The sequence below is a fragment of the Scardinius erythrophthalmus genome (assembly GCF_964197995.2).
Source record: "Scardinius erythrophthalmus genome assembly, chromosome: 2".
Lineage (NCBI taxonomy): Eukaryota > Metazoa > Chordata > Actinopteri > Cypriniformes > Leuciscidae > Scardinius > Scardinius erythrophthalmus.
In genome coordinates, this window is record NC_138222.1 from 23452471 (window position 1) to 23596649 (window position 144179).

General features: G+C 39.7%; 1 protein-coding gene and 1 long non-coding RNA gene across 16 annotated transcripts; both read right to left on the minus strand.

Moving 5' to 3' along the window:
- Positions 1-1605: 1605 nt before the first annotated feature.
- Positions 1606-117883, minus strand: LOC308681956 (nuclear factor 1 B-type-like). 15 transcript variants are annotated; one of them, XM_081351327.1, is made up of 12 exons: positions 117769-117883; positions 89360-89891; positions 38757-38810; positions 37671-37739; positions 28852-28972; positions 28296-28408; positions 24145-24273; positions 22899-23083; positions 20621-20759; positions 20071-20153; positions 13038-13117; positions 1606-5205 (listed from the first exon to the last, which is right to left on the minus strand). In XM_081351327.1, the coding sequence occupies exons 1-12, from the start codon at positions 117862-117864 to the stop codon at positions 5076-5078; spliced, it is 1731 nt and encodes a 576-aa protein (XP_081207453.1). In that variant the 5' UTR covers positions 117865-117883; the 3' UTR covers positions 1606-5075. The 15 variants fall into 15 exon arrangements, with proteins under 15 accessions (XP_081207453.1, XP_081207451.1, XP_081207452.1 ...); XM_081351325.1 differs by having other exon boundaries at positions 24142-24273; XM_081351326.1 differs by having other exon boundaries at positions 24145-24276.
- LOC308682025 lies at positions 112795-113641 on the minus strand. The gene is made up of 3 exons (XR_014029097.1): positions 113510-113641; positions 112971-113045; positions 112795-112880 (listed from the first exon to the last, which is right to left on the minus strand). It is a non-coding gene; the product is annotated as an uncharacterized lncRNA (long non-coding RNA).
- Positions 117884-144179: the final 26296 nt, after the last annotated feature.

Genomic DNA, 144179 nt, shown 5'->3' on the forward strand with positions numbered 1-144179 from the left:
ACTTGATCTCTGTGAAATAGAGACTGGGGTATCCCATTTGACTAAATTATCCAAAATTGAAGAAAGCACAAAAACACAAAACACAGAACCAGGCCAAAAAAAAAAAAAAAAAAAACACAGAAACGTTTGGGGGATAAAAAACATGGGAAGAGGCATCCCATATATTCTATTTTGATTGAATATTTTTTTTGTATTCCCTAAAGAAAATTCCTTGTTTTTATATTTACAAGGGAAAGTCCACTGAGACTCTGAGCTGAAACAGGCACTGCTTGAAATATTTTTTCCTTTTTTTTTTTTTTTTTTTGGTAAACGTCTCATAATATGCTGGTTTTTATGTTCCTATTTATGTCAATGATCACTCATGCTGTTGTAAATGCCCTAGAAATGGAAATATGAGAGTAGATGTCCTGCCGTTTCCCTGCACTGACACACAGAAGAGCTGAAAATAGACATTGCATGAGTTCCACTGGTCCTCCTTGCACAAGTTATAAACATGTGGCTTCTCTAGGGCCATGGATCATGGCTTTCACAACTTGACCAGGCCATCATCTTACTGCTTTCAATATCTGAATTCTGCAACAAAAACTATTTTCAAAAATATCAGCCCTTTGAAAAAAGAAACTACTCAATATAGCTACTTCTACCCAGAAATAAGGTTTAATCTGATCGTTGTATAAGCCTCGTGACATTGTATGCTGTGGTGAGGGGAAGTGCTCCGAGCTCCCATGACAACATTCGGTCCGACTAGATACGAACACTATCTAATTGTAGCTCCGAGGCTAATCAGAGCATCATCGCTAGCTAGACGTAATCAGAACAACAAACAAATGTGCCAATGAAAGGGGTGGTGGGAACTGCAGAAAGTGCAAATGCTCAGCTGTTTTCCTCTGTGATGGCAACATGAAAAAGACATCTGTGGGTGCACACAAAGGCTTCTGGGAGTACCGAGCCTGCCCTGAAAACTATGCAGCATTCATCCCTGTCCATGGCGGACACATGTAAACACTGCAGAATGGAGGTGCCTACGTGCAGCAGAAAAATCTGACTTTCAGATGGCAAATTCTGTACATGGTGTGGTGGGTCAGCCTCTATTGACGAGGAAATAATGCATGCTTTATTTTTCACAAGACAGCAGAACAATCTGTGATGTCGTGTAGCGACATTACCCTGGTAGTTGTTGTTGGGAGACTCAAATCAGGTGCCTTGCTTCTAAAGTGACTAGGAGTTCCCAAACGGTTCAAAAGAACAAATAATGACCCTATTTAGCACAAATTTCAACATTATTTCTTGTCTCGTTTTCAATATCACATAATCACATCACACACACTCTATGGCCACACTAACAAACCAACACTTCAAACATTTATGAAATGTCTCAAGGATCCAAGTTAATCAACACGAAATACAACAAAAGACCTTCATCATTTTGTTTAAAACATTTACAGTCCCATACAGGAATTCACTCCACTTTGTAAGTACAGGAAAATAAAAATAAAGAATTACATATTCAACCTCTTTCTTATGTATCGGACAGCTGTTGAGTCGTAACACAAATCTGAACTCAAGACAGTTTTGAATTTTTTGTTTGTTTTTTTGTTTCACTAAAAAATATGGACATCACTAAAATTCACGAATACACATCAAAAGTTTTTTTTTTTTTTTTACAAATGGGGAGAAGAAATAAATTTACAGTGTACACACTTTTGTCAACAAGGCAGGCATTTCAATAGAAGACCCTCATGTACTCTCCTCTCGTAGTGTCAGAGTCATCTTGAAACACATGACGTATTCATCTACACACACACACACACACACACACACACACACACACACACACACACACACACACAGTTCACATAGCTGCCAGAGCAGATTTTAACGCATAATGACTACTATCGAAAACTATTGCTATTACGATGGCCATCGAGATGACCCCTACCTACGTCCTCCTTCACGGTTTCGAACACAAGAATGACTCTATGACCCTGACACTCCCACCACTTCAGGAGGAAATGCACAATGCACTTCAGTGGCATCGCCAACGGCCAGAAGGCTGCAAAGCACTTTTCTTTTGCAAATCAAAAACAACGAAAAGACGGAACAGTGCACATTGAACAGGGTGACTCTAGCTTAATTATATATAATGTATATATAAACATCTTGGATGAAGGAGGAGGGATTCAGCTTGACTTGAGGTCTCAGAAAAAGACTGCAAAGTGATTAGTGTAAGAGCTACCATTCTTAATCATGGTGATGTGAGGGGGATTTTAATTGTTATTAATAATTGCTGGTAATGCCCTGTGAAGCAAAACGCCTGAGTTTTTGTTGTTCTGTATTTAATTGAAAGACACTATGGGTGGATGATTGCCTATATGCTGTAGGTGCAAACCCGTTTTTTCCCCCTTGATCCTCAAGACCATAAGAGCATTAAATTATTCCCTTTGACCGAAGTCTATAACAACTCGAACATAATTATAAAAACTTGAGATAACTATAAAAACCGATTCTCCCCATGGGGGGTTTTGTTTTACAGACTACGACCTCAATAAGGCTGTAAATTTCAAAAGGGAAGAATAAGAAACACTGATATTTACTGATTGTGACAGATTTAACACGCAGCATCTTGCGTGACAGTGATTGTAGCACATTTTATAACAAGTCACTTGTTTGTAAAAATTTAAGGCATCTACTTGGGAATTGCATATAGCTATGTTTTTTTTACTGGACAAGGGGAACGGGGTGGAGAAGATATTTGATAAAAGGATGCCAGCATTTAATACTTTGCCTTAGTGTGCGTCATTCGCCTGTGATTGTCACTCCCAAGTCAAGCTCTCTCCTCTATGAAAGTCGTCTTCTAATAAAGTTCAAACTAGCACCCCAGGTGGGAAGTTTAGAAAGTGTTTTTTAGTCACAGTAGACAAATCAGTGACTTTGCAGCCGTATTAGACCAAATAGTGCCTTCTTTGCAGACATGCTTCAACGTGTGGAAAAAAAGTCCTCCCTTTATAGAGAATACAAAACAAACGTCTCTCGCACGTACTTCTCTGCCTTTAGGTACACTCAAGGGAAATAAGACCTTGTCGCACACTGCTTAGAAAGCAGTTCCCACTTTGGTCAAATACGAATAAAAAAAAAAAGGAAAATAACAACAACAATGTCAACAACAGCAACAGCAACAGCAACAACATCAACAAAATAAATGTTTACACTATTTGTATTTCTGTACTAGCTTCTAATAATCCACATAGCTAAAAGCACTACCTACATAGGCAAAACTTGGTATTGCATAATTCTTATAAGTCTGGACCCACCCTCCCCAATAATGACTGGAAGATGGAGAAAAAACAAACAAATAAACAAATGATTAAAACAGAATCAAAAAAATGTCAACCACCAAAAATACGGGAAAAAAATGCTGGTTGATTATAAACTTTAGAACGGCAACTATACACAGCCTTGATACACACTGTAAATGTGAGATAAAGTAGTAAATGAAGCTAAAAATCAACAATGTCACAATTTCATCCAGAGTACAAAATATTTCTTATCATAAAAATGTTACTTTTTCCCAAAAACGATAATAAATGCAGCAAAAACAAGTGTAGTGATGTTTTCTCTAAAGTTGAAGGCAAGGCACGTAACGTGGACTATATATTTTCGTGCAAATTAAGATTATTGGAAAGATTGATAATATAAATATGTCTGATTGGAGAGGCAATGGCATTGTGAATGCCGGGAGCAATCGACGATTTCTGGGACTGCGTCTGTTGGGAACTACCAAAGTGGGTTTGAAATAAGCACCTTGAGACCTCGCCTCAACCTGCAGGTTAGTGTTAAAATGAGTACAGCTTTTCACACATACACAATTTGTTTACATTAAATTACTCTGCGTTCCTCTTGTTTCTCATGATATCAAAGTGTAAACAGTAGCTTTACAAGCTAACAGCCGACTAAACATGCATACTAGATCGGTGAGTAATATGTCAAAATAAGCCATTTAACACACACTGTGTCTGAGTCTTTTTTCACCTAAGTTTAACTTTAAGTTTTCATTTTAATAAATAAAAAAAACTACCCGCATGTTTGGGTACGGCTCAAAATAAGTGCTGTCTTGTTCGTGTTCAGTTCTGTTCACGTAAACGTTCACTGTTAATCCCACTCTTCTCTTCCACCCTTAGCTTTCCCTAGTTTCCCAAATCAAGGATGTGATTTTTATTTCATTTTTCTTTTTTATGTTTTAAAGTTCACCTAAAAACATTTACTCCCCATTCCTTTAGAGTCTTAGGGCAGACAGACTATGATAGCTTCCCTTCAGTAAAATCATTTAAATTGCACTTGCCTCTTATGAGATATTGTCTTATTTTTCTCAAAATCCTTTTCAAAGGAAATATATCTAAAAAAAAAAGAAAGAAAATGAAAAAAGGGGTTGTATTTCTTACCTAGTAATATAGGTTTTTTCTTTCATTGAAGGAAAAAAAAAAAGTTTTCAGAGTTCTCAACTCTGGAGAGTAAATTCCAACCTTTACCTTGAAAGGAAATTAGTACAGGACTGACAAGATTACGGATTCAAAAGATTTTCCACCATAGGTACATTAAATGTTGAGGGTAATATGAAAATAGAAACATTCAGTTCATTGAAAATTGTTCCTATGTTTTTGTTACGAATACGATAAACCTCTGTTTGATGAAAGTTTGTTCGAATTGCAGCCCGCTTTACAAACCATCCATCCAGCCAGCCCTTGTGTGGCCAGCCCCCTCTAAATCGTTTCGTAAACCAAGACTAGCAATCGTGACATAAGAACAAGAGAAACACTAACAAGAGAGACTAGCATGTCATGCATATACAGTAAGGCATCTAAAGTTTGTATGGTAAAGATCACAGTATCTCAGTTCAGGGGCCTCCTTACACAATGACTGACTGGTGTGGAGAGGCTCATGTCAGAAGAGAACACTTTGACCCGACTCACTCTACTGCTCTAAGACAATGTCCTTGAGAGGGTGGGACAAAGGTCCATGTCGATTGTATAAGTGCTGTTAGCTGGTTTGTCCGAGGACCTGTCTCTCCGGGGTCCAGTTCAATTGCTTGATTCTGCCTGGAGGAGGGGCTCACCAATGATGTTTATGCTGTAATTCTGGACATTTGTTGGCAGAATCGGAGTCCCGTTCGACACTTGGAATGGAATTAAGCTCGCCCAGGTACCAGGACTGCAGAAACACAGGGGAAAGATAGATTGTGGGAGATATTATAATCACATTACATACACATAAATAAATAACTGATAACGCTTCATATTAAAGTCTACTTAATATGCATTAGATATAACGAAAGAGTCTAGAACTTTTATATGCATGAATGCTTTTATAGCATTTATTATTCTTGGTTCATGTTAAATTCTACATTTATTAATGCAATTTTGAACATTTATCAAGTTGTATAAATGGTTCCAAAAGTCTTGTGCACAATATCAAGAGTACTGCATCAAAAGAAGTGCATATATATACAGTATAAACGTTTTAAAATATAGTGTATTGATACATTTAATTTTTAATTAAAGTTAGAACATCTTCAAATTCTTTACATCTAAATCAGTTAATGAAAGAGACATATCAGGTCTAGACTTTCTCCCACCCTCTTTTGAAAACTACCCCTTTCCTTCCCATTAAATACACACACACAGAGACACACACACACACACACACACACACACACACACACACACACACACACACACACACACACACACAATAATGGGTTCGGCATAGTGTCAGGGAACAGGATATCCCAGAGAAACAAAGCACCCTTAGTGCACATGCACGGGGGAAGTTTCCCCAAGAGCACGCATCCATCTCAGCCCCCTGCAGCTGACACCAACTTTTGGATCAATGGGGTTAAGTCAGCGGGACCGTCTACAGACCTTTCCTATCTGCATTCAGCACATGTTAACGGCACTACAACATGAGACTGTTAATTGCGAGCTGTGGTGCGAATCTCAGATGCAAAAGCACCAGGGTGCACAAACAGCATGTTGTTCCCTGGGGGGAGGACAGGGGGGCTGAATGGTGCGTACATGTGTCGAATAATTAGGCAGGCCAGAAACCAGAGCCCTGGTATGCCCCCTCCTCTTCTCCCGCCTCCATCTGAAATACCTGTCTCACCCAATCGCCGAACACAATCTTTCTGCTCACAGATTACAGGCCGTACTCCTGCTCTGTCAACAGTGCCCGGCGCACACAGCCACCTCTTTGTTTTCCCCCCCTCTCGTTTCTTTTTTTGGCCCCGAAAAAGAAAGGGGACATGCTCGAAGAGGGGTGGAGGGTGGTGGGCTGATTGAAGGAGAAGGAAAGAGACTGTTGTGTGCAAAGACATATCCATGGGTTCACTGCTTTGGATGCAGGTGCAAAGCTTTAGTGGGCTTTTCTTATGGAGTTTGTTGTTTGTTTTCCGAGGGGGAGACGAGGGCTAAAGCCAGTGGCTGGTGAAGGACAGGGACCCAGCGGATGTGGAACAGTGACTTTATTCTTCCTGAGGTAGCCCGGGGTGATACGGCTGCCTGTTGCCCTGAATGCAGCTAATGATTCAGTCTGAGTTTTATACAAATCACCCGTAGCCAAAGCCTGAAATCTTGTTTGAGAAAAAAAAAAATCGTATTTTATGATTCCAGTGCGCACTGGGTCACACTTAAAGATTCAGAAAGAGAGTCACAAAGTTGTGTGAATAGAAACTAAATCAAATATGCACTAAACTCTCTTTAAAAGGGGTTTAATATATCACAAGAAAAACTAACTGGGCTCTGTCTCTCCTCCCTCCTGCTGCCCCTTTTCATCTCCCTCTCTCTGCCGTTCTAGCCAGCTAGAAATCATCTAACAGGAAATGAGAGATTAAGTGTTTCAGAGATGTGGACTGGAGACTTTGGGGCTCACATCAGACTCAAGTCACTGTTTGGAGGATTTATGACTTGACTTGATAAATATTAAAGTACTTGAGACTTGATTTTGACTTTGTTTCAATTACCTATGAGTTGAGCTGAAATCCAATGGCATTACAATTGTGCACTGACTTCATTTTATTTTATTTTTTTCGGTTCTACCAGACTGAAAAAGCAAGCAGTAGATATTAAGTAGTGATATCATCTACAAATATAGACTGGAGTAATGGCTGCTGAAAATTCAGCTTTCAGAATCATTTACATTTTCAAATATATTCAAGCAGAAAAACAGTTATTTTAAATTGTAACAATTGTCATGGTATTACTGGATTTAATGTATTTTTGATGTTTCTAAACGTTGACTGAAAAAAAAAAGATTTAATTTGTTAACATTAGATAACTGGTTTATTTCATTTTTGTTAAGAACTAACAATGAACAATACTTCAACATCATTAATAATCTTTGTTAATAATAATTTCAACATTTAATAATACATTTAATTAACCATGCTACAGTAAAAAGATTAAAATACTTTAATTGCCATGCTTTTCACCTTGATCAACCTGTATGGTCTTTCTTTACGGAAATCTTGCTGGTTACATTAGTTAAGAAGTTCGTTAAGAATCTAGCTAAGATGCTATGCTGGAGACCAGGATCCAAAACAACAATGAATGCTGGTCTCTTAAACAGGGAAATTGAGCACAAAGGAACTGCGTTGTAGTTCTTCTCTTGCTTTCTACTTCTTTCCCTGAACACGTACATTGGTCAACTCCAATAAAGGATTACTATTGGAACAGCAAAAACAGACTACCACCCATCAAGCTCGTAAATTGTCTCATGTACTGCTGCCCTAAACTTGGCCTTTGCAGAGCATCAATAAACAGTGTCTGATTGATTGCCATGGGGTGGGGTACTACCCCTTGTTTCCCAAGTTCAAGGTTCAGTGTGGTGTTTCCTACGGCCTGGTTTCCACAGTTACCAGACAAGTGCAGATGTGACGGGCCCCTTCACAGGGGAGATTGGTGTTATGTGGGATAAAAGGGAGATGAACAAACAACTCCGCTCTCTTATCAGATTCTTGCTTCTTCATGAGCCACTTACAGGTCTTTCGTTCTAAACGTCCACCCTCTTGCAGGAGCAAGCACGGGCCTGCTTCGTTTTGGAATCAGGCGCTAAATTAAATTATCTAATGCCATCTTAATGGATTGCTGACCCATTTCCTACAGGATAGCAACAAACAAGCCAGGCTTCAATTCAATTTGGGTTGAGCAGTGGACTGGCATGCATCACACTGCGGCACTGCAGTTTTGCAAGTGCATGCAAGCAACAAATCACATTTCCATAAGTCAGTGACCTGAAGTCAACTCTTCAGCTGCATCAGCCTTCATCTGCAGCACATTGCCTTGCTTTCAAATCACGTTCTGTCAGGCTGCAAGCTTATTTCTTTGCAGTTGACAGAATCATGGTAATTAGTAAACTTTTAATGAATATTTTAAATGTAACACCTGGGCTTGGTTTTATAAATGCTCAATAATGTTCAAGCCTGTGCCCCTATTTTATGTCGATTATAAAATCTCTGTAAGTAATTGTTGGAGAAACAGTAAAGGGTGAGCCACTGCTAGAGAACCTATTTCCCCTCATACTCCGTGTGGTCTATTACAAGGCCAGAAAAGGGACTGAAATGAATGAGGCCTGTAGCACTGATGCCTACAGAAGGAAGTGAGAGTGTGTTCAGTTTAACTCCACTTTTCCACACATTTACTGCAGTGAGGAAGTGCTGAGCAAGGCCTTTCCCACTGCAGGGAGCTGGAAAGACTAAATAAGTGGATGAGAGAGAGGATATAGCTCAAGGACATTTAGCTCACACTTAGCCCACCTTACACAGGGATTCAGTGACTGCTCTAAGAATACATAGAAGCACAGCTTTCCCTTAAAATGTCATATGACGTTTATGTACATATAAACAATTTGTACATAACATATAATTTAACTATAATGACAAAGCAAAAAAACATATGTGATAACTTTTAATATAAGTATTCAGACTTTGTTTGACATTTGAAATTTAGCTTAGATGCATTATATTTGTAATCATATTTGAGATGTTTCTAAACATTGACTGGAGTAAATATATGGCAAATTTAATTGGACATGATTTAGAAAGACACACGCCTGTCATGTAAGTTCTAAGAGCTGAAAATGCATATCAGAGCAAAAGCCAAGCCATGAGGTTAAATTAACTGAGGAAGGCAAAAAAAAAAAAAAAAAAATCTGTTGCATTGAAGGGTCCCAAGAGCACAGTGGCCTCCATAATTCTTAAATGGAAGACGTTTGGAACAACTAGACTCTTCTTAGAACTGGCCTCCTGGCCAAACTGAGCCATCGGGGAGAAGTGTTTTGGTGAGAGAGGTGACCAAGAACCTTAAGGTCACTTTGGTTGAGCTCCAGAGCTAATGTGTGGAGACTGGCAAAGCGTGCAAATGGACAAACAGCATTGCAACACTGAGCTTTATGGAAGAGTGGCCAGAAGCCTCTCCTGCACTGCATGAGATATGAAAGTCTGCTTAAAACGAGCAAAAAAAGTCCCTGAGGGACTCTCAGACTGTGAGAAACAAGATTCTCTGGCCTAATGAACTGAATGGTCTGGAAAAAAACAGGCACCACTTATCACCTGTGCAATACCATCCCAATAGCATGGTGGTGGTAGCAACATGCTGTGGGGGAGTTTTTCCATCGACATGGACTTGGGTAGACAGAAAACTGAAAGTAACAAAATACAGGGATGTGCTTAAGGAAAACCTGGCCAAGAGCACTCAGGACACCAGACTGGGCCAAAAGTTCACTTAGAATGTCTTAGGGTGGACTCTGTGAATGTCCTTGAGTGGCTCAACAAGAGTCGGACTTGAACCCAATCAAACAACTCTGGAGAGACCTGAAAATGGCTGTCCACTGACAGTCCCCAGCCAACCTGACAAAGCTTGAGAGAATCTGCAGAAGAATGGCAGAAAATCCCCAAATCCAAGAGTGCAAAGCTTGTCACTTCATACCTAAAAAGCCTTGAGGCTGTAACTGCTGCTAAAGATGCTTCAGCTAAGGGTCTGAATATTTATGTGATGTGATGTTTATTTCATTTTGTATAAAGTAGCAAAATTATCATAAATCTGTTTTTTTTTTTCATTATGGGGTATGGAATGTAAATTTCTGTGAACAAAAAAAATATTTTGCATAAGGCTGCAGTTTAACAAAATGTGTAAAAATGAAAGGTTCTCCATTTTTTAAAATCCATTATAACTGTTAATGTTTCATAAATTGTATTGTTTTGTAACTATGTAAAAAATGCATTTCTGAGCTTGTTCGAGAGAGAGAGAGAGAGAGAGAGAGAGAGAGAGAGAGAGAGAGAGAGAGAGAGAGAGAGAGAGAGCGCGTTAGCTTTGCTTTACCAAAAAGCATCTGGAGAGAAGATACAAGAATTGTTAATCTTTGATTTCAGTGTCAGATATTTATGAAAATATTTTTTCAGAGAACAGTGCAAAGTTTTAATGCAGAAGGGAGGGTGAGGGGCTTAAACAGAGCAAACAGTCTTGACTGCCTCAGCTCTGAATCCCCAAGCTTAGCGATGACCTTTGTAAATATGCAGCTCTCAGTGAGCCTCAGACAGATTCTGCTGCACTAATGCTTGAGTTCTTCTCTTTCCCAGCAGTAACCATCTTCCTAACTTCCATTCGTTCAGGGAGATAAGGATGTTAACCATTAATTGCTCTGATTTTCTTTATAACGGAAGAATCATCAGAGGTAATTTGGGCTGACACTCCTATAGTCTCATTCCAGAGGTCTAACTGGCCATGAATATCAAGGGAGGCTGACCAAGTGTGACTTGTCATGTATACTGAAACATAGAACATATAAGTCTTAGAACAACATTCATGGGGGAATCATAAACACTGTTGTCTCCAAGATGGGCAGAAGCTCGTATGACTATTTTGATCTAGTAATGATAGATCAGGATGATTATCTAAAACCACCCAGCATCTGTTAGTTAAAGGGGTCATATAATGGTACATGCACGTTTACAAGTTGATTGTACTAAAATGTGTGTTGGCAGTGCCTGTACACAACCATCATAAAATGATAAAAATCCATCCAGTGTTTTTTTTTTTATCTTCTTATGTTTCCTCCCATCTCAAATCAAGCTGTTCGATTTTGTGACGTCACAAAATCAGCGCCCCTCCCACGATGATTGATTGACAGCAGCGTTTCAACACAGACCCGCCCTCGCGCCCTCGTGAGTGAGCTGTCAATCATAGCACGCACCGACTGGTGCGTTCATTGTTGATAGCTGGAGCACTGAGTAGAATGGCGTCTAAGCAATTGTTGTGTTCTGTTCTTGGGTGTAATAACGAACACAGTCATATTTATGTTCCTAAATCCGTACAGCTGAAGACGCAGTGGTTGAGTTTGTTTTCGAAGGGAATATTCCCCAAGATCAACGTCAGTGCTTTCATGTTTGCGCGAATCATTTCACATACCAGACTGCTTTACAAACGAGGGTCAGTAAAAAGCTGATTATTTGCTAAGAAGCTGCTCCTGAAAAAAGGATCAGTACCAACTATTCGTGTTCCTGCTGCATGTCCAGAAGAACTGAAGTGAGTGTAACGTTTTATTGACCTTTTTTGAATCTTTATATTAATCTTTGCAAATCGCTTCTTCACGATGAATGCGGCTATTTTTACACTCAGGGTACATTACGGCATGTTTTCTATGTACAACGTTCTCAATATAATTCATAATCCCATGTTTATGAACGACGCATTATGGTTATTGTGTTATTGTGTTACAAACGGTGTACGCACAGAACAGAGGGGCGGGGTGAGCAAAGCTCATTATCATTTAAAGACACATGCACTTGAACGGCGTACTGAAAACAGAGCTGTTTTTGACCAGGTAAAATGAGTGTTTTCTTACAATACTAATGAGAATTTTGAATTAAAGTATATTACAAACTTTTAATTTAGACCCTAAATAATCATATTAGCTTGTACAAAAATGACATTATATGACCCCTTTAATCTTTTTTTCTCAAATATGTTTAGCAGCATTAATTTTAAGTGAATGAATCAAGAGATTCAACTTCTTGGAGAAGGTTCTAGAATGCTGTGCTAACATTAAAAATAATTGCTTGATGCCAGTATATCAAAACCTCTAAGAAGTTGCATATTTAATTTCATCCAAATGTAGCAGCTACAACCAACAAATCCACCACTTTTAACATTAAAGGGATAGTTCACCCAAAAATGAAAATTAGCCCATGATTTACTCACCCTCAAGTCATCCTAGGTGTATATGACATTTCTTCTTTCAGACGAATACAATCAAAAGTTATATTAAAAAATGTCCTGGCTCTTCCAAGCTTAATAATAGCGGTGAATGGCCGGTTCTGTTTTGAAGTCCATAAAAGTGCATCTATCCACGGCTCCAGGGAGTTAATAAAGGCCTTCTGAAGCGAAGCGATGAGTTTGTGTAAGAAAAATGTTCATATTTAACAGGTTACAAAGTAAAATTCTAGCTAAAACAGCCATTCGCAGGCTACTTACGCCTAATGCACATTTTTGGGTGAACTATCCCTTTAAATTCTCTCAAGCAAATACACTGTGATGTGTGAAGATTATAGGAATTTGGCCGCAGATTGCTCATCCAGATGTGCACAGAAACAGTCTTGAGACAGCCTGAAAAAGGTGTGTGAAGTTCCACTTATTACACTTTGAGAAACCAAAGTTTATTGAACATCAAAGGACATGGACCTAAAACATTTGGAAATATAGTTAGAAGGGAAAATGCAAATTAGAACATATTAAATTTTCTATCATGTTGTTTGCTTATCTTTATCTTTCATGACATTTAGCCATTACATGAATGAGTGATGCACTCATGGCCTTAAACACGAATACATGAACACAATTCATCACAAATACACTTTTGCGATGAGTGCAAAAACACAGAAAAGGGGGGCTTGATCTGGACTGGGTTGGAGGGGGTGTTGGACTATTGCAGATATAGGTTGTACATAGTAATATTTAATGGACAGGTGGGTTAAAAATAAAGGAAACGTTTACCTTTGCCAAGAAATCCCCAAAGCCTCCTCTGAGCCATATGACCTGATGTTTTGATTCACGGGCCAGTCACAAATCCTCAGCTGTCAATCAAACACCTCTCAGTCAGACAACTGGGCTAGCACAACGGCACTAACACACATTTAGCATGCAACAAGACCTGGAGCAAGACCTAAGCTTATCTCAACACATATTCTTACATTTATCTGATGTTAATCTTACATTACTAGAATAAGAAAACACCATCACTAATGGTATATTAGATCTTAAATCTTCTGTTCTAGGCCTAAAATTATGCCTAATTTAAATTACAATTCCATTGAAAGAAAGTTGCCATCAAAAATGTACACAAACAAAAGGCAATTGTCACATGTGGCATGCAATACCATTAGGGTTACAATAATCGTCCTGAAAGCAAAAGAAGTGGTTAGTATACAAAAATGTGAGCTGGGTTATATGGAGGTTATTCATCTATCCCAGAATGCACTCGAATGAGAGGAAGCACATGCATTCCAAGTGGTGCATGCAGTTACGGTCACTTCACTGCTGTTAGATATTGTAAAAGCAGCCTGTTTTCACTGAAGCATAACATGAAACATGCTATGTGAGAGACTAATCTTGGCCAGTAGATTCAAATTGTTCTTGGTCGTCACAATTTACAAAGCACCAGTTTTTGAAAATGTCAGTGTAGATGAGAAGGAAAAAAAAAAAAACTGGTCACATTTACACACAAACATGCAACAAATTGTGTGCATGAAAGTGTGAGAAGCCATCAACAAACAACGACATTAGAGTAAATCATGACACGTTTGCTAATGAACGTCACTGCCCTGTCAGACACACAAGTGCTATATGAGCCTTCATCAGGTACTGTATATGCGCTCTCTGAATATTCAATGGTACTCTGTCAATAGTTCCTGCTATATCTGGAAAGGACCTGTAGACTCCCAAATCAAATCCATTTCCATCGCAATAAATCTAGGAGGGTGAATAATTGATTTTCTATATTTACTTCAAAGATGCTTTAGTGCTCACCCTGGAGACTTTTGGGTGGCTGAAACACATTTCCCAGAGTGAAAGCCACATAAATTAGGTGAGAAGAGCTAACACTGAACAGGAACTTCACCAGTAGCATGGAGGTCCTGTCACGGGTGCTGTGGATATATATCAAATTATATGTACTACATATTCAGCAGGGAAAACATTGTAACTACATGTTATGTGTAAATACATTTTTATCTAATTAAACTTTAATTCATATTATACACTGCTGCTCAAAAGTTTGGGGTCAGTAAGATTTTTTTTTTAAGGTTTATGAAAAAGTCTTTAAGCATTCATTTGATCAAAAATACAGTAAAAAGTAATATTGTTACTTTTTCAGCAGCCGGTCTTTAGTTCCACAAGATCCTTCAAAAAACATTCTAACTGACTGATTTGGTGTTCCAGTAACATTTCTTATTCCATGGGCTGTTTAAATACTCGATTCTGATTGGCTGGAAGGTGTGCAGTAAAACCTTTAATGCACAGGTAGTTCCAGTCAGTTTGATTACAGTTCGAAATTAATCCGCTACATTGGTAACCATAGTAACACAGATACACTTGCAAGCAGAGTGAGAGACGCATATGAAAAGTTTAGGTAGGCTAAATGGATGATTTTTGAATATCGTTTAATTTGTATCAGTGTTGCCTGTCATTCATAAATAATTGTAATAAATCCATTAAAGAATCATTAAGTTAGCCATATGCTTAAGCAACGAGGGGACTGTAGCTGCTAGACTTTAAAGAAGAGATCGACGCACACAGGTACCTCGCGCACGCATCTCTCTCTCTCTCTCTCTCTCTCTCTCTCTCTCTCTCTCTCTCTCTCTCTCTCTCTCTCTGTTCCTTCTCCTTCAGTTCTCTGTCTCTCTCTTTTAATAATGAATTTAAATAAATGTGAATTTATTTCCGCTTCGCGTCGGGTGGTTCTTCGCCTCTACGTCGTGCATTAAAATCCTTTAATGCATGGCTAGCCGTGGATTATCCCTTACTTATTATTGTCAATGTTGAAAATAGTTGTGCTGTTTAATAGTTTTTGTGGAAAACATGGAAATATTTTTGTGGAAAATCTTTTTTTCAGGATTCTCTGATTAATAGAAAGATCAAAGCAAGTTTTTGTTGTAACAATGCAGAAGTCTTTGTCACTTTTGACAAAGACTTTTGATCCTTGCCGAATAAAAGTTAACTTCTTTGGAAAAAAAAAAATCGTATAAATAATTTGACTCTTACATTTTGAGGGAAAAATAAAAAAGTGCTATTAAGCTGAACATGCTCTAATAAGAGTGACTAATAGAGAAATATGTGAGGTATTTTCACATTGCTATGTGCGGATATCCACCTCCGTCAGTACTGCCAACACTACTTTAACAAACTCCAGCAACGAGTGTGACAGTATGTGTATGTGTGTGTGTGTGTGTGTGTGTGTGTGTGTGAGAGAGAGAGTGTGTGTGTTCTCGAGTGACCTGAAGCCAGAAAACAATGGCACTGGGGCAAAGTCTGAGGTCAGCTATATTAGACTGTTTTGGTAGTGCACATTCATTCATCCTGTTTTGGTCGACCCCACACATTGAAAAAACACACACTCATACAATATGGTGATGAGGAGTTGCACTGAATGTATCCTCAGTGTTTTTTAAATCTCTGAAATTAATAGAGGGGATTTCAGGTCTTCAGATTTGGTTAATTAAACAGACCAAAAACACAAACCACACAATACACTAAAAGGTAAAAAAAACTGTAGTACTGTAGTTGTTAAAAAAAGTTTCTTAAAAATGTCAGCACTGAGGGTCTCTAGCTCCAAAAAAATAAAAAAGGAATAAGAAAAAAAACAAATGAATAAAATAAAAATATAAAAATAAATAGATCAAAAAATAGATCAATCATTTTCTCCTAACTTGAATTTTAATCAAAGCACAAGTGCTATTTTAGTGGAGTACCGCTATTAACTGAACTAAATGGTATTATCTATAATGAAACAACTAAAGTGCCACAATGAGGTATAAAATGCCACAGTATGTTGGCTTCAAAAACATAATAGCGAGACACAAGCTCTAGGCTTGAGGTCGGCACTTATCTGATCACGGGTGCCATCTGTCACTGGCACCAGCGGATCACAGAGTTACGCTACAGCAGCGCTAGCACCTTCACAGCTGTGAGTGGTGGTTGCTTTAACATGTTTGCATTAGATAAAGCCAAAGATTGTGATCACTGGTCGAGAAAGAAAACGGAGGGAGAACTGAAATGCTGAAAGAGAAAGGGAAGAACCCCTGGGGAAAGCGGCTAATGAAATCTTCTCATCACTGGTGTTTTCACAAACAAATTACACAGGGGTATCAGTCTAGAGCAGGTGCTGTTGGATTGTGTGCACGAATACTCATCTGTCATTCTCCCCTGTGTGTTTGGGTTTTGAGTAAGTTGTGAATGAGCTTGATTTAACAACAGGGCCATTGTGATCATACTTTAAGGCAGGTGGGGAAATATCTGGCCCTCAAGATCCACTTGGATGAATGGATCTCAAGGGCCAGAATTGCCCACCCCTGCTATAAGGTAATCCGTCAATAACTGGTAATCTGTTTTCTGTCTGATGCATCAAATATAGAAATATGCATATTTAGCTCTACAAACCGTTAGACAAAACATTAAACTGCTGCATTTATACTTTTAATATAGTATATTCATGGTTGCTATAGTTAGGAGAAAATACATTTCAGACAATGTAACCATTTAAGAGAAATGTTTTTTTTTTTTTACTGACCCCAATGGTGTGTACACAAAACTTTTGACAAAAAAAAAAGTTTACAGTAATAATAGTATTTACAGATTAACTTTAAGTGAGCATCAGAACACGTCAAAGGTAATCTAAATGTAAAGACACTTAAATGAGCATGAACAATAAAATCTCTAAAATCAGCCAATAACTGATAAAGTATGTATATGGATTGTGAATACCTAACCCTTATGTTGATAGGACAGTTGGTCACAGTTATCGTCCGAAGCAGATATTCTCTAAAATGGCCAAATAATAGTCTGCAACTAACTCAGAGACAACATACTTGGTATCCTCAATTTGTGCTATGCATATATCAGCATTATTCTAGCTATCGGCAGGCATTTTTTCTAGATAACACTGTCAGCCTTTGAAACACCAATGCAGATGACCACTAAAGCTTTCTTTTACTGTTCCAATAAACACATGTCCACGGCTCTATGTGACACTGTCCGTACTCCAGATGAATTGTCTCTATGGCTTATCACAGGAAACTGTCCATTACTATAATGGCTGCCATCCCAAAGCTGCCACTTCAGAGTCTGAGCACCATATCATACAATGTATGCGTGCTGCGACAACAGACTACAAGCATATTATCTGAAGGACCTGGGGCCACAAATCACAAGCAGCTACGTCTCAACATCTTACATAGGGGTTATAAGCATACAGATGGTTCTTGTAAATGAAATAAGCTCAAACAGTTGCTATGGGACCAATAGCAGGAGTGATTATGTATGTATGGACACACCCGCTTGATTTACTGACTCCAGTAAACGGAGGCTAAAGACACGGCATGAATGCTTATGTAATGGAGTCATTATAGCGAGGGTGTGTTTGAGCTTATACATAGACCCTCTCAATGCTAGGCCCTACGAGAGGAATACAGGGATAGAAAGAGAAAGAAAAAGAAAAGAAAGGAAAGGAAAGAAAGAAACACAAAATGAGGTAAAGAGAGAGGGGGGAAAAAGCTTAGATTTGAGTGAACAGTGAGAGAATGAGAGGAGGCATTAAGGAACAGAGAGAGAAAGAAAGCGTCCCGCTGAGTGTCTGGAGCTTTCTCGGTTTTCAGACGGCCTGGCTGAGCTGAAGGCAGCACCCTGCCCCACAGCATGCTGGGAAAGGAGTGCTACGGGTCTGTAAGGTGACGCCACAGCGACGGCTGTAATCCATACGCCCCACGCGTCACACTGCATGCCCTGACAAAAGCTCAGCAGGGGAACACAGGTGTCAATACATCTCATAATATCCTATGATAAATCACTCAGAATAAAGGCTGCTGTGTACGGAAGACATTATTTACCCAGCGAAAGCGCCAGCTCAATGGCCGCAGGTTAACTCGGGTCAGGTCTGGCTTTACAATTCTCACTTCTGAAGACAAACAAAAGCTCTGGCTCATATAAACATGATAGATGGTTGATATATCATCCTGTCTACATCTGATCCCTCTCCCTGTTAAGTGAACTACAGCTAAAACAAAAGGCATTAAGCCGTATGAGACACTACAGCAGCTGCGGTGCCTACATGCGATACCTGCTAAAAGATATTATAATCACTCACGCACTGAATCGCTGTTATCAATTTCAGTCCTTTCATTATATCCAGTTACACCATCTATGCATCCATTCAACTTCTGCATCTTTATAAAATAATTCTCAATGAAGAAAACCGCCCCATGTTTTTTTTTTTTTAAATAAAGCCTGCAGCACTGTCCCTGTTGGTGAGCTGTACATTTCTTGGCCCCGTCCAAGTATGCAAAACCAGAGAGCAATAAAAGCGAGGCTTGCCATTACTGTAACTCAGGAGCAGGGCAAGAGAAAACCACTAATTATGATGTCGCCGCATGCAGATGAATTCAATTAGAGGGTGGAAAATACTGGCCTCAGACCAGCCCTTTCATGCTGCAGAGGGCCATCACACACACGCACTACACTATTACTCTTTATACAATACTGAGTGTTTTGCCAAAAATGATCATTTCACTAAATACCTTCTAAGCCGAGCCTGACATAAACCAATATCGCTCACGTTAACTACTGCATTTAGTCATATATCATTTTGTCCATCTGAAGACAATGCTAGCTTTTGTTGCACAGTAGTTTTAACCCTAAGACTAGATAGATTTTATGTTGGAATTGGTCTCAAGGGATGTGATAGCAATAAAAAATGTGTATAAATTCATCAATTACTTTTTAACATGAACATAAACCAAATGGTAGAAAAACTGAATTAAATTGGACAGTCTGAAACTACTTGATTTCAATAAGTATAAACATTATGTACTAATGTCTGTCTAAATTCTACAGTGGCCCCAAAAAGTATTTTGACACTTAAAGCACACTTAAAATGTAGGACTATCACTGTGTTAAGTAATAAAACTTAGAGGCTTATATTTTAAAGAAAGAGTTTTGGAAAAAAGTGAATGTTTAAACAGCAGAAAGTTTAAACTGTTTAAAAAAGTGAAATGTGTTTGAACACTTGCTGGTTGTCAAATGTTAATCGGTCTTGTCCATAGCTAATGTGAGGATATACACCTGTGGTCAATCTGCTAGGACACTGCAAAAATTTGAAAAAAGTAAAGTTAGTTCTGAGAAAATGTCTAGCGTCATTTGTTGGTTTGATATTTTGCAAAGATATTTATACACAAGTATGGCTTAGTTGTCCACCTAACTTTTGGGGGCCACTGTATTTATTTTCAGGGTATTTAACAGAAAATGCCTTGGTTTAGTCTTAGCTTATTTATAAAAATGTGGACTCTAAATATGTATGAATTTATGGAAACCAACGGATTATTCATAAAAGTGACATTCACCCACACTTGCAAAAACCATAAACCTCTAAACGTGACCGTGGTTATAGAGCAAGTGGAAAGATGTGCTCAATAATTGTGAGTAACAGAGGAGAGCTTGCCAGGAATGTCAATAGCATTAAACGCTTTATAAATACAAGATCCTATACAGTGTCTTAGAATATGTCACTTGTGCCCAATAGGTGCATTCAATTAACAAATGCTGACACAAAACAAATGTCAAGAGTTTCCTCCTCATTTTGTCTCAACAGCCCCGTATCTTCACAGGACCACAACAGTGCCTACATTTCATGACCAAATTATTGGATGTGCTACCTGTCTGACAGCTCTGATACCTGTTGGGAATATAGAACAGCTGGATGGGGATTTGAGAGAGAACAGGGGAAAAAAGAGAACGGTAAAGAGGGTGGGTCATATCTCACCTGTTGCTGGTGAAGAAAGGCTGGGTCTCTGGAGCTCAGTCCCACAAAACGATTGGCAGTGGGGGTGCCTGGAGCCGAATAACCTAAATATACATTCAAATACAGTATATTAATACAGCTGGAGTAGACACAAGTAATACACTATACTGTTCTAAAGTTTGGGCTCAGTACAGTTTTTTTATTATTAATTAATTAATTAATTAACACTTTTATTCATCAAGGACACACGTTTAGTGACAGTAAAGACATTTATGATGTTAAAGATTTCTATTTCAAACAAATGCTGTTCTTTTGAACTTTCTATTCATCAAAGAATTCTGAGGAAAAGGGTATCACCGTTTCCACAAAAATAACAACTGTTTTCAACTGTGATAATAATAAGAAATGTGTCTTAAGGACCATATCAGCATATTAGAATGATTTCTGAAAGATCATGAGACACTGAAGACTGGCGTAAAGGCAAAAATAAATTATTAAAATATATTACAATAGAAGACCAAATTAGATGCAGCCTTGTGATAGTGGTAGCGTAGAGATGGGAGTAACTCACCCTCTGAGGATGTGGTGATTGGCTTGGTGTCAGCCATCGAAAGAGACACTGGTCTGACCGTGCCGTGGTGGGCAGAGGGGGCCAGTACTGGCGTGAAGTGACCGGGCACTTTCCCCAGTACCTGACCACTGCTGTTCGGCTGTGGCATTCAGAGGAAAAAAGTAGTCTGTTAGCATATCAGGCCACATGGTTACATGTTTTTTTAATGAAGCTAATGATCATGGTCATTTCTTTTTGTTGTCTGTGATTATGGGCAGATTAACACATCTTTTGATGTTCTCCCATTTTCTTCTGGCACTGGCGCTAGACAGCTGAGTGTGCACTTTTCATGACTTAGCTGATACAAAAACCAGAAAAAGAGGGGGGAACACAGGATTCAGACGCAGATACAGAGCGAGCGTCTACCTCCTTCTACTCTGGACTGCAGGAGACAGACTCGACTGAATTCACATAGCGGGGCCCTAAGTTCAAAACTCAAACAGGCCTTTATGAAAGAGAATGGTGTCCATGGGGTTCCCCAATGTGAATAGAATGTTTAATTAGGGTGTAATATAATCTGCGTTAAAGCAAGCATAAAAACATCCTGGCTCCCATCCACCCGATTATATGCCCCATGTTATTTGCAGAGCGATCTCCCCTCACCAAGCTCCAGACCCCGGCAACGGCAAATATTTACGACCTTTATCGTTCCCTGCGGTTTCTCCCAAGTAACAGTTCCAGCGTGCTATGCCTCGTCCAGTCTATGAGCCCTTTGTTTACTGTTTGAGCAGCGGGGATATAAAACTCTGTCATATCGAAACCTCGCTTCAATCACACAGAAAAAATAGAAATCCCTCAGACAATCAGCGCTGTGTTTCCCAACGTATCAAATCACAGCAGATATTTCTTACACTAGTTTTGCTTTTGTTAAATTCTTAATACATTGTTTTAAACAAAACTGATTTTCCCCAATCAGGTAAAAAAATGAGAGAGACTGTGTTAATGGTTATCCCACAAGCAAATTAGATCTTTTTACTGAATTACCCACTCTAACTTTACCTCTTTTTTTTGTTGACTTTCCACACTTCCGAATAGTTTAAGCAACACAAGAGAGGTATCAAATATCTTCAAGCAAAATGGAACTGTAAGTGTTAACCAACCGCAATAGTTTAAATTTCCCCTTAACAAAATGTTTAGAGAGGCTTGGCCTTTTTAAAAAATGTTTGGTACTAATTAAGATGAGTGGGACAGTCTGAGATGCTTGGCAGAGATGCAGAAAGTTCTTTAAAATTCTATTCAACAAGAGCCCCATCCATCACCTGCTAAGGAGGAGGAGTCAAAACATCCAAGTCCTTTAATTAACAAGAATGAGGTAAAGCTAGTGTTTTACATGTTGTTGTTTTTTTCATATAACAATTAAGACATAATGGCCTATATTAAATTATATGATACAATAAATACAATAAATATTCCCCATGTTTTCTCTTAATTTATACTTTAGGGAATCTCAAGTAGCTTTCATAGAGACACATTGAGTGCATGTGTGTTAGTGCTAATGCGCAGTGGCTGCCATGGTTGGAGTGTTTATTGACTTGCTTTTGTTGTTGCGTTTTTCCCCCTCTCTCTTTTCATTCCCCTTTGCTTCATTTACGCCGCTGCTGGTAAACAGTCGCCACAGCAATGAAGAGGCCGTCGTTTGGCTTCGCGCTCGGCTCTGAGCTGATATAGACAAGGCGCCGACAGAGAAAACCACTAATGATTTTGTGTTCGTTAGCTAAACTGGGTCAATTACCGTGCTGAAACAATGTGGCCTGTTAATCAAACTTGAGTCCGATGCACTGGGAACAACCAGAGACACCAAGAGAGACAGGCAATGAGAGGTAGAGGCAGAAAAAGAAGAAAACTGCACTAAAGCACCTTTGTTTTTACAGCATGTGCTCTTACAATGAGGGTCTCATTAGTTTTAGGGGGTAGAGTGCCTTTAGCTCACAGTATGGTTAACATATGTGACAACATGATGATTATGATTGGAGAATTTACGGTACACGTGATGCATGTTATTTCAAGTATTTTATAAATGTGAATCTGTTCTTGCGCGTCTCAGGAAAGGGAATATTTCAACTGAGACGTTAAACCAACACCCTATTTTAACAGCTGGCATCTATTATGTATTGTGGACAATGCACACACAGTCATGAGATTTAAAGGCTCTGTTCTAGTACAGATAAACTGTACTAATTATGTATGATTGCATTAGGGTCTGGGTTAATGCGCGTGTACGTGAGTACTCCATACATACCTGGCTGCTCTGTGGGCTGGACGGGTCGTAAGACTGCATGTAGTTCTTGAGGGAGTCGGGTGGGTTGAGGTGCGGCGGGTAGCGGATGGCGCCATGAGAGATGTAGGGCGAGGGGGCAGGGGGATGGATGGCAGGGGCGGAAAACTGCAGCGGAGAATGCGGAGGTGGACTCCTAGTGGAAATTACTGTACATGCAGAGAAAACAAGTACTTTACTAATAGATTCTAATTTGACAACATGTACAACTCAATGAAACTTTTTCTTATGGGTCATTATCAAGAAGCCATACCACACATTTACATAAAACCTATGTAAAAATGTTTAAAATGCTATGTTCAAGTCATGTCAGAAATGAATATATTTAAGGGCTGAGAGATCATGAACATCACCCATAAAGTCATGTCTACCAGTGAGAAATTTGGAATATTGTTTAAGCCCTGACTTTCCCAAAGTCGTGTCATTTAAAGAATTATGGTGGAAACAAAATGGTATTTGTCATAAACATTTTGTGTTGATGAAGAACATCAATAAATCTCTGTGACAGTTACAGTGGTACTGATGATAATCGTGATATAAAAAATTAATATAAATATCATGTTCATACTTAACATACTAAAACTTGTAAATAATGCTCATATACACTCCAACATAGTAGGTGGTGATATTGCACCGTAACCCTGGTTGTTGTGATAAAATAAAAAAAAAGAAGTGTGTAGCTACTACTGCCGCACAAAATGATATCGGAGGAGAGGACAGATGTACATACAGACAGCGAGACACTCGAGCCTGAAAAAAGTTAGCTCGCCAGTGTGGGAGTTTTTAAACGTCTGTTAAACAGCCCAGTCTGAAGGAAGTGCAGATCATCAGTTAGATATGGTTAATTGTAAATATGGTTACAATCTCTCTCTCTCTGCCTTGCATTTTGACTGTGATTCTTTTTTTTTTTTTTTGCCCTAGTGGCAGTACGAAAATGATAAAAACATCCATTACTATACACACCAAATGCACATGCTTGTATTTCACTAGGCTTAAAATTATTTTGGGAGTAAGTGAAACAGAAAGACATAATGAAATTGCCCATTTAAGTTTAAGATCAAAATAAAAATTCAACAATCGAACTCATACAGTAAGCAGAACATTCTGTGCTTTAAGGCAGCATTAGCGTTCAGAATGTTCAGTGGTTGTTAGAAGGTTTGCTTGAATCAGGGAAGGATTGTGAGAAGTATTTTTAGAAAAGTAATACCACTATGGCCAACGGTGGTCAGTCCTGGGTGGTGGTGCTGGGGGAAGGTGCTGAGCCGAGGTGAAGAGTCTTGTGGAGATGTGGGGCTGAATAATGTCTTCTCTGGCTTCTTCATGCTGGGAGAGGACATGTCTGCTGAAGAAAAGAAAACAATAGACAGCGGATGTCAGATATAAACTTGCACCAATATCTTTCTCAAAGTATTAATAATGTAAGAAATCAAAATCTGGGATGAGCAGAACTTGCGTATAATTTTTTTTTTTTTTTTTAATCAACTAAAAGAAACGAAAAAAGTCTTAATTGACTAGGCGACTAAATCTTCGCCAAAATTACTGAACTAAGCATCCAAAAAAATAGTCAACAACATAAGAACACATTCTTTTGACATTTTCATGTTTTGTTACTCTTTCACGTCCCCTCTCTGTAGTGCAATGCAGTGTATCATCTATCTTGTTTGATTGTTTAAGAAAAAGATTTACTTCATATCTACTTCCAAGAGACAAAAAAAAAAGTGTCTTCATCAGCAGACATGGAGGAGACATAGTGCTTGGCCTGCATGTCTATGGCGCTCCTCCCTGACAATCATAGATGAGATGAGAAAACAGAAAAGAAAGGGAGAAAGACGCAATGAATAATGAAATAAGGAAAAGTGAGGGAGGTGGAAGAAAAGAGAACCGCTAGCTAATGACATATCTGCAAACACTTCTCATGATGTGTATTCTGTCTTGAGATTGTGTGTTTGGATATGCACAGATGCTTTAGATGAAGGAATCAATCAAGACTACATCTCTATATATTTAACTTCATAAATCCTCTCTCTCTCTCTCTCTCTCTCATGAAGGCAGGAAAAAGGTAAATGATCTTGACTCAAATAGCACAAAGGCATTGGAATGTAGGGGGATTCCATGTGTCCGTGTGTCCTATTCAGGGTCCCAAATTGCCTAAATGACTGTTTACCACTACTGCCAATGACAAAGACAATTGAGAAAATGTTGCTTCAAAATATTTCCTAAACATACAATGTTATTTTGCAGTATTTTTTATCTATTTAATTGCATTTTAAAATATTTAAATGATTTTATTTTAAAATATATTAAAAAAAAAGACACATTAGGGTTGTAAACTGTTGAACAAGGCGCTCATAAATCATTTTTATAAACCGATTTGACCAAAAAGAAAGTTTACAAACATGATTCCACAACTATAAATGGGTATTGTAATAGTTTTCTAGACATAATCTACAGATAAGCATTGCAGTAACAGCACTTTAACAGAGCCTATCTTTATACGAAATATTAATTATTTTTCTTCCAAAAACTTTTTGACTGCATTTTCCTGTTTCAACATGTCCGAATTTAGCATATGGCTTTCGAATAATATTTTGTCATCACACCTGTTGCAACAGAACATTGAAAAAAAAGGAAGAAAAAAAGCTGTTAGAAGGCAGGATTGTGCTCTCTCAGGAATATCCATACATGTGTTTGAGGAAAGAGGGAAGGAAGGAAGAAGAGAATGAAGGTGGGTGGGATATAGAGAGAAAGAGGGTGACAGGAGGAGAATTTGCTCTCCCAAAAGCCTTAAAAAAAGCAGCAAAAAAAAATAAATTGCATGTTTTGTTTGTTTGTATGCATGACCAGGGAATAACTACACATGCATCTGAAGAACACAGATTGGGAAAACTGATTATTAATTTTTTTCAAGCACACCAGAGAAAAAGAAATGGAGACAGTGAGAGACTTGCAACTTTATCGAGGCAGTGGCCATACAATGACATTTTCTTTTCACAAAGTTGATTTGATATGAAATAAGAAAGGTATATTACTGGCGAGTGTGTGTGTGTGTGTGTGTGTGTGTGTGTGTGTGTGTGTGTGTGTGTGTGTGTGTGTGTGTGTGTGTGTGTGTGTGTGTGTGTGTGTGTGTGTGTGTGTGTGTGTGTGTGTGTGTGTGTGTGTGTGTGTTTCTGGGCACAAGAGGACTAGGCTTTGGCTGAGACAGTTTCCTTTTGTCAAGGCCTCATATGGCTTTAATATTCATGCTTCGCTCCTTCTGATATGGCTTTAACAAAACAAACCACTTTCTCATGAGCTCTATCTACCCCACCACTCCTCCTTCCATCTTTCACAACAGCTCATCAGCAAAAGGATGGGGGGGGGGGACTAGTAATAATAAATTGACCAGAAAATCGACCAAATTAAGATTTTTTGGTCACCATTTTAGCAGATGAGTAAATCCTTAAATAGACACAGACTTGAGGCTATAATTTTGTATCACATTATTTTTTCCAAAATAATCTAACTAAATTCACCAATTAAATTGACAGCCCTAACAAGTAACAAAAACAAGTGCATGACAAGAAAATAAGACATAACATTTATATGTACAGTGTAATGTGTCCTTCTGCCTGGGAAATGAGTATGGAACTTGAATTAACTACAATTAAATACTTTTTTATATTTTTTAGCGCTCAAATTCTCTCTCTTCCTCTTAATACTGGCAACCTGTTGGTCGTCAAGGGGCAAGTTCAAACAGACGCTGTCACACCTGCCTGTTTCTCTGTCTGTCTCTAACACACACACACTTTACAAAAACAATCTCTCTTGACTACATGCTAAAATCTACATTTTTCAAAGGGAAAGTTTTTTTTTTTTTTTATGTATTAAAAATAAAATCTTTTAGCTAAGATCTGAGCTGAACGCTACAGAACTGGGCGTCAGGCATGTGAGCGAATGAGTAACAAGGGTAACTAATGGTGCAAACTTATTGTTAGAACAGGAGATCTCTCCTTCCATTCCTTGCCACTCCCCCCCCCTCCCTCCCCCCCCCCCCCCCCCACCCCATCTGGGTCTGGTGTCTGAACTCAAATGGTACAACCCTGCTCTGACCTTTGACATACCCATTTTAGAGATCAGGTCAAGTTCAATAGTTGCCACACGCCAGACAAATCCCCCTTTCTGAAGGAGGAAACATGGCTAATCAATTACCAACCCATGCAGATAGGAAACCAGGCTAGTCTGATCTACATCTGACAGATTTGCTTTAACACATACATTAAAGTTTTGTTTTGTTTTGTTTTTATTTTTGCTAAAATGAAGAAAACTATTTTGGGGGTTTGTCTAAAAAAGTTATATACTGTAGTTCAGGTACTTTGGGATTTATTTGATGTTGTTAATAGTGCAGAAATGAATCATTAATTTTATATCGACAATATTATATATTCTATATTGTTTAAACTATGCTTAAATTGGGCTAAAAACAGTCCTTCAAATGTATCCACGACTAAACTACAAAAGAATGAAACCAGATCCAATACTAACATACACAGATTTTGCCCACACAAAACAAGAAACTGTGACACTTCTCCTTAATTAATGACATCTCGTCGAAGGTTTCAATCAAAACATACAACAGGACAACCTGCTCTTTCTTTCTAGTTATGTTAAACTGCAGCACACTAGAAAGTAGCGCACAGGAATGAAAATCCTTCACCAAACCCTACAATTTCTGGATACATAAGGCTCAATTAATGCAAAAAGTTGAGATTACATTCCATGTATTCATTGTGTGACTTCACAATAAAATACAGGCCCTAATTTGCTATTGTGTTATGAGCAAAATAAAATAAATTAACTCCAGTGAGCAGTCCCACTCACTGTAAGTGAAATTTTACACCACTGAAATTTTCAATGGTCATAATTTCAGAAAATCATTATTGTTGCAGAAGTGTTAGAAGGACAGCCGAGGTTATGAGAATGCCACAGGCTGATATGTGTTTTGTTCAGTTTTGCATGAAGACTGGAGTTCACGAAGTGCTGCAAGAATGAAGACCAGTTTATCAACATCACACTTTACTGAGAACTGAAGAAAGGGGAAAATCACACAGAAAAGATCTTCACACAGAGGACAGAGAGAGAGAGAGAGAGACAGAGAGAGAGAGAGAGAGAGAGAGAGAGAGAGAGAGAGAGAGAGAGAGAGAGAGAGAGAGAGAGAGAGAGAGAGAGAGAGAGAGAGAGGGAGAGAGGGAGAGAGGGAGGGTTAAAAGAGAGAAACAGTGCAGAATAGCTCTTAGTAGTGCTTAAATGGAGGAAATAAGCTTAATGCTCACACACATGATAATGAAATGAGAGCAAGTCTTGACCATGAACAGTCTCTCTCACCTTGGTCTCTCTCATGCCAGGGTCTGCTGGCCGGTGAACTGGGGGATGGGTAGAAGTCTGGCCCGGTGGGACTAGTCTCCATACTGTCCTCTTGGATCGTCTTAGGCCGCTTACTGCAGAGGACAGAAGAACATGCATTAATCCGTCTTCTGACTACACCAATCTGTGCTGTGACATTGAAAATCACTTCTTTTAAAAATCACCAATTTCGTAATTAGAATAAAGGGCATAAGGAATATTTTAATGAACTTTGACCCAGACTAACTCTAATGTAACATATTGAAGGGCAAAATTTATTTAATATATTTAAACATACACAGACAAAAAAAAAAAAAAAAAAAAAAAAAAAAAGGTTCTTAGCTTTAGAACAGTTTTTTCTTCAAATATCGGTTACATTTTTATAAAACTATTCTATAAAAAAAAAAAAAAAAAAAAAGCTTTTATTGTGTTTGTTTAGCTGATCTTTTGCGAAGCTGATCTTACACTGAAGACAACAAACAGGTTTAATAATGTATGTGTTTGTATGCATGGGTGGTGTTTGAACATGCATGCTAACCTGCCAGGAGGAGATGAGAGGGACCGGTGTAAACTCACTCCTGAGTTCAGGTCTTGATAATATGGCTGACTTGGCATGTCAGCCATAGGGAAGTTCACTCCTGAACCCTGTGTGATAGGAGCTGGTGAGACGTGAAAGAGAGAGAAAAGAAAGTGGTTAGGGATAGGTAGTAATGTTGAGTAACTTACATCAACATTTTGGCATAAAGAGTCAATCAACTAAATCACTTTTAACACACACTTTCTGGCTCTTAGTTAGAAGCTGTTATTCAGTGCAGAATTTGCATAAAGGCAAACCCAAACATGTAGCTGTAATTCAATCTAACAGAGAACAGCCGTAGGGGCTGTAACAGTATGAAGTGTGTCAGAGATATCATATCTACAGAGAAACCACAAGAGCCAGAGCACCTTTCAGTGGTCTAACCTCTGTCACAAGCCTCTTTGTTTACATACAATAGCATGACAAAGCTAGTTTGGTCTTTCATCAACAGATAGCTCTATACCTACAATTCCTCAAAAATTAAACATACCTTTCATAATATGCAGGTGATTTATAAGCTGGCTAATGTACACTGTAGCACTGAAGCACATCTTTCATTGGCAGTATCTGTGTTTATTAAGGCAGTGGTTTTGGTTTCAAGGGAGAACATGTGCTGATAACATACGTATCATGTTATAAGCTATAAGTTGCTCTGAATACAAATATTTGACAAATGCAAAAAAGTAATTTAAAATGTAAATGTTACATTTTATATAACATTATTAATTATATTATATTATTATATATAAGTTTAGAAATGTTGTGTACTTGCTATATTATTTCCTATCATTAATCATAGTGTCTATGTACTGGTTTGACCTCAATTACATAAGGATAAATTAGGATGAATGTCCTCATAATGTAGTGTGTATTCAAGTTTCAGGTCTCTACCCTTACATTATGAGGATACCCAGCTGTCTTCGTAATTTTTATTAAAGATGTTGATTTTTTTCTGTGAGGATTACGTTTAGGGGTGGTGTTAGGGGATAGAAAATATCATTAGCTCAGTATAAAACCCATTAGTCCTGTGTACAGTCCTGATAAGGATAGGTGAACAAACAACTGGGTGTTGTGTAACATATGTATGTATATAAAACCAAAAACACATGGCTAAAAAATATTCTTACTGAATTAATATGCAAGGCTTGTGCTATAGTGTTAACATTTCATATTAAAAAATAATAATAATAATCTCTCTTTTGCAGTAGTTTAAGGAGATGTGTCATGACGTTTTAGCAGAGTCTGTGTTTTCATGTATGACATGATATGACCTGAGGGTCTGAGGTGAAGGAAACACATGCAAAATTACTGTCAGTCTCTGCTGGCACTGAGCCCAAGACCTGCTGCTGCCACATGAATGCAGGTGAGCAGGTATGACATTTGTCCTAGTACTTAATATGTATACCCTCAACGATATATACAGTGTTCACTATAACCTCATCTAAACTGCATTACAGAACAACACAATGCCCATTAAATTATACATTTAAAAACTTAAGTGTGCAATAAACTGTCAGTTTGTTCAGGAAGTTGACAGACCTTCATTGTTCTGCTTTTTTTTTTTGGTACATGCCGTTTCCTGCAGGTAAGTCATATGGCTGTAGTGTTTTAAGTGTTTGAATGCCTTTCCAAAGAGCAGAGGATCATAGAGGCCACAATGATGGCAGTGTGTGTGTGTGTATGTGGGACAGATCCCAAGTGTTGTGTTACATTTAGGTGTGACATGGATCAGTTACAGCGTCACCAAGTACACCATACACCATTAGGGTGAATATGAGCGTCTTTGTGTGTGTGTGTGTGTGTGTGTGTGTGTGTGTGTGTGTGTGTGTGTGTGTGTGTGTGTGTGTGTGTGTGTGTGTGTGTGTGTGTGTGTGTGTGTGTGTATGTGTGGAGGGTAAACGTGTGTGTGTTTTAGGCCCTGATAAACCTTTTGGCAACTAGTACAAATCTTGCCTGGGGGCAAAATTGTCCTCAGCTATCAAAGAGAGATTCTTTTTGGAACATCTGTCATCATCTCCGATGAGAACAGGCATGTCTACACATAAACTACTGTATGCTTGTGCACCAAAACTTGTGAACACACACACATGCACACACACACACACACACACACACACACACACACACACACACACACACACACACACACACACACACACACACACACACACACACACACACACAAGACCCACTAGACTGGATTTTCCACAGATGTTCTGGGCAAGTCCCTCCCTTGCTAAATCAGGAATGCCTCAGCATAAAGCATGCTGGTTGTGTTGCTCTGTCTGTTTACTTAGCTATACTTATGGGTTGAAGCTGTCGCAAGAAGTTAGAAAAAATTCCCTTAGGAGGCAACCTATATATATATATATATATATATATATATATATATTTCAATTTATATAAATATAATCATAACATTCATATAAACATTCAGGTTTTTTTCCCCTCTAAAAATGCTAAATATTTTATTTTTAAGCTAGGGTTTGGGTAAGTCTAGTAGATTCATATTTATACTAGTCCATGTCCATGCGTGTCCTCATTTAGCTAGATGTGTGTTTAAAGGTTTAGCTATACTTTGATACCCACATTTTTTTAAATGTCCCAACACATTTAGTGAAACTTCTCAAAAAATCTACTTGCCAGGACATATGAAGTGGTTCACACTATTTGAAGGTCATGTTTACATTAAATCTACTGATTTCAGCAGATTTATCTGATGAGTAGGCTCAGGGGCAGATCTACAGAGGAGGCATGGGATGGCAACTGGCATCCTAAGAAAGAGCATTGTCACCACATCTGGCACCCAGTATAAAATATAAGTGTAATCAATTTCCTGTACCGCTTTTCAGCAGCGCAGCGGCATTTGATGACATACAAAAAAAACAAAAAAACAAAAAAAAAGATAGTGTACCACAAAATAATGGGAAGAAAACACATTTTTCTATAAACTGTCCCTGTGGGTTGCACACACATGCAGCATTTTCTGTGTAGTCAGCTTCATTAAAAATGACTCTTATGAATCAGTTCTTAGTGAGTCAGAAACACACATCGCAACCAGTGCAGCCCAGTTTACGAACAAATTGATTGTTTATCCATTTGTTCGGGAATCTGAAAATTGCTGCTTCTCAGCTGGTTTCTCTGAGGTTTTCTGAGAAATCTAATCTCGTCCGTATATGATGTGAGCGAATTATATGAATGCCTGTTTCACTTTCATCATGGATATAGACCTTTTTGCCATCTGACAATAAAATAAAATTAAATCAATAAGAAGATATGGTAATGCAACCGTTTGACATATTCATGAACATAAATGTGTATGTCAGGCCATAAATTGTACTCGGTTACCTAATGTTACCTCGGTTCTCTCTAGAAGAGGGAACGAGTATTGCGTAAGTTGCTTACGCTACGGGAAAGTCTTCTTTCTTCGAGATCTGAAGCCAAAAATTATCCTTAATTTTGTATTCATTGTCAACGCAGTGCGGCAGCCGGCAGACCAAGGCAGGCTGTATAAGCGTGCTCATTGGCTGCTCGGCGGCAACTGCTTAAGCCTATCAGTGAGCCTCGTGAAACGTGGCCTCCAATGAGGGCGCTTCGCGCCCTCCACACCCTTCTAACCATCAAGATGGGTGTGGCCAGTGTGTATATAACGAGGGCTCACAGGCTGAATATCTGGTTTTCGTAGTCTGAAGCGCAAAAGCTCGTGGCACGACACGGCAGGTTACGCAATACTCGTTCCCTCTTCTAGAGAGAACAGAGGTTACATTAGGTAACCGAGTACGTTCTCTTACGAGAGGTTCTCTCGTATTGCGTAAGTTGCTTACGCTACGGGAACCCCTTGTCAACGCTGTGCGCGCCGAGCATCCAGCACATGAATCCCAGGGAGACCGGGGAAAAACATTCTGCTGGAACAGGTGGCCGGTCGGAGAGACGGGCCAACACAGTACAAAGCACTTCACTCAGTGTATAAAATAGAGCGGCGCGGCCGGTCTATAAGTATATATCAGTGCAAAACAGTGGGGCCGGCAGCGCGAGCCCAGACAGTACATAAGCACACATTAGGGTAAGAAAAGAGCGACATCATCGGTCTTTTACGAAGAGAATAACCCCCCGCGCAACAGAGTGGAAGACGGGCGGCCAGCAGCGCGGGCCAGCACCGGTAAACAGCGCGTAACAGGGAATGAGAAACAGAGCGGCCCAGTCTGAGTATAAAACACTTCACCCTAAGTACCATACCAGAAATATCGCCAGCATGTGAACGTAGTCTGCACATAAGCGACTGGGCAGAGCATACATGTCACTTATACTGACAGCAATTTAGCCTGTAAGGCGGGAACTTCCAGGTTATAAAACCTCACGAATGTCGATGGGGAGGCCCAGCCCGCCGCCATACAAATATCGTGGATAGAAATTCCACAGGACCAGGCCCACAAAGAGGCCATGCCTCTAGTAGAGTGGGCTCTGATACCCAGAGGGCACTGCAGGTGTTTGGAGGCATAAGCTGCTGCAATCGCGTCCACTATCCACCTGGACAGGCTCTGTTTTGAGGCGGCGAGACCCTTGGTGCGTCCGCCGAAGGAAACAAAGAGCTGCTCGGAACGCCTGAAAGTGGCGGAGCACGTGATGTAAACTCTCAGTGCCCTGACAGGGCATAGGAGGTTATCACTGTCCCCATTATCGGATGCTGGCAGAGCCGAAAGGGAAATGATTTGTGCCCTAAAAGGGGTTCCAATCGCTTTGGGGATGTAACCGTGTCTCGGTCTGAAAATGACTTTCGAGTCGTTCGGTCCGAACTCAAGACATGCAGGGCTAACAGATAGCGCGTGCAAATCCCCCACGCGTTTTACTGAAGACAGAGCTATCAGAAAAACGGTTTTGAGCGACAGGTACTTCAAGCGGTTCAAAGGGAAAAGCCTTCAGGGCCTCCAGGACCAAGGACAGATCCCAAATAGGAACCGAGAGGGGCCGCGGGGGATTCATCCGTCTAGCTCCTCTGAGGAAGTGGATAATAAGCTCGTTCCTTCCTATTGCCTGGCCGCGCGTCGTCTCAGCGAACGCTGCAATAGCCGCCACATACACTTTGAGCGTGGAAGGGGACCTGCCCTTGTCCAACAGCTCTTGTAGGAAGGAGAGCACCCGTGGGACCCCACATGCACGTGGATCCAAGCTCTTAGTAGCGCACCATTTAGAAAACACCGACCATTTAGACGCGTAGAGCCGTCTCGTGGAGGGAGCTCTAGACTGTGTGATCATGTTCACGACCCCTTCTGGCAGGTCAACGGGTATCCGTTGATTACCCATGCATGCAGAGACCATCGTTATGGATGGGGATGCCAGATCGATCCACCGGCTTGAGAGAGGAGATCCTTTCTCACCGGGATCGGCCATGGGGATGAGTGCGACAGCCTCACTAGCTCTGGGTACCAGGTTTGGTTCTCCCAACGCGGGGCTATAAGAAGCACTGGGTGGTGCATTTCCCGACTCCTCGTAATGACCTGTGGTAACAGGGAGATCAGGGGAAAAGCGTACAGCGGGAGGCTGGGCCATGTCTGGGACAGCGCGTCCTCGCTTTTCGAGAAAAATTTCGGGCAGTGAGCGTTGTCTCTCGACGCAAAGAGGTCGTCCTCCGCTCTGCCTATAGGGCGCCAGAGAAACTGGACTGTCTGGGGGTGCAGGGACCATTCTCCCAGGGGAATGATGTCTCTGGACAGTCTGTCTGGACCGACATTCAGGTGGCCCGGCACGTGCGCAGCTCTCAGCGAGCGCAACGAGCGGTGAGCCCACACGAGAAGGCGTTCTGTCAGCTTGCACAGGTTCCTGGATCTGACACCGCCCTGTCGGTTCACATAGGATACCACGGACATGTTGTCCGAGCGGACTAGCACATGGTGATCCTGTATGAATGGGAGGAAGCGTTTGAGCGCGTTCTCGACTGCTATCATCTCCAAACAGTTTATGTGGAGGCATTTCTCCTGGTCTGACCACAGGCCAAAGACCGGTTTGCCCTCGAAAAGAGCGCCCCAACCTGAGGTGGAAGCGTCCGTCGAGATAACTTTGCGGTGTGAGATGGCTCCCATTGTCACTCCCCGCTGGTACCAGTCGGCCCCTAACCAGGGCTTCAGTGCTGAAACGCAGCTCTGAGTCACTCTGATTCGAATGCCGCCGGAAGCCCAGGCTCTGTGAGGCACTCGGGCACTCAGCCAGCGTTGTAGCGGACGCATACGTAACAGACCCAGCTGAAGCACTGCTGCAGCTGAAGCCATACAACCCAGCATCCTCTGAAATGTCTTGAGAGGTGCGGTGCTGCCCGGCTGGAAGGACGCGGCCATGTGTCGAATGCAGCGCGCGCGCTGTGTCGACAGGCGGGCCGTCATTGCCACAGTGTCCAGATCCAAACCCAGAAAAGAGGTTGATTGACTGGGCACTAATGAGCTCTTGGTCCAGTTGACCGTGAGCCCCAGGCTGTCCAGGTGGCTTAGAAGCACTGTTCTGTGGGCGATGAGTTCGGCCTCTGACTGTGCTAGAATTAGCCAATCGTCCAAGTAGTTCAGAATTCGCATTCCTCGACCCCTCAGGGGAGCGAGAGCCGTGTCCATGCACTTCGTAAATGTACAGGGTGCCAACGACAGGCCGAAAGGCAGGACGGTGTACTGATATACCTGACCGTCGAAGGCGAATCTCAAGAATGGCCTGTGACGGGGTATTATCTGGATTTGAAAGTACATGTCTTTTAGATCGAGAGATATAAACCTGTCCCTCGGGCGAATTTGCGTGAGAATTTGCCTGGTTGTGAGCATTTTGAACGGTCTTCTCATAAGAGCCTTGTTCAAACGTCTTAGATCCAAAATTGGTCTGAGAGCTCCGTCCTTCTTGGGAACGAGGAAATAACGGCTGTAAAAGCCCGACTCGCTCATAGAAGGGGAAACCGGTTCTATAGCCCCTTTGCACAGAAGTGTAGCTATTTCTGCTCGAAGTAGATGTGCTACTTCTCCATTCACTCTCGTCTCAGTACGCGCCTGAAAGCGCAGGGGGCGGCGAGCGAACTGCAGAGTATAGCCCTTTTTTACTGTGCTTAGCACCCATTCTGATGCGCCTGGAATAGCTTCCCACGCTTTTGAGTGTGAAGCCAGGGGCAGAATGGCCTCCGGGCTCTGATCACCGCGCGTCGCGGGCTCGAGAGCTCGAAACGGAGGGGTGGGCGCAGCGCGCGCGCTCTTGGTGCTTAGATACGCCGGATCACACGCAGCGATAGCTGGTCGTTTTACACACAGTGTCCCGGTGGCTTGGACGGGGAACATATAGTGTGAGGCGCGACGCGCGAGGGCGGCGTCGGGGGTGAAATGTTCGTTAGTATGTGTGAGCGCTCAAGGGCGGGCACAGGACTTACATTTAAAACATGACCGGTCGTGAGAGGCCATGTGACAGAGCGGGCAGTGAGTAGGTGTGGGCACGGTGAGGTGGACACGTGACCTACTTTTAACACTCAAGCGGCTTCTGCCTGCTTTATGAGAGTGGGCTCTGTGAGAGACACGGGATTTATAGTGCTTGTGTGCAGGGGTGAACACGGAAACGTGGGCACATTCACTGCATTTGAAACACATACGGCGTGAGCCGTGCAACCAGACATTATGCTCATTTGAGATTTCTCTGGGTCGCCGTGAGAACGGTGGTTGCGCGCAGGCGAGCGGGTAGATATACCAGCTCGTTGACTGCAAGGTAAACATCTGCAGTAGCCGTGGCAACGGGGACTGACAGAGCATGAAGCTTTGACAGTGGTCCAGCCGCAGTGGGACTTAACCGTCTTTTCTTCCCTCGTGTTTAGACGCTCATAAATACTCGAGCACCATGAGTAGGAGTGGTACGAGAGGCGGGTTCGTTTTCTGTATGTAAGAAAAACTGGCCGCCAGCTCGGAGAAGCGAACAGCATAAATTTTTATCTGCCGCGAGAGCCGGGATCGAACACGGGTCTCTAGCGCTAAAGCCTATGATTCTGCGGTGGCGGCGTGCTCGCGGCCCAGGCAGAGAGCGCAGATGAGGTGGCGGTCTCCGTTGCTGAGCGGGGCGCTGGTTTCAACGGCGGCGGCTCTCAAGATCCAGCGATGCGTAGAGCTTCGCTGAAGACTAGAAAATCAGATATTCAGCCTGTGAGCCCTCGTTATATACACACTGGCCACACCCATCTTGATGGTTAGAAGGGTGTGGCTCACCTATCAGTGAGCCACGTTTCACGAGGCTCACTGATAGGCTTAAGCAGTTGCCGCCGAGCAGCCAATGAGCACGCTTATACAGCCTGCCTTGGTCTGCCGGCTGCCGCACTGCGTTGACAATGAATACAAAATTAAAGATAATTTTTGGCTTCAGATCTCGAAGAAAGAAGACTTTCCCGTAGCGTAAGCAACTTACGCAATACGAGATAACCTCTCGTAAGAGAATCACAATAACTATGCATTAATACTTGCTTTGGTGTTGCTACCCCTAATAGTCCTCGTGCCACCCTATAAATATCTTTTCTAGATCCGCCCGAGTAGGTTTATGCGTATACAGTACCTTTACCTGTATAAAATATAAATCCATGTACTTGTTTAAAATTGTATAAAACCATGCGTCTACGAGATGCCCTCACTAACATACAGTAGTGAAACCAGTGTGTGTGTGTGTGTGTGTGTGTGTGTGTGTGTGTGTGTGTGTGTGTGTGTGTGTGTGTGTGTGTGTGTGTGTGTGTGTGTGTGTGTGTGTGTGTGTGTGTGTGTGTGTGCGCGCATGTTTAGAGAGAGACTTACTTCTGGATACTCTCACCAGCTCCGAAACACTAAAGACCCCTGATTTAATAAAGCTCTCTTCCAAGTAAACTGTGGGAGACAAAAGCATTTTCTTCAGACACATGTCCTTACTTAACACATACACATGAGGACATTTCAAATGCTGTGTGTTTGGTGAGCAGGCATCAGAAAACATTTTAGTTTCCACATAGATTAAACAAATAATCTTTCGTCCTCGTCACCATTTAATTTTTGCTTTCAGGGATTGTGACGAAACTAACTGTGACTTGTTTTATATACATACTAGATATAGATTAGGTTCAGAGAAAGCCAACTAGTACGTAACACTGTATTCCAGACTTGTGCCCAAAAAAAGACCAGATCAAATAAGCCTGTTTTGGTATAATTTCTCTAAAAAAAGCAAAAGAGTTAAACTGGTAGAGAAAAGTTTAGCTTTAATTCAGCTGTTAATTAATTAAATAAATATATTTGTAGTAGAGTTTATTTGAGACCTGGTTTGGTTTGAGTGACCAACTGATCAGTAGTTGTAAGTTGTTTCAGTGACAAATGACAAGATAAATGTCTGTTTCTCTTCTCTGAACATGAGTTAAAGGCCTACAAGTAGCTTATATCCAGTTACAAATATATGTACACGAAAACACATACATCTCACAAACTCAGGGGTCCCACACCTTTTGATCATTTAATTTCCATAATGTCAAGTCATTTGTGAATGATTACTGTATTTAATTTTTATGAATTTGTTATTTGTACATTTTTTAAATAAAAGAAAAAGTTTTTTTTATCATTTTATAATTACTCTAAATTTCTAGCTGATGAAAAGTGAGCATAACTCAAATTATTAATAATAACAATTTTAAAAATTCCCAGATATTTTTAGATTGTCCATGACTTTGGGAACCCTGAAACAATATAATGAAAATGAAATAAACATCCATATAACATTGGTGTCATACAGGATTTATCTGTCTTTATGGGGTGTCATTATTATGGGTACACCAGCACCTGGCAATAGTTTACTTAAAACCCTTGACTGCAGATGTAGATTTATGTGCATTTGTGTTTTTTGCATTTACGTTGACATACCTGGAGGGTTCTTGCCAGGCTCATTGTTGCTTGGACTTCCTGACTGTTGCGAGTCTGAAAACACAAAATAAAGCTGGTGGATTAAAACACAAAACCCAGAAAGAACAGTAGGTCTACAGATGACAGTACTGCACTTCACTGTAATTTATCATCCACTTGGCAGTGTTTTCTCATGTTTGTTTAGCTGTTATGGTTTTGTTGACATTAGGAAATGAGACAAATGTAGAAAAATCAAAACAACAAAAACACACAATATATAAACAACAAACAATAGGATCTAAAAGACCACATATTTTACATTTTAATCTGGAAACAAATTGAAATCTTTAGGGTTTTACAACATGAAACATCTCTGGTATAAACTGAAAAATAATTATTTCAGTTTCTGCAAATTTGTGACTGATCATGTGTGAACTCTTTGTAATAATGGTCAGATGCTTTTTGGATAATCACAAGGCATGCTGGAGAACATGATCATCAGGTTTTACATATCATGCAGCTCGATTAAAGCAAATAGGCAACAAACCCAACACAAAGAAAGAATTTGGTACAGTAAACAGCCTGAAAAGCAAACTACAGTTTCTGGGTCCTGACAGGACAGGCCAGATGTGTGCAGTTACATGCTTGTTTCTTTCAGTGAGGGGGAACGGGAGAAGAAAAGGGGAAGGGAAAAAGAAGGATGTAGGAACAGGTAAAGGCAAAGCTGAAACGTGCCTCAAAAGTAAAATGGAGATACAATACACACCCCACCTTGAAGAGCATGAGCAAAGTAGAGGAGCAGGGGAGGAAAGATGGAAAAATGAGAAGAATCCTGCCTGCCATTGATGTGTGCTTTAAATGTTACATGATTAATGATGTTACCTTACAAAACCTTTAGGAAGACCCTTCCTTGATCCTACAGTGCTAATGATAGTGGCATGCATTATCCCAGTCTTTTCAGGAGCTCATTTAATAATCTGCTTATTTCAAGATCACAACAAGCAACATATTTGGGATTTGGGAAATGTTTTTTTTATTTATTTATTTATTTTTTACATAGATTGCATTTAACAATGTAAAAAATATTTTTTAAATGTAAAAAATAGGATACATGAGGATATGCAAATAATATAGTACCAGATGATCTATATATTCAATATGGATTGATACTTTAATAATAATAATAATAATAATAATAATAATAATAATAATAATAATAATAATAATAATAAATATAGCTGCAAGCAGCCATTACCGGGGCCAAGCGCAAAAAAAGACAATAAGACATGCCAACATGGCTGGGAGTGTCAGACCAACTGCAGCAAGGAGCAATTAAAGACATTTAAAGATGAATTTTGGCAAAATGGCTAAAAAATCACATATATTAACTAAATAAATGATTTAATGAAATATCACTTTTGACCAATAGGTGGCGCAGTTACAAAATAGACAATGACACATACAAAGTTTGGTGCTGTCTCGAAATATTTTGGGTACCTTCAGACGATGGTGCTGATGGCACAGTCTGAGTTTCGTAATATTACACCAATGCATTTGTTAAGTATAGCATTTTATTTCACAAAACTGTACTGAAGTCAATGGGAATTTCATGTTTTGTTCTGTTATAGCGCCACCAAGAGGCTCAGTCCCACCATTTTTTTATGTGTCCTCAGAGTGAGCCCATACATATGTGTGTCAATTTTGGTGAAAATATCCCAATTCGTTTTGGAGTTATAGACATTTATATGAAAAAACACGTAAAAAATGACAGACACATGACTTTGATTGGATTTTACTACCCCTTACTATCAATATTTTCGATTTGGGCATTGACATTTTTCTATCGACCTATGTTTCCAAACTTCTGACGGTGGTTTCGTCTCGATCGGACTAGCGGTTTCGAAGATATCACCTACCTAAAAGTAGGTTTTGAATGAAAATCAAGATGTTTGATGTCTGTTTCGAAACTTCTCACGCTCCTTTAGGGCATCGTGCTGATGACCCACACCAAGTTTCGTAACAATCCGTTCATGCGTTCTTAAAATACAGCATTTTAGCACAAAATTCAAAATGGCCGACAGCCAAAATGGCCGATATGGTAAGAATGGATATCAGTCGACTTCAGTTGCCCTGAATCTAACGAGATCAATTTTATGATTTTTGGACAAACTGTTCAGAAGTTATAAGCAGAAATAGCCATTTTTCATATCTCTGGACCAGTAGGTGGCACTGCGCCGAAACGCAGCATGTTGCCTCAGGTCATGCTTTTGATGACATGTACCAAGTTTGGTCTCAATCTGATAAACCGTTGCGAAGATACAGCCTTACGTCTGTTTTCGCAAGCGCTACGTAAAATTAGTTCGTGGGTTTATCAAAAACGGTTTGACGAATCAACTTGAATTCCATAACTTTTTGTTGTCATGGTCTAGAGATGATCTGGTTCAATTTTCGTGAAAATCGGACCAACGGCCTAGGAGGAGTTAGAAAAAGTAGGTTTTTCGGAAAATTCAAAATGACGTCATAGGGTGCAATCGAATTGTCTTGAGCCAAGGAATCAGAGGGAAAAAAATATTTTGTTTCTAGCCCTTGTGGTTCAAAAGTTATTAGCATAAACATGAGTGCAAATTTGGACAGTTGGTGGCGCTAGAGGGAATGAGTTGGAGACTCCAAATTTGTTATGCTGATAGTTCAGACTGTCCTCTATCAGTGTGCCAAATTTCATAACTTTCCCGCAAGCGGTTCTTTGGGCTGCCATAAAAAAAAACATTTTTGAAGAATAATAATAATAAGAACGGGAACGGATACAATAGGTGCCTCCGCACCTTCGGTGCTTGGCTCCTAATAATAAAGCAATCATATAGGCCGATAACCAATATAATATTAAAACAACCCACATGCTTAAACAATAAGGCATTGCTGTTTTGTTTTGTTTACCTAAAGGGGCACTAAAACTCCTTTTAGTTAACCGACCAACTCAACACTGACATCGGACAATGCAATTATAATGCCTAAATGTTGGCGTTTAGTAAATAAAAAATGGGGGGAAAAAGAGAGAAAATGAGCTGTCCTTACTCTTGTTCCTTCCTAAGCTCCATTTCAAAAGTGAAAGTTAAAGGGGGAGAGTAAGAGATAGAGAGATGGGAATAAATCCCACCCCCCCCTCAAAAATGACCATTAAGCAGAGCTGCAAAAATGGAATGTTCTTGGCTTCAGCTCAACAATGACAAAAAAGGGAGGGAACACCATATATTAAGAAGAAAAAAGTCTGGAGAAAATTAAGATCGAGTGAGAGGAGGAGGAAAAATCCCCACTCTTGGTTTGTCCTGTGCATTTGTTAGAAATTTTAAGAGTTATTTCTGCATTAAGCTTCAACTATTTTTTTTCCCACATAATAAATAACATCTTAAGTAGTGTTTGAATCATGAAAGCGTATTGGACCATTGGCCAACAGCTGAGTCTTTGATTGGACAGAAGCAGGTTGGCATTGTGACAGTGCCCGCTATGCCAACTACCCTCCCCCTACAATTTACAAGCAAGTTATACACCATCCATCAGTCTGCTTAAAGACATCTCCTACTATGCCGATGCTCCAAAAGAGAAAACAGAAACGGAGAGAGGTAAAGGAATAGTTTGCATCTCTAAGTACAATCTTGCATGGATGTTGAGTGATTGAACACAGGGCACATCAATAGAGCAGATGGCACACACTTTTAAACAGCTCTGATCCAGGCACACTGCTACGGCCCACAATGAAATAGAGAAACCATGGCTAATTTCAGCAGGAAATTCAATATTTTTGTAATAAATATTAAATAAAGTTTATGTTTTTCCATAATAAGTAATACCACATCTACAAGTGCCAGCTCTTATGTAAAGTTTAATATGGCATATATTATACACTCACTAGCCACTTTTTTAGGTACACCTGTTCAACTGCTCGTTAATGCAAACATCTAATCATCCAATCATGGCAGAAACTCAATTTATTTAGGCATGTAGACAAGACGATAGGTCAAGACAATCTGCTGAAGTTCAAACTGAGCATCAGAATGGGGAAGAAAGGTGATTTAAGTGACTTTGAACGTGACATGGTTGTTGGTGCCAAACGAAAATGCCTTCTTGATGCCAGAGATCAGAGGAGAATGCCCAGACTGGTTTAAGCTGATAGAAAGACAATTTTAACTAAAATAACCACTCGTTACAACCGAGGTATGCAGAAGAGTATATCTGAACACACAACATGTCGAAACCTTGAAGTAGATGTGCTACAGAAGCAGAAGACCACTTCAGGGGGAAAAAAACGGCAAACTGAGGCTAATAGAAGACTGTAAAAACTGGTCTGATGAGTCTCGATTTCTGCTGCGACATTCAGATGGTAGGATCAGAATTAAACAACATAAAAGCAAGGAGTAAACAACATAAGCATGGATCCAACCTGCCTTGTATCAACGGTTCAGGCTGCTGCTGGTGGTGTAATGGTGTGGAGCATATATTCTTGGCACACTTTGGGCTCCTTTGTACCAATTGAGCATCGTTTAAATGCCACAGCTTACATTAGTATTGTTGCTGACCATGTCTACAGTATCTCTTTATGACCACAGTGTACCCATCCTCTGATAGCTATTCCAGCAGAGTAACACGCCATGTCACATAGCTCAAATGATCTCAAACTGGTTTCTTGAAGATAACAATGAGTTCACTATACTCAAATGGCCTCCACAGTCACCAGATCTCAATCCAGTAGAGCACTTTGTGATGTGGTGTAACGGAAGATTTGCATCATAAACCGTTTTTCTACCGTTGGGCTGAACAGTTCTAAAAACGGTAAGGAACAGTTATGTTTCCACTTGAACCTGGTACGGCTAAGCGGCACATTCTGATCTGAAAAATGAAGCCTACCCGGAAGTGCGAAAAACTGCAATACATCGAAAATCCGCTAGAGGAAGGTCCCAAAAGGGAGCAAATGTCCATAGCCCCCATGTTAAAATGTCCGTTTTCACAGCACAAATTCATGTTTTTACAGGTTGGTCCCATGGACTTTTATTGTATTTTTCGATAGGTTCCGAGTGCCTGACAACCATGAGGGCTGTACATTTTTTTCTAACTCGTTAGTTTAGATCGTATTTGTATGACAATAAGGGCGTGGTTAACTTTGATTAACAGCTTGATTGACAGCTGACAAGGCAGCGCCACAGAGAATGACAACATAAGAAGCGCCATTTTTTAATACAGTTGACATATAATACTACTGTTTCTGTATCATGAAATGTAGTTTTATGAGTTTTTCAGGCGAGAATGTAGTTGTTTAAAGCTCAAATCTGTGGTTTATTTATAAAGATTTATGAAAATTGTATCCAGTTGTGAGATCCCGCGTTGACCGGGCGCTCGGCGTTCATGTACCCCGCCTGGAACAGCCTTTCCTCGGCTTGTCGTTATGAGGTTTGCCGCGGACTCTGGCGTCTCTGTAGTGGTTAAACATGAGATATAATTCGTCTTGTGTATATCTAACGGGCGATTTTTGGTTTCGATTTTTGTGCTATAATTTGTTCCCTGGCCAATCGTTTTGGCTGAGGGGAAGTTTCATAACTTTATAAGCTATTTAACTTTACCGTTGTATGGTTAGACTAGAGCGCTGACTTTGTATGTTTGACTGAATTGTTTGCTTTATTTGTATAGCTTCTTGTAACTTTACCTTTTACTTTTATAATGGCTAATATTGATAAAAGTGAAATTGAACAAAAAGAGACTGGGTTGAGTTTTGTCATTTTAAATTTTAATACAACGAATATGATCTGTAATGTTGTTTGCTGCAACATCTGTTGTTTAGTACAAACGCACATATTGCCTGGACCATATTAAAATGTTTAATATTTTTATATTATATTTAAAACGAAAAGAGGCAGGTTTGTGTTTTATATTTTGTTTTTGTTTTATAAATAGGCAAACGTTATGTGCAGTGAATATAATCAATACGCGTTGCCTGAACCACATTTGTGTGGCTATAATGTTTAAGATTTCTTTAAATGAAAACGAAAAGAGTTAGTGTGGTGTTTTATAACATATTTCGTTGCCTAAAATATACACAGAGATAACCGGAGTAGCAGAGCGAGCTGAGTGACGTGCGCTGCATCAGAAGGTGGGCGGGGTTAGGATTTCCCAAGATTTTCCAAGATGGCGCCGCCCATACCCCCCATTAACGGCTTCAAACCCGTTCTTCAGAAAGTCTATGGGTGACGTCACAGACGCTTTGTCCATATTTTTTACAGTCTATGGGTACGGCATAATTACAAACCATTCTCGGCCCGGAATTCTCAGGACGGTTAGCTAACCATGCTGGTAGAATGCATGTAGTGATGTCGCCACTCAGGATTGGTCACTTGTCTGTTGCTTGGCTACCAGTTTCTCTGTAGACGATTAATCGTGCTATTTGAGCGATGCAAATACAAATTAATAATAAAATTAAAATAAATATCTGATCATCTTCCATGACGTGGTAGTTATCTCATAAAATCAGTAAACCGTTGCATTACCAAGACTGACACATTTGTATTACATTCCAAAGAGCTCCGTTATCAGCCCCACAGTGGAAAATGAAACCATATCCGTGCCGCCATGGCCGGATCGGCACAGAATGGAATGGTTAAACAAAGAGAACGGTTTTGCCCGACAGTAGAAAAATGGTTATACTGTAAATGTACAGCCGACAAATCAGCAGAGACTGCATGATGCTATCATAATCTCTGAGGAATGTTTCCAGCATCTTGTTGAATTTATGCCACAAAGAATTAAGGCAGTTCTAAAGGCAAAAGAGGGCCCACCAGGAACTAGCAAGATGACAATAATGTGTGTGTGTGTGTGGCTGTGCTTTACACATGGTGGGGCGTTTGAATAAGCAACCGATGGTTCGCTCTGAATATAAATATCTATAAGCCACACATTTAAAAGGTTTGGCCAGGGCAGTGCTGTGTATGTGTGCGCACGCTTGTGTATAAGAGAGAGACAGCTCCCAGAAACACTCTGAGCTTCTCCAAACACAACAACCCTTGGCACCCAACAGCCCTGCCACTTGTTTAAACAAACAAACTGTCCGAGGAGAGAACATGGAAGAGAGATGGCAGACTGAGGAGGGGAAAATTAATCTTTCCTTTCTTTGTGCAGTAACCCATGAGGAAAGTATGGTATAACTATTTTTTTCTGAAGAAAATGTGGACTTTTTGCCCATGCTAAACTCTTCGCCATAATGACATGGTGCTAGGGCATTGAGTACATGCTAGGGACATTGAGTAGATGCTAGGGCATTGCAATGCAGTTTCTAATGTCTTCTGAGTGGCCTCTAGCATGTTAATATGCTGTTGCAAAGGAATTCCTAGTGATTGCTAGCGCATTTCTAACTGCCTCCCTAAGAGTCCAGTCCCAAGACCAATGATATTCTGCACTCTGGGATTTTTAAATCGATTTTATCATTCACCAGGTGAGAATTGAAAGTCTGATGGTAAGAAAAGCATTAGCAGAGTTCTCCTTAAAGGCTGAGACACACAGAGCCAACATCAACAAACTAGTGGCAACGAAAGCCATCTGTGTTGTCGCTTTGTGTCGTCTGTGTTTGGGCCAAAAAAATTATTTTTGAATACACCACAAAGACTACAGTCAACGGCCAGCTAGCATGTATGTTCACCACCTGCGTTAAAAGAAATAACTCACCATAACAGTAGGTGGCAGTAGTCTATATACGTTATTCAAAAAGGGAAACTAGGACTGTGGATTTTGAATATAAAACATGTTGTTCAGTTGGTCTTCACTTTCTTCATTCTGGCACCGATTCAACATGCTCAATTGGCCGAAAAGTCACCGACAGTGAACTGACTAATGCCAATGCTGCGGGACACACTGCAAAAACTGGGCCGACAGACCCTCAATGATGGCATTGGCTGGTGGCCGACTGTCAGCTTGGTGTGTCACGACCATAAAAGGCCACACAATCTGAGCAATCTCATGTAACAGTTCACCCCCCAAAAAAATTATTCTGTCAATATTCACTCCAAACGTGTATGTCGTTCTGTTTGCTGTGGAATATAAGATGATATTTTAAAAAAAAAAAAAAAATGGCTCTTTTTTTTCTATACAATGGAAGTCAAAGGGCACCAAGACATTTTTCAGAAATATCTTATTTTGTGTTCTACAGAAGAAATAAAATCTTTGGAACGACATGAGTAAATTATGACAGAATTTTCATTTTATGGGTGAACTACCACTTTAAAATTATGGGTTTGTTCCCTAACAGTATAAGCAACAGTAATAGCTTTTCTTGGTGACTAAAAATCTAAGAGGAAGTAATTCGATCGAGGATCATATCCACATGAATAAAAGCAAGATGAGCTCATCGCGGATCGCTTGAGCTTCATAAATATGATGCCCTAATGTATCCTTGTGCCACCTTATCTACTGGATAGCATCCATACAGCTGTCACAATTATACCTTCAGCACTTCTTCCACCAGCAATGTAACGTAATGTTGCGGGAAGAATACCTCCAATACCTGAATCTGGGGTATTGGATCTATGAACCCAAACACACAAGCACACACACTTACACTTGGCTCCATCCCAATGTAACCCAAGCAGCATCTTCTTGTCTTTGTTTTGAGCGTGGTTGAGAGCTATCACATACTTCAGCAACTTTAATTCACTGTATCACACCCCCACCCCGCGCACGCAAACGCACACGCAAACAGACCTGCCGCGTGCACACTGTCGACATTTCAGGAGGAGGCGTCTGGCAGCCATTTTAGAAAGCTGCACACATATACTGTTATGCTTGCCAAAGAAACCAGGCCCGAGCCAAGAACACTCTCTCTCTTTCACTCTATCCTGAATCCTGAGCCAAGCAGAGGGAGGCAGAGCGAGAGAAAGAGAGGGAGAGAGATAGGCAGCAGAGAGAACCAGAGAGGTAGAATATCTTCTAATTATGGCCAGTCGTGGCCCAAATGTTATGAAATGTAGAGCTGCAATTGTGTAAATATTGTGTGACTGAGTGACACCCAGCGATTGAGTGTGTGTTTGTGTATGCTAGTCACTGACCGCTCTTATGACCTCACACTATGGCTGACATCAGCATGCATACCCAAAAAGTGCACAGAGAAGGATGTTTGTGTTTAATTTCTACTTTTTTCTTCATGTTTACATCTTTAAATCAATCTTTCAGATGCATATCTCTCACTACTTGTTTCACTTTTCCCTCTATTCACTATGGCAATTGTTGATAAATCACAGCTCTGTATCAAAGTTTGTTGTAACCCAAACATAGATATAGTGAGCAGCGTGCCAGCTCTAGAGATAGAGAGTGAATGTCAGATGAGGCTTGTGTAAATGGGCATCTCTTCTCTGAAAATGAATGAAAGTATATTTAAATGAAAAGTATATGGGTTGATGGTCATTTCATAGTGCAGTTAATATCACCTCACTTCTGTAAATTTAACCATTTAATTAACAAATATCAACTCAATGAAAATATTGAAATATCATAAAAATATGCAAATTATGCATGCTGAACATAATTTGTTTATGCCAAAGTATTTTGTTAATCAATGCTACATATATTATGCTACAATGATTCATATTATGCAAAAATCTTAAAAGCAAATAAATAAATAATAAATAAACAAATAAATAAATAGCTCAAATATTGATTATTGCACAACACACTGGGATGCTGAAGTCTGATTGGTCAACCACAATATTCTGTGATCTGTATGACTGCAAAACTGTACATTTAACTTTGACCCACTAATTTCCCACATCTTTTTCGTAAAATATTTTAACATGTAATTTATTCCTGTGATGGCAAAGATGAATTTTCAGCAGTCATTGTTTCAGTCTTCAGAGTTCTCCTTAAGAAAGCAGTTTAAAAAGCTGATCTGGTGTGCAATTTATTATTATCATAGTGAAAATAGTTGTGCTCTTTGTGGAAACTTTGATCATTTTTTTTTCCAGGATTCTTTGATAAGTAGAAGCATTTATTTGAAATTGAAATATTTTGTAATATTGTAAATGTCCTTACTGCCACTCTAACTGAGCCCAAACTTTTTGTAGTGTATATTATACAAATTAATATTCATGTTCATTTTTGTGTAAATATTCAAAATTCAGGTTAAGTAAATATAATATACTCATAGCTTGAATGGTTAAACATGGTTTGGTGATGTTGGTTTTCTGCATTGGACAATCTTTAGATCTCTAATTGGGCCAAGACTGTTTTTATTAAGGACTCTGATTAGATTACAACTCCAGTTTTCTTCTATCAAGTATCCTAAGGGGCTACTACACACAGACTGAGACAAACACTGACCCTCTCTGAGACACAATATATCCACACATACACAGACAGACAGGGTGTGAAAATGGGACTAAAGCCCGAGTGACAGACACTTACCCCCCCAACTACCCCCCCCCCCCCAACCCCCACACACACACCAAAAAAAAAAAAAAAAAAAAAAAGGTTTCACCCCAGCCACACACACTCACATTAAACACTGGCCTCAGTTTCCAGCCTGATCTCAAGCACTTGATTGCAGACATGAAGAGGGGAGGCTAAAGTCAGAATCTCCAGGGATGAATGAGAGATTGAGCAGACAGAGAGAAAGAAAGGGGGTGGGAAAGAGAGACAGAGATGAAAAGAGGAACCGAACAATGGTAGAGACAGGACGGGCTATTAAAAAGGAGTGGGGTGGATCATGCTAGGACAAACGAGAGAGAGAGAGAGAGAGAGAGAGAGAGAGAGAGAGAGAGAGAGAGAGAGAGAGAGAGAGAGAGAGAGAGAGAGAGAGAGAGAGAGCACAAGACTGAGAGCGCAAGACTGAAACAAAAGAGAAATTGTGTGTTTCAGACTGCCTTCTGTGGCTAAAAAAGTGCAAATAAAAGAAGTGTCTGGGAAAACAAGTCACTCAGGGCATCTTACACACACACACGCACACACACACACACACACACACACACACACAGAGAGAGACACATGTGCAACTTCAGGCACACGTCTTCACAATATCACACTGTGTTAATAAAGACATACAAGCAAATAGCGCACACAATGGCTGAGACGCACACTGCATCACGCAGCGAGCACCGATGTACACATGTTCCCATGTCAGCACAACACTGAACCCAGGGTGGCTCATCCGTCACATTAAAAATGACTGGACCACTGTGACAGCACTATGTGTGTGTGTGTCTGTTTTCCACCTCAGTAACAAAGGAAGCCTATAGAGGGCACATCAAAAAACTCGCTCACAACTGCTCCGTCTGGCCTTACAAACTTTAGTCACACGTTCGTTCCAAAGGGGCCTCAGATCCTAGTTGTCATAACACACATCAATAAGTTGACAAGTGTCGACCAAACCTCTCCAAAATCTCCCCCTGACAGCGTATCGCTTCTGCTCGTATTGTTGTTTGATTGGCCAAGTGAACGGTCCATTTGCATGAGTGTGCGTGGAGTCGTGGGATGCCACCGTCGGCCTGATCCATCCATAGCTGTGGCAAATGTCCAAGCCTTTTTGTAGCCGTCAGACGTGAGGAAAGGAGGAATGAAGAGAAAAAGGGAGGGAGGGATGAAGAGACTGAGACTATAGATTCAATTATGCATGCACATTTCCCCATTCATGGAGGCTTCTACGGATCAGGACGGGGGAGGCGAAAGAGGGGAACCAATGACATTCTGCCGTATGTAGCTCCTGTCGAGAGGAACACTAATGAGGTGACACTCAGTGGCTGGAGCCAAGCCAAAACAGTCCATTAACTCCGCACAAGTAGTTAAGAGGAGGAGAGATGGGGAAGGGAATGGATTGAGAGAAATGAAGGAGAAGAAAGAGAGAGAGAGAGAGAGAGAGAGAGAGAGAGAGAGAGAGAGAGAGAGAGAGAGAGAGAGAGAGAGAGAGAGAGAGAGAGAGAGAGAGAGAGAGAGAGAGAGAGAGAGAGAGAGAGAGAGAGTGGAGTATGTTGATCAGTAGCAGTACAGTGTGTGTGTGTGAAAATTAGCAATGTATGTGCAAAACTATATATTTTCAAAGTCGACAAAGTTTATGTGTGCGATGGAAGGTGTCTCAAGATTCAGGCTAAGAACAAACTATTCTCTTTCAGAAAGTGTTGTCTTACTCGGCGCAAGAATTAAACTTTCACATGCTATACAGATTTCACAATTCTCAATGTTTTATTTTCAGACTACAACAAAACACCTAAAGCAATATTTTATGTTTATTCTTTTAGTTGCATGCTCACCAGAGTACTGCTGTCAGTCAAAGTCAATATAGCATTGCTCACACATCTAAGCATACATATTTGCACACTCACAGTGTGAGAAGAAATTCTGTTCACATTATTATGCTTCCACTGTCAGGACATGTCATAATAAGTGTATCTTTCTTGTACACAATGTAAAGATCCTCTCCTTTAAGCTATATTTATATAAATTAAATAATTACAGTACATGTCAAGAAATGCCAGTTCAGACAATGTAGAAGTTATGGAGCAGGAATGTTAGGAATGAGCTCCATCAATTATTCTATAGCTGAACTGACTTCAGCTGAACAACAGCCAAAATGCATTTTCCTGTTATCACTGTAAACCTGCTTTGAAACAATCAGTATCATATAAAGAGCTATATAAATAAAGGTTCAGTTTAAGATAGCAGTCTAGGTGACGTGGTGACATTTGCATATTGCATAGCTGCCAACTTTTGAGTTTAGCTTGGAGTGAGAATAATGGAGGAGGAGAAGGAGGAGGGGGAGGGGGAGGGGGGGATCTTGCATCACAATAAGTGTATTGTGATTGTCAAAACATTTTAGTAACTAAACTGAATTTTATTATGTTTAGTGACAACATGTTACAATGTTTACATGGTACAATTTCTGGTAAGCTACGTTTTTGTATTAATTTCAATTCAATTCTTGTGATTTGATTCTTGACTCATTTGGATAAATATTAGATTCACAAGATAGGCGTTACTTTTTCTCAAGAAAAATAAATATCTCACCTAATGCTGTAAACATACAGAGAGCCCTATCAGCTGATAGTATTATTTAAGGTTAAAGATAACTCAAATGAATAATAATGCCTTTTTTATTATAATAACAACAACTTTATTTAATGATACAAGTAAAAATATAATAAATATGTAATATAGTACACATATTTTGTAAAATACTCTCTATAGCTGTTTTTTTTCTAGCCAACTAACGTGCTATAGCCTATATTATGGTCATTAAATGGCTTTCCTGAGGTAAATGTTCTGACATAATTGTTCTCCAGCTGTTTTACGCCATTTTTTCCTGCCCTTTCCACGGTTGAAAAACACTGATTGATCAAACACTTGTGGCTTTGACTTTAGTCAAATATTCTTAAATTCCTTAAAGAACAGAATGGAGTTGAACTCCACATTGCAGATTGTATGCTGTAGTTTGTTAGCAAAAAAAAAAAAAAAAACTAAAATTGTTTCTTTATGATTGACAATGATACTAATTATTTACAATGATACCAATTATTTATAAGCGTATATTTTTAAGTTACATTACCAAGGTTACCAAGTTGCATCATGTATCAAACCCAATATTCAAGAACTGACTGCTAATGAAAAAATTTATGAATATTGGTGAAGAAAAATGGTAAAGAAAATCGGTAAAGATAGTGTCTTGCTAACACAAACCCAATTATTATGTACTGATTGCGTTGGAATGTAGCTAAATTGGTTACCTTAAAAATCTGTTGCAACTTTGATCGTTTGATCACTGACATTCAAGTTACACAAACTCATCATCTTACATTGCATAAGGGGTTGCAGACAATATCAGCATATACAAATTTACACTTTTAAAATCAATGGAAAAGCATATCATCCAAGTATTTGTAGCTTATGATTTTCAAAACTATGATCCAGGTCGTGCTAATTCTAATCTCACATACTATTTAGGATGGACAATACGTAAATTGTGATGCAGAATGGAAAAGCCTACAGATCAGAATCCCTTATGCAACTGAATCCCTTATGCAACTTTCCTTCAGCTGAAAGACATCACAGTGCCAACCTCAGTTGATAGCCAAGCTTCCATTTGTGGTGAGGACCAATGGGGTGTCAGCTCAAGCATGAGGAGGTGGGGCAATGTGCCAGCACAGTAGAGAAGTAGTACCCAAGTATGGCCTCACTCCAGCTGGGCCAGAGGCGACAGACAGCCACTGTTTAGCACCCATATACACACAAAACACACACACACACACACACACACACACACCCCACACACACACACACACACACACACACACACACACCCCACACACACACACCCTAATTAGGATGTTGAGGGAATTATTGGATCAAATAATGCCACATCTAAGACGAGATCTTGGCCTGAAACAGACAAAGGAACAAAGCACACACTCATTTAGACAGCTCCACTGGCACACACTTCTGGAACAAGATGGGGGGGAACACTGAGTTTAATGTGTCATTATAAACATAAAAACTGACTACCAACATAGCCAACAGATGTCTGAGCACTTTTATAGTGCTATGACACCACTAATTTCACTGCACACAGAAAAAAAACTCAGCCAGGGCTAAAATAGATGCTGCAGGTGTCTCTCAGTGCAACAGCACTCTATTACCTGTAAAATGCTCTTGACATTCTGTGCCTTGTCTCACCTTCAGAAATTGCTGAATTATGAGTCCTTACTAGTCTAGTCAGATAGTCTCTTAATTAATGGGCAACATGATTCTGGTGTTCGAATCCAATATAAGTTGAGGGATAGAATTCAGAAAAGAAAATGTATCAAGAATGAATCGGCTGTGCCTATAAAAGGTGAGTCCTTGACAATAAGTAATCCAACCAAGTTCATCATGTCATCTATTGTTTGAAGATTTGAACTGCTTTTCATAAATATGCCTCATCATGGTATCCCAGTTTTCTCTGTAATAGTCTTTAGATAGTGACGCCTCAATCTATCAGAAGTGGATCAGAGAGAGAGCAGATCTCCTTGCAGCAGATGTTGATTTTCACTTCCACCTTAGAAGGAGACAGTCCTTCTCCTGGACCCTCTCCATTCCAAACACTCTCCTGCCTTCTATCAGGTATCAATCGCTCTTACCTCTACATCTTGCAGTATTGATATGTATCTGAACCCTCTATGACAGGGGTGTCCAATCCTGTTCCTGGAGGGCCAACGTCCTGCAGAGTTTAGCTCCAATCTGCCCCAACTCATCTGCCAGGGAGTTTTTGGAATTGTGAAGACCTCAATTAGATGGTTCAGGTGTGTTTAATTAGGATTGAAGGTAAACTCTGCAAGATAGTGACCTTCCAGGCGCAGGATTGGACACATATGCTCTATGGTGGCCATTGCTGAAAATGTGTACATATTCAAAGTCAAAGTTTTTAAAGATGTTTACCTTATTCCCAAGCTACGTGTATGTATAGGGAACCAAAGAGATTACTGTGATTAGCATGTAGACACGATTTTGGCCAACTGTATGTTTCTCCTGGAAATTGGCCCCCACAGCAATGAGTTTTTGTTTTCTGGGATAATTATGTCATTAAGCTTCTTGAGAAAGCTGTCATATTTACAACAAAAAGCTACAGTTTCCTTTTTTTTGGCAATGTAGCAAGTGTGTGAAAGTGTGTGAGGCAGGATGGTGTTCCCCTGACAAAGACTTTCCTTTGAAGTGTGTCAAAAAGCCAGCGGTTGATGATTAATACAAGAGGCTGTCCTTTCACTCTGAAGAGTGCACACAACCGCTGCAAGGTCAACAAACAGGCCAATTGACATGTCTTGCCGCAGAAACTGTCCAACTGCCTCAAAGAACTCCAGCTAGCCCACCAGAATGGAGTGATGCAACCCATAATTCACGTGGCAGGATCCCTCATCCCTGGCAGATGCTCAGGCAGGCAAATCCTCCATGTGCTTCTTTGGCTTGCCAGGGTGGCCTTGGGCTTCAACAGTAACATGTGGTTTGGCTCCAGTGCTCAGTTTATATGGCTGATTGTAAGAGGAGGAACCGCTAAATGAATTTCAGATTCTGTTGTTCTAAAACCATAAACAATTTTACACAAAGCCTGGCATTAAGAAAAGGGGTCCTGGCGCAAAATGAGAAATGCTTCCAATAACAAACAGCTTTGTCTTCATTCTTCCGTAACCTGTAAATCTCTCCTAAAAAAATTAAAATAAGGACACATCTACTTGAAGTGAAATGTCTTAATGGATGTCTCACTGAAAGTATGTTCAGTAGATTATTTGACAGCGCCATTTGAGAAATTTCAAAAATTATACATTAATATCATGTGCCGTCTGTTTATTTTAATACCATAAAAATGTCGTTTGCAATTCTAAGGATAAAAGTAGGCCTTGTGAAGAAGGTGCAAGACCATCAAGAAGTGCAAATAGTGTCACTTTTTTTATAAATCATATGTGGTCTAGAATAAGAGTTACGGCAGGCATTCCTGCACAGTGTGGCAACAACCACCCTCCGTCGCTTTAGGGGCTAGAATGCAAAAGGTCTTTGTGTGCGGTTCCATTTTTTGGGGGCAGGCTGCCAAAACACTAAAATGACATGAAGAACAATGCCAAGCTGTCATGCAGCTGAAATTCAGAGGAGGCCTGTTAATTTGCCTTCACCTACAAAGGTGGCATTTCTTAACAAACCTCCTAGTAGACACACTAAAAGAAGCTGAGGAAGGCTTAGGAAAAAGGAGGGAGGGTGCAAGCCAGCGTTGGGAGGCCTGAGATGTTAGTTCACTGTTTTTGTTCTCTTGACCGCAAAAGGCAAGTTCACATGTTAATCACATAAGAGCTCTTTTGTGCAAACGATGCAGCCTCTCCTTCATAAGAATGAAGTGGCGGATGGAACTCTTAGTCCCAACAGTCAGCTTTTCCAAGAGCCAACTCAGGAATTTCCCGTCCGACATTATTTCTTCTCCTGTTGTTTTTTTTTGTCACTTCCTCTGTTCTTTGCAACTATCTACTTGACCAAACCTCAGGGGACTTTTTTGCCTTAACAGCCAAACCTGTCACCTTCCATCGTCCGAGTTTCTGTTTATTAACAACGCTGATCAATGGGTCAAAGGTGAGCGATTCGTCACACATGGGAAGTGACGTACGCTTTTCATGCATAGCTCAGAAAGACAAACAACATGAAGGAGAGTGAAGGCTTCTTGTTTGTGTTTTGTGGGACAAGTTTCTCAGAGGCAGGGCTTAAGGAAATAAGTGAAGGAAGGGAAGGAGAAGGAAGAAGAGGAAAACAACCCTTTTCTCTCACTATACGTGATGTGATCTGATCTAGTTTTTCAACACAAATCAACCACCCCTCCAGCGCACACCTGAAGACCCTCAGTGCACAAACACATTGCCACTGTTCTAGACAACACAGACATTATTTCCATTCAGTCACTGCTGCACATTGGGAGATCAGGGCTAAGAGGCACACCCTGTCTCTTTACCTCAAGAAGAATTCTAAGGACCAGAACACTTTTAAGCTCTTTTTACAGCCCAGGTATGCTACCATCGTGAGCATTAATTATTATTGCCTGCAGCAATTTTCCATCATCTGAGGAAAAACCCAGCTACATTTTTACTGCCCTTTTTTCTGCCCTGTATGGCGCTGCCATAAACATGTAAACGTTTGATCATCTACCTTTTCATTTCATTATAGAGTAAAACTGCATACTGCAAAAACATATTGACATGGTCAGGGTTGATACATAATGCTATAAGGTATAGATGCTTCCCAATCAAAATATAAAATATAATGCCTTGCTCAAAGTATCAATTATAATCCATAAGTTAAATGCATGTTCATAGATGTGAATTTCAGATTATGTACGAATCACATTTTCTATTTATTTTTTATTAAATTATTAGATTCAGACAAAAAAAAAAGGCTACATCATGTTGTTGACCCAAAAGACAATGATAGCAAATGCCTTTGCTCCAGTGGATGTGTTTTACTAAATGTTCATAACTATCTTTAGTTTGTGGTGACATCAATAAATCTGGGACCAAACCAAGAACGAACAGTTTTACAAAGACAGCGGCAAGTTCTCTAACTCATGATGCTTTCCTAACTTATAATGTGTGGGAATACCAGTAACCAGTTACCCTATGTAAGCATCAACAGTCCAGAAATGTGTTTCCCTCAAAATAAATCGTGTTGCTTTACAACATTAGAGGCCTATGCTAAAGTGATACTCCCCTAGCACTTGGATTGGCTTCCCTGCCAATGCTTCAAAATGTTATCTGCACCGAGCCTGGATATGCCATTGCATCATGGGAACTGGAGAGGATATCAAAGAGCCACCATTAGATCGGACACACTAATCCACACTCTTGGCAACTGTTTGCATGTACGTGTGCCCCCAACCTTCAATACTGGACTACTTTTCTCAGAGAGGGACTTTTTCCAAATGCTCTCTAGAAGTAAGGTCAATCTCATTGCTGACACCAGTGGCAGGCGTAAGGCAGCAGGGCTTCGGCCGCAGTCCCAGGCGGTTGGCAGAGGTGCTGCAACATTTCACATCCATGGCCTGGGGCCCCAATCCAAGCCACTCGAGTTTGGCATGCCTCACCTGGAACACCCCAAGCTTTCATTTGTAAACATTCACTATGGCAAACCAAGGCGGCCATATTTTCACACCGCTAAAAGTACAGTAAAACAGATCCTCCGCAACGCAAAAGCAGAGACAGAAGAAAATGCTGGGGGAAGGGCCTTTATATAAGCTTTTCATGCTGAGTGCACCAAAAGCAGGGCATGAAAGGTGGGTTTTTTATCATTTGAAGGAATTATACAGATCGTATGTCATCATATGGAATTCCTTTTACACATAATGCATTTCCTTCATGGAGACAGTCTGTTAGAGGCCATATAGCATGTCTACAGGGAGAACTTTTTAGGGCAGAGAAAAAACTCCAGTGACTTTCAGTGCACGTGGGGTGGGGGTGGGGGCCTCCAGCAGGGGCGGTCTCTACTCGCTGAAGAGAAATATGCCATATGCACTCGTTGAACTGGGGCCTGTGCAGGCTCCTCTCAAGGTTATTAAAGAAAACTTGCACACAAAGTAGCCAGTGCAAAAACAAACTTCAAGAAAGTTGTGCCACGGTCTGTGACTTGCTGGGAACTTTCAAGTAGTCCTATACAGTCAAACAAACATTTCTATGATGATTTGCACAGAATTAATTATTCACTTTGTTCTATCGGACACCCCGTAATGGCAGTGATTTGTCTCTGCCCCAGATAGCAGAGCTGCTGCCTTTGACACTGAGCTTCCTTCCCCTTCAAAGCGGCAAGCACAGAGGCTGTGCATCCGCTGCCGCACCCCTGGGCCCTCGTCCACACAAAGGTAGGAAATGAAAGCCACAGCAGTTCACATTGTGACCAGGTCTCTAAATCACATCTTGTTTCATGCACCGCTCTTCATGCATGTTTCAAAAGAGGAAATTATAAATACAACAGTGGCTTGTAAAATTTTCTGACCACAGTCATTAGAGCACTCTAAAAAAACTGCCAACTAATTGAGTAACGCCATGGCTTATTGCGGTGGCATTGAGTTACAGTGTGCTGTAAACAAAGACGGCAAATCTACAGAAAAAAAGTCTCTAAAAAAAGTAAATGGATACTATCAGGGATAAGACAGCAGAATCACAGACAACTTCAGACAGTGCTACACGTACAGGGTGTGCACCAGCTGAAAGTTTATTAAGGATTAATCATTGGTTAAAACAGAAATGTCTAAATTAAAAGAATGTGGCACAGTAGAAATCGTTTGATGATATTCCCAGCTTACATGTATTGGTAAGCAGGAAAGTATATGAACTGCTGGGGGATTTCTGTCAGCCTGCTCTCATTAGGGGGTGGTTAACCTGTCAACATTCCACTCGTGGTCTGAATAGAGGCCTACCTCGATAGGCAGTAAATAAACAAGCAGGTAGATGAATTGGTTCCTTTGCATTAACAGACCATTAGCACCTCGTAAAGAACCTATTTTCTGTTTTACTACATATTAACCCCCGTCTTCATAAAACCAGGCCCAAGAACTCATCTGCTGCAGGTATCTAGACATCACAGTGGGAGAAGGGCTTGATGACATCAGCTTAAGGAATCTCTCTCCTGAACTACAGACACCAAAAAAGTTGGACGGGACATGAAGGGTCATTTGTCTTTACTCATTCATGGATAATGCCATTACACCATGCCGTAAATTCTTGTATGGGGCAGAACGATAGAGAAGTGAGAACTCCAGGTCCCTGGTACAGGTCTTTGGCTCACATGGTATTGAGGTTAGAGCACACAACTGAAAGAAGCTGCTGCCTTTCAGGTGCCTTTATCAGAGACTGTTAAGTAGAAGATACACTAGGTCATAAATATGATGACGTAACACAAAGGCATTCCAATACAGTAAAGGAACCTTGGTCTGCAACACAGAAGCAAATATGGATTAGATGTCACGGGTGAATGTTTACACAAACTAGTCACAAGAGAGCCTTCTTTTGAAGGCAATGTGTGTGACTACTAACTCCTTGGATTAGCTCTGGTTTTATTAACTGTCATCTCTGGCTGCTCTTTGACAAATTTGCCGTTGTTATTAAAAGTTCTTGAGTGCTTTCGCTGAAAGGGGAGGGTTGAAACAAAGGCAATAACTAATCTTTTTTTATTGGTAGTTGCAATCACTCCATTCGCTGGGCTGACTGATAATATGCCACTAACATAACTTACACAACCCTCCCAACTATCTGAAGTGGGCAGGTTTAATGACAAACCAGCCAAACTTGATGGAACATTTCAGCAAGTAAACGATTTGCTATCACCTTATTTAACCTTGGCAGCTGCAACTAAAGCTCAGTGGAAGACGTCTGGAGTGTTAACCCTTAGTGCACATGAGGTAAAATCCCTGAGCTGCTGTATATTTGAATCAGCGGTTATGGGAATGAGCAATGAGTGCTTTAAAAGACCAAAAAAGCATGACTACAGGATTTGAAATAGTGATAACCAGTCCTTTAAGGATTTCGTTTTTTTTTTTTTTTTTTTTTTTTTTTTTTTTTTTTGTGAGTGTTCCTCCAGCCTCCAACACTATACACAAGCAAGTAAAGAAAGTAAAGTATTTTTTAACTGGTAGCATTTGACATATTAACTGTTTCCTGTCATGTTGAATAGTGACAGTGGTAGCAAGAACATTTTATGCTGAGCTGCATATTTTTAACCTCCCTGTGTCCCCTCTGCTGGGTATATCTTTGTCTGAGGTGACTGTATAACTTGAAGTGACATTATTTGGTTTGGGGGTGGGCAAAATACCGGTAGACACGATAAACCATAAGATATGCTCCTTATATTCAGGGTCGTCTTATTTAGGACAATATGGTAATATTGCTCATCTCTAAAAGGGCTCAAACTAAATAGGGCTCAAACACTTCTAAAGGTTTTACATTGTCCTGTCTCTTTTCCTGTAACTCAGCCACACATCGCAATAAATTAAAACAGACAATGTTTCCTTATAGTATGACAATGTCAAAGTTCTTTGGCAAAAGAAGCAGTTTCACTTTTTACTGGTGCAAGAGGGTAATAGGAGCAGTCCAGACTAACACTAACCTAACTCTCAAAAGCTGTCAATCATGTCTAAATAGGACAAATTCTAATGGAGGACATGAAAGTCACTGCGCTAGGCTTGGTTTACATTCTGTCTTAGTGGTTTCTACTGTGTGGAGAGAGGATAAGCATCACCCTTGCTTTATCTCTTCAGCAAAACTCTATAGAAGACATAAACATTTGTATAATCTGGTCTTAGATGCCTCTGTTGGAAAACGGGTGAAGGCATGCCATCAAGAAAAGAGGTCATTACAGTAGGCTCCACTCCAAGTAAATAAAAATGGTCCACAGTTATTGCAATTTCTCTAAAATGTTAAATATTATAACCTCTGCTTATTCCACATCATCTCTACAAAAAACACAGTTTTAAAATGATGACCAATTCAGACTCAGTAAGCATCATAGAGCACAAACAATGCTGTGCCTCTTTCAGGGGATGGGGGGAATGAAAGAGCTCTCTGTTATACCTGGCAGATGACAGAGGTATGTATGTGAGATATGTCTCCTCATTCAAGTGCAACGCCCAGCACAGCTCCCAATGTAATGCTTATTACAGTGCAACGGTGCAAGTAACTTTCAAAAGCTATCAAATGTAATAAGCATCGTGACCGAAACTACAAAAGGGACAAAAATACTATACAGAAAAACAGCTGGTAATGCTTTACAACTATTGTTAATATTAGATTGATGCATTAAGTATCATTAACAATAAAAAGCAATATACTATTGTTCACTGTTGAACAATAGTATATTGCTTTCCAGAGTATATTGGTTGAAATATTCTTAATGATATCAATCCACAATCTGACTTGTGATGCAGCGTGGAATCATAATTACACCATAAATCATAATTCATTAATTTACCAAAACTTAGCCTGATTTGCCTGTCACCTTTGGCTGCCAGTTGGGGACACTTAATATTCTTAATAGTAATATTATTGATTTGACTGCACTGACACTGCTGGATGTATAAGAACAAAACATGAACTGGAATGAGCTGGACGATGACACCACGGTTTTCTGCGGAGCTATAGCTGATTCAACTTAGTCAATGTTGCAAAAATTTGCCAATTATGAAACTGTTATTGAGCTGAATTGAATCAACATTGGACTGACCGAGAGTGAATAAGAACACTATTATCTACTACAGAGTTGTTTATTGTTGAACTGAACTCAATTGACAACATTTATTTCAATTCATGAACTTTACACAATTATTGAACGGAATTGTATCAACACTATTGATAATGAATAATGCCACTATTGTCTTTTTTTAGAGCTGGTTGTTGTTTGTATCATTGTTGTTTGTATCATTAATCAGTATCTCCCTGTTTATCACTGTAAATCTGCTTTAAAACTATCTGTATTGTAAAAAGGTGTATATATATATATATATATATATATATATATATATATATATATATATATATATATATATATATATATATATATATAAAGGTGACTTGACTTGTGTACATGTTTGTCTATTAATTTATTAAATAAATTCATGCATTTATAAATTAATTCATAAAACTTGCTAAAAAATAAAAAATAATAATGTTCAAATGTATTTGTATTCAATAACATTAAATAATATTAATAAATTCTGTAAAAGTATTGTTTATTGTTAGTTCATAATACCTGATGCATTTACTAACTTTAACAAATTAAACCGTATTATTTTTGTTACCACAGAACTTTTATACAACAATGCTGTGATTACCTGCAGCACTTGGCCTACAGAATTTTCAATAAAACAGCCATCTTTCTTGTGTAATGTTGTTTAATTATGTCATGCATGTTTCGCATGTCCTACGACAGATCACGTTTTGCCAGCATAAACACAACTGACTCCTAACCAAATTCCTGAGTATGTGTATGCTGACTAACATAAGACAACAACAGTGCCTCAAATGGGGCTAAACAAGTCACCATGTTCTCAATCATCTTATTACCAACAGAGCGAACGCAGCCAAGAATCACATCATGCACACTGTAGTCTATGTAATGCAATAACTTGAACTAATAGGTTCAGTACATGCTCTTCTACATGCTGGGTCTTATTGGGTACAGACAATAAGAGACCACTAAAAAATGCTAAAAAAAGCCAGATGAATTAGATCTCGTATACAGTAGAAGCTAATCCTACATTCCTACCCTTATGCAACAAAAATATATGGGAATATACTGCAAAATATAATGCAATATATTACATAAAACATTTTTCAACATACTGTAATATATGCATTGACCATGTTTGGCTATATTTTGATATAAAAATATTTAGAAATTAAGACAAAAATAACATTACATGTAATATTCATAAAGTTGTATCCTTTATTACGCACATATATTGCACATACATGTTCCCATATACAGTAAACATGAAAGTATGTACACACATATATACACATTCACAGAATGAGTTACAGCAGATTTCTAGTTCACAGTATGCTTTGCTTCTGACTGTTAATGGAGAGTATCTGGTATGTCTGGGTTTTTGGGGTTACCACTGTGCTGAAGAAGTCTGTGGAGGTCTGTCTGTGGTTAGGTTGACGACTGGCCAAAGACCATTAAGACTATATGTTACTTTATTTAAAAAGTAATGGCTATACATTCTTAAGCACAGTGATAAGTCTCTTTGCTAAATACTACATGCATGTCTGCTTGCACTACTGTACACAACCCGTGCCATGTCTTGTAAACATGAGTATGTGGAAGTTTGTTGGAGTATTTAGTTCATTGTCCCACATGGTACCAACAATAAAAAGAGAGGGCAGAAAGAGTTAAACACTGGGAGTCTCTGAGGCTTGACAGTCATGTATACAGTGCAGCTTACAGCTATTCAGCAGGTGACTCTCAACCCTAGAGCCTGGTATGCAGCTCATTTCCTGATTACAAGTACATGCAAGTGAAGCTGTAGGAGAAAGAAAGGTTGAGTGAAATGGCGGAAGAGCAGTGTTTGGTTAGTGGCGGTATACATTAGCTTAGCTTTCAGTGCTTTAAAGGAATACGAGTACCAACCCCTCTGGACACACATCCCAGCGGAGCTAGTGGGATTTAACGGCTTCTAAGAATAAACACAAGTTTTACAATAGACTCTTTAGGAGTCAAATATAGGTGTGGTCACAATTTTACAGATCACAGAAACTGAACTTAAACCTAACTGGAAGACTTGTATAATTGGGCTAGTATTAGGTTCATCTGGCCCTGATCTGACACATTTCTTTCCTGTGGTAAAAGATGAATTGCAAGGGTATGAAACCGAATGCAAGAGGCATTTCATTTTATATTTTATAAAATGCAACTGTTGTGGTGAGATGTTAACAGTGTTACAGTTGATCCATGTACCATACAGGATCAGATTCTGTATTGTAAAAGTACTATGTCTTTCCATGTCCTCCTCTCTGGTTTTAATTTGATGTCTGGAAAGCCATTTTTGCGGTTGGCTGAAGCATATGGTGTGTGGTAGCGTGTGGGTTCCACGCTCGGGTGAGAGGAGAAGATTGTGAGATTTATTTCTGCAAAGTTACAACAATAGCGCTGGTTTATATCAGTGCCTGATTTGAGTAGAACAGCATCAGCCACCAGAACATGAGACATGTATCCCCTGCGGAAGGGTCACACATCACTGGGCCACATGTTAAACATCATGTAGTGGAAATAATGATCTAGTAAAAAAAATATATAATAATAATTGCAAATTTCACTAAGGTTTATTGTTAGTTTAACTGGTAAAAATACAACAGACTTTTCACACTATTGCTAGTTCCTTGTCTGGGCTTAAGAGATACACAAAATATCAGGTTATCCTATAACTACTGGCGGCAGTGGCTCAGTGGTTCATGTAGATTGTCTACAAACCGAAAGGTTGGTGGTTCAATCCCCGGTTCCACCTGACCAAGTGTCGAGGTGTCCATGAGCAAGACACCTAACCCCAGCTGCTCCCGACGAGCTGGATGGCGCCTTGCATGGCTGACACCGCCGTCGGTGTGTGAATGAGTGAGTGAATGGGTGAATGTGAGGCTATATGTACAGCGCTTTGGTGGCCATAGGTCTGTGAAAGCGCTATATAAATGCAGTCCATTTACCATCACTACTGGCCAATATTTTTGTGTTCTTTTTAACTCTGATTTGTTAGTTCTTCTTAATCTGATCAGGCAAAAACTGGAAGTAGATAATATCAAGTCTTATTGTTTCCAATTTAAATAGTGTACTTTTTTATAGAGCAGCACAGGTTTATTATTTAAAGTTGTGATAAAACCAAAGTGACAGATTTTCTTCTGTATTGTGATGCACATCCAAATGAAACGGGTTATCAGAAAAGAAAAAAATCAATCACGGTTTAAATTATTGATCTGTCTGTGCCCTATCAATTGTAAAAGTAATATTCCTGATCATTACTTCTTCTCCCACACTTTCTGTGACATAACTGCAAGCCACCTTCTATATGCAACTGCAAACCTGTTCCTGTTCCTATTACTCGAATTACTCAGATTAGACCGAATATAAGCACTGCTCTTTCCCATCAGAGCAATTTTCGCTCAAATAAGAGTGTAATTACTATCCTTTATATCTGAAATATGTTCTCTGCACCTCTGCCTTTTCACCTATGTTCAGACTGTGCTTGACTGCTTGTAGAGTTTATATGTTGCTTTTGCTTGGCTTCTCGCTTATCAATCCCCCTTGTGAGCTAATCTCTCCTCGGAAAGCTCTCCATTTTGTGTTCCTTTCTAGAGATACTGTTACATGCAGCCCAGACACAACTTGCAGGGCCAGGGTGGGGTGGAGAAACAGCGCAGGGCTGATTAGCGCACTTCCGCCCTCCTCAGCATGTGATGCATATGCACTCCGTTTACTCCCTCAGTGCGCGTTTTCTGCCATACAACCGGAAGTGTGGAATGAGCGAACGGCCGTTGGAGGAGATGATGTCATTTGGCGGGAATGCAGATGGCCGAATTAGTGGAACATGGAGTCGCACAGGGTGGACACAAGCTCTTGTGGATAAAATACATTTTTCCTCTTTTTTTGTTTTGGGTGTTTATAGTATACTTTGCAAAGCAGGTCAATATGCAAAAACAATGCTTGTAGTATAAATGGCCAGTGTAGATAGATCTTGCTCTTATATGTTTTTTATATTAGCAAAAGCATCAAAGGCTTGCACAATAAATCAGATTTTTTACTGTAAACACAAAAAAACGCACGAGATCTGTTTTTTTTCACATTCGATCTGAGCCACCTCAAATGTGTATTTAAATCAGATACATATCCGATATTTGGACTTTCGACCTACATTACTGAAAATTGATAATTACTGTTATTTTCCGGACTATATCCATTTGGTCAGATATTGCGCTGCAAAACATCCATGCCAAATGTTATCTTGTCCATGCTGGCAAATAAGCTAGCTACCCGACATGAATTATATAAATAATTTTAATAGCACGGCCATTCAAAACCAGGGTCTACCATGTGAATAGTAAAGCGATCACCGACAATCATTTTGGGCTGAAATTAATGTAAACAGATATCAGATATACCAGTCATGTCTAAAATAAATGTAAACAGACGGGCCAAAAAAATCGGATATGGTCAAAAGATTGGATTTTTGCATTAAGACTTGCAGTGTAAACGCAGCCAAATTGAATCGGAAGTATCTGCAAGCATTCAATTCATTTCCCACATACGCAGACCTCTGTATGTGTACAGTTCCAGTAGATCGTTATCAACTAGACTAAGGGGACTTATCTCAAATGCAATTGTGCTATGATCTTATCTGGCCTGTGTGTGTTGTTTATCATTGTTGACATGGAGGCCTGGAGTGGAGTGTGAGGGTTTGGAGTTCCCCTGCACTAAAAATCTATTGAAGTAAAACGGCCAAATGTGTGTGTGTGTGTGTGTGTGTGTGTGTGTGTGTGTGTGTGTGTGTGTGTGTGTGTGTGTGTGTGTGTGTGTGTGTGTGTGTGCGCGTGCGCGTGTGTGTGATAGTTGGAGATGGGACGTGTCGAGGAGCTTGATTTGACACAACATTTAGTCACACACGCACACACTTCCCAGAGAACATGTGCGCACACGTATGCTCCTTCTAGACAACCTCTCAGGTGACCACTGGCCTCAGGGTCATTCTGCGTATCTTCATGTTTCTTTCTTAGAAAAAGACAAGGGGGAAGAAAGGGGAAATTTTCTCATACGCAAGGAAGGGAGACACGAGAGAGACCCCCACACAGCGAGCTAGTATGGCAGACAGCACAAAAGAGTGAGTGAGAAAGGGAGAGCTGACAGAATCTTTTCCTCAGAGGAGAGAAGTGATAGGCCTTGTGTTTACACAGGTGTTTTACGATTCTGGCAGGTTGAGCCGCGCGTTCCGTAGCATCTTACTATAAATACTGCAATGCACAGACATGTACTGCAGATCCAAACCACAAAACACACACCTTAAATGTTCAGAAACTTAATCTGTTTGACTTTAAAATGGAAAAATAATTACCTTGTTGTTGAGAGTGTACATTGTACAAGCACCTAAAAGAAAGAAGGGGCACTTTTATATTCTTTGACTAAGGCTAAGACAAAAGTGAATGAGGATGTCTGAATGCAGTGTTACTATTATTTCACTCTTTATATGACAAAACCAACGTGACCTCTGAATCTCTTAATATATGGCATCTTCTATGTTACCCGAACCTGTTTACACAATATACTGTATGTACTGCTTATAAAGTGTGTTAGCGGTCTGTCAATGAATAGGTCTAATCAGAGGTGTTTGAGATAGATAAAGGGAAAAAACTCTGTGCTAATATATTTGTGGTGTGTGTGGGGCTTGAGGTCGGACTGAAGGAGCATTATCTTGGCAGTCAGGGTTTGTGATCAGGGTTGATGGGGAGGGGATGAGTGGAAATTATCCAATCAGCTGCCTTCACTGCTCAGTTAAAGCAGATTGCTCCAAAAACATTAAGGGCCCTATTTTAACGATCTAAGTGCATGGTCTAAAGCGCAGGGCGCAAGTTCACTTAGGGCGTGTCCGAAACCACTTTTGCTAGTTTAACGATGGGAAAAATGGTCGGCGTGCCAGGCGCATGGTCTAAAAGGGTTGTCCCTATTCCCTTAATGAGTTATGAACAGCTTTTGTTTGCTCAGATCACAAAAAACAAAAGGGGAGAAAGAGAAAGAAAAAAATGCTGTGTCACCCGCACCAGTGTGGAGAGGTCCGAAAAAGAAAGCTCGCTCAGGTTTCACAGACTTCTTATGAAGAGCTGAAGAGAGCATCGAAGTGCTTGGCTCCGAAGCAAAAGACTGAAGTGCAATCGCACCTTTTGCTCATTATATACCCACGCTGCGTGGCTAAACAGCTGATACAAATGATTGCATGCCAATGTACATTGGCTCGTTTAGTTTCCTTCGAAGTAGATTGGCCTCTCTAGCGAGATTCCTATCCGTCAGTCACAACGTACGTAAAAGTGAACGACTGGTAAGGGAACTAGCAAAAAAAACACTTGCATCGCACTTGGCGCTGCATTGCGCCGGGTGTAAGATCGGGCCCTAAGCCCCAAACCACTATGAAACCCACTCTACAAACAACCATGGAGAGGGCTCTTAAAATGATTTGCACTAGGGCTGTAACGGTACATGTACATATGACGAATACAGTCAGTCACAGGCAATCCACACTCCAATCCAGAAGGGGGCACGCGCAGTGCAACACTGTTTTATACCAGTAGATAGCACAGAAGGAAGCAAAAAGACGATCAATCTATATGTTTACATCTCTCAACCAGTGCTTCAACTGCAGACGGTTATCAATAAAACAGCTTGAGAATAATTTCTTGATTATTTAATGAATGTTTAAATTACTTTGTTATGAAAACAAGTTATGACAGCCACTGTGTAATTTATTATATTTCAAAAATGTAATGGAGTATAAAATTAACTTTATAATTAGGTTTAGAAGTTAATGCAAAACCTGCCTTATGTGCAATTTACAATATACTGTATATATAATTAATATATATATATATATATTTTTTTTTTTTTTCTAAAATAGCAACTGATAATAAATAGCAACTTAATTTAATAATTTTGGCTCTGCTGTTAATTGTAATCTTTAATATTATAGTAACAAGTAAGGGTTCCCTATAGTTTACAGCAATAGCCAAGATTTTTTTAACTTTAACATTTTTTTAATTATAATATAATTTATTTAAACACAGTGACACATTTGTTGACCCCCCCCCCCCTCACCCTCACCCTCACCCCCACCCCCACCCCAAAGTTTAAGAAAAAAAGAAGCAATCTTATGTTTAGTTTTAACCCTCCTGCTTTACTGAACCGTGACTTTAAAACAGAGGTATGTACTGAACTGTCAGGTTTGTGTATCGTTACACTCCTAATACTCTTGGTGATTCTATGGGCCATCTCTCACCACAAGCAAGAGACTGTCCTTGGTCCTTGGTCACCAGGTCTTTCCACAAAAACCTCCCCATTACATGGCTTGGGACTCACACACACATTCACATCTACAGACAATTTTTAGTGTCTCCAATTCACCTACAGCATGTTTTTGAATTGTGGGTAAAACATGAGCACCCGGAGGAAACCCACACAGACACAGGGAGAACATGCAAAGGCCTCTAGGCTTAGCACACACACACACACACACACACACACACACACACACACACACACACACACACACACACACACACACACACACACACACACTATAATTGCATTTAAATATTGATATTAACAATTTAATGTATTATATTTATACTTACATTTTTAATTGTATATTAATTATAGAAAATGTTACATTATTAAAAAATACATGACTAAAACTAAAATTTCCCAAGTGAATTTAGGCCATAGGGTCTAACCAGCCTGGTAAACAAAAGTTGTGCTCCACTGGTTGACAGCAAAGCTCCTTTTTTTTGCACTGAATTTCAGAGGAATTTCAAAGACTTCCCACCATTTTGCAGGCATGGCATTCAGCGTCAGCAGCTCACTTCACAGCCAGAGGAATGCAGCTGTGGCTTCGCCCACCGTATGATTCTGCTGCGTCTGCGAGACGAACTGAAGGCAGATAGTGGCAGTGAGCACGTTCACCTCAACAACAAGCCAAAACTACAACTGTGAGTAAACTCACTGAGGTAATTGTTTCAAACACTTTGCACTGACATAGATTACAGCAAAATAAAGCCTCTATGCCAAGCACAACAAATCCTTTAGACTTGAGCTGGAGTTTGTGTGTAAAAAGTGAAAGCATTTGGAACTGAATTTATAAATAAACTTGTCACTGTTCTCTTATGTACAAGAAATAAATTGTACATAAGAACTTGTTGGTAGAGTCTTCTAAGGTAAATGAGAAGATTTTAGATCAGTACAGCTAAGATGTTTGAGCAGTTCATGCAGCTCCTCGGTGGAAAGAGCATTGGAGGCCCTAAGCAGGGTGTATGTGTCCTGTACAACCTAAACAAGCCTAGGCTCACACACACACACGTTATAACAGTCATAACACACATAACATCCCACACTCCATAAATACACATACACAAAGCCCTTATAGTCTGTATCTTACTGCATAGAGCTTTACCTTACTCAAACACACTGCAAATACAATTATAACACTCCCACAGGCAGTGGGAGACCAGCACAAGATGACTGAAGACTGAAACCAATATGGACACTAAAAACAGAGTTTTTCAAAGTTTCCTTTGGTCATGCACACACACTGCATGTACACACTGGTAGTGACAGCAACAATTAAATAATACTAGGGCTGGGTATCAATGCAGATTCCCTGAATTGATTCTAATTCACAACTGATTAAATTATGATTCAGCTGGGAGTAACAGTATATTTTAGTTGTCTTTATTTGGCTTACACATGAAAGCAGTTAGGGTTAGGGTTAGGGTTTCTCTGCTCATTCTGTAAAAAAATAAATAAAAAAAATACAGGGCAATGATTCAGACTGATTCAAACCAGAAATCCCTCTACCAAGCTACACTGGTTATGCTGGATGTTTCCGATTCACTAAACGAACCGCTCAAAATAATCATTTGTTTGTGAATTGAACCATTTTGGTCTTGTTGTTTTTTGCATGCATTCCCAAAAGACATATCTCTGTTTGTATCCCTGTGTTGACTCATTTGGAATCACAGATGGATCACAGATCTACAAATTTGAAATGTATTTTCTGTCCCTCTCTTTCATTCTCAAACCTCTCTTTAGTCGCTCTGCACACCTACATTTATAAGTACCGGCAGGCCGACAGACAAGTGCCTGGCACTCGAGCTGTTTCACATACACACACCCACACACAGACAGACTGTAAACAGTCTTTAAGGGGACATGAGGCCCTATACAAACACAGCGAGCTTCTATTGAGCTCTCTATTGAGACGACTGCTTAACAATAGCAGGCCAGAACGTCCATCCGCAGATGTGTGTGTGTGTGTGTGTGTGTTTCTTGCAGACGGTGTGAGTAAAATCCAATTATCAAGGCCACGGCATTAACATTCCTGCAGTCTGGCAGGTGACGGCAGAGCCTTTTCAGGCAGTAGGGCCGCCACACCCTGACAAAGGCCGGCGATGAAGATGTATAGATGCAGAGCGGAGGTCCCGCAGGGGTGCGCTCACAAACACAAGGCCATTCTTAAGGAATTCATAGCTTTTGTTGGTGGAGTAAAACAAGACTGTCTGTGTCATTTGACTACATGGCAGCTTAGGGTGAGAGCTGGAGTTTCCCTGTGAAGACACAGTGGACCAGACAGGGGAGGACTTTTAGTACTGGGAAGTCAAATTCCATAACAAAAATAAACTACTGCCAACCCGTAGGGGGGAATCACAAATGAGATCGGGGGAAATCACAAATGAGATCTTTAAACTTAAAGTCCCCCTGTAGTCAATAATTTTATCACTTAAAACTCATCTTTGAGCACCAAAATTACATATTTAAAGTTTTATCCTGTGATTTTTTTTTCTTTTTTTATTAAAATAGCTTGAATGTAACTCTACAGCCTTGTTTCATTTAGTAAACACGGAATCATGAATATGCGAATAAGCCCAGCCTCCACACTCACATCAGCTTAGAATGCCTGATCCACTCGGTCAACTTTACTGTAGTAAATGCTGCTAAACGACAAGTGGAAATACTGGTTCAATTCAGCCATATATGTTTGAACCAGAAACTGATTAAGAAGAAGAAGTGGAAGAGTTAATTATAAGTCGATATATCAGAATGGTAATGTGTTTTATGTATCACCCAAACCATTTTCCCATTCGCCATCTCAGAGTCAGACAGCTGCCTTCTAAAAATCAGCATCCTTACAAATGCTTTGAAAAATGTAGAACGACAGTGGAGAAAGGCATATAGTTCATCATAACATCGTAATATACATTAGATACATAATTCACGCGCTATATTGCTGAATATACCCGTTTTTTTTTTTATATGATGAAATATAACGGGATAACGTGGCTTCTTTTGAGACTCCCAATACACAGTATAGTAATGATGATATGCTAAACCCCGCCGGCACGTTGCCGTGATTGGTAGTTTGTGACGTAAGGAACACTGGCGATTTCAAACACGTTTTTGAGAGAGTCTTTTTTTCACTGCAGTTTTAAGGAGAAAATACACAGCATGTTGTTGACTTGTGAAATTGCACATGATTTGTCTTAAAGCACATTAAAAACACCACATAGACATATAAACAACATTAAAACTTGATTTTCACCGCAGGGGGTCTTTAACTGTTTCTCCTAGACAGTAACGAGATAAAATGGAGCAAAAGCAAAAGCAAAAGTGTTCTGCTTCTCAGATTGTCTCTAGAGAGCAAGACCTTCAAAATCACATGAGATCACATCTACAGTTGTAAAAAAAAAAAAAAAAAACTCAACTCAGATTTACCTAGTGAATGACTGCAATTAAAAGTCAGATTTCAGTATAGAATCAAAGATTTTGACAACAAAACCAAATTATCGGAACATGCAATTCAAATTAATTAAAAAATTGTTAGAGATTCATTATATCAGTTATAGACTGATATTACAATTTTTTTTAATTTACTGATATTAGTCGATTTCGGATATTTAATTGATCGTGCTCTTTTCCCAGTTTGTTACACACCTATATTACCTTTGCCATTTTCTAATGCACACTTAAAGGTAATCATTATAAACATATAGTGCATTATAAAGTTGTAATGTGTAAATTCACTTGTAGCATTAAAAGACTGATTTTATTTTTAGTGTAATATAATTAATTAATTTAGAATAAATAGTACAGAACTTTAATATTTATTTATCAGTTAATGGCTTAACAGTATATAGTTCATTAATAATAATTGTCTCAGTTGTTTTTATTTTGATTTCTATATCACAGAACACACAATATATACTTTAGGACAACCATCTCAGAGCCAGCTGATACTTAAATTAAACATAAGCATAATATTTCCTGAGCTTTGAAAAAATATTCACCCAGGGAAATTTTTTAGATTTTATTAAATAATTTTACCTGATGATTGGCTATTTAAAGTTTCATAAAATGTAATTTTCCCTATATGGTGGGCATTAGTTTAGTGGGCTCTGTAATCATAACTATATATACTGTGAATTATACTGAGGTTGTCATAGTGGGTGTGCGTGACTAAGGGCGTCACATGCATATATATATCATATATATATATATATATACATATATATCATATATGTATATGTATATATATATATATATATATATATATATATATATACATCATATATCATATAAACACACTCTCTCTCTCTCAGCATGCTTGAGATTTTAAAGACATTTTGTGTTACACATGCAAGCAATGCCAAGATAACTGTAAAATCCTGTGATTTATTATATAGCAGTGATGTAGCTGGTGACACAGCCTCACACACACACACACACACACACACACATTCTCTTTCAGGGTGATCTGATCTCCTTGGGAGATGCCAGACAAGCACAGTAGCAGAATGATTGGCGGTGGCCCTTTGTACTTAGTGAATCCGCAGGTGCAGCAGATCCCTTACTGAGAAGAGCGAGTGTGCGTGTCGTCACAAAGCCCTGTGCTGTTCTGCTTTCTGCACTCACACATCAGCTCATATAAGATCAGATCCTCCTTTAAGAGCACCAGCCTTACCAGCTTCCAGCCAAACCGCAGCATTAAGCAGAGCTGACTGTCCAAATCCCACAAGATAACATGAGTGAAAGAGAGAAACAACAAGTGCGAGAGCTTTCCTCACAATACTGAGGACTATAGAAGTTGGCGCTTGAATGAAGCCAACACACTCTGAATCAGCACTGCTCTCTTGAAAAGGTGAATAAAATAAAAAAACGGATGCAAGGATATCCTTGTGTAAATGTTATTCAAAGCCTTTAACTTGTCCAATTCACTTCAATTCAATGGGATCACTTTTCAAAACACAAGCCAAAATAGATTCTTATGCTTTCTACAGAAAATGTGAGTGGTGTTTAGAGAAAATGTAAGTGGTGTTGGCTTATGTAATATTCGCCACCACAGGTTGTTTAGGTGGTTTCCAGGGTGTTATGTTTCTATGTGGTGGCTAAGGTGTGTAAGGAGTGTCCTTTAATGCATTGCTAAGGAGTTGCTAGGTGATTGCCTAGCTTGCTAGACAATCCCAAAGAAAAGTAGCAAACCTCTCCTTAATCAATTCATGATTCATTCGTGTGTGTGACACACATAATGCTGCATAATTTATATGAAAAAGTTTATTATCTAGTTGTTCAAATTCTCTATAAATCAAATCCCGTTCAAATACTCTAAGTACAAGTAACAGCAACAGTGGTTCTAGCCTTATCAAGTACTACTATTGATACAGCTTGTCTATTCTCTGCACAGCCTCTACATCGTAGAAACACGTAGTCTACAACTGATGTGTGTATGTGTATTGTGTACATCATGAGGGCTTTTCACTAGTAATGCACCGATCATGATTTTTTTATTGCCGATTCCAATTATTTTTAAAGTAATTTGGCCGATTCTGATTTTTTGGCCGATTCTGATTCCGGGTGCAGATTTTTTTTTCTTTTCTTTTTTCTTTAAGCAAATTTATTTGTTGTTTATTTGCTCTATAACAGGCCAAACTGACCCTAATAATAATAATAATAATAATAATAAATAAATATACATATACACACACATTTAAAATTAGAGACAACCACTGAATTTAATCATGATACAAACAAAGATGCTACACACATGCAGCATGAGCAGTTTTTTTTTTTTTTTTTTTTGATTTAAATTAAATTGTATAATTTCAAGATTTAAAGCAAAAACAGAATGGTGTGATTTTAGATTTGTGGAATTATGTTAGTTAAGACCCACCTGCACAAAACAAAAACAGCAGATAGACTGAATGAAAATGCAAATTCACTCTCCAACAGTATGTGGCGCTTATGGAACAGCAGTGATATAGTTTTTCCTTGGTTACCGCTGTAACGGTTCCATTTTTCCATTGGCCACAGGATTGTTCAACTTTAGTGCAATGGACACAAGTATGTGATTGCTACTGATGCAGGTATTTTGTTACATGGCTTATCTGTATTGCCTAAAACAAATTTCCCTTAAGAGGGACAAATAAAGTATTATCATTGTACATCAAGCAGCGCTACGCTTATAAACAGGCATTTATACAGAGGTAAGAGGAACCTGTATTGCCATCGAAACTTTTCTGATGGCAGTCGGTTCCCTTTAGCGATAAATTCATATAAACCCCCACCCCCAATTCAATATTTATATTTTCTTTCAATATGTCCGGCATCGCAAACAGTGAGCTTGCTGTGCCTGGTACAGTATTTACTCTGCTGGCACATCTCTGTACTCCTTTTTACATCCGTCTTCAGTGTGTTCCGTCTCTGGCCTGTGTTAACGCCCTGTTTACAAATTACATTTTGGGAAATTATTGCAATTGCGCAAGTCCGGAATAGAGATCGGCCAAAATAAAACGAAAAGACGATTGTGTGTTTGAAGCAAAATCCGGTTCCGATTTAGGGCCGCTCAACTGGTAAATCTCTACTTTTCACACTTGATTTAATGGTTAACCCTGGGTTATTCTAAACCCTGGATAAATGGTTTTACACTGCTCATAATTTACCCAGGGTTAACAATTTATCCTGGGTATTCATAAACTGACATTTTACATTGTACATTCCTAAAGCCTGGGTTAATGTTACATTAAGGTAAGAATGAAACCGTCTGTTCTTCACTTTAATTGATGAAACATTACCCGGAGTGTGTCGTTTTTTGAGAGACTGTAGTGCTCTTAAATGTAATGAAACTATTATTTTTTAAAACCTTTTAGATTTTATTCCGTGTTTCTTTCTCCCTTGTTTTGGGGAGTTTGTTGTCTTGTTATATTTTTTAAAATGTATCAAGGTGCACTCAACGCTGTTTTTTTTTGTTTTTGTTTTCTCTGTGGTCATATTTTAATAATGTCTGTATAATGAGTGTATTGCAGGTCTGTGTTTTATTGGTTATCGTCTCCCCTTTTCCAGCTTCTACAAAGCTTTACACGCCCATTTCTAGAGACTTTTTCAACTATGAGGTGTGAACGGCCAGGCTAAAGCAGGGGAGGTTTCATGACACTTTAATGTAGTTCTGAGGAAACGGCAGCAGAATGTTAAGTAACATCTACAATGGGCAATGTTCATAACCACAATACCATGCATTAAAATGTGACCCATCAAATAAGGCTGGTGTTTATCCTAATCCTTTAACAAAATATTACAAACATGAAGGGTCATTTATCTATAAAACAGTCTTGACATGAAAGCTTGAATGAAGAATCTCAATGAATAAATCATGTACTGTGTGTGTGTGTGTGTGTGTGTGTGTGTGTGTGTGTGTGTGTGTGTGTGTGTGTGTGTGTGTGTGTGTGTGTGTGTGTGTGTAGCATGGGGCTGGTCACTACTCTTGCCAGTTCTGGTTACATCTTCCCCACACTCTTACAAACCTTCCCTCTCACTTCAATAATGCTGTGGCTTTGTCCACAGCCAGAGGGACTGAGCTTAATTATTCTTGGATTCAACATAGGAAAAAAAAGGCAACCCTTTTTCTCATTCAGTTTTTCATTCATGCGTTCTGATACTACTCAGCCATTTCAAGCCTGGTATAGTGGAACACTTTTTCATTATATCAGTCAGTCGTTCATTTTCTATTCCATATTTAATGCCACAATATACTTCTGACCAACTTTCCATGCATGATTGTCCAATCTAAAGGGTCTCAACAAAACTGCGACCCTCTCATTCTACAGTTTCCAAATAGCTCAGTTCCAAAACATAACTCTTACTTAGTTAGGATCCATTTCAGTTGTGATGCTCCCTTAGAAGTAAGCAAGGCAGCTGAGCTCGCTAACTGAAATGGATCCTAACTAAGTTAGAGTTTATAATGCTCACAAACAAGGGGACCCCCAACCTAGACTTTCAGTCAACCTGGGAGCCTAAAAGAAAACATGTTATAAAAACTTTCATTAATAACTTTAACAAATATGCCTTCTATAATGCTTTTCAGATAATGAATGTACCACAGTTAAAATAAATATAAAGAATATATTTTAAATAAAATCCCATGTTCAATGTTTCTGCCCACAAACCCCTTCAGGATCTTCATGGATCCCTAGTTGAACTCTGTTACACCACAAAAATGCAACACAGCTTATTCCAATCGAGTTTGGCTTTAGCATGTTGCTAAGCTAACAGTAGCCGCGTTTCCATTAAAGATTTGCGTGAAACTTTTGCGATATTTTCAAAATTTACGTTTCCATTAGGCGTATTTTCAATTTGCAATTTCAATTTTCACAATTTGAAGGGTACAGCAAACTTCTAACAACTCAATATTGTAATAAAGAGCTGTATTGAATATAATACAGTACTGTACATACAAATATTGACAACAATAATCCATTTTTATTAGATACAACTATTTTATCACTAATTTTTGGCATTTAATTAAACATAATTTTTTTTAATAAAATCTTATATGCCATCTTGAATAAATGTTTGCTTATCGCAATGATTGTTGATCCTGATTGTGGAATGGTAGGACACTGGTCTCTTGAAGGGTTTTGTTGAGTTGAGTCAAGCCGACAGTGACCACTGCAACATACACTTCATCATTACAAACCCAGTGGGAATGTAGCCCCTGACAAGCCACTTCCCGCCACACGTACACACAAGCAAGCTCCAGCAGCTGTGTAAGTGTGCGTGCATGCACAAGCGTCTTTTGGCTACATATAGTGACCTAAATACCTTAACTATTTCTATTCATAAACACTGTACATGTGTGAATGCTATATGCACAAAAGCACACTCATATTGACCTACACAAACCCACATTTGATTGACCTGGTCACGCCAAGCTAACGTCAGCTCAATAAAAACACATCAAGCACTTTAAGACATTTCTCCACACATACACATGCGGAGGTTTGCTAGGCCAGCGGGAGTAGGGGCAGGTTGGCGAGCTGTGGATTACAGTCTGACAGTGGCCCATTGTTAATTGAATGCCATGTGTGAAAGCTACAGAGAGATTAGTTTGTACAGCTGCTGCCATTTGTCATAACTGCCCTTAACAAGACACACATGGTGGGTTTGGTTCAAGTCATAAGAGTCCTGGCTTCTCTCTTGTTCACTGCCCAATATCTTCGGCATTAGCTCATGAAGATGTACCAAATACCAAAACACATTATTGTCCTTGAAAGACGATTGTTGTTTTACTCTTTATTGCTGGGTTTTAATAATCAACTTACTTGAATAATTAATCTTAGGGACACCCTGATTAGGCTGGTTGGGGTTCACCTGACACTGAAAGAACAGACATGAGATGTGCTTGTGTTATTATTCCCATGAATAATCTCCCTTCATTACACACAAAACTGCATTATGAAGAAATGAAAGTTTAGCAATCCAGCATTTGTCAATGTAAGGGAAAGGCTAAATATGATACATCCTCTCTGGAGAACAATGGTCAACTTTCCTCTAGTCCTTCTTAACGCAGAATTAAAAGTTCAAGTCTGTGTCTGAGCAAAGGTGGCATTGTTCTGGTGCTCAGAAAAGACACTACAAAACATTGTAATGCAGCTCCACTGATGGCAAATGAATGAGCTGGAGGAAATTCCAGCTGGCAGTTATGGATTGGGATGTTTTCAGGTTCAGGGGTAAATGTGGTCAAGTGGGTATCACAAAACAATGGCCACAGTGAAGCCAGGACTAGTTTCCAACCCAGTAATCAAAAGAAAAGCCTACTTTGACCTATAAAGTGTCCCTTTCATTTTTAATCGTTCGTACGTTGACCATGGGTGAAAAGTAAAAATGCAATGTGTACACTTTTGACCAAGCACAGCTGTATTAATATGCTTTATATATGTCATAGCAAACTTTATTGGACCGCATAATTACTTTATTATTTGGGGAAAAAAGCATAAATGTATGTGGGTTCAGGGCCTATGCACATGTAACATCCTTAATTACAAACTTCCACGGCTGAACTCGGGACCCAAATCTGAAGTACTTGCATACAAAAATATACTGGCAGTACTGACAAATGCCATGGCAGAGCTGCGGTTATCAAAGCTGTATGCCTGATTTTGTCTAAGTGCAGGCTTTAGGAACTGAAGTGTGGGTGAGCGTGTGTGTTTCTGCATGTGTGTGTGTGAGAGAGTATGTGTGTGGGTGGGTGCATGTTCTACAAAAGTCAGAGAGGCACATCGGGGTAGAAGGAGAGAGGGGGGAAAAAAACAGCAGCTAGATTCCTGGGCCAGCAGAAAGGCAGGCCAATTTGAGAAAAATTCCAGTAATCCGGAGCCAATGTGTATATCCTTTCAGTGCAGGCTCTCATAATGAGGCACATACGTAGCCGTTAAAGCCCTGTATTCATTAGCGGCCCCGTTACCGGCAGAGTGCGTTTAATCACCGCAGCCCAACTGCTAGTTCCACAGCGCTCTGAGTTTAACACACCAACTTCCCAGAACCCTCAGCTCTGAACTGTCACCGGATAGGGCAAATTACCGGAACAGACTTCTTTAGAAACGAAGAGCTGAAAGCAGCAACAAGTTCACTATCAGTGACAGGTGGATCCACAGTGGGGATGTCAAAAATAGCAGTATTTCATTGACGAGTCAAAGACCTTTATACCAAGATAAATTATGGAACGATAAAAGTCTTTCTACAATCAAACTATGAAAACTGTAGAACAGTTTTAAAATATATAGCCTAAAAGACCTATTACATTGAAACTCACTCATTGCTCTTAATTTAATTTAATTTAATTTAATTTAATTTAATTTAATAAAGGAGTATGTTTCACCTATAAGTTTTGTATTGGAATCAAACTGGTATTGAGAATTGTGAAATCACACTGGTATTAGTTTTGACAGTTGAAATAGTGATACTGTCTCATGCAAACACTAATACACAAACTACTAGTGTCTGTTTAATTTTACTTCAATTACTTTTATCACAAACCAAGTAATAAAGTTACTCAGAATCACTAACCTATTATGACTCTTTAGGATAGATCTCTGCTCATCTTTGTAGATTAACAAAGTGTGGTGAATATTTCCTCTGTGGGTGGATTACTAGTGAAATGAAAGAAACTGGTAACTCCCAAACCTGCATAAACATGCCTCAAAAATAGCCCTAGTGGTACCTGAAGTCACTAGCTAATTTTTTTAACTGATCAGGTCTATCAACTATAATTAAACTAATTCAACTCACTCTTCTTGTTCTCTCCTGCTCTTTCTTTCTTTTTTACCGAAATCTGCCCTTATACAATGAAGCCGTGTGAAAACAGGATGCTATTATCACTGGGGGAAAGAGACTGGAGAAGTATGTTTTGACATCTGTCGTTCCCATGATTGCCGCGGGTTAGTTTTTATGTTGACCCACCTCACAGGATGTCCATACAGGATTCACTGGTCACTCAGCTACAGAGAAATAGCACTTGTGTGGCTATACTTGAGGGACTAGAACTAAATGCAGATGGACAGAAGTGTACTTATTTCAATAAGATTTTTTTTCCTTATTCAAGTGGTTCTTGCCAGTGCAAAACTTGTTTTTCAGATATAGCTTGTGTCTCTTCTTCAAGGTAAGTATATGCAGTTTTTTTTTACCTGTTTATCACCATTCTAGTTACAATTGTCTGCTTCATTGAATAGTAAAGTAATTCTAAAGGTAGGCGTGACTAATAGGCATTGATAAATAATCAGTTTCCTCTAAGCAACCAATCAGTGCTAAGACTAGACAAAATGTCTTAAAGGAAAAGTTAGGGCAGATAAAGAGCGTGTGACATGTTGCACTATAGATGATGCTTCTGCAGAAACTTTTAACCCCATACAAAGTCATTCATAATGTGTTTTACGTCTTGGGGGTCATCTTTTTGACAGACTTGACCCCATTGTTGCTTCCCAACCCTTCCACACTGTTACCTCTGGGTTGTCTGTCTCAGCAACGGGAGGTACTGTACCAGACAACACAAAAGAAGAGACGGCCATCACTCTGAATCCTGTCTGCCATGAAAAGACTTTAACTGTGGGCCGAGGGGGGAGAAGTCACTGTGTCCCATGGCAACCTCCTCGATTGTCTCTGGCCTTCTCTGGCAGCTATTCATCGGGCCTGTCCCCCTAATGAAGGACGCCTATCAGCATAGAGATGTGAAAGACACTGACTGTCCCACCACGGAGGAATCCAGACTCTCTCTCTTCACGTCTGTCTTGTGCCCTCTTCAGCTCCCTAGGTCTCAATATGGGTTTCTCAACTACCTTAACCCTAAGCCCCCTCTGTCTTTCCCTTTTGTCTGCTTCTCTCTGGATGATCTCCCTTGGCGTAGATGCATGATTAGCATGTTTGGTTGATGGCAGAGAGGAGAAGAGGCCATTATGGGGTGGTGCTGGTCCAGTCTGGGGGGAAAGACTCAGACACCCCATACAGTGAGATACTGTAAGGGAGGATGAGGCCATCCTTCTTCATCTTCATTTTACACTCTTGTAAGAGGGCCCCAGGGATCACCAATGCATTATGGGTTCTCACAAAGCCTCCGTCTACACCAATGATGTGAGGTTGTGTGGAAACGGCTTTGAGTAACACAAGATAAGTCTTTAGAAAAAAACAAAAAGCCAAGAGGCAAAGCAGGAAAGTCTGTGACCCCTGAAAAGAGAGTTCATTTTCCAACATACTTTCCCATTTTTTCATGATACTTGAAGAAGTGTAGCATTTGGCTCTGGCATTTAAGTCAACATTCGTGATAGGCTGAGCTTCCACCACTTTTGATAAAACATTCCAAAGGGAATATCCCTTCTCCCGACCACACACTCAGACACCCACTCAAACACGGGGTGAAGCAGCACCCACACTGCAGCACAAACCCTTCCACACTCCTCATAACTACAAACATTTATGTACACATTACAGTGTGTGAAAGAAGGCGAGGGAGGTTGTAGTGTGCTTGAGCCTGAGGGTATTCAGTCAACAAAGAGTCCCGGAGATAGCGTACACAAACACACTCTCCAACACATACTAAACTTATTTACACAGATATAAACTCATGAGGCCTGTTTATAAAATCTAGAATGCGGCACCTTAGAGGGAAATTGTGTGGTGTAAAAGCAATGAACAGCAAAATAAATAAATAATTAAAAAGCAAGAAACGAAAGAATGCAAAGAACTCAAGAACAAGTAAAAACTAAAAGAAATTAATTCAAGATTTCTTCATGAGTTTTTTTTTTTCCTGAGACCTTTTTTCCTGAAAAGATATTCTTTCTCGAAGATATTCTTCGAAAAAAAGAACTCAAGAAAGAACTCAAGAAAGAAAGAAAGAAAGAAAGAAAGAAAGAAGCAACAGGCAACAAGGTAGAAGAGAAACAAAGTGCAGAATGTAAGACAGCACGACAGAAAGTATAGAGGGAGAGAGAACAAATGAAAGGGTGGGGGAGATTTCCTTTGCGGCAGCATGTGGAGTAACAGTACACCACTGAATTGAACCAACAGCGGGCTAAGAGGAGAGACGGTGGAGGGGTGGGTGGGTGGGTGTGGAGGGGGGGGATCAATAAGGGAGGCCAGAGAGCTGGAGGGAGCTCTAAATGGATTAGACTAAGGGAATGTGTTCGATAGGTTATGGCTTTTGCATGAGCTAGTCACCGCGGGCCATGCAGAATACTAATCAGTACTGCAGCCTCTGCTTCAGAGACCTCACTGCATGCTCAGCACAAATGCACTGCGACCTCATCCCACTCTCCGCTCCAGCTCAGAGATCACAGACGCATCTGTAGATTTGTACAGCAGATTTGTCCGCAGTGTTGCTGTGAATCCGAATGTTTTCCAGTGACATTCCTGTTATGCTTACATCATAAACTGATCCAGTGGGATGCGATCAGATGGCCTTGTACCATTGGGCTGCTTGGAGTAGAAGGGGATCATGTTCCTCCACAGAAAACCAAATGGATGCCGGAGGTTAAATAAGGCCAGCGTATGCCTGTCTTTATCTCTGCTCTGGTATTCAACAGACTACACGAACCGCTCTACATATATGCCACCATAAAATTGCAGCTTAAATACTTTGAAATGCACTAGTAGCTAAAGCAAAGGGTGTTTCTGGAATAAAAACAGTTTAATATGCCTTTTAGTACCGATTTCTTTCAGTTCTAAAGAAAAGGAGTGTTGTCTAGCAAAAATAAACAGAGATGCAAAGAAATGTTTGAATGTGTGTTTTAGTCAATCAGACTCTTTAATCGGAGGAAACTCAGCAGAAAAGCACTCACAACACCCACAGGCCACTAAGATTATCGTCTAGATTGAAGTAGCAGTGGCAAATCCTTTCACTGCTCCTCCGCCGCCCCCCTCCTTCCTTTTCTTTCCCTCTTTATGTTTAATGTGGCGGTACACCAGTGTACTAAAACATCAAACAGAAGCTATTGCCTTTCATTTCCACAACTGAAACCAAGTCGTGCGTTGTAGTTCTTTTTTGAAAGCAAAGCACCAACAAATGCGTGGTTCAGAGAAGAAACCAGAGAAATAGAGGGAGCGGAAAAATGAACCATCTGTACTGATTTTTGGGAGCGAGTCAGTAGCTGCGGGCCATCAAGTGAATGTGCTGAACACTTTATGTCTCACTCCAAAGGACAAACTCATGACTGCCTCCGCCACAAGGGCTCACTGGAAACAATTAGCAAATAAATAAATAAATAAATAAATGACTGAACAAAAACAAATGCTGTGGCCCTGTTGCATTCCATACACTTGTAATTCTCTATTGGTTTTCCTTCAAGTTTCTGTTATGGTCCCAAATTGTCAATGGTTTTGTGTGTGTTTTGTCCCAGCCAGCTGTCCTTTAAATTATCATTAATACAACACACTGGAGTTTATATTGCATCAGTAAACGCTGCCAATGAGGACGATGTGTCTGTCCCATAAAAGGAAAATCGCAAGTATTTAGAAATGCAGAGCTTCGTATAGAAAACAAAAGTTGAGAATAGGGATGGAAATCATAAAGAATTGAAAGGGGTCATATAATGCCATTTTTGTACAAGCTAATATGATTCTTTAGGGTCTAAATTAAAAGTTTGTAATATACTTTAATTAAAAATTCTCATTAGTATTGTAAGAAAACACTAATTTCACCTGGTCAAAAACAGCTCTGTTTTCAGCACGCCGTTTGAGTGCATGTGTCTTTAAATGATAATGAGCTTTGCTCACCCCGCCCCTCTGTTCTGTGCGTACACCGTTTCTAACACAATAACCACGTGTTGTTCATTATAAACGTGGGATTATGAATTATATTGAGAACGTCGTACATAGAAAACATGCCGTAATGTACCCTGAGTGTAAACCTTAGATGCATTCATTGTGAAGCCTGCAGCAAGGTTTGCAAATTTCGCAAAGATTATTAAAAATACTAATATAAAGGTTAATAAAACATTACACTCACATTTTCTGGAGGTTCAGCAGGAACACGTAGGTACCGATCCGTTTTTTCTCGTTTGTAAAGCTGTCTGGTGTGAAATGATTCGCGCAAACATGAAAGCATGGACGATCGTGGGGAATCCCCGTGAGGGAATCCCCGCGTCAATCCTTTGGGCATATCGCTTCAAAAACAAAACTCTTCAACGGCTCGGATTTAGGAACATCCAAATGACTGCTGTGTTCCTTATTTCATCTAAGAACAGAACACCACAATCGCTTAGACGCCATTCTGCTCCAGCATATCCACAATGGCGGACTACTATGACGACAGCTGTCACATCTCGCTGAGGGCGGGTCTTGTGTTGAAACACGGCTGTCAATCACAATCGCGGGAGGGGCGTTGGATATTATGACGTCACAATATCGAACGGCTTGATTTCAGAGAGGGTCAAACATATAAGGAGATTAAAACAAAACCACTGGATGGATTTTTATCATGATAGGATGGTTGTGTACAGGCACTGCCAACAGACATTTCAGTGCAATCAACTTGTAAAAGTGCATGTACCATTATATGACCCCTTTAATAGTCTCAGTTAATTATAATAATGATTCATTTCCACTGTCAAATTGTGAAATAATTTCAAAAAAATTAAATTAATTTCATAAAATGTGTGTACTCACACTAGGCAATCTGAACCGTGCCCAAGCGTGTTTGACCCCCAAAGTCTGGTTCGTTTGACTAATGTGATCACTCCAACCCTGGCCCGCTTGGAAGAGGTGGGCCAGAGCATGGTTCGATTGGGCTTGGGTACAGTATGCATGTAGTCTGATAGTTAACCACGCCGGAGCACGGAACAGCTGTGCACTACTGCCACAATTACGACAGCAAACATCCAAAATCCAATCTGCTGTATTTCGGCTTCATTTCAAATCTTTCCATAACCCTAAAATACATCTTACGCTTATACAATAAAATTACACAATCCGTCCATCGCTCCATTATAGTTTTCTCTAGTGGCTATAATCAGGAAGAGCAATCACACGGTGGTTTCAAGAATACTTCTGGTCTAACTTCCCATGTATGTGGACATCAGGGACAGTGTGAATTAGATAGGAGGAGACAGACAGGAAGAAAAAAGTGAAAGTGGAGAGACCACAAGCTGTACTTAGTCACTGACAGGGGTGATGACCTCTAGGTCACGCTGGCTAGTCCTGACCCTGTCGTATACTCAGTCAGCTGGAAAACTAGCTGCAAACAGCTCCTCTGCAGAGCACACACACACTGCTAATAAAGGCCCAATAGGGAACTCAGTGTGTGTGTGTGTGTGTGTGTGTGTGTGTGTGTGTGTGTGTGTGTGTGTGTGTGTGTGTGTGTGTGTGTGTGTGTGTGTGTGTGTGTGTGTGTGTGTGTGTGTGTGTGTGTGTGTGTGTGTGTGTGTGTGTGTGTGTGTGTGTGTGTGTGTGTGTGTGTGTGTATTGGGGGTTTTGGCAACTTGAGAGAGGGAGTTTGATGAATGACCAGCTCTTCTGAAGGAGCTGGCAACCGCTCCGCTGACCCAGACATCCAGAGGTCATGAGTCAGCTGGGGGTCCAGGTGCCCCCCGAAACAACACCCTGGCCTGCCCCCACGCGCCACAGGTCGCCACCTTGTTTTCAAAGATCTGTTGTGCTCAATTAAACTTCACATGACACCTTCCACATCTTTAGTGAGGTCCTGACACGGGGGCAAAAGCTAAGTCCTGCAGTCGTAAAACAGACCTCTTTAACATGCTAGAACAAATGAGAAATAATCCATCCAACACCAGAAAAGCGGCCAATAAAACACTGTCTACTTCACAGGGAAACAAAATAAACTAGGGAGTTTGGGCAGGAAATCTTGACACCTTCACACTGTAACTGATATGTTGAGCTCTTGCGATTGTGTAACACCTTCTAGTTGTTGAGTTACGTTGACTGTTCCTGCACAAAACATGACAGTTTATTGTTGGTGTTTGACGACTTAGGTAAAATTTTCTTATTAATTGTTAATTCATTTTATTTAGCTTTACAAAAGGGCGGCTAGATATTTGAAACAAACCAACTGCCAGATAAATGTAAATATTTATGAAAGGCTTGAACCGGCACTTAATTTACACTAGCATTTTTGAGGTTTTGTGTTTATTTGAAAAATAATGTCATGTGTTTAGGATAATGTAAACCCTGAGATAAAGGTTGTGAACATATTCCAGAATGTGCTGGAAAATAAATATCTTGGGTTAAAATGAAAAATGCATTTTTGATATAAATCAGCTGGTCCCTTTTCAAATCTATTTCTGCTTAGTCACTGTTCTAGTATAAAAAGCCTATACCAACATTTGTAGTACAGTATAAAATGCAGCAGACACAAAAAAACAATGGTACATTAATGAAACATGTCATCAATCATACAATACAAATTATTAGCATACTTCCCTTGACTGAAAGAGGGCCTGGCAAGTGAGAGTCATTATTTATGAGTTCTGAAGTAAAATGAGCATCACTTCACATGTACAGACTTGACTTACATGTACAAGGCCAATGTGGAATCAGAAAGTTGGAACAGCTGAAACAGTCCAAGCAACTTTAGCTGAAAAAGTTTCAAAGCATTGATAATTACAGCTAATAAAAATAGATCTTCAAAAAAATTTATTTATTTGAAAAATGTATGAAGTACTTTAAAAAAGACTACAAAACAGAAATGAGCCAATCACACAAAACAGAATGTAAGTATCTTGTCTTTTGTTTTCTCATTTGCTGGAAATGTGATTGTTGTGATTGTTCTGAATTCTGTCTTCATATAGAATAACTGTTATCTAGATGATGTTATAATCATTTTATGAGAGAATGAAGCAGAACAGCGCACGCACAGGCACAGACACAAATGGCATGGCCAGACTTGGTGAAGTGCAGAGGCAGGGCATGGCACGATGCCCACCAACAAGCTTGCCGCCCCTCATTCCTGTCCTCTTCACCACCTTTTCAATGGGGATTCAGCTGGGCATTTACTAAGGTGCTATCGCAAACACTGGCGAGTCTGCTAAGCCTTCTTCCAGAAACCCGAGGCAAACTGTTTGATGCCCCTATGGATGCCAGGTGCTGCGGATAGCGATTAAAACACCTTTAAATTTAAACCAGACCATGAGATGAAATACAAAGAGTGCACACAAAACGCTAGTTGTGTTGGAGTGTGAAAATACTTACAATTATACTGTGAAAAAAAGTAAATTGTTCTATGAAATAAATAGAGCAAAAGCAGTAATGGTTTCCAGTCATCTTACAAAGGACCCTTTGCTGGCATATGGACATCAAAATCAGCTGAGCACAGAACACGATTTACCTTTTCAATTCACAGCCACAGACCACAACCACAATTTCCTTATGAAGTGAGTAAAGATTCCCTTTTGTTTTACATTTGGTTTTATTTAGCTGGAAGTGAATAACTTTCATTCCACCGCTTTCAGGAAACTTTCCTCTATGCCTACTGCATTGCGGATGCCAATTAACGAATCGAAGGCATGCAGTAAGCAGACAAAGAGGGTTTGATATCAACGGCCATCCTCAGTCACTGGCACTCTTCCTACCACTCTCCTGGCACAACGCTAACAAAATGGCCGCGCTGTGTGCACTGGCACAATGTGAGGGCATTGTCTAGAGATGGGCACTGGATACTAAAGGCAAAACACTCCACACTGCCACGGTAAGCCCTTAACAGAGAATCCAATATTAATTTGGTGACAGAAGTTTATTCCATACTCGTCTTTTTTTCTTTCTTTTTTCTTTTTTTTCAGATTATATAAAGGTCAGAAATATCTTTAGTGAATAACAGTTATAACATGAGTCAGCCACTACGATTATGCTACACAGACATTAAAATATTTTGATAATACATAAAATTACTGTTAGAATTTATATACAAATTACTTCATATGTTATTTGTAAATAAGAGTGGAGACTAAGGTCAATTCAGAGAGGTATACAAGAGATTTAGGTTGCCGTGTGAGTGCCAACAGGCGAATGCACGCCATCTTACAAAGACACAAAAGAGAGACTGATGCCAACCATGGTGCCAGTGGCAACCATTATTGTCCCTCCGCTCTGCCTTCTGCTTACCCTGGCACTTCAGTTTCACAAAATGGAGGTGCCATGCCTGACGTTAATGAAAACATTTACATACTCACAAAAGCAACACTTCTATGATGTTAAAATTATTTTTGTCGTGTAGTGATTCTTATACATAACCTGAATTGTTGCACCCTGGAAAATATGGGTGATGTCCAAATTAATACTTTTCAAACAGAAAATTTTAAATGGAAATAAAAGGAATAGTTCATGTTGTAGCCTTCCTTGTTTTTAAGTCATTTTGGATAAAAGTACAAATGAATAAATGTGAAGGAACATGTAAGTGTACAGAGGAGTTTAGACCTTTTTCCTTAACTTTGCTAAAAAAAAAAAAAACTTGCACAAATAACTAAAAATAACTGAAAATTAACAGAACCGATCTAGTCATTAAAAACAAATAAGGGGGGGGGGGGGTTTAAAAAATACTAAATATTCTAATAGATATATTCTAATAAATATTCTAATGGAATAGTACTGTGTAATTGTGTCATTTGCACAAATTCTTATTATGTAACATATTTTGCAAGTATTTATATAATGAGGAGTATTTGTATGTCTTTATACTTTTTCTGATTTTTTGAATTGTATTCTGAGACTGACCTCATCGTAAAAAAGTGCTGCTTGAGAATTCTGCTGAAATATCTGTATCTAGTTCATTTTGACAAATGCATGTGATTCCAGCGCAAGCAACACACTTTTGTCACTCATTCTCTTTTTAAATGCCAACTAATCTGTAAAATGTAAAAAAAAAATCATTTTAATACTACTTAAATGTACTAAATTCATTTTGAAACTCTTTGCGTGTAAAACAAGAAATGTATGCCCTTACTCTTATATCCATAACAATTGGAAATTACATTCATTTTATTTTGGCTACATCCTTGAACCTGCGAGTTAAAGTAGCACACTTAAATCAAGTCAAGAAATGTTATCTCCCAACCTCCCCTCGCACTTACCTTGATCCTGGACATAGTATGCCAGAAACAAGTCCAGCTCTTTCACAGAGACAGTGATGTGGTGTGGCTGGACGCAAAGTCCCGGGTTGGTGCAGTGCGGGGACTTGACCAGACGCTCCCCATCTGTGCTCTCCAGCGGAATACCTTTGAACAGGATGACCATCACCAGGTCCAGCCGCCACACTTTATCAGCCTGCCTCAGGCAGTCGATTCGGCGGATCTTGCCCTTCTGGTCGGGGTTGGAGAGAACACAGCACGGGTGCTTCTTGCCCGTTACGCTGAGCACAAAGTCCTCCCGGTACTCCTGCCGGATATCCTTGCGCAGCTTGGCCAGGAGACGAGATGCCCACTTCTGCTTGATTTCAGGCTTCTCGCTGAGAAGCTCGTCTTTTACGGCTCGTTCCTCATCCTTGGACATCCGCTTTTCGTGCTTCTTAAAGTACTTGCGCTTTCGTGCCTGCAGGTTGAACCAGGTGTAGGCTATGGCACGGACATGAGGGAGCAGCGCCTCGATGAAGGGATGAAACTCATCCTGAGAGAAGAGAGAGAGGGGAAAAGGAGAAAAATTGAGCAGGAGCAGAAGTGACCTTTTGGCATGGGTTCTTGTCTGAATTAGCCAAGAGCCTGTGCAGCCAAAAAAAAAGGCAGTTTAGAAAACATTGCAGATAAAGACTATTTATAAGACGCAAAAGTAGATAAAGTTATACAAATGACTATTGAATGATCCAGAAAAGCATTACAGAGTTACAGTTACAAATATCAGTTGCAAATATAGTTTTCTAACAACTCTAGTCTTCGGTTTCCTGCTTTTAGAGAACTTTTAAGCAGTAAAGTTATTTAAAATGAGATTTTAAAGCATCAGCATGAAACATTCATCTACCATTTCCACTGCGACTGCAGGCAGCGTTGGCCTGCCTGCAGGTGTCGGAGGCACACAGAAAAAGGATGCCACTGTTTACCGCGTCTGCCCGCGCCGTGCCAGTGAAGAACCGACAGTTCCAGAATCACCAATCTCTCACTCCCTTTCTCTCTCTCTACCCCCCTTCTCTCGCCTGCTCGCTCTCCGTCTCCAGCAACGCTCAAAGCAGCAGTCCGTGTGTTGGCACAAGAGAGCAAGCACCCCCCATACTTCCAGATCTCTTATCAAAGCGCCCTGCATTCCTGAAACAGCCCTTACCACAGAGACCCACAGAACCTCACGGAATCCTGGAAAATTCAAGATAGTCTCTAAATGCCTTGGACAAGGGCAGCTGAGGGCATGATTATCAACCACACTTGCAAAGAAAGCAAGACAAATGGGGACATGTCTTTTGTCTAAAATGACAGTGCAAACCTTCCCAAGGCCAGAAGTACTAGGTAAGGCTTTTAACTAAACATGGAAGAGTGAAGAAAAGTGGGGGGTGGGTGGGAAATCAATTTTACACCTTGAGCTTTTATTCTTGACTATGAGGAGGTGTTTGCGGTCCTTGGGAATCACTTAATTTGTTAACATTAATGTACCGTAATTATTCCAAGGCCCTCCAAAAATCAAATCTAGATGGACAATGAAAATGACATCTTGGCACAAAAGCCACATTCTTTGGGCCTCAGAGCTGTTTGGTAAGAGTGGCATTAAAATGCCAAACCAAAACCAAAGCGCCCTGACTCCTCAAATAAGCGGCACGGCTAATTCACACTTGTCTTATTGAGCGCAAGGCTTTTTTTTTTTTTTGTCTTCATATGCCTCAACTTGCTATATAGCTTTATACTACAAACTTAAACTGGGTAAACTCAATTGACAATTTTACAGACCTTTTCCCACACATATAATCTCCTCATCACCTCAGCAAGTGAAATTGATTCAATATTGTCAAGCAAATTCAATCATGTTTTAAAACATAAAATAGAACAGCAGGAGAATTTGTCACACTATACACTAAAAGACAAACACTACCACTATCTGAAGCTTCCCTTTATAATGTTTCAGTTCAACAAAATATAATTATAGTTCTTTTTAAGTCAAAAGATCAATAAGCACTGTAAATTCTTAGCAATGGATGAGGTTTAAGAAAAAAAAAGTAAAAAGACATGAAAGCAAGAGTGCAAGAATCTTAACACAATGAAAAAGACCATCTTATACACACACACTGACTCTGCAAACTTCTATGCAATTTTTTTCACCGCCACATTGAAAAATGAACAAGGACTGCAGCGAATGGATCGAAGAAGAGTTAAACCACATATTGTTCTGTGTGCAGGCGGGCGGCAGCTCTTTGGGAAACCACAACCAGCGCACCACTGCTGCCTATATTTCTGTGACAGCCCCCCACACACAGCCCACACTCCAGCACTGTATAAATACCATACAAACTACACAACTTAAGAATGCATGTGCAATCCTTCATGCAACAATGTTGCACCAAAAATATATAACTCGCAAAAGAGTGTGAGTTTTCGCACTATGCGGTGTAGTTCTGGAATGTATAAAAACTCCAGTACATTCAAAGTGCTGATTTTCATAAAAAGAAAATCACATCAGATGATAGATGATTTAATTATTTTTAAATTATAGCTAGCTTCATATATATTTCCTTTTGTCACAACTACATGCAACCTATAATGTATAATGCCCACAAATCCACTCCACAAATTATGCATTAATATCGAAATGACTATACTGATATAGAATACAAAAAGGATCTCTATCAAATATGTTTTTTTTCTGCTATAAATTTAATGAACCTATTGACCACAAAGAATGTAATTCTTGCCATCATGAATTTAAATAAATATATGTCTAAGGCCTTGCAAGATCACACATTTTTGTATCCCTAAAACATAAAATTTAAATAAATGTAAATGTAATGTAAAAAAAAAAAAAAAAAAAATTATATTGATCTGTTGTCATATCAGCTATTATACAAATTTATTTCATATCACAATGTTAAGGAATGTCCTTGAACCAAAAATCACACGAATTTCTATTTTTAATAGTACAAAGTGTAGCACGAGGTTGTTGGCTTCGCAGGCTCGAGGTCCTCTTGTACTCACCATATCTCAGTCAATCACTCTCTGATGCCAAGGAAAATATAAACAGTAAAATTGTGTCAGCCAAACCCGGCGGACTCTGTCCAACCGCTGAATCAACCTTATCATTGTTTTCATCTTGATTCACTCTCTGAGAGAAGCTCCAAGTGCAAACTAAAGCAAGTTTCCTCAAAGAAAGATGAGGATAAAACGGTGAGCTCTCAAAAAGGGAATTCAAAGTCATGCCTTAACCTCGCGCTTGAAATAGCAAAGAGATGAAGATGAACTTCTCCCAGTTGTAAACTTCATAAATGTTGCCTTGTTTAATCAGGTTTTAAAGCACAATACATTTAAAGACGCCATAAAATTAGATTTAAGAAAACACTGTTCTGTTCATTGATCAGGAATAAACGTCTTCGCCTATGTGATGCGCGCAGTGAGTTGAGTAGGCTACATTCTATCACATAGCCTATACATCGAGTTAGATGTCCGTCGGATTTTTAGAACTCCTGACTACTTAAAAAACGCTTAAAAATTAAAATCGCAGTCGCAGATTGCAGTCTTTAAAAATAATAATAATAAGGTTCTTCAATGTGTCTTCAAAGAAACAACTTATTAAGAACCATTTCCCTCTCTACACAGTCCTTGAGTTGGTCATATGGTTCTTTGAAGATTAAAAAAGTTACTAGCCATAGGTTTGTCAGATTATGGTATTGGATTGTGGGTAGGCTACTTTAAAGTACCAGTAGATGGTTTTCTAAAGAACTAGAGAATAAAAGGTTCTTTGATGAATTTAAAAACGACTTCTTCCTTCTTTTCATTATTTATTTTCTTGAGTGATTTTAAAGGTTGCAGTTACGTTTAAATGAATCGATTTTCTCACGTGCCTTTTGTAAGACAAGACGTCGAAGTTGTTCAAATACGATACTTAACTTTAAAAAGACAAGAGGGAGGTGTAGGCTACAATAAATGCGTAATAGCCTATACCTGCAGCAATTTTTAAATTAACAAAAAGCACATGCAGTGAATAATGTACACAATTAAGTATAAAGAATTACCTAGTAGCCTACTCAGTGATAATTCAAAAAATATATAAAATATACCTGTGTGAGACAAATCGGCGAATACATCGTAGATCGCGCGGTTATCAAAGTCCTGAAGGGTATCAGATGATTGATATTATCGCTTCATTCTTCAGAGCCCGTGCTGCTCCGTGCACGTTTGAGTAAGACCTGATATCCTCATTCAAAAAAACACGCTCTTATCCGGCAACAGAGAACAACTGGAGATCCCACACTTTGCATTTAACCGATCCCGACGTCTATTTAAGAGCACAAAAGATTGTAAACGGAGTGAATCTAGACGCATCCACAGCGCGTGAGGTGATCCCGCCGCTGAGTAAAAAGCTACCGGAATCTGAGAGCCGAGTTTCAAATAGGAATCTTGAATAATATAGCCTATAACACGTGCAATACGAAAACTTGAAGGCGCCTAATTTCTGATCATGTGTTTGCTTTTCAAACTTGATATAATATGGGCCGGTAACACCCTCTAGTCTGCTGGAGCCTAACAAATCAGTCTGAAGATTTTTTTTTTCGCCTTTAATTACACAGTCATACTCCTCCTCTTCCAGCAAGCGCATATCCCATATCTCCAGCCCACCTCGATTTACACCTCCATGACATTGACAAAGATTTAAGCAATTTCCTACTTTTTATCCAAATGTACATTTTTATGTTGTGAGGACTTTGAGCAGGCATGTAAAACTATGAAACACGATGAAGCGAGCCCAATATAGCCTACAGTATAAGATTTTTGCTGGCTTCTTCAATTGCAAATGAAAACAGCTCATGAATTGATTTTGCCTTTGACTTTGATTACATTTTATACAGGCGTCGTCTTAATAAACACTAAATATGATGCTTATGATCAAATCATATCAGGGGATATAAAGAAATTTTGACTAGCCTACTTTGTCTAGACTTTCGTTGGTTAAGTTTACTTTCACTATCAGCTATTACAAACCAATACTGAGATATGGCATTACTTAAAAAACATAAAGGCTTTAAAAGCACGATTTAGGCTATTAACTAATGGCGCAAATGTAAGTGTGGGCCTGCAGCGTTAATATGCAAAATAACTCCAAACTGAATAAATGAATTAGTTTATAAATGTACAATGTTATTTCTGTGCTTTTTAAAAGAGCAGAAGCCAACATGACAACGGTTTAAATTTTGCGAGAAAAGAGAGAAATCAATAGCAGTACTGCATACGGTTCTATCACGTATCCCTGTGAGAGAAGAGCACAGGGCCAGTCTGTTTGTTGGACAGATAGCCTAATGATTCCCTTCGCGTTACATCGAAATGACGGCATCTTGTGTCGAAGTCAAAGCCCACCCCCTCCGTCCAACTCATAAGTCCACAAGGCTCAACAAAGACTTTATGAAGGACACCGAGTCCGTTACTAAAATGTAACTACAATGGACCGCAACAAAGTCCAATGGTCATGGTAAAACAATGAATCGGTTTATGGACGTGCAAACAAACATCTACGTGTGCATAACGTAATCTTTTAAAGTATCAAAGAACAAAGTTACAGAGTGAAAGAGTGTCAATGCAAGTGTCACAACGTAAAACAGCCCCCAGACAAGCATTTAAATGACAGTGTGAGTAAATATCAACACGGCTTGTCCAGGTATTCACGCCGCTGCTCCGTGCCAGAAGCGCACGGCTATTCAATAGGGGAGAGTTTGAGCTAACACAGGATGCATGCCAAGAGGCACAAGCTCGACTTCTGACACAATATGACCCATATAGGACGTCTGCCAATGCATGACATAAACAATCCAACATTACGGCATTTTTTTCTGCAGTTTTAAAGTGTCTTGTTCAGTTCAATATTGAAACGTAAAGCTATTGCTCTGTTGAGGTTACATACGCGCAACACAGCACAATATTCACAAATGTTAGTAAGACAGTGTTTTCCATCATAACGTACCATTGCACTGTATTGCATGGAACTGAAGGGGGTTCCTGGAGGCCGGATGAAATTGAAGCCGGTACGCTCACATGTCTCAAGTTCAAAAATGTTTTTTTTTTTTTTTTTTTTTTTTTTTTTTTTTTCACGTTGTAGTGCTTAAAAAAAATGAACACCGGAAGCGAATTCTTGGCAGACAGGCGGCAAAATCAAGTCAGCGAGCACCTCAGATATTTTTTATCTTCCTTCCTCTGCAAGTCAGTCTTTTGGATAGCTTTTGGTGGTTGAGTTGAACGCGGTCCAGAATAGGCTGAGTTTTTTGGAAGTGGGTAGGTCTGCGCCTTCACTTTCTCTGTCTGTCGTCGCTGTTGCTCGCTGGCAGCAGCCAAACGTAGCTGCGCATTTGGAATTACATCCTTGTTTCTGATTGGCTGGCGCACCGGTGGAGCTCCGCTCGCCGTTCCATGCCCTAGGCCCCTCACTTCCGCTCGGCAGACAGTGTCACTATTTGCATATTTGTCACTATTAACATTGACCAAGTCCCATCAAAGCGAGACCAAGCGCAATTTAGTCAAATTCCTCTGTGCATTTTGGCCTTGGGGATTAAGAATATTTCCTTATGTACAGGCATTAAAGCAAATAAATCCCTACTAAATTAGTAGCAATTAGTAGATATTTTTTAAAGAAATTATTTAAATAAATTAATAATAACGATTTTCACACTTCTTCCCCTTCATACAATGTGTGCTCAATTTTTGACATAATCTCAAACCACATTGTTTAGCATTGTTAAACGTTGATGACTTTTTAATAACAGCTAAACAAACTTTAAACCGGTAGAAATATATACTGTCTATAGGCTGTATTACTAAACCATTGTTAAGATTTTGAATGATATAGCAGAGAAAGTCACCACTGTTAGAGAGCACAATGATGGCATTGATCCAGACCAGAACACCAGTGCGCCCCGCGCGCGCGCGCGCGCCCACACACACACACACACACACGACTCCAACAACATGGATGAAACACGCATTAATTTGAGCGTGTTTACCGGTGCCATTAAATGAGACACTATTAAAAGATAGTAGTAATAAAACAGTTTATGATTATTCACGTCACTAAATAAAAAAGTGTAGGCTAATCATATAACAGACAGCAATGAATCCAAATGATTAGCAATTCTGACTAATTCATTTTTTCTATATGCCACAAGACATGCTATTCAGTGGTGATCTCAACAAAACAATTCATTTGGTCTTTCATTTAGGTCGTTACAAATTTGTACATTTAAGTCAATCGAGCTAAGCAGAAATACGCCTCACTTATACATTAAGCGCTGCATGTAATATGACAAATAAATTGTTTAATCGTTCGTAATTTTGTTAATAACATTTTTACCTATTGTTTCTATAATTTCTACAGAATAAATTTAACGAGGCTATCATACATTCTTTTTTTTTATCTCTTCGATAGACAAACCTTTGTAACAGGTTTGGTTTTATAGCCTGGATTGTCATCTTTGCTCTGCATGACAAGTTGTCACGTCGAAAAGTTCGTTTTGGTTGTGACTGCACTCGTGGCTAACTAACTGTATCTGTCAAGATAAACGACTTATAGAATGAATCGTTTATTCTATGCGCTGTCACACTTGTAAAGACAAACAAACAAGCCCTGTGTTTGAAACAACAAACACAAGGGCTTGTTGGAGCATTAGGCTATATCGAGTAGGTGGAGTGTGATACGAAATGAAGCGAAAGGGCTCCAAATTCTTAGACGTAAACTTTGGCAATTTCAGTGGCGAGCGGAGGACATGGAATCATTATTAACATATAGAAATATCGATGTCCTGAAGATTTTAGAGATCTGTTCACTTGTGCCTGTCAAGTTTCACATGAGTTTGGATAGCCTATGTGCCGTGTGCGCGCAGCGAGCCTCGATACTGCCTCCGTAAGTTCACTACATTTCATGTACAGATAGGCTTTTCTATTCTCTCGACTCCAGACGCTCGAAGCCAAACTTTTCTAGTCATTAATTATCGTTTTTACTTAGGCGGCGTTGTGTAGCCTATAGCTGGTGCATCGGTGGGTTGCTGTATCAAGGCGATATTTCGTTTATAATGTCTCTAGAAAATATCAAAAATATTCCGTTCCTTTCGATTAAAACGTGTTTTCGTGTTTTCACGGGTTAGGAAAGTTATATTGCTTTTCAGTAGTAAGCATTCAAGTCATACGAGTGAATATTATTTGCTTATTACTTATGCTACGTCGATTATATTTATTGTTTTAAAAATATCGTTGCTTTAACGTGCAAATAGATTTTTAAAACTGGTAAACGGTTAAGTGGCGAAATGTATACATTTAATGCAAAACAATGACCTGCTGCTTTTGAATAAACGACACCACCCTTTTTAAAGTCGACCATAAGTCTACCGGGTAGCAAAGAGACACACGACCGTCTAATAACGGCTTGAAGATGACCCACATGATTCCATGATCCCATATGCCCGCTTTTTACGTCATAGTTGCGCGATATGTTGCAATGGTAAAAAAAAAAAATATTGTAAGGTAACTAGCCTAATTTCTAGCATGATTTCCATTTTACCATTTCACTCCGAGACAAAGCCTATGAGAGCTTAGGCTATTTCCCATGAATTAGCAGGTATTCTAAATGTAATATTAATGAATGCCACATTTATTCTAGTGCTTCGATTTGTTTTGAGCCAGAATTGAAATTGTCTGTTAATCAATAATTATTTTATTTTTATTTTTTTATACCAATAAGATATTTTCAGTCAAGGCACATGGTAGTTTGGTAGGACAGGTAGTGTTTCTCTCTTTTATAAGAATGAAAAACTGCGCATTTATTGTGGTGTTTTTTTTTTTTTTTTTTTTTTTTTTTTTTTTTTTTAACCAAGGATAAAGTGCAGTCATGGGTTTGGATGTTAGTTTTGTGTTAAAGAATTGCACCTGGGTTTCACTGAGCATTTAAAAACTGCTAAATTTGTATTTATACAACTATATTATGTTTTCCATTATTTTATCAATTTTGTGAACATACTTCTCAAGTTAGATTCACTGGAGTAGGCCTAGCCTATAGGCCTATAACATGAAATTAGGCTAAATCATTTTCATATTGCTCAGGCTCCTCTCCAGGTGAATAATGTAGGCTACCTTTAATTTTAACAAGATTATTGTGTGGAATGAGAAATATGTGAAAAAAAAAAAACTTATTTTGAGAACAATTGATGACCATTCAAATTCAGGATATAATTTCACTTAATATTTTGCATGTATCGACCAAGCTCTCTGCAGTGCTAAATTCAACATCATCATTGTTTGCTCGGTGCAAAATTGCAAACCAGGTGAAGCGTTTGTCGAATATTCTGCTATTGGTAGCCTATTTTCTGAGTCTTCTTTTAGTGTCTTTGCTTTTAAGTGGACAGATAGCCTATACATGGGATTATAATTTTTCATATTGCGCCACAACGCCATATTTGTATCAGCGGGCCTAGATTGCAAGCGGGGTGATGTGAAACAAATCATAGTGTATTAGATGAACACTTTCTCAAGACGCATTTTCATCATTTACAAAATAACGTGTAGACTGAATCCTCCTCGAACGTAAGAATGCAGGAGCTCAGGAGCTGTGAAACTCACATAGGAGCACGCGCCAGTGACCTCGCTCTGCTCTGTTCAAGTTCCATCCATTCACTCGTTCCAAAAAACACTTTGTCTCCTTATAATGGCGTAGAAACATGTAACGCTTAGGCTACATTGTAACAGCTGTTTTGACAATGTATTCGCTTTAATTTTGCGGTTTAAAAGGCCTACTTTAAAAACAATATCACAGAGTGCCAACATCATAGCCACTTGAAAGCCACACGTGAAAGTAAAGTCCGCAGATTTTGACATATGTAATGACGTCTCATAGCGACATATTTGTTACTTTAATGCTTTAAAACTTTAATACTGTATTAATAACAATATCCTTGGTCTGGTTTGTATAGGGTTACATCGTAATCGTACGTCTAGTGTGACTGCTGATTCTTAGGTGCTTACCACTGTCATAGCTGATCGTATAGTGATTAGAACTCTGCGTTGTGGCCGCAGCATCTCCGGTTCGAATCCGGGTCACGGTAGGAAAAAAAGTTAGGTAGTGACTTTTACACTTGTACGTGATTTATTAGTGACAGTAAAAGCCGCAACGTGTCAGGTACAGCTGGCTAGTAACATATTGTTAGAGAACATTGCGGTTGTCGGTCTATCTATAGCCTAAACTCAAAGTGACATCCTATTAACCTGGATAACCTTCACTGAAAAAAAAAATCGTATGAGATTTTAAACAGCACGAATAATGCTGGTTATTGCTTTTGGTTATATAAAAACGTAAACAGAATAAAATATTTGCTCTCTGTCGATTTTACAATTTGTAAATAACCTCGTTTGTCGAAGGCAGAAGACAGCGATAACGATGTAGGTAACCTAGTCATAGAAGTTATATTGGGAAGTGTATATACAGCGCAGTTTCGATTCAGCCCACAAGGATGCGGTAGTGAACTGCCGGTCGAGTGGCGTACCAGTACTGTGCCGTGATCGTATAGTGGTTAGTACTCTGCGTTGTGGCCGCAGCAACCCCGGTTCGAATCCGGGTCACGGCAAATATTTACGCAGTTAGGCTTTTCTTTTGAGAGACAAAATTATGTGTTCATGAAAACGCTAAATAAAAATCTATGTAAATCACCTAAAATGTGACATTATATAGCCTAGCAGCCTACCATGTAGCCAACTGTCTTCGACTTGGTAACATTCCTACAACTCTATTTGTTTAAAATAATTCGTGTTCATTCATAATCTTTTTTTTTTCTTTTTCATTTCACAGTGATGGCAAAGTGGACCATAAAAGCATAACCAACATCTGCCTGACCTATATGTTTTAGTATGTTTCTGTAAATGCAGTTTTAATCTGTACGCACCCGATGATTTAAGCACCAGAGGGCAGCAAACGACTATGTATATAAACCACTGCCTACAAATGGATCAAGGAAAACTTGGCAGAGATGAAGACTGATTAATTACCTTACTGTGTTCGTTTGAGACTACTGCACCTGTAGTAATTCTATACACTGCTATTTCTGACTGTTACTGAGATGGCAGAGACTAAAACGGCCAGATAATGTAATTCAGTAGAAATGCTGTGAAAATGAATCAATAATTACCCAAACCAATCGAAGTATTGTTAATTATTATTATTATTATTTAAATTTCTTTTTTTCTTTTACACGTTCACTGAAATGTAGTGACATGCATTTAAAGAAACATGCACATGTCCTTTGTTACAATGTCATTTTTATTTAATTGTTTAGTTTTCTTGTTCCCTTTCTCTTTGCCTTGTGATCAGTCTTGAAAGAAATATCACACACTTAAATAAAAAAAAAAAAAAAAACACTCAAAAACATGCAGAGGGAGCTCTTATGCACCTGTAACCATGAAAGACTGTCCTTATTCCTCGCCACCACAAACCAGCAACCAAGAACAAGAGCAACAATGAGACGCACACTCAAATAAACAAGGAGAAAGCTTATATAGTAAACATGGAATCCTGCCAAAACCATTGCGTTCCATTCACACTCACTCACACACACACACACACACACACACACCCATGCATGCATTGCAAATCCTTCAGCTTTGAGAAAGAAGCAGCAGGCCTCCACAGAAGAGTCAGGCAAAACTGCTGTGTACTTGCTTTCTCTCTCTATGTGCATCTGTCTCACTCCTCACTTCAATGGGTCTTGATTGACAGGACAAGCATGCACCTATGTCGCATGAAATGTGCATCCCTGCAGGCCTTTGTCTGGTCTCTGAACACATGTTCCTGTAATAATGTGCATCTTCATTAGCCACAACTATAGAAGCTTCGCGGTCTGATTTTTGATCTTTCATTTTCACTAAACAGGGTTTCCTCCACAAACAGCCTCAAATATAACGACTAAAGTTGTTTTCTAGTGATCACACCACATTAAAAGCCTGTGTGAAAGAGTATGAATGATAGGACTACCAATAATTTTGACATGTGCAATATCGAGTACTGTATAAGTACTCCAAGAAATTAGAGCAAAGATGTACAATTAAACTTTAAGAGTACAGAAGTAAGATTCTCTGTAGAGGTGATGAAAATCCGATCAGTTACCATAACAATTATGGTGTTTAAACGTCCACTGTAATACACTGGACTATTGTTGTATCATGTTGGCATCAGACAGTCCATTTACGTTAAAATGTTTAACTCTTCTGTCTGTAGATAATATGACTTTGTGTATTTCAATATGTTATTATCAGTTGGCACTGGATAGTTGAGCACTGAAGCATATAAATGGAGTTAAGCACTACAGCAAGATTAATAAACATGAAATACTTAAAGCCTCAGTTTTTTGTGAGAAAAATAAATATATATATATATACAGCGGGGGAAATAAGTATTGAACACGTCATCATTTTTCTCAGTAAATATATTTCCAAAGGTGCTATTGACATGAAATTTTCACCAGATGTTGGTAACAACCCAAGTAAGCCATACATACAAAGAAACAAACAAAAATAAGTTCAGAAATTAAGTTATGTGTAATAATGTGAAATGACACAGGGAAAAAGTATTGAACACATGAAGAAAGGGAGGCGCAAAAAGGCATGGAAAGCCAAGACAACTGCTGAAAACTTACAGTAATTAAAAAGCAATCCAGCCCCCTGTCAGTGGAAATTAATAACAGCTGGTTCAGTCCCAAATGATGGCCTACAAAAAGGTCTCATTGCCAAGGTGTCACACAAGACACATCTCATGATCAGGGCCGGTTCTAGACATTTGGAGGCCCTAGGCAAAATTCATGTTGGAGGCCCCCCACCCCCAATAAAAAACACTTGAAACAAATATGATTCCTAACTTTTTTATTTATACAACATTTCATTTTAAATTTAGTATATTTTTACTTACACAGTACATAAGTTTGGACAAATTACTATTTTTAATGTTTTTGAAAGAAGTCTCTTATGCTCATCAAGCCTGGATTTTATTTGATCAAAAATACAGAAAAATAATATAGTGAAATATTATTACAATTTAAAATAATGGTTTTCTATTTTACTATACTTTAAAATATATTTCTGTGATGCAAAGCTGAATTTAGTGTCACGTGATCCTTCAGAAAACTTTATAATATTCTGATTTATTATCAAATGTTAGAAATGGTGCTTAATATTTATTTTATAACATGTGATACTTTTTTTCAGGATTTTTTGATTATTAAAAAGTTGTTTTAAAAAAGTCTTCACTATCACTTTTATATATTTAACACATCCTCGCTGAATATTCCTGTTTTTTTTTTTTCTGTATTTTTGATCAAATAAATGCAGGCTTGTAGAGCATAATAAGAAACTTCTTTCAAAAACAATAAAAATAGTAATGGGTCCAGACTTTTTACTGGTAGCCTACTACATCAAACTTTATCTAAAGTAATCTCTTTTTTGTTTAATGAAGATGTTATTGTTCTTGTTGTTATTTTGCTGGTGTATTCAGTTTATTCACAGTTCCAGAAGAATACCACTTCAGTAGATGAACATAAACGTGCTTTTATAATTGTTTTCATAGCTGCGTTATGGGCAGATATTGCATTGCTACCTTAAATATGCTATACACAAATCAAGTGGAAGAGAAAGATACGATCGCTACTGAGCAGGGAAAAAAATCTAAACTAATATTCGTATAGGCTATGATGTCAGGGTATTATCTAATCATCAGCAGAATATAGAAGATAGACCCATAGATATGAGATCCTTTATTTGAAACATTTAAAAATGTTGCAGTGTGTTGGTTTTTTAACTTTGAATACAAACGTCTTATCTTTTACTTTTGTAGCTTTTTTACTAGTCAGCTCCCAACGCGATGTTATTCATTGTACGCGCAAATTCAAAGCGTCGCGTCTGGGCACGTTAATGACGCTCGCACTCTTTTAAACTCGTAGACTAACAAAGCGGTGAATGATTTTTCCAGAAATGACGCTGATCTACAGTAGCCCACACGTTTATATTTAAAATACATTGCAATCACTCCAAAATCGATGACCTGCATTACGAGCTGTGCTTCTTTGCGTGCCTATGTAGACTTTTGTACAGTCATGGGCTGGCGTTAATGTGACGTAATGTAACAGTCTATGGTTAAGATAAACATCGTCACTATTTTTAGTTAATTAATAAATTTTGAAATAAATTGTAGATAGGACATTTGTACATTTATTTATTTATTTTTTATTTTTTATTTTTTTGTCCCTCTGTCTGGGCCCCATCCCGCCAATCGGGCCCTAGGCACGTGCCTAGTTTGCCTTTGCGTTAATCCGGCTCTGCTCATGATGGGTAAAAGCAAAGAGCTGTCTCAAGACCTTCGCAACCTAATTGTTGCAAAACATGATGGCATTGGTTATAGGCGCCATTCTAAGCTTCTGAATGGTCCAGTGAGCACTTTGGGGGCCATAATACGGAAGTGGAAAGACAATCATTTCACCATAAATTTGCCTCGACCAGTGCTCCTCGCAAGATTTCTGATAGAGGAGTGAAAAGAATAATCAGAAGAGTTGTCCATATTTACTGAGAAAAATGATGACGTGTTCAATACGTATTTCCCCCGCTGTATATATATATATATATATATATATATATATATATATATATATTAACAGTAGCCCTGTCTAGAGTTTTAATACTTGTAGATTATGTTGGCATGACTCTTCTCAAGAAAATGCTGCAGGTATAAACAATAAATAATATAATCATTATATATCCTCAGGTCTCAGAATGGCATTTAGGTTTGAAAGCAAGCGTGAATTGAATGAATTAGTGACTTTTTCTAAAATATTTTTTGTTGGTCTTTCATCTTAATGAGTAAAAAAAAAAAAAAAAAAAAAAAACCCTGTCTGATCTAGAACTGAACGATGTAGATGACTCCAACTCCTGCGAGGTCTTAACTCAAAATCAACATGCACCAATGCTAAATTTCTATATATTGTAATCATTATGTTGACAACATGTAATTTATTACTTCAATGAGCTCATTGTTTCTGCCTTAAATTTAATACCTTGTTAGCTAACTGCATGCTTTGTATATGTACCTTGCTGAAGTACATTACTTGGACACAGTCACCTCACCTCTGATAACAGATCACTCTAAATTGTAATGTTGACATGCATTTTCTGTAAAGCTGCTTTGAAACGATTTGTAGCTATTGTGAAAAGCGCTATACAAATAAATGTGAATTGATCTGACGGAGCGTAGCGTCTGGCAGGTCACGTTAGTCAAACTCGCATCAGCTGACTCTCAGATGATCCACGTCTACCTATAGGAATACGACGCCTATCACTGTATACATATAAGCTCCTTCAGTATTATCAGCAGCTATTGCATTTCTCAGGAGCTAATTACCCTCCTCCATCCCCAGCTCCTCCTCTCATCAGTCAGGATTTGGCATTCTGATTCCCCTCGAATCAGAATAAATTCTCGAATTATGTTTTACTTTAAAATCTTGAATTAATGATATCTGCAATACATTCATGTTGGTTCTGTTTACCCTAAGGGGGGTTATTGCTGCTCTCCCTGCTCTTATCCTATAGGCTGCATGGATGTGCAGGAAGTTCTCGCCCAGAATGGAACCATACCACCAATCCCAAACCATATGCTAATTGTCAATCGCATTTGACGATAGAGGTCCTGACAGAATTAACATTAAACTCTTAAAACTCTTAAAAGCCTTTACTAAACACTTATTATTGATGACCTTAATTCATGATCTTAATTTATGCTCTGAGATCAGTTAATATAAGTGGTCAAGTTACATCTATACACCATTCCTCTATGCAGCAGTTCTGGCCCATACCTTGACGCTTCTCTTTTTCCTCTCTCAAGCCTTCTTTCTTTCTTAACGTCCCCTCATCGACCCCCCCAACCCTGTTTAGAACAAAGAGGCCTTTTGTTTCCTAATTGCCCTAAGCAGATATTTGTCAGGCATGACTACACATCGCTGTAGCAGTTAAAGAACCCCTGGTCGATCATTCTCTTCAAAATGCTCCACATCTGATCTCTAAAAGATAAGTTAACTGATAGTGCATATCCATATAAGCCTTTTCAAAGCTTTTTAAAAATAGTCCCCACGTGTACATGCTCTACATGTGAGAGTACCTTATTCACTTGCCCAGTGTTCCCAAAGGACTGAAAGTATGATCTCCTTTTCTTAACAGTCTTAAAGGTATCATCTGGTTGCATTCTGAATATGCGTACTTAGTATATAGTAGAAGAAAAACAGTATGTAAAAAGAGAAGGATGTCCAAATTCACAGAATTCATAAAACAGTAAGTGAAAAATACCCAGATGACTTTCTACTTCTGACAAGATTCTAAAGTGCACATCCAATAGACACTTTACTATCCCATGAGGCCACAGGATGGCGATTGTCAATGGCAACAGTTGAGTTCCGGAAGTAAAAATCCCATTAATTTTCTAAGGGAATTGATTTAATAAAAGATAACTTACAAACCATTAAAGACAGGCCTACTGTGAGCTATGAGTTTGTTAATCAATGAAATATGCTTTAGCCGAACCCATCAGTAATCGTATTTAACAGTGGAAGTCCTAGTGGGAAACTATTACCCAGGATGCTGCAAAGAAATCTCCACCAATAAGACAAACAACAAGCGAACTGTGCCAAAATAACTTTTAGCACCTGCCCACTCCCATGAAGCACTGCGAATTATGTAATTGAGTCAGTGTCCCCACACTTTTAAACTACTTAAATATTTTTGTATATATAGATGATACAGTTGGGGGCGCCATCTTCTTGCGAGATGCAGGAATTCGTTCGGCACAACCCTCACAGTGCTTTATAGGTATTCTCTAGCCATTGAGTGTACATCGGTTGTACACTCATTTTTGCGGTGCATTGTGGGATTGAATGAGTGCACTCAATAACGTCCAATATGGTTTTGGACACCACTACAAATGGCTGTACCCTTAGTGCCCTATTGTGTGCTTGTTTGTTACCATAGTAACCTATTGTGTTCACCTGTCCCTCGTTAATACACTCATTTAGGGTATGTTTACACAGCAACAATATGCCTAAAACGGAGAAGTTTTTTCTTTGAGTTTTCCACATACAGACCATTGTCAAACCATTGTCAAACCATGGTCAAAACGATCCTCATTCAGATGGATCTGCAAAAATGACTAAAAATGCTGTATTCTGCTGCCAGGACATTAGATGGCGATGAAATCCTACAGATTGTAAACAAGTAACCCTATACGTCATCATTTTCAGAGATTCATGTTTTTGTTTACACGGAGACCGTTTTCAAAAACTTGCACTTTGAAAATCGTTTACAAAAGTTTTCGTTTTCAGGCACCCAAAACGCTGTCGTATAAATGAACGTCCAAAATGATTAAAATTTTTACATTTTTAGTTTCAAATGTGAGTCCTGTATTTATACCAAAGCCAATTAAAGGCAAACCTGCAAGGTTAGAAAAAAAAAACGTATAACGCCTGCTAACGATATGGTATGCAGGAAAGGAGACCAGAGGCCGTTTTTTTAATGGATGTCAATGGAGGAGAGTCTCATTCATTTCTATGGGATCGACTATCACACAACTCTGAATGAAATTCAAATACGTCAAGACTGTAATGTGTTTGGTTTTCAAAGCACACATGATCCAAGTTAGCTGTTATGCTCTCTCTAATGGTAGAGCCACAAACCCTTGTATCTCCCAGTAATGAGACCATCTCTATTTATACCTCCTGTTGAGTTTAGTTACTTGTCGGTTGTTGTCTATTTTATGGTGCTCTATATTAGTGTTCTTCTTGAGATCTTTGCTTTATATTATTGGGACCCAAGCCTCTGCTCTCTCTATGCTTGCATACCATATAGTGATGAGAGAAACAAATCGTTTCAAAGCTTCTAATGAATTGAACCAATTGCTTTGCAAAATTATTCACTGTTTCAAAGCATTCTAAACACCACATGCTGGTGATGCCTGCTGGTCGAAACTGCAACAACTTAAATGCAACAAAAACTCAGGCCAAACATGCATAAAAACAGTTTTTATACATCCACTGCAAATGTTTTATTGAAAGTATAATCTACCAAATGCAATTAACTAATCATCTAATATCAATAAATATTAAGTGTCTGTATATGTGGTCTTTTAGCAATTTCCAGGGCTTGTTTTTTTTTGCAAATTTTTTTTTCTATGGATGGCTCAGCTAAACAGGCCAGTAAGAGACTATTAACTACTATTATTCTTTTTAATTATACAAACGTCTCATTAAAACATCTACAAATGTATAAAACTTGATCAGAGATCAGGTAAAAACTATATTCTAACTATAATCATGGATTCACAGAGATCATGATCTCATCTCAAGATGGCTGTCCCCTGGAAAACTACGTGATTTTTTGTGTGCAGCACAGAAAACAGCATGCAGGTCTTCTTGCGCTTAAATAATTTAAAATCACATTAAAATAACTTTCTGTGCCCATGTTTTGAATGTGTGTGCAGCAAAGAAAACAGCGTGCGGATCTTTTTGCTCTTTAATGATTTAAAGTCATATTAAAATGCACACAAAGCAATTGATAAGAGGAATCAAAATGTGTCTTATCGAATCCCCGGTTTTGGAATTTTGAATCCGGTTCTAAATTAGAACCGGTTCTCGATACCCAACCCTACTCAAGACAGCCAGTTCCTTGTCCTGGAGGCCTAGGCGAGGCCTCGGTGAAGAGCTGCCAAGGTGGAGCCAGGGTGCTGGAGGACGGAGGCACTCCCTGGTTCCCTTCAGTCCCTCGGCTCCTTCTCAGTTGGCTCCAATCAGTAACTTGGATCCGCCTCGTGTCTTCTAGTCTTCTAGTTTCTGCTGGTCCTGCCCAGCTCCAAGTGTCCTGCATCTCCATTGGTCCCGCCCAGCTCAAAGTGTCCTGCGTCTCTGATGGTCGCACTCAGCCTCCCTCTCCCGCCTCCTCTACTCAAGACAGCCAGTTCCTCGGCCCTGCCTCCACTGGTTCCCATCTGTCTCTTGACTCTTCCTCAGTTGACTCCAATCAGCAACTCAGATCCGCCCAAGGTCTTCCAGTCACCAGCTCCGCCTTGGCAAGGGGATCCCCTGGCTCCATATTGGGCCACCAAGCCCATCACTCCACCTCAGCCCATTAACCAGTCAACCATCTGGTTTAAGGTATAGGGTACCGTTTTTTTGGACTGCCCGTGCACAAAGATCTTTTATATCCTCCAGTATAGCTCTGTTAAATAAATTATTGTGATATCACAGTTGTCAATTTACATTTATGGCAGTGATTTTGCTGTTGCAAGAGGGATGTTGTTGATGCCGGTTGTATTTTGTAAAGTACTTTTGTATTTTTGATGTTTGTTTTTATTTGTCATTTGGTGTTGCTGATGACTGAAGGGTACAAGACACAAAAGAATTTCCGAAAGGACAATAAACTTAAAACTTAACTTAACTCCACCTTGGCTCCTCCCTCCCTCAGCTCCACCTGGGACCGTCGTCCTTATAGCTTCACCGGGCTCCCTCGACCATCCGGCATTTCCACATTGAAAACGCTTTATTCTGCTTCATGGCAATGAAACACTATAGACTGATCACGTAATATGCATGTGCATTACGTCATCGTCTTCAGAGATTCACGTTTTTGTAGTTTACACGGAGACCATTAATTTGCACTTTGAAACCAATTTTCAAAAGTTTGCGTTTTCAGGTACCCAAAACACTGTTGTCATGTAAATCAATGGCCAAAACGCTTAAAAAGATTTACGTTTTTAGTTGAAAATGATGTTATGTAAACAGCCCCTTAGTCCTGTGTATTTATACCCTCAGTTGGGTTCAGTTACATGTCGGATATTGTCTATGTTATGGTGCTCTACATTTCTTTTATTATTGAGATCTTTGCTTTATATTATTGTAGAAGTTCAGTTTTGTAAATAAATATTGCTTACCTAGATCCAAGACCCTGCTCTCTCTGTGCCTGGAGACCATAACAACTATATAAAACACTTTTTAAACTGCCAAAAAGTATTTTGATGGTCCTCCAACAGACATTCTACTCTAAACTTATTCTACTTACCCTAACCCTAAACTAACAATCTACTAATACTCTAATGAGAATTAGTTGACATGTATTTGCAAATTGATGAGAGTTAACTTACATGTAGTTGTTAGATACTTGTGTCCATGTCTAAAATGGACTATCAAAATAAAATATAACTTTTTTCTTCCCTGTAGTGAGTATCCTTAAGCTTGGGGAAGGCACTTTATGAATATTATTATTAATAATAATTAATTGTCATTAAATGTTTTACACATGAAGAAACCAATTGTACTGTTAAATGTAATACTAATAATAATTATTATTACTTGTAGTAGTATTTTATTTTATTTTTCTAAGAATACTATTTGTTGCTTTATGTGTAAAACATTTTATGAGAATAAAACTCTGAGTGCACCTTTAGTGGTTGTTTATTGTGGTCCTAGTGGTACTAGAGGTAAATGGTGAGATGATGGTGGCAGAAACTCTAAACATGCTACTCTAATAATACACAGTGTCTGCAGAAAGCACACTGTAAAAATAAAAGGTGCCTGGAGGAACCTTTTGGGGTTCTTCACTTCGCCACACCGGCGGAACCGTCTGAAGATCCTCTAGGCACCCTTTAAAAAGGGCCGGTTCTCTGAGGAACCACACAGGTTTCCTGAGGAACTCTTATATTAGGCACTGTGTGGAACCACTTTGGGTGCCTCCAGGAACCAAATTTCATTTTTTTTTTAAATATTTAATTTCATGTTGTTACTATGGTTACCTTTGACTTATATTATAATAAACAAATTGAACCAAATACAAAATAAGAATTGTTTATTACATATTTGATGTTCATTTTTATACATACACTTCCATGCACATGGGGAAAAAAGCTAACTATAGCTTAATATCAATGAATACACAAAAAATTAGTATAATACATAAGCAATATGAATAATCAACCATGTATATACAATAGATAAACAAGAAAAGACATCTCAACAAAATGCATGGAAACACATATGTTCCACTAAATAAATCAATGTAAAAAAATTACATTTGAACTAATTAAAAATGTCCATCATACTTAACTTTAAAACATTTGTGTTTCAGTCCGATGGTTAGTCTGACATCACTGTTTCCAAGTCCAAAAGCTTTATCAGATGCCAAAAACAAACAACAGTGCTAATATACACTAATTGTGCTGAAACCTTTATCTCTATACTGAAATCTCAGATGGTTGGTTATTCAGCTATTTTGAATCATAAAATGTTGAAGTCTGGGATGCCGTTAGACTGGAGACTGTAATGTACAATATGGCTTTTGAAAAGCTTAAATGTGTGACTTGAATCAACAGTGTTCATAAATGGTTGTTGAGTATTCTCATGAAACAAGATAGAGGAAGTAGAAGTAGAGGCTTCGACCCGAAACAGAGTTAAGGTGCAGTAAAATTATCTGTTGTTCTGTGAATGTTCACTGGTGAATTCAGTCATTTCAATATGAATTCACACGATCAGCAATTTCGTTTGTGGTCAAAAATGTCACTATGGGCAGAGCCGGATTAACGCAAAGGCAAACTAGGCACGTGCCTAGGGCCCGATTGGCGGGATGGGGCCCAGACAGAGGGACAAAAAAAAACAAAAAAAATGTACAAATGTCCTATCTACAATTTATTTCAAAATGTATTAATTAACTAAAAATAGTGACGATGTTTATCTTAACCATAGACTGTTACATTACGTCACATTAACGCCAGCCCATGACTGTATATATAGAGGCGCCAGCCAGTTAAGTCCGAGGGGACGTCAGCGGCGATCAGAGGCGGTCAACGAACGCATCCATCAGGTGCTACGAGTGCGAAGCAAAAGCCTAAATAGGCACGCAAAGAAGCACAGCTCGAAATGCAGGTCATCGATTTTGGAGTGATTGCAATGTATTTTAAATATAAACGTGTGGGCTACTGTAGATCAGCGTATTTCTGGAAAAATCATTCACCGCTTTGTTTGTCTAGTCTACGAGTTTAAAAGAGCGCGAGCGTCTAACGTGCCCAGACGCGACGCTTTGAATTTGCGCGTACAACGAATAACATCGCGTTGGGAGCTGACTAGTAAAAAGCTACAAAAGTAAAAGACAAGACGTTTGTATTCAAAGTTAAAAAAACCAACACACTGCAACATTTTTAAATGTTTCAAATAAAGGATCTCATATCTATGGGTCTATCTTCTATATTCTGATGCTGATGATTAGATAATACCCTGACATCATAGCCTATACGAATATTAGATTAGAATTTTTTTCCTGCTCAGTAGCGATCGTATCTTTCTCTTCCACTTGATTTGTGTATAGCATATTTAAGGTAGCAATGCAATACATAATATCATATTACTGATATTAATAATATGACAATATCTGCAGATATTGATTAAATGGGAGGGAAAAATCCTGCCCATAACGCAGCTATGAAAACAATTATAAAAGCAGGTTCATGTTCATCTACTGAAGTGGGATTCTGGAACTGTGAATAAACTGAATAAAACAGCTAAAAATAACAACAAGAACAATAACATCTTCATTAAACAAAAAAGAGATTACCTTAGATAAATTTTGATGTAGTAGCTACCAGTAAAAAGTCTGGACCCATTACTATCTTTAATGTTTTTGAAAGAAGTTTCTTATTATGCTCTACAAGCCTGCATTTATTTGATCAAAATACAGAAAAAAACAGGAATATTCAGCGAGGATGTGTTAAATATATAAAAGTGATAGTGAAAACTTTTTTAAAACAACTTTTTAATAATCAAAAAATCCTGAAAAAAGTATCACATGTTATAAAATAAAAATTAAGCACCATTTCTAACATTTGATAATAAATCAGAATATTATAAAGTTTTCTAAAGGATCACGTGACACTAAATTCAGCTTTGAATCGCAGAAATATATTTTAAAGTATAGTAAAATAGAAAACCATTATTTTAAATTGTAATAATATTTCACTATATTATTTTTCTGTATTTTTGATCAAATAAATCCAGGCTTGATGAGCATAAGAGACTTCTTTCAAAAACATTAAAAATAGTAATTTGTCCAAACTTATGTACTGTGTAAGTAAAAATATACTAAATTTAAAATTAAATGTTGTATAAATAAAAAGGTTAGGAATCATATTTGTTTCAAGTGTTTTTTATTGGGGGTGGGGGGCCTCCAACATGAATTTTGCCTAGGGCCTCCAAATGTCTAGAACCGGCCCTGACTATGGGACCAAGTTGGTGTGAGGTACTTAACGAGTTAGAAAAGTGAAAAGGTACAGCATCGTTTTCCGTTTGTTTTTCCTCTTTTCTGGTGGATGGTCCAGGCACTTCAATGATTTTCAGGTCTACAGGAGGATTTTTATTCTTGATCAAACTTGTATTTCAGCTTTCCGAGATCCCTGCAAAGTACAAAATTTACTGTTAGTAATGTTATTAAAGTGATAGTTGTGAAATTTAAATAATTTCCTCAGCCTTGTGACGTTCCAAACCTGTTTGACTTTCTGTCTGTGGAACCCAAAAGCAGATCTCAGGCATAATGCAACCCCAGTCACCGATCGCTGACACTGCATGAAACACAAGCAGAAAAAAAATTTGTAAATCATTCATGAAACCATTCTTATGCACACTTGTCTAGTTCAATTCAATGCAACAATTTATGTAAAAATGGTTAAGCTCCAAAAATGTCCCAGAAAAGATCCTAAAAATAATCAATGAGTTCACAACTCATGTGTTATGGGTTGTGTTGCAAGTCTTCTGAAGCCTAATTGCTTTTTCATATTTATTTATTTTTTTGTCGAAAAAGACTAAACTTGAAGTTATAATTCAGAGTTAAAATGTCTATTGCATTTTTTGTGAATCAAACCTGTGATATTATTTTTCTGAGTAACATGAATGAGATTTGAGATCATGAGAAAAGATTTTCAGAGAGTAACTGATTAAAAAACACAAGTACACAGTCAAACAATACAATTTCACACAGAGAAAGTTCATAGTAATAAAGTACTTGCATGTGGTGCAGGTAACTTACTGTAATTCAATGTTGCCACTGAAATGTTCAGATTATTTTAGAAATGTAATGGTTGTTCTGGGGAAACAAAAGAACAAAGCTGATTATTCACAACATAATATTTATTGACCAGTAAATGGAGAGAGAATGAGGGCACCTGTAGTAAGTAAAGTTAACGTTAGGCTAAACAAAAACAGAGCAAACTATAACCTGTTTTTGTTATTCATAACAAACGCCAAGAATCAGAGAATTTTCTAAATTAGTTAGGGTATATCAGCAATTTGAAGACACAGTTGTACAAAATATGTTGAATTGAATGACTAAATCAATCTAAGACAATAAGTCAATCATTTCCATTTGTTCATTAACGTTAGATCAACGTAGTTAGCATCGCGGCTAAAACCTTCATACCAGATACTGTGCAATAAACGAGTGGTAAACACTGTAAAAACGTAGTAATGTATAATAAATTTAGTTTATATATATGTGTGTTTAAATATATAGTGAATAGACTCTGTATTTATATTTATTTGGCGAGTTTACAAACCTTGTAATGGAGAGCCGAACAAACGGCGGAAGCTTTGATGAGAGGAGCCGTTACTTTCTGATGACGATCAGCTGAGCTTTGTTGCGCGCGAGCAGCGCGAGCATCACTGAAGCGACGACAGCAGAGGAATAGCAGCAGTTTCGTGACAGAATAATACTTTTCTCCTCCTGCTTCTTCTTCTTCATATAATATTATTATTATTTAGTGTTGTTGTTTAAGGTTTAAATGACTTAATAAAATAGGCCTATACTAAATATATGTAAGCTACCCAAGTGAAAAAGACTATAGTTACTGTTAAATGTATTAAAAATGCATTAAAGTATATTTGTATTGTGGGTCTACTAAAAACACACTCAAGTACATTTTTAATACATTTAATAGTACATCTTTTTCACCTGGGTATGTATACTGAATCAAACTTGCCTATAATAATAATAATAATAAAAATGCATTAAAGTAGGCTATATTTGTATTGTAGGTCTACTAAAAACACACTCAAGTACATTTTTAATACATTTAATAGTACGTCTTTTTCACCTGGGTATGTATACTGAATCAAACTTAAGTAGCCTATAATAATAATAATAATAGGATAATAATAATAATAATAGAATAATAATCTAATTCGGGCCTCACTGAACCATTGGGTTCCTCCAGATGCTGGCTTTAACATAAGAGATCTTCCAGGAACCACTTAAATGTTAAAAGATCTTCCAATAACCCTTTTATCGCATTTAAGTTCCTCTATTTTCCCCCAAAGCACTTCAAGGTCTCATGGTAATGAAAAGGTGACTCCAGAACCTCTGAAGTAAATACAAAGTGCTTAAAGGATCCCATAAGTTCCAGCAAGAACCTCAAAGATTGTCAATGCTCCTCCAGTAACCCTACTATAGGAAAAAGAGCTTTGAGGCACCAAAATTACATTTTGAAGTTCCTTGAGTATCCAACAGGATACTTGAGGCTCCTTTAGTTTTTACAGTGCATTTAGAAGAAGTTGAGCTTGATCCCTATGATAATGATCAAACAAACCTGAGGTGTGCCCAACATCTGGAATAATTAACACTGTGATTATGGAGAGAGTTTAGCTTCCAGACAAACAATACCATTTACTAGATAGATCAGTGTGGGGATTTGAGTCTAAATCAAATGTACCAAGGTGACCCATCTAAAAGTGCCACATCACTACTATCATATGTCAGCTGACACTAATCCCATGTTGTGATCAGTTTACATGCTGGTCATTGAAGAGTTAAATGCTAAGCATCTCAAAGTTCTTTACCAAAAACTTGTTTATGTACATACATTTAATTAGTACGTATTTAGACATTCACAGAATACAGTCACCACACCTGGCATAAAACAGACAATCATTAGTTAATCAAGTACAAGTTCTAAAATAAGCAGCGCTACTTTGTCTGCCCATTATAAGCGTGTTCTCATCATCTGACCAACAGTCCAGAGCATCAGATCCCAGTGGTCATCCAATCAATATCATAAACACAGTTGTCATAGAATTTCCTCATTTATTTCTTCCCCTAGTGCTAATCCTTTTAATTACTGCCTTACTCAATGCTAATGTTATTCACGATTAGTTGGTATTATGCTAATCTTCGACCCACATTCGGCAGGAGAGCAGGAGTATCGTCTGAAGGCCAGATTGCTGGGAGGCTGCATGCAGACTGACATCAGTCTCCCAGCTGCACAAAGCAAGCCAGACAGAGAGACTCTTGCAGGAAAAAAGACCCTCAATAAACAAAAAAAGGGGGGCCGTAGTGTATACCTTAATGAACAACTGTTGGCCACAGGGATTAGTGATAAATGCTGCTTTCCTCTCTGCGTAGCTCACCCCAGCATCTGTGACAGTGCTGACATTTTGCACCAGTTTCTTAGTGGTTAGCATTTTAAACTGAACCATGTCTGGACCCTGTCCTTGTTTAGATGCTTATGTCCATCTGCAGGTGAGTCCATGCCAGATCCAAGGTGTTTTATATGAATTTGTTGTGCCACATTTTTCTTTTTCTTTTTTTGCCATTATGAAAAATATTTTGATACTGTATGTGCTATGTTCCAAATTCTTGATTAAACTCAGATATTCCATTGGACATTGGTTGGGAAGGATGAAAACATCCCATCTGTCAAAATGAAACTAAAGCAAAGGAGAATGTGTGTCTGGTTTAATTATTTTCCATAAATAGAGAGCATATTCAGTGGTAAACACACAACATCTTTTAATTTCTTATTAATGTACACATATCTACTGTATAACATTCATGTATACTGTAACATTTGTCCTGAAAATGATTAAACATAAAGGTAGTCCCTTCCTTGTGTCTGCTACTAAATTAATTGCTGCCTTTTTATTTAATAATTTTCAGTAAAAGTATTTTTTAAAAATCTGCATAATATAAAAATTAAGACTTAAAAAAAGTATAATAAAACATTACATTAATGAGTGTGTAACCCTAACCCTAACATATCTTCAACCAGAACAGACAAAGTTAACTTTTGTGAAAAGCACAGAACGATGGTTATTGCAGTTGCCCTTCAACAAATAGCCAACATAAAAAAGAATGTAACTTTAAATTATGTATACTAATTATACAATTTAATATTTATTTGTTTTATTTGTTATTTCATTTTTTCTGTGAGTAGCCGGGTTGACTTTTAATGGCGCAGACAGGATCCACAGGTTTACACAAAAATGAATGACTTCATAACTGAAAATACAAAAGTGTATGTTTGAAAGTGTATTACTGACACAATTGTGTCCAAATGAGTAAAGTACATTACCACTAAATTTCTGACTTTGTCTGGAGCAAAAAAAGATGATTCATTTCTAAACATTTTTGTAGTAATGAAATATCTAAAACAGTGGCTTAGAGGCATCCCTTTAAACCCTAATAATTGTCACTGTCCAATGAAACAACACAATGATAAATTGTTAACTCACAAGACAGCTGACAGAAGAAAAAAAGTATGCAAAATTAACAGTCATAGCGGAATGAGAACCAGCAGTAGCTGTAGCTTCATTGAAAGTGACGCTCAAACAAGAGGCTTTTGTCTGCCAGGAGGAAATATAGACAAACAGAGAGAAAAATGTCAACAAGTTTAGAGCAAAACCACATCTTGAGCGACAGAGTTCATAAACGGCATGACCAAAACCAGGGAAGAAAGTCACTATCAGAAATATCAACGGAGCAGCGACTACAAGAAACATCATCCAGAATAATTGATTTCTTATAACACTTTAAAACTTAATTTTCATCTGAAGGGGTCCCTGATCATCGCTGACAAACTCTCAAAATCCCCTAAACAGAGAGAATTGGGGTAGGACACTTTAAACGTAATTAAATGTAAGCTATGACCTAGCATAGTATAGTTCGGAGTATACAAACAGAATAAAAAAAAACCTTGACCTCCTGACAGTCAAGCGCAGGCTCCTGACCTCACGTGACACCAGTGACATCTCTATACAACACACGCTTTAGTCAATATCAACACATTAGAAGACTCTTTTACACGAATCACCAAAAGTTTCTGTAAATAGCCTACTTCTGTAAATATCTCAGTAAACTTTTTCAAATGATAAAACATATAATTCAAATTCAAACAACCGCTCGTGCAAAACCTTTTCAAGACACGCTATGAATCGCACTGAAGGAGGAGTTACGTCACTCAAAAATTGGTGGAAAAAAAGTGAAGAAAAAAAAGCTCCAAAAAGCACCAAACTTACCATCCACCAGGTCCTGGCTGTCATGTCATAACATAGCTGCCATTTGATGGAGCTGTCTGCTGTTTTCCCAGCCATTCTCCCGTCAGTAGCTTTCATCAGGAGCAGCTCAGGAGTAGATAACACACTAATCAAGCCTTCATCAGACGCCACTCTCTCAGCCCCATGTAGGCCAATCCTTATCACACTGCATTATGGGAGAAAAAAAGTGCACACACACACACACACACACATGCACGCACATAGCCCTGTGCTCTAGCGATGACTCCAGCCTGCAGTGCTGCCTATAATGACAGGATCAGGATCCGAATCCCTCACACACACACACACACACACACACACACACACACACACACACACACACACACACACACACAGAGCCCCCCACCTCGGCCAGGGCTTTAATTTTTTAAGCTGTGCAGAACAGGAGCATGAATCTCTCTTTTTTTTTTTTGGCATCTTGAGCTGCACAACAAGTGGGCAACCAATGAGGTGCCTGTGTGCGCGGATGCTTTTCAAAGTTTATTTGCATTTTCATCAGTTCTATATTGTTGATTTGTGTTTTTTGGAATCCCCCCCATCCACCCTAAAGCCATAAATACACACACACACACACACACACACATTTTGCCCCCCTCCCCCGAACGCTCCTCATTCTGTGTCGATGAGGGGAGGCCCAAATGGGAATTATATTCCCCAAACAAAGACTGGGGAGTTTCATAGACATGAGAGCCGGGCACGGTTCAGATATCACAGACTTATACAGCAAATGAGGGAGGGAGAGAGAGAGAGAGAGAGAGAGAGAGAGAGAGAGAGAGAGAGAGAGAGAGAGAGAGAGAGAGAGAGAGAGAGAGAGAGAGAGAGAGAGAGAGAGAGAGAGAGAGAGAGAGAGAGAGAGAGAGAGAGAGAGAGAGAGAGAGAGAGAGAGAGAGAGAGAGAGAAAGCAGGGAAGCAAGAGAGAAAGAGAGGCGCAAACACTGACAGGTATTCCAAGTCCATTCACTTACTAGCCTGCTGTACTTACTTCACCAAGCTTTGAATGACACTTTTTTTTATAAGCAACAAAGGACAAACTCATTTGATTCAGAAGCAGCAAAACAGATGAAATATTTACAGATCAAGGAAAGAAACTGCAAGATTTCATTAACTGTGCTGCAGTTAAGAAAATAAAGGTGTTTTGCTGTCAATAATAAATTCATAAAAATTTAGTTACTCTGTCACATTCTCTCGAAGCAAATCGAAGCATGAAGTTGGTGATGATAAAAAATGATTTAGAAATGACACTGATGTTGACTTGGAAGTGCGTTAGAGGTGTTAATCGTTCTGACATGTTCTCAATTATCACTGAACATTAGCATCAGCATTTAAAGAAAGTAAAAAAATTATTTGGCTCAAACTCAGTCAGTTAACAGAGGTCAGTTTTGTTATGAAACCACAAACATGTTTTTTTTTTTTTTCCCTTTACATTGAGTGGAGATAAAATAAACACTGAAACCAAGTTCTAATTTATAATAGAAAACACTACAAGGCACTAATCTTATTTTGACAGTTGATGAGAGTTTTAAGAATTAGCAGTCTGATGCAACATGGAGGGATGAATCTTGAGATGCTTCCTTAAATATATATATTTGCAAGAAACTTTAATAGAAAATACCACAATTACTTTATTATTAATAGTATTATTAATTATTACATTTGTTTATTTAGTCCACTCTGGATGCTTTTTAGTTCATGAATAAAATGTCCTAAAATGAACATGATGAAACAGAACAGAAAGAACACATTCAATTTTAAACCTGATCTTTGAGCAACAAGTCACACAAAGTTAATTCATCTACAGATTCAAATTGTGCTAGCAATGATAATGATAATGGACAACTCTGTAAACATCTAACCTGCAGTATATAGATGCCATGTAAAACCAACAGCAGCTTCTGGACTGCTGAAGAGGCACAAAGCTGTTAGAGTTGATGTGATTCTAAAAGGTTTTAAAACATTCAAGCAATCAGAATTTCCTAGAAGCAAGTGCAAAGGCATCAGCTAGCACGTAATAACTGGCTTGCATTAATAGCATTAGCACAGCTTTGGCTGTTTAAAGCAATGCAAAGCAGGCTTTGATGACATTAACCAATTATAAGGATTCTCTTGCATTGGAAGGCAGAACGATGCAAGTGTCATCCAATGGATGTGCTAGAGCCACTGGTTTACAGTTCCTCCCTAAGCGCAACAACCTCATGTTTGAGGCTTGTAAAGCATGCTCACATCCCACTCCTTCAGAATTATGTTTAATACACATACATGCAAACAAATCGTGCTTTTGACATTTGCAGAATTACGCATCAACCTGACACTCGGCTGTGAGTAGTGGGGTTTAACGCTGAATGCCAGCTTTGTTCCATGTTTGGGACTCTCTTTGTAACCTATCCAGACCTTTTTCCCTCGGCAGCGCATTCCCAACCTCCACCTCCTCACAGAATGTTCCCGCCTGCAGCTGCTTCCCTCCACGTGAATTGTGGGATTGTGTGAGAACGTCCCGCGAGTCAGGGCACAGCGCGTCTGGCATTCAGGGGCCGAGGTGGCATTTCAGAAGCACCATGGCCAGAAGAATACCTAGAGTGTTGTTTATCCCCCTCGCCTTTTGCGTTGTGTCTTTCCATTCATTTCCGAAACCTTTCCCACATTTCCACACAGGGTCCCAAAGAGATTATTCTGTTTTCTTACACTTTGGATTTCAGGGGTCATCTAAAATACATTCTGTTCCATATATAATCATCCAATGTAAGCATTAGTCGAATAATTAAAATAATTTGCTAAGTAATAATAAACCAAAGTACAAGGTTATTGATCCATAAATGCTAACTGAAAGAAAACCAAGAACAATTCCATTACTTTATAAAAATATTGCTTTCACTGTTTTCTGAATATGCTAAAACATTCTCTTGACATTTCACTTGAATTTCCCTCACGTGTGCCGTATTGATTTTGACTCTGCAGATCAATACATTTTCTAGCCTTGATTGGATTAGGATTACCTTTTCAGACTAGTTTTAATTGGATTTCTACTTTCTTTCAGTCAAGTGTTTGTAAGATTTACATGAAAAAATCAATAGGTAAATCAATAATTTGAGAGGCCGGAAAGTGAAGACTGTTAAATTGATCCAAGTAATGTGAACACCTGCTACAGACTATCTGTGTATGTGCTATCTACTTACTACAAATCATAACAGTTGGAAGACATACATAAGCAAGTCTTTTTGTCAATTTATGTATTTATTTAAAAAAAATATATCAAATATATATATTTTTCTAAATATTATTATGAATTCAGGATGTAACCTCATAATGGTTTCAAAAAAATCATATGGACCTAATTGTAGTCAAATTTCACATGGAGCAAATACAGCAGCCACGGCTGAGGGTCATTTCAATTTTATTTATGTACAGACTATTTAATGTTGACCCATATGGGCTGAGCTGTCAGGCAATTAGGAAAAAAAGAGCACTTGTCTGTTACTAATTGATGATTACAAATGTCCAGAGATGCTTCTTAATCCCTTTCCAAGACACATTGAAATTCTAATACCTTAAATCATATTGATGTGTAAAAGAGATATCATCCCAAATATCACTCCTCTAGACACCCTATTAGGTTTTAAGTTTTATTCCCATAATTCCCTCTTTTGTTTAACCAGATGTCCACTTCTAGAACAATAACAGGTGGCCATTTGTTTAATTAGGCCAGTTTACTTAGCAGGTCAGACACATTGGCAAGCAGAAAATTATAATTCAGCATAAATACAATATACATTCAATATACACCATTCAAACACATTCATTTAGATTGTTTTTTATTTATTTTTTAAGTGTAATTGGCGCCATTTTTCAGAACAAAACAGTAATTAATGCCAGAACAGACAATGATGGACAGTAATGGAGTAGTCTTGGCTAAAAAAAAAAAAAAAAAATTACAAAACCTCGTCTAATTTGTTCACAAATGACCACCTGTTGCTCCACAGAAGAAATTATGCCTGCTTCAGGACAATGGAGAGACTTAAACCTAAGGGTAATTTAAGAGTCAGTTCTTAAATAATATAATCATTTAAATTCCGGTATCGCCTATTCATTTTTGGCTTGATTTCTTAAAATATTTCCCTGCGATAGAAAAAGATATATGTACAAAATACATTAAAGTTATTTGCAAATATAACTTCTGGGAAATTTCAGAGACCAAGAAAACAAAGAGAATATTTCTGTAGCTCTCAAATAGTTGAGCATGGCACTAGCAACAGCAAGGGGATGGGTTTGATTCACAGGGATTGCATAAACTGATAATACGTATCAAAGTGCCTTCGGATAATAAAAGGAAAAAACAAACAGCTTCCTATAAAAGACCCTAATGAAAAGCGATTCGATTCCAGTGGAGTTATAAATGCAATATGTCCAATGATTAATTTTGGCTGAGAGGAGCGACGCAGGCGAACACTTGCTCAGAGGTCATGACTCAGTCTCTCAGTGAGAGAGCGACATTAAAGAGTCCCAGCCAAGATGTTTTTTTCCCTCTGGGACGAGGTGGTCCTGCCATCACACAGGCAATCTTTTAGGATAATTCAAGGGAGGTACTATCTGCTGTCACTCAAGTGAAGAATGCTGAACGCCGGGGAGCCAGTCACAGCTGACAGGGGCCGTCATTCACACCACCACACAGTGCAGGACACACGCCGGGCCAATCAACAGAGGCCCCTACTGGGAATGGACAGCATCAGGGCAGGAGGCATCCAACCGTGGCAGGGAGAGAGAGAGGGTGGGAGCGAGTGGGCGTGGGACCTTCTGGGGCAATGCCAAAGTTCAACATGATTTATTGGAAGCAACTAAACAACCACTAGGACAAGGGGTTAAGATACAGATTAGTTAAATTAAAGGCCTTGACATTGAATCATTGAGCACAATGACTAAATAATTCTCAGATTATATGAAGAGTCCTGGAAAAAATCATCAGATTATTGTGAAAAATAAAACAAAAGCATTGCATTCAACTAATTATGCTTATTTTGACCTAAATAAACCAGCAACTGATCAAATTGCACAGGAAGTGAAAACGACTGCTTCAGGCAGAGGTTCAAACAAGGTGGGCAAAGGACGGGGGTAGAGCTAGTTTTTACTGGCCCAGACGCCACCTTTCAGCAGGGCACAACACACACACATTTCGTAGATTCAATGAATTGTTCTTTATCCGACACACCATCCAAAGCCTCTCTAAAAGACGTCTCCTCGCAACCGTCCCCTGTGCCGCAGTATTAGACCTGCCAGCCTAGAGGAAGTACATAAGGAGCCCTTTGTTAGGTTACACTGGAGGGACATTGTGTAAAATACAGTGCCTGCCCAAGATAAAAGGCTTGCCTTTCCTCTCATCTGAACTAAGTTTATCCTCCCTGAAGTCTCTCCTTTCTGCCCAGCAGACAAAGGGATGACTTTAGTCTTAGGACCAGCAACCTATCAATACGTTTATCATTCTAAGAGAAGAAAATCATTGGGGAACTTGCCAAAAATTGCTGAATGTGGGAGTGTCGTAAGCATGTTTATACGCAAAAAAGGGGCAAATGGCCCCTTAGTAAACTAAGCAAAGTACCTACAGTAGACCTAACTTCTCTAACTGAACATTGTTTTGTTCTTTGTTTAGGCCACAAAACCCTTTTCAAAACATCTCATTAGACGTTACAGGTAAATTCTTCACAGGATTAAACTCTGCAAATTGAGTCTTGGCTATCAGGTGATCTGTGGAGAGCAGTTGGAAGCATAAGTCTCCCATTTGTGACTCAGGTAACTGAGTTTTTGGTGTAACACTGAGCCCTGAAAGGAAAGGACAACGACAAACAGGAAACACACTGTGCATTTCCATGGCAACAAACTTCCATGGTAGCCAGAGACCCTACATTGCTGAAGATCCTGACAAATAGTTGGCAACAACTATTTTAGTACCCGGATTTTAGTTCATTAAGGATGAATTATAATACTGATAAATATAATATGTTTTAACTTAAAATTTGAGAATTTAAAATATAGCTTCAACAGCATGTTTTGGTCTTCAAATCTGATTGGTTGAGTGGTGTTCCAAATGGCTTGAAATTGAATCCAACACAGAGCCATTGAAAAACAGTTGAAACACTCCCATAGTGCATGTCATGAGACAAACAATAGTTCCAAATGCTGCATAATTCCAGCATTAAACCCAATTAATTTCGGTGTTCCTTAAGGCGGGCATTCACTCTGCGATTCCAGCAAGATTACCAACTTTACGGGTAGATCTCATGCGATGTAAAGCCAAAGTTCACGATTTATGTGCTCACACTACACGGTTAAATTATTATTATTGTTATTAGGGTAGGCCTACTTTTATTGTTAAATTAATATTACAATACATTTGCACCGCAATAATTTCATAGCGCATCACTGCATAACCGACATGCGGCGAGGATAATAAAAGAATAGATTAGCTAACTCCTCATTGTAAATGATTAAAAAAACTTTTTGTCTATTAAACAATGAATTATAGGCCTATAATTAAAATGATTAACAGTCTATATGTCCGAACAGTCATCAATGAAAATGAACCTTTTTATGCATAGAGGTCACTACAGTGGACAGCTATTCAAAAAGCATTTTCTTGCATATGCATGGGTTTTAATAGAATAGTTAGGGTTTTAAAGACCATAGTGCATCATCCTATACATTGTGGAAAGCCGTTGTATGTCGATTTTTGTCGATGGAGACTCTTGCAGGTAAAACAAATGTTGTAGCATCAAGCAATATCTAATGAGTCATATCACAGTAAAATTGATTTTCTCTGTGTAACGGAAACGTGGATTCCGGTGGGTGAGTCGAGTGCTTTTTGTGAACCTTTACCGTTTGACTGTTTGTACTTTAACTCCCCGAGGACGTCAGGTCGTGGAGGAGGACTGGCAACAGTCTATAAAACAAATTTGAAGTGTAAACAGCTTGCACTCGCTGTATCCTTTGCCACCTTTGAGGTGAATTTGTTTGAACTGAGCAGTGCATCTCTAGTGCTGTGCGCACTCGTATATATGCCACCCAAATACAACAAGGATTTCATCACTGACTTTTCTCAATTTTTGGCTGAGTTTGTGCCGATGTATGACTGCCTCCTTATTGTAGGGGACTTTAACATCCACGTGTGCTGTCCTGAAAAGCCAATGGCAAGAGCCTTTTTAAATGTCATTGAGTGTTTTAATCTTGTACATTGTGTATCTGGCCCCACGCAGGAACGTGGGCACACTCTTGACCTGGTTTTAACTCATGGCTTAACTGTTTCTAATCTTGAAGTCTGTGATGCTTTTTTCTCTAAACATATACATGTTGGATTTGAAATTTCCCTCGGTTGTGTCATAGTTAAACCGTGTGCTCCTGTGCGCCGTGGTCGGATAGTTAACCCTTCCACTGCTGCTCAGTTTTCCTCTGTTTTTAATCTAAATCGTGTCTCTCTTTGTCCTAACACAACTGTTGAAGATCTATGCGCTGGTTTTAATGCTGCTTGCCAAGCAGCATTAGACACGGTAGCCCCCGTAAAAACCAGGCTGTCCAAACCGAGACCTGATCCTTGGCTGAACGATGTCACCCGCGCTGCCAGACGCGAGTGCAGAAGGGCGGAAAGAAAGTGGAAGAGGGATAAACTCCAAGGGCCCTATCTTGCACCCAGCGCAATTGACTTTGTACACACGACGCATGTATCATTCCTATTTTGCACCCGCGCACAGCGGACTTTTCCCTCCACAGACGCACGTCGGTTAACTAAGAAATACACTTGCACTCCCCGGGGCAGTTCAGCGCAAAGCGGGGGCGTGTTCCGGCGCAAACGTTACCTCATGCTATTTTGCTGGTTTAGAAAACAATTGCGCCACTGACCGAAAAAAAATAGTTTAAAGTCAGTGGCGCGTTGCGCATGTTATTCATATGCTATTTTATGGGAGCATGCTTGGCCATAATCAATGTAGCGTGTGCACAACACGCATACACTTTGATTCTCTCATCTACACACAGACGCAGCAGTTTTAATTTTTGCAAATCATAGCCTACATTATTACGATAGATAGATAGATAGATAGATAGATAGATAGATAGATAGATAGATAGATAGATAGATAGATAGATAGATAGATAGATAGATAGATAGATAGATAGATAGATAGATAGATAGATAGATAGATAGATCTGGCAAATCCGCCGTTATAATAGGAATCCGCTATAGAACAAGCGCGCCTGCTCTTAAAGGGAATGCGAGATGTCGCTCTGATTGGTTTATTTCACGTTACGCCCAAACCACACCTATGAATAATGAAGCTACTTCAGACCAACCCATTTTAGATTTGCGCCTTTCGCAAGAGTTATTTATCCCGCCGGTATAATAGCAACAGCGCCTAAGACCCTCCCACAAAGTTACTTGTGTTTTGCGCTTGATACTTGCGTTTCAGATCGTTAAAATAGGGCCCCAAGTGTCATTTCAGATACTTAGAGAGAGTTGGTGTTCTTATCAAAAAATTGTAAAAGCTGAAAAGACCAAGCATGTTTCTAACATTATTTCTTCTAATGGTCACAGTCCTCAAGTTCTTTTTAATACCCTCAAAACTGTTCTTAATGTCCCACAACTCCAGTGCTTGGAGGACCCATCAAAAGTGTGTGAGGAGTTTCTTCACTTTTTTATCCACAAGGTGGAGAGCATTAGGGCCCTTATTGGTCCACCTTTGTATGACCTTGGCATTTCTGTAACTGGTAACACTTTTGAATACTGTTCCTTCATTAATGAATAATTACACAGGAACAAACGAGTAACGAATTATTAACATTCTAGTAACTACTATTAACTAACAAGAAACTCTGATTAACAAATTAGTAAATAATAGCGCTCAGATGAATGTAGTAGTTCATTATTAGCTAATCAATTACTACTATTTTTTTCATACCTCCCAGAGAACTACTATCTACAGGTTCATACTTAACATGAATAATGCATAATTTATAATAAAAGGTAATGGTAACCCACTAGTAATGACTCAAGTATTACTACATCATTCTAAAGGAACTACTAATTATTTGGATCAGTATTCTAAAGTGAAAAACATGATAACTACCTAATATTGACTGAAGTCATTGTAAGCTTTTGAGATTTTTGTAAGATTTTACAAAAAGGGTCCAAGTGTTCAACCCACCATCTAATTTGCGCTTCTTTGGTCAAGAGTGGCTTCCCATGCTTATCCTTAATAGGCATCCCATGGTCCCCTTTTGACCCTGACAGATCACGCACTATACGGAATAGATTCTTCGAATCATTCCTATCTGCAGCTTTCTGGGCTTCCTCACCCCGCTGTTCAATCCAGGCCCACTTGTCTCGATGGCAGCTCTGTTTGACTCGCCGGTCCAAGTCGCGGTAAATTTTTTCGACATGGGCACGCTGATCTTCATTTGCTTGTCTCGTCCCGCATCCACCGCTCTTTGTAGGTCCCTCTTCGACGACCAATTGTGACTTCTGTGTCCACCACCACCTCTATGAAAAGCTTACAACAGTCCTCCAAATCGATGGACTCAAGAAGGGTCCAAGAAGGGTCCAATGTCTGAAATTGATTCTGAAGTTCAATCTGGAATCGCTCATTCACGATCCGATCTTTGAACTTTTTCACATTGAATGGACACTGTCGCTGAGGCGGGGAAGGTCGCCGCACAAAATGCAAATGACACTTGGAACGAAGGAGGCTGTGGTCAGAAGCCATTTCCATATCAGTGCTGGACTCAGAAATCGAGATTAGAGGATCGGTATCGCTTTACGATGCAGATGTCAATAGCCACGTTTCCACTGTTGGGCCAGTGCAAGCCAGGGCTTTAAACGGGCCGTGCTGGGCTAATGGGACCTGTAGCACCAAGCCCAAAACCATGCTGCGTTTCCATTCATCAGGCCAGAAGCTCTGCAGCGCTTCACTTAAACGCCTTCTCTGGAACAACATCACACAAACCCATGTAGTGGATTTTTTCCCTAAACCCGACTATCTAGCGTCTACAAAACGACACTTAATAACCTTTATACTCCAGCTCCATGCGTCTTCAGTCGACAACTGGCCGAGTCTCTTACTATCTGGGTCTCGTCTACAAATCGACGTCCCCTAACGTCTACTGTCGACGTTTAGTCTCTTACTATCTGGGTCGTGTCTACAAATCGACGTCCCCTAACGTCTACTGTCGACGTTTAGTCTATCTGGGTCTCGTCTACAAATCGACGTCCCCTAACGTCTACTGTCGACGTTTAGTCTATCTGAGTCTCGTCTACAAATCGACGTCCCCACTTGATATCTCCTAGTCTAACTTGTTTTCCTAAACTAACCTGCTGCGCAGCAGAAATTAACAGACAGACATCAGCAAATGTCCTCTAAATGCTTTAATAACGGCCGGGAGAGTCTTCGAGCAGTTCTCAGAGAACTCTCCCAAGAAGAATCAAGGCCGGAGGATCTCAGACAAATTCCATTGAGACTCCCACCGTAAAACACATATACAACAGTTTTTATAGAATCGGGGTATGGCATAAATGTCAGGCAAACTTTGATCTTAATTATGACTTCATCTGTTACTCACAAGATTCTAACAGACTGTCTAGTTTCATTTCCCGAACTATGTTATTTTTACATACATACATACGCACACAGTCAAATTTTTCCATTGGTTTTGTCATAGTACATCCTGTTCAAATTGTTAGATGTTAAAGTTATAAGGTTAGATGTTAGAAACATGGTTAGTTTAATATACAGTTTAAAATTTCCACGACACCCATCATTTCACCAACAAATGGAATGGAATATCATAAAACTAATCAGAAAGAAATCACTGGAAACTAGCGAGATCTCAAAACACTCATGATAAAAGCTACCGTTTGCTGGCATTTTTACACCGATCGTTTCGCTAGATAAGACCCTTATTTCTCGTCTGGGATCGTGCAGAGCCCTTTGAAGCACTTCAAAGCCCTTTGAAACTGCATTGATTTGGACTTCAACAATTTGGTTACCATTGAAGTCCATTGTGTGAAGAAAAATCCTGAAATGTTTTCCTCAAAAAACTTAATTTCTTTTCCACTAAAGAAAGAAAGACATGAACATCTTGGATAGCATTGGGGTGAGTAAATTTCATTCAAAATTTTCATTCTGAGGTGAACTAATCCTTTAAACTGATTTGTTTGGAACTGTTCAGATACTGAAACAATCAGCCCTGAAAAGTGTTTGCGAGAAACAGAGTAAGAAGATGCTTTCACTCAAGCACCAATTGGCAAATTTCTTGATAATGTACCATAGTACACCTCATACGGTCACAGGAAAGACACCAGCGGAGCTGTTCCTCAAGCGTCACATCTGAACATGCTTTTCACTGTTGAATCCTGATCTAGCTCAAGTCTGTTCAAGAAAAACAGCAGGAACAAAAGAAACAGCATGGCCAAGGGAAAAGAGTCCAAAGAGCCTTTCACGAGTTCACAATTACATACAATTAGAGGGGGTAATGTTTAATGCGTATTTGGCGTGCTGTCCGGAGGGAGGGCTCCGAGCTCAGAGTTCGGCTCGAACCCAGAGTACTCCCCCCAAAAGGCTAAAGAGCAGAGGACAGCCGCCGGAATAACTGCATCCGCTGTGAGACCAAATGCTCGCTGGACGGAAGAGAAAACGTAAGTGCTCTATCGAGAAAGTTCTTGCTGCTAAACTGTCAATGGATTGAGGTGAGACTGCTGAATGTATACAACAATTCACCAGGACGTCACAACAGTAATAGACGTTCTTCCGGGTGGCAAAAGCCGAAGCGTTCAACGCTAGTAAAATGCTTGGAAGGGAGGCCCACCGTCGACAGTAAAAATGTAATAAAAAATAAATAAATAAATAAATATAATGCATTTTTTTATCATAATAACAACTGTGTTTAATGATATAAGTAAAAAAATATAATAAATATGTAATATAGTAGGCCTACACATAATTAGCTAAATACTCTCTATAGCTCTTTTTTCTAGCCAAAATAACGTGCTATATAGCCTATCATGGTCATTAAAGGGATAGTTCGCCCAAAAATTATATTTAACCCATGATCCATCTGGCTCCAGGGGGATAAACGAAGGCCTTCTGAGGGTAATCCGTGCGGTTTTGTCAAAATTATTTTTATGACAAAACCGCACGGATTACCCTCAGAAGGCCTTCATTTATCCCCCTGGAGCCGGATGGATTACTTTTGTGAAGGATGCATGCACATTTTGGGACTTGACGAAGGTGGACCCCATAGCTTCACATTATAACCACTGGAAGATCTAAGACATTTTCTAAAATAACTGAAAATGTGTTCGTCTGAAAAAAGAATGACATATACATCTCGAACGGCTTGAGGGTGAGTAAATCATGGGTTAAATATCATTTTTGGCCGAACTATCCCTTTAAATGGCTTTCCTGAGGTAAATGTTATGTGACAAATGTTCTCCAGCTGTTATATTGACCTTTGCGCGGTTGAAAAACACTGATTGGTCGATATTGTGTTTGAGGAATATACATTTCGGTAAGTTGCGTGAGAAAATGGATGTGTGGCGTGAGAGCGTGTGAAAAGTGACAATTGCGTGAGTCTCACGGTGAATGCGTGAGAGTGGGCAGCCCTCTTTTACTTCAGGCAGTGACTGGCAATGAGTTTACTCAAAAGAGACAAGTTTACTAATATAAGTCTCGAATTTCCCCGGCGGAAGATAAATGCTCTGCTGTGATTTTGTAGATGGACCGTTTTGAAAATATACGAAGTAGAGTTGAAGGGCAAGCAGGGTTGGCAGCAAAATGTAAACGTTGGATGAATCATATCATTTAGGGGATCGTTAAGATTTCCTACTTTTGACGACACGACGTCCACTCGCTATAACCTCTTCACCCACAGGAAATCGATGAAACCCCTACACCTTTTGCTGTATATCTGGCAGCGCAACCCCAAACACAACACGTTTTCATCATTGTTTCAACTTTGATCAACAACGTTTTTAACTATGTAACTGTTGCAGTCGCCGGCTGGATCTCTTCAGTTAGTCAGTGGAAGCCGCTCGCGTTCTGCCACCCGGAAGTTACTCGGTGCCTATTGTTTACAAACATTCTGAAAAGGCCTAAACATACTTCTTACCATTGATTGCTGAGTTCTCTCCACTTGTGTTAATTATCTGAACGTGCTCCTCCCGAACTTTGTTAATAAAACATCATTTGTGGAGAACGAACCGGTGTGAGTTTGAAGCTTCAGAGGAGGGTAGGATAAATAGTTGAGCGCAGCTGTGATTGAACAAAAGGGTCATGTAAGTTACCTCGTACAGGAGGGTCAGAGAAGGTGCACTGTGCATATGGACCATATGTTGCCAAGAAAAACTGCAGAAGGATCTCTCTTGCATGGTGTGTTAGAGTTCTAGAATCCAGGTGTCACTGATGATTGCAGTGGACAGTGCATTGAGCTTTCCTTTGGTCAGAGACAGTTCTCTGCCAATCATTGAGCCTGAGACCACTGGAAACAGAGAATTTGACTGAACAAGATTCAGTGAGTGCAACACCCTCAGAGAAAGCTGTTCGTAGAGATCCACAGAGAGTTCGTACTGCTCCAAAAAGTTATTTTACTATTATATCTTTGGTGCCAGTGTTTTGATGTTTAAAGGAACTGGGTGTTGTAATGTTGTGAAATATTGTTATCTGACAATTGGTCACTGTTGTGGGTTCCCTGTTGCACTAATGTGAAAAAATGTTTATTTCTAACATGTTTTATTTTTAAAAGAAGATGTTCAAATCTAAAGGAGAAGGACTGTAATAGATGTGCTAAGTGACAGGTACGTTAAATTAAGCCCAATTGTATGTACGTGAGTTGTCCGTATGTGCTGAAGTACTCAATAAAATAAGTGAACATGCAGAGCGGGTGTCTGTCGTTCCTCTCCCTGAACCAGCCTCCTATCAAAATATATTACAAATATAGCAAACTTGCGGTTGGATCTGGCAGTTCCAAATGGCCCGACTATATCTACAGCCACTTTCTACCATGGTCCAGTGGCACCGGCTGGAGAGGAGCAAGATGATACTTGACATTTTTTTCAGTGAGCTGACACGTGTGGCAGAAACGGACAGCACCATGAAACTGAGCATCCATCCCTGGCCACCAATAGAGATCCCGAAGGTGTTGTTTGGTTCTCACATCTCCCTGACATCTCCCTGATGTCCTTTGTGCGCTATGGAGACCAGCACAGATCAAAGAGCAGCAGGTGCTATCAGTCGTGAGCCCGAAAGATGATGTTTTCCTTAACAGACAGTTCCAGATGCAGTTTATAGTACAGCAACAACTCAATGTCCAGTCCTTTGGTTGAAGGAGGCCAACCATTGGAAATCAGTGTATGAAGTTTACAGGCAGCAGAAAAGCAACAAACTCTTCATCAACATCATCAACAGGAGCTATGACAGATAATCAAAAGGGACATTTTGAATCGCCTGTACATGTGATTCATCAGGAAGAAGACCCTCCACGGAAACAGTATGACCTAAGAACAGCAGGCTGGTTTGCCGGAAGCGACACTTGTCTTTATTGAGCTGCAAGCCAGCAGCTTCTAGTCATTGTAAGACCGCATGAAGTGCTTTATAATGTCACGTCCGTGAATTATATGTTATGTCGTACAGGTAATTTTCAACCCCTGACAATCCAGCGAGGATGATGGTCATCATCTTCTGAAATGTCGGGGCTGCTGAAGCTAGTCCGTAAGCTTCAGCAGCCCCGACATTTCAGAAGATGATGACCATAAGGAACACGACAAAAATGGAACAGTCCATCTGTTGTGTTCACATAATTAACTAAAAGCATTTATTTACACACTGCTAGGAATAAGCAAGGGGGGTACTATTATGAAGTAAACTAGCTGTGTTGGTTGTCATGGAATCAGCTGCGTGATGTTTATGTTGTGCGCAGGCGTGGATGTGGAGAAAAAAGTAAAAAAACATATAATACAGATCCTGTGTGTCTCGCCTCTTCCGTAAACTTAATACCATCGTGAATAATAAAGGCCATGAGGTCACGGCTTTCCTCATGCAGCGGCACTTGGTAATAAGCATTAATCAGGTCAATGGTAGAGAAAACAGTAGAACCTTTCAGAGCAGAGAGTGGTTCATCCATGTGTGGCAAAGGAAAATAGTCCACAATCACTGCTTTATTTGGCTCTCTGATGTCAACGAACATCCTAATTTTACCTGACTTTTTCTGCGTAACAACACCCATGCTGAGGCGCCGATGCGTTATATCACCCCAGTTGCTTGCAAGCAATTTAATTCCTCTGACACATCCCTATGAACAGGGAGTGGCAGACGGCAAACTTTTTGGCGCACAAGCAGAGCCGGTTCTAGACATTAGGAGGCCCTAGGCAAAATTCATGTTGGAGGCCCCCCACCCCCAATAAAAAAAACACTTGAAACAAATATGATTCCTAACCTTTTTATTTATACAACATTTAATTTTAAAAGCAGTATATTTTTACTTACATAAGTTTGGACACATTACTATTTTTAATGTTTTTGAAAGAAGTCTCTTATGCTCATCAAGCCTGGATTTATTTGATAAAAAAAAAACAGAAAAATAATAAAGTGAAATATTATTAAAATTTAAAATAATGGTTTTCTATTTTACTATACTTTATATTTCTGTGATGCAAAGCTGAATTTAGTGCCACGTGATCATTCTGATTTATTATCAAATGTTAGAAATGGTGCTTAATATTTATTTTATAACCTGTGATACTTTTTTTCAGGATTTTTGATTATTAAAGAGTTGTTTTAAAAAAGTCTTCACTATCACTTTTTATATATTTAACACATATATTTTTTTTTCTGTATTTTTGATCAAATAAATGCAGGCTTGTAGAGCATAATAATAAACTTCTTTCAAAAACATTAAAAATAGTAATGGGTCCAGACTTTTACCGGTACTGTACATATTAATCAAACTTTATCTACGGTAATCTCTTTTTTGTTTAATGAAGATGTTATTGTTGTTGTTGTTATTTTGCTGTTTTATTCAATTTATTCACAGTTCCAGAATCCCACTTCAGTAGATGAGCATAAGGGCTTTTATATTGCATTGCTACCTTAAATATGCTATACACAAATCAAGTGGAAGAGAAAGACACGATCGCTACTGAGCAGAAAAAAAATATATAAGTGAAATTATTGGCGTGATGTCAGGAATCTAATCATCAGCAGAATTTAGAAGATAGACCCATAGATGATATCCTTTAGACTATTTGAAACATTTAAAAATGTTGTAGTGTGTTGGCTTTTTAACTTAGAATACAGACGTCTTGTCTTTTAATTTTGTAGCTTTTTTACTAGTCAGCTCCCGACGCGATGTTATTCATTGTACGCGCAAATTCAAAGCGTCGCGTCTGGGCACGTTAATGACGCTCGCGCTCTTTTAAACTCGTAATAAAGCGGTGAATGATTTTTCCAGAAATGACGCTGATCTACAGTACAAGTTTATATTTAGAATACATTGCAATCACTCCAAAATAGATGACGACAACTCTCACACCTGCATTATTAGCTGTGCTTCTTTGTGTGCTTATTAGGCTTTAGCCTCGCAGCATCTGATGGATGCGTTCGTTACACATACTTTCAGAAGCCGGCACACATTAATTGGTTTAACTGCAGTAATGTAACAGTCTATGGTTAAGATAAACATCGTCACTATTTATAGTGAATTAATAAATATTGAAATAAATTGTAGATAGGACATTTGTACTTTTTTTTTTTTTTTTTTTTGTCCCTCTGTCTGGGCCCCATCCCGCCAATCGGGCCCTAGGCACGTGCCTAGTTTGCCTTTGCGTTAATCCGGCTCTGCGCACAAGTGTGGTGGTTTCATCTAGCTTTACATGGTGTATAAAGATTTTAGCACATCCAAACTCAGTTGACTCAGCAGCAGTGCACTGAAAGACTGGCACAGGAGAAGTAGGCACAAGAAGGGCATAAGGAGGCAGGACTAACATGCAGACATTAGGTCCCTCCCCATGAGTGGTGTCCCTCTGTTCACAATGTAGAACGTAGCAGGAACCGAGTGGTCATGTAGGGAAATGTTCGGTGACAAACATCCAACCATCGGAATTTGGGCTTTGGAATATGTCACCAGCCTGGCTGTAGGCTGTGACAGCACATCGGTACTGAAATGGCATGCATAAGTGCTGTAGGCCAGGATAGATATGGAGGACCCAGTGTCAACCACCAAATCCACCACACAAGTCTGTGTCAGAAGTAGATTTAGTCACTATGCTTGCAATGCTGGGAGTACGAGCGGAATATTCTGTGTACAGTACAGTAATCTCTGGTAATTCAATTTCACAGGCCTCGCGCATTTGATTGCATTGATCTTTTTACACTTCCTGCATGTTGTAGTTGCAGCATTATTGTTTGATAATGTTGGTAGTTGGTAGTTTGCAGCATTAGCCAAATGTGCCTCCAATCCACAGCAAAAGTATAACTTCCTCTTCCCCACCTGAGCATAATTAAGAGGTGCTTAACAGTTTCTCTTGTTCTGCATTTTACTGTGTGCTGCACCGCTTGTACGAGGGCTGTAACTTAGCAGGAATTTGAAATGGATTTAACCTGATTGGCAGCAGATTCAATCAGGGCTGAGTTTCCCAAAAGCATTTTAAGCCTAAGAATTTCGTAAAAATGATCGTACGACTGATCTTAATATTATGGTCTGTTTTCCAAAAGCATCGTAACTAAGTAGCACTAGAAAATCTTCGTAGAACTATGAGTGCTCTGGAGTAATCGTAAATCCCCAAGTGCATTCATTATAAGAAGACAGATTTATGAGGTCACCTGCAGGACAACCGGCAAATTACACTTGTATCTAGATTTAACAGATTACACTGCAACGTGAGTATAATATAAGGTTTTGATTGTACTTTATTGTACACTTTATTGTACTCGTTTTTTGTTTAAATGAATTTATAAATTAAATAATTAAAAAGGGAGGAAAAAGGAAAAAAAAAGGCAATAAAAGTAAAGTATGTTCATGGACTTGGTGTATGGTTACAATTGTAATTGTCCCTAATCCAAGATTTAAGCTGTTTTTTTTTTTTAAAGAGGAGAGACTATTACACTCCCTTAACTCATTGGGCAGACTATTCCAAAAAAATTGTGGCTCTGACAGAAAAGGCTGTGTTTCCAATCCTACTTTGTCTATATTGAACTATGCAGTCCCCTCTGGTGGTTGCTCTGGTTACTCTATTGACCTGATCTTTCTGTTTTATAAACTGGCACAGTGGTGGTGGAGCAAGCTCACAGAGTACCTTAAAGACAAGACAGGCATCAGCAAAGTGTCTGAAGTTTTCAAAGCTAAACATGTTGTGTTTTTTGATTATGTGACAATGATGATAGCTTACGGTCCAATGTCTTTAATGCCTGTTTATAAAGTGACTCCAATGGTTGCAATGTTGTTTTATTGGCTTGCGACCAGCTAGTTAAACAGTAAGAAAAATGTGAGAAGATCATCGCATGCAAGAAGAGCTTTGCGGCCTTCATTGGTAGTAGGGATGTCCCGATCCGATCCACGGCATCGGTATCGTGCCGATACTGGCCCAAAATGCTAGATCGGATATCGGAGGGGAGAAAAAAAATTATCCGATACCTATGATCGATACCCATTAGGGGTGTAACGGTACGTATTCGTACTGAACGTACGTTCGGTGCATGGATTTACACAGAGAATACACGGTATAAAAATAAATAAATCTCGCGTGCACATTAATTAATGTAATACGGAACTAACGTTACTGTTAGATACGCGCATATGCGGGTTCTTTAGGGACACCTAATCTGTAGCCCGCTTTATCTCTGAACGTGCGTCTATTTCACTTCAAACGCTCACTTTATCATTATACGCGCGCAGCGCGTCCTATACGCTTTGGACGCGCGAATGGATTCAAACTGTTCAAGCATCGAACTAGACGCGATAGACGCAAATTTGGCGCTCTATTCGCGTTTTGGTGTGAACGCAGCAAAATGAACAGGCTGCGGTGTCAAGATTGCAATGCTGGAATGTGTGTGTGTCAGAGACAGAGAGGCACTGGCGCGATCGAACAGTGGAAACATAAAAACATACTCCGTCATTTTCATACAGGACATCATTAAAACTGCAAAAAGTGTTTAGCCTACTTATATTTGTGTAAAACACAACATTGTGCTTTTGTCAAACTGTAAACTCTTGTCAAACTGTAACTGTCACCCAACCAAAATCACACACACACACACACACACACACACACACACACACACAGTTTAAAAGCAAAAATGATCTCATCTTTTGGACATTCATCATTGCATTGGTTTTCATTTCTTGTCCTAAATTAGAGCACTAATCTGTTTATTTTTAAGTTACACATTCTACATTGAATGAAAAAGAAAATCAAATGTGTTTTTAAAAGTAGTATTATTTTATACAGAAATAAATTATTTATAATTCAGATGAGAATAAAGTTAAAGTTAATTAAAATTGTAAGGAAACAAATATATTGATCTGAAATATAGCAAATTAATTTAAATTCATTCAGGTTGCCAAACATATCTCGAGGTCTTTTGAATAAAGGCTGGCAGTCTTTCATTATCAACTGTTGTTGTGGACTATATACTGGAGAAGTATTTATTCTCCATTTGAGTGAGATGTTTTTATGTGGCTAATTGAGCAAAGTGCTTCCATTATATTTTATTATTATTAGTATTAGTTCAAGAATAAAATAAAAATATCGGATTGATATCGGTATCGGCAAATAGCCAAAGCTGTGGCATCGTTATCGGTATCGGAAGTGAAAAAGTGGTATCGGGACATCCCTAATTGGTAGGTATGATCTTATGTGCTTAAAATTTGCCTGGTTAAATTTAGCAATATTGGCAACCTTTTTTGTATGATTTTTAAATGAGAGTTGTGAGTCTAGGATGATTCCCAGATATTTAAAGTCAGATACCACTCTAACCTTCTCTTGGTTAACAATTACCTCAGGGTCATAAGTCACATTGGTTGTTTTGTAAAATACATGCATACTGTTTTACTTATGTTGAGGTGTAAGCATGAATTAGTTAGCCATATGGATACCTTGCTCATGGCCTCACTCAGTTGGTGTGCAGCTTGTTGTTTATTTTTAGCATGCACGTAGAGGACTGTATCATCTGCATACATTTGTAAATGTACAGATGGACAAACAGTGGGCAGGTTATTTATATAGAGACTGAACAGAAGGGGGCCCAGTATAGATCCTTGAGGGACACCTATTTTACAGTTTAGATATGTAGATTTAGTGTTGTTAATGCGTGTGCTTTTTGTTTTTGTTTGGCTGATCGATTGCTCCTGTCTGCATCGCTGCCTGTTGTGAGTGTGTTTGTGTCACATGCCTGTCCTGTCTTGTGCTGCACATGGGTGTTTTGTTATTTTGGGCCATGTGCTCATGTCATTGTCTGATCCCTCCCACTTGTTATCTGATTATTGTTTGAGTTTTTCCACCTGTTCCCTCTTGATTAGTTCCCTTTATAAGTCCCCTCTTGTTTGCAGTCTGTGTCGGTTCATTGTCTAATGTTTCCTGTTCCCTGTGATTCCCCAGTAAGTTCTTGTTCTGTTTTTGGTTTTGTATTTACTAGCTATGTTTTCCCCCTCGTGGGTTTTGTTTTGTGTTTAGCTTTTCTTTTATTAATAAATATTTCTTCTCTGCACTTGAGTCCTTGCACCTTTTTGTATTTACCCAACCCGTGACAGAATGAACCGACCAATGAGGACTCAGCGGAGAAAGGGGGCGCAACCAGTCTCCTGTCCGCACTGGGAGCGGATTCTCCAATTTCAGGAACTAATCTCCCTTCGTCAGCAGGGGACGGGGGTGAGAGAATTCAGTCACGTGTTTTGTAGCGCAGCTGAGGGGCTGAATCTTGACGTGGAGGCTCGTAAAGACTTATTTAATCATGCGCTCGACGAACCGATGGACTGGCTGATCCGATCGGCGTTTGACGGGGTCACTTTTGAGGCGATGGTGGAGGGTCTTATTCGCCATCAGGAGAGAATGGCCAGGAAGGTGGTCCCAGTTCTGGTGATCCCGAGTCCGATGGTCCCGAGTCCAGTGGTCCCAGTTCCGGTGGTCCCGAAACGAAGGAGAAGGAAGACTCCCTCCGTCCCAGTCCCGGTGGTCCCAGTCCCGGTGGTCCCGAGTCCGGTGGTCCCAGTTCCGGTGGTCCCGAGTCCGGTGGTCCCAGTTCCGGTGGTCCCAGTTCCGGTGATCCCGAGTCCGGTTCACGTCACGTCTGCCGAGCCTGTGTCTTCGGACAAGATGGCCGCCGCCGAGCCTTTTCACGTCACGCCTGCCGAGCCTGTGTCTTCGGACAAGATGGCCGCCGCCGAGCCTGTTCACGTCACGCCTGCCGAGCCTGTGTCTTCGGACAAGATGGCCGCCGCCGAGCCTGTTCACGTCACGCCTGCCGAGCCTGTGTCTTTGGACAAGATGGCCGCCGCCGAGCCTGTTCACGTCACGCCTGCCGAGCCTGTGTCTTCGGACAAGATGGCCGCCGCCAAGCCTGTTCACGTCACGCCTGCTGAGCCTGTGTCTTCGGACAAGATGGCCGCCGCCGAGCCTGTTCACGTCACGCCTGCCGAGCCTGTGTCCCCTGACAAGATGGCCGCCGTCGAGCCGGTGTCTGTTCCTGAGCCTGAGCCGGTGGTGCCAGTTCCAGGACCTGAGCCGGTGGTGCCAGTTCCAGGACCTGAGCCGGTGGTGCCAGTTCCAGTGCCTGAGCCGGTGGTGCCAGTTCCAGTGCCAGTTCCAGTGGTGCTAGTTCCAGTGCCTGAGCCGGTGGTGCCAGTTCCAGTACCAGTTCCGGTGGTACCAGTTCCAGTGCCTGAGCTGGTGGTGCCTGAGCCAGTGGTGCCGGTTCCAGTGCCTGAGCCAGTGGTGCCAGTTCCAGTGCCTGAGCCGGTGGTGCCAGTTCCAGTGCCTGAGCCGGTGGTGCCAGTTCCAGTGCCTGAGCCGGTGGTGCCAGTTCCAGTGCCTGAGCCGGTGGTGCCAGTTCCAGTGCCTGAGCCGGTGGTGCCAGTTCCAGTGCCTGAGCCGGTGGTGCCAGTTCCAGTGCCTGAGCCGGTGGTGTCAGTTCCTGAGCCGGTGGTGTCAGTTCCTGAGCCGGTGGTGTCAGTTCCTGAGCCGGTGGTGTCAGTTCCTGAGCCGGTGGTGTCAGTTCCTGAGCCGGTGGTGTCAGTTCCTGAGCCGGTGGTGTCAGTTCCTGAGCCGGTGGTGTCAGTTCCTGAGCCGGTGGTGTCAGTTCCTGAGCCGGTGGTGTCTGTTCCAGTTCCTGAGCCGGTGGTGTCTGTTCCAGTTCCTGAGCCGGTGGTGTCTGTTCCAGTTCCTGAGCCAGTGGTTCCAGTTCCTGAGCCGGTGTCTGTTCCAGTTCCTGAGCCGGTGGTGTCAGTTCCTGAGCCGGTGGTGTCTGTTCCAGTTCCTGAGCCGGTGGTGTCTGTTCCAGTTCCTGAGCCAGTGGTTCCAATTCCTGAGCCGGTGTCTGTTCCAGTTCCTGAGCCGGTGGTGTCTGTTCTAGTGCCTGAGCCAGTGGTTCCAGTTCCTGAGCCGGTGGTGTCTGTTCCAGTTCCTGAGCCGGTGGTGTCTGTTCCTGTTCCTGAGCCGGTGGTGTCGTCTCCGCCGTGGCCGCCCGAGGGGTCGTCTCCGCCCTGGCCGCCCGAGGGGTCGTCTCCGCCCTGGCCGCCCGAGGGGTCGTCTCCGCCCTGGCCGCCCGAGGGGTCGTCTCCGCCCTGGCCGCCCGAGGGGTCGTCTCCGCCCTGGCCGCCCGAGGGGAAGTCTCCGCCCTGGCCGCCCGAGGGGAAGTCTCCGCCCTGGCCGCCCGAGGGGAAGTCTCCGCCCTGGCCGCCCGAGGGGAAGTCTCCGCCCTGGCCGCCCGAGGGGAAGTCTCCGCCCTGGCCGCCCGAGGGGAAGTCTCCGCCCTGGCCGCCCGAGGGGAAGTCTCCGCCCTGGCCGCCCGAGGGGAAGTCTCCGCCCTGGCCGCCCGAGGGGAAGTCTCCGCCCTGGCCGCCCGAGGGGAAGTCTCCGCCCTGGCCGCCCGAGGGGAAGTCTCCGCCCTGGCCGCCCGAGGGGAAGTCTCCGCCCTGGCCGCCCGAGGGGAAGTCTCCGCCCTGGCCGCCCGAGGGACAGTCTGCTCCGCCCTGGCCGCCCGAGGGGAAGTCTCCGCCCTGGCCGCCCGATGGACAGTCTGCTCCGCCCTGGCCGCCCGAAGGAGAGTCTCCACCCTGGTCTGTTCCTCCCGTCCCGCCCTGGTCTGTTCCTCCCGTCCCGCCCTGGTCTGTTCCTCCCGTCCCGCCCTGGTCTGTTCCTCCCGTCCCGCCCTGGTCTGTTCCTCCCGTCCCGCCCTGGTCTGTTCCTCCCGCCCCGCCCTGGTCTGATGGAGCGTCTGGTAGTCGCTCCGTAGGGAGGGGGTAATGTCACATGCCTGTCCTGTCTTGTGCTGCACATGGGTGTTTTGTTATTTTGGGCCATGTGCTCATGTCATTGTCTGATCCCTCCCACTTGTTATCTGATTATTGTTTGAGTTTTTCCACCTGTTCCCTCTTGATTAGTTCCCTTTATAAGTCCCCTCTTGTTTGCAGTCTGTGTCGGTTCATTGTCTAATGTTTCCTGTTCCCTGTGATTCCCCAGTAAGTTCTTGTTCTGTTTTTGGTTTTGTATTTACTAGCTATGTTTTCCCCCTCGTGGGTTTTGTTTTGTGTTTAGCTTTTCTTTTATTAATAAATATTTCTTCTCTGCACTTGAGTCCTTGCACCTTTTTGTATTTACCCAACCCGTGACAGTTTGCCTCGGTGCTGTAAGCTCCGGCTTAGCCTCGTATTTCCTTGTTTTGAACCATAATTTACTACAATTTCTAGTTGTTTATACTACTACTAAATACAGCTTACCCAACATCTCAGATTAACCTGACATCGCTAGCTTCCGTTACTACTACTTTTGGATGCGCCTAGCATAGTGAACTCTTTACATGATTCGGTTCCAGCTGAAGTAGAGCCCATGCAGCCGGGCAAATGGGTGACAGTGAGGGATCGCTCTAGTCGCGGATCAAAAAAACACTCTTCCGTTCCGATTACCATAACAAATCAATTTGCCCCGCTCAGTGAAACACCCACTGAGAGTTCTGTTGATTGTGCCCTAGTTATTGGCGATTCTATTACACGGAACGTGAAAATAGAGACACCAACCACCATAGTCACATGTTTGCCGGGAGCCAGAGCGCCTGACATCAAAGCAAATTTAAAAGTGCTGGCTAATGCTAATCGTAAATTCTCTAAGATCATTATTCACGTCGGCACTAATGATTTGCGACTCCGCCAGTCGGAGATCACCAAAATTATTATTAAAGAGGTGTGTGAACTCGCAAGTACGATGTCAGGCACTGTAATTTGCTCTGGCCCCCTTCCTGTTCGCAGGAGTGATGAGATAGTCAGTAGATTGTGTTCTCTTAACGGTTGGCTGTCTAAGTGGTGTCCGCAACATAAAATAGAATTTATAGACAATTGGAAAAGTTTTTGGGGCAAACCTGACCTGTTGAAAAGAGATGGTATTCATCCCTTCTGGGATGGTGCTGCTCTTCTCTCTAGTAATATGGCACATAGTCTTAGAGCTCAAACATGACAATCTGGGCCTCAGGTCTGGAAGCAGACAGACTGGCTTAACCGACCGTCTGCTAGCGGCCTCGCGTCACCAAGGTCAGATAAATCCCATCACATAGAGCCTCTTTCACCTAGCTATCATCATATAGAGCAGTGGTTCCCAATCCTGGTCCTGGGGACCCACAGCTCTGCACAGTTTGTATGTGTCCCTCATTTAACACACCTGATTCAGATCATCATCTCGTTAGGAAAGAGCTCTATGAACTGAACTGGGTGTGTCAGATAAAGGAGACATATAAAATGTGCAGAGCTGTGGGTCCCCAGGACCAGCATTGGGAACCACTGATATAGAGACTGTGTCTGTTCCCCGAACTTGGAAATCCAAAAAAACGTTTTAACCCATCTAAGGTTAAAAATTTAATTGATGTTCAACAAATAAAAAACAGCTATAATACAGATGAGCAAATGCTAAAGCTTGGGTTGCTGAATATTCGATCGCTTACTTCAAAAGCACTCATTGTTAATGATATGATTTCAGACTATAACCTAGATGTGCTGTGTTTGACAGAAACCTGGCTAAAACCAAACGATCACATTACTTTAAATGAGTCCACCCCGCAAGATTACTCTTATAAACATGAGCCTCGTCTGAAACGCAAAGGGGGAGGAGTTGCTGTAATCTATAGTAATATTTTCAAAACCACTAAGAAATCAAGTTTTAAATATAATTCTTTTGAAGTGTTAGTACTTAATGTAAAAATATACAGTATAAATGATAAATCACGTTTGAGATTTGTGTTGGCTACTGTATACAGGCCACCAGGGCACCAGGGCACCATACAGACTTTATTATAGAATTTCTATCAGAATTAATATTGACTGCATATAAAGTACTAATTGTTGGTGATTTTAATATACACATCGATAATGAAAAAGATGCATTGGGATTGGCATTTAAAGACATTGTAAACTCTATTGGAGTTAGACAACACGTGTCAGGACCTACTCATTGTCGTAATCATACTCTAGATCTAATATTATCATATGGAATGGATGTTGATGCCGTTGAAATTCTGCAGCAGAGTGATGACATCTCAGATCATTATCTAGTCTCGTGTAAACTTCATTTAGCCAAGGCTGCAAAGCTGACTCCGTGTTTCAAATATGTTAGACCTATCACTTCTGCCACTAAAGATTTCTTTATCAATAATCTTCCTGATCAGTTTCATCATCTCAGCATCCCAGATAGCTTAGAAGAACTCGATATTGCAACAGAAACTTTTAACTCTCTCTTTTCCAGCACTTTAGACACAGTTGCTCCGTTGCGCTTAAAGAAGATTAAAGAAAATAGTCCAACGCCGTGGTACAACGAGCACACTCAGGCCCTTAAGAGAGCAGCCAGAAAAATGGAGCGCAACTGGAAGAAAACAAAACTAGAGGTATTTCGCATTTCATGGAAAGAGAGCTCGATTGCTTACAGAGAGGCCTTAAAAGCTGCTAGATCTGTTTATTTTTCAAACCTATTAGAAGAAAATAAACATAATCTTAGGTATTTATTTGAAATGGTGGCTAAACTAACGAAAAAGAAAGCTTCAAGCCCAGAAGTTTCCAAGCAACACAGCAGTAATGACTTTATGAACTTCTTCACTTATAAGATTGATAATATCAGGGAGAAAATTATAACTATGCAACCGTCTACTACAGTATCGCATCAG

Excerpts from the sequence above, each read along its gene's own strand:
- LOC308681956 (XM_081351318.1), bottom strand. The coding sequence starts at position 117,864 with ATGAAAGCTACTGACGGGAGAATGGCTGGGAAAACAGCAGACAGCTCC. Across the intron at positions 20,760-22,898 it reads CCAGCCCACAGAGCAGCCAG|CCGAACAGCAGTGGTCAGGT; the intron begins GTATGTATGGAG and ends TGAATGCCACAG. Across the intron at positions 5,206-13,037 it reads TTGGGGATTTCTTGGCAAAG|TCCTGGTACCTGGGCGAGCT; the intron begins GTAAACGTTTCC and ends GTGTTTCTGCAG.